The following is a 141,778-nucleotide window of genomic DNA, read 5'->3' as shown; positions in this document are numbered from 1 at the left end:
TAACGTGTAAAAGTGACTGAAGGTGTGAGCAAATATTTCTGAGCAAAATGTGTTTCCGAGTTGGATGCATGTGTTTGCTACTCTTAGCGGTATAAAGTGCTGCTGGTGTGGTAAGCAAATGAGATGTGTTATGACAGCTAACTCTTTCTTGGTTTTGTATAGGACGGAGAGACTGGCACGAGAAATTATGAAGGGCATGGGAGGACACCACATTGTAGCACTCTGTGTACTCAAGGGTGGCTATAAATTTTTTGCTGATTTATTAGACTACATCAAAGCACTGAACAGAAACAGTGACAAATCAATCCCCATGACTGTCGACTTCATTAGGTTGAAGAGTTATTGTGTAAGTATCTTTGCAGTACTGTGCAATTTTTATATAAATTTGACTAACTTCAAATTATTAACAGAGGTGGTTTAATATTGTTACTGCCTGAGTGTGCTAATATTAAACAAATAATTATGGGAATTAAGAGTCACAAGCTAATTTACTCTGTCTCTTCCTTACTATATAATTTGTTTTCTTTTAGACCTTGATATCTCCACAGCCCAGTAAAATGCTTATTGGAGAGCAGGGACACCCTTTCCGTGTCCTTTACTTGTTAAGTAGTTTCCCCTCTGCGCACCACCCTGTCTCTAAAGCTGTGGCTCTAGAATAATACAGAGGATTCTCCTCCAACTATGGTTACAAAAACTTAATTCTAGGAATTTTTATTTGGCTTAGACATCATTCATTGAACAGGAAGACTTGAAAGCTGCAAAAACGGTTATACCTGGGTTCTCTATCTCGTCTTTTGTTTGGCTCAACCAATGAATAAAATCAGTTGTATTTGGCCTTGAGGAAATACTAGATTCATAAACATAGACTTACGAATCGGGCACTACCTTTTCAAGACTAGGTGTAGGTTGCCTTGGGTTTACATTTGTGGAAAATAATTTACTTTCATTCTGAACACAAGGGCTTAACTTTATAGGGAAATTGAACATTCTGTAGCATGAGGTAACGTGTAAGTTTTATAGAAGGAAGCATGAGGTTATGTTGTGCAGGTCAAAGGAAGAAGCAGATGTATGTTAGTACCGTATGCTTCCTGAGTTACTGACAGCCTAGTCTCATGTTTTCAGGATGGTATTTATGATTTGTTTCATAAGACCATCTGTAGCATGGAAATAATTCCATTTTTTTGTTTTGGTTTAGAGTGTTTGAATAAATTGTTTGATAAGGCTGTGCTAATGTTCTCTCTCAGTAACTTTGCATTCAAGTCAGCACTATAGGCTCCTTGTCGCAGTTGTAGACGAGTGCCTATTCTAGAAGAAAAAAATAGAGATTACTAAATTGGAAACTCAACCTCATCCTTCATTTCATTAAACTGTGAAACCAGAGATGGAGTTATCTGCAGATGTAGTTTGGTCTGTCTGTTACCATTTCACGGCAAAGCCCAGAAGTGCGTGGGGCTTTGGTCGAGCCTGCAGGGTGAGCAGCCCTGGCTGCCAGAGGCGTATACGTGGCTGGCTGTCCAGGGGTTACCTGGAAACCCTGTTTATGTTTGCTGAACGCAAGGCAGTAATTTAGCTATGCTCTTTAATGAGAAGGCAAGGCTGGGCAGAAATGTTCGTGCCAGCCTTTCGTTGTATCTCACAAGGCACTCTGTGCTTGCACACCATATTTAAATCAGTGGGCGAGAGCTGCCTGACGCCCTTTCCTTCTGCTCCCCGCAAAAGATTCAGGCTCCTGCCACTGGTCTGCTTAACTACTAAGCCACCACATGCCAGTATATTTGGCCTGTAAAAGCCACAACAGAAAGCTGAATGTCTCTATTACAGGATAATATGGTAAAGAATAGGAAATTATGATTCCTGTTTTGTTTTGGTGAGGAAATAGTGTATCTTTGGGTTTCTTCAAGGAACACTTCCAATAACTTGGCTTGTTTAGAAAGCAATATAAAGACTATACCCTTTCACTCTCTCTGCTTTTTGACTAAGTTGGAAAAAACAATTGGAGAAGTGGTTTGAAACATGTGAAAAAAACCCCTCTGTTAAAAAGCAAGGCTGCCTTATTATAGGCATGTTTCCTTTGCTCATGCTGGTGTGCTAGGTGTGCTTTGGTTCATTTCTTTACTACAGCTGCTTTTGTTTATTACTCCCTAGAACTACAGTGCCTTGATGATAATAGGTGAGTGAGCAGCAAAATAAATTTTATGAAAACTAAAAGCCTGGTTTTGTAGTAAAAAAGAGTAGATGAAAAGTGGAGAAATTTAGGCAGAAAGCTGTCTACGCAGAATGTTTTCCTTGAGGTGTTGGCTTCAGGGTTTTTTGTTTTGTCAGCCAATTCTATAAAAGAATGTTTTCTTGTTCTAGATGAGCGAGGAGCTCCTGTTACCTGATGCCTCCACACAGTATTTACGAGCATTTAATTTCTGTGGACTCGCTTAGGTAGTTATTAATAACCAGACTTACGTCCTTTAGATTGCATAACGTGATAGACTGGGTGAGATTGTCCTAATGTGAACATGTATGTAACATTGGCTAGGTTTTCCATCATTAATAGTGTCAGAATGCTAAATCTGCTCTGTAGTTTTTATCTGTTCTTTACTAGATGGAGGGAGCTACGCTTGGTGATGTGAAAACCAAAACTGTAATGGACAGTTGAAAGTGGAGCTAGCTCTCTTGTTGCTGTCTTTGGATGTGATTACTAGATCATGCTGCCTGCCTTTACAGACTGGATAAGAGATGTTAAAAATACCCTGGTCACATAAACAAAGCAGCCGAACTTGTATAATGGTTCTGAAATTGATGTAATTGAGGTTCTATTCTTGTTTCAAACTGATCATTTAATATTTACAAGCATATGGGGCTTTTTGTGTTGCAATGCAAAGTTCATACTGTTCTGCACCCAAAAATAATCCTCTAAGAATACTGACATGATCAAGCTGTGATCAAAATGTGCTTGTAACTCCAGCTTTCCGAGTCCTTACAGATGAATTTTAATGATCTGGCAAGCTGTTAAGAAATGGAAAGATAGTGTTTGTGAACAGACCCAGATCTCTGTATTCTTGACAAACAGTTTATTTTGTTTGCGCTACAAGAAGAATGGCTTTTCACCAGTCTCCGGCGTTTAAACTTGGAAATGAGCAAACGTTGCTTATATAGTCATGAAGGGCAGCCAAAAGACAATGGATGCGTTGCACTGTCACTTGGGAAAATAGGGATTTTCCAGTGCAGTACATGGTAAACTCTGGTTAGGCTGGTCATGGCAGTATTCTGAAAGATCTCTGTTAACCAAGCCTTGTAGCAAATACTGTAAGGAACTTAAAATGCTGTTTTAAAAGGTGAACTTGGAGTCACTTGAGTCAGGAGTTACAATCTTGTAAAGCATTATTGTTTTCCAGCAGGGACAACGGGGGGGCAGTGAAACCAGATCTAAACAGTAAAACTCTTACGTGTTAAACCACAAAGCATTAAAGTCTTACCAGTCCTGAAATCAGAAATAATGCTCCTGAAGATAATTAAAACATTGCTTAATTATTAAACAAAGTTCTTTCCAATAGAAATCTGGTTATAACCAGTGTTGGAAATTCTTTAACTTTTTTATCCTTTTAATTGCTCAGGAACTCAGTACCTGCATAGGAACACAGGTTTATATGCCAGTGAAGGTTTATGTTTTGTGTTAAAAAGTGTAGCAATTTGTATGGTTTTTGGTGGAAAGGAGCAGGAAAGTTTCTGTAGGTTAGATTGGTTTTCCTCTGCTGATCATCATACTTGAATATGCATAATCCAAAGCTTTACAGTAACTTAGAGGTTTGTGGGGATCTTGTTTGAGTATAGTGTGTTGCTTTGTAGCCAAACAGATCATCAAGAACCTGATCTTATGCATGTATTGAGGAGTACGAGTCTGTCATCTAGGCATGTAATTTTAATGGAACAAATTACCCATAAGATCTTTCTCCATTATTGTTTTGTAAGGAGTGATGATTTTTTTACATCCTTCCACAGAAGGAGGTTGAAATCCCTTTTAGTGTAGGAATAGATAAGAGAGAATCCTGTAACATAAACAAGGAAAAGCATAAGGAAGCTGCCATTCGAGATAATTTTAAGATAGGGTGAACACAGGAAATGTCCTTTAGCCTTATGAATACAGCGCTTAACTGAATGACATTTTTGTGGTTGATCTAGCCAGCATCTCAGGCACTCAGTAGCAGTGTGTACATCTGCTGGGTCAAGCAGCAATCATTTTTGACACCTTTGTTTTTGGACTTCTTCAACACAGTGACATTGATGCTGTTCAGTTTAGTTGTTGTTTGCACTGTTACGGAAGCATGAAACAGTTGGCTATCAAAAATGAGTGTTCCTGTAATGCAACGTGGCACTTCCGTGTAATTTCAGAGTGGTGTAACTCAGACAAATGTTTTCTTTAAAACACATGGAGTAAAACTGAAAATACACTTTTTCTAATAATTTATTTGGGTTTTTTTATGTTGTATCATAGGAATCTTAAAAGGAAAGTATCTGTTAGTCTTATCTGCTTTTACATGCCTAGAGTTGTCAGTACTTCTTTATCCTAGACCATTGCCACCACTGAACGGATTTTAATACATTTGCTCTTTGCTATCATCCCAGCATTACTTATTGTGCACTTGGTGTGTGCCTCTCTAAATCATTTGTTTCCCTTTTTTTGTGATAACATTTCTTAGTTTTTGCCAACAATTCACATAGCACGAATATCCATCTGCACGTGGCGGATAGGAAGAAGCTGTACGTGGCTGTCTCTCTGTTCCCTTGTGGTCCCCTCTCTATTGTATCTGTAATTTCTGGGTTTGGGGAAGGAACTGCTGTTTCGCTGCGTGTCTGTGCAGTTATGCAGCACGCTTGGGCTTCAGGGTGCAGCAGCAAAATGGTAACTTTTTCTGAAAGGAAGATGTGTGGTAAGGGGCTATGAAAATGAACTTTGATAAGTGATACTATGAAATGGTTAAATTGTAGGATAATATAATAATCTGTAAGTAGTAGAGTAATAAGCATATCTCATCCAATATGAACTGTGAGACACTGTCAAGGTTTAAAGTCAGTTGAATGACTTTAAATAAACAGCAAAGATCTGTGAAGCACTCCTAGCAGCTGTTTTTAACTTTCTTACATAACGGATCATTTACATTTGAATCAAAGTTTAGTTTTACTGAAGAAAAATGCTGCGTTCTCGTGATGGTGCACCTATGTTGCTGTTCAATTACTATAAGAAGTAATTTGATTGTTACTAATATTTGTTGTAAACTAGGCAAATGTAAGCTGTTCTGGCTATTTTCGTAGTTTCTATTTCTAAATATTAATCTGTGCCTTGTTTGCTGGCTAGATCTTGTTATTGTTATGATTGCTTATTCTTATTCAAAGAGTAAGGCTTTCTAAAGCATTAAAGTTTAAAATGTAAATTACCGGGTATATAGCAGCATGCAGCTTGGAAACTGAAGTGCCTTTTGTCTTATTTCCATATCTGTAGGGAATGCATAGCACATCATATCTTTTTAGATACATATGTGTATATATAATGGTCACAGATGAGAGTTGGTGCCTGCGTTTATGCAGATCTCACGTCAAACAATCTTTATCTGAAATACCATCTTTGAATTTGATCGCTTTTAATTTCTTATTTAATAGAGAGACACTGTTGGTGCTGTGTTTCTGAAAGCATTAACATTCACTGGTTATGTAATTTGCAGCTTTGGTATTTACTGGAAGAAAAATTACTTTAATTGTGGTAATGCTAATGCTCACCCTCCTCTTCCTTATTAGAATGATCAGTCAACTGGAGATATAAAAGTCATTGGTGGGGATGACCTCTCAACCTTGACCGGAAAGGTATGGCTCTTTGTACATTTAAAAACAAATGAAGAAAACCACTAAAGAACCCACATACCTGCATGGTTGGAAGGCTGCTTTTTCAGAGTGTGAAGATTATAGAGTTTAAAAAAAAAAAGAAAACAGAAGAGTTTCATTTAAATATACGCCACTGTATACTAGGAGAGTGGGTAAGCCCCACCAAAGCCATCGGTTTAGTCTGAACTTGACAACAAAAAATTCACCATCTTCAGTATCAGCAAGTTTTAGATTTGTTTTTCTGCAGTGCCAGAGAAGGATCATCTTGTGGGGGTTGTTGTCTACAAACTACCTTGAAAAGAGAGCAGCATTATTTTGTTTGCTGTATTGGTGTTCCACTGAAGTAGGGATGGGAATTCATACTGTCAAGATGTATGATGTGCAGCCCCGGTTAGGAACTGAGGTTCCCGTTACAGGCGGTGAAGGGAGAAGGGAAAGGGAGAGGATAAATTGGGAATCTATTTTTCTCCAGTGACTCTATGGAGATCATTGAGGCAGATGTCTGGGGTGGTGCCTCCTGCTCTGTCAGAACACATTACTTTCCCCTTCTCCTTACACATACGTGGTCTTTAAGGCGTGTACGTCACGGTTCAATATGAAGGATGTAGGTGTGACAGAATTGTACATGCTTCTATATGACACGCTTTGCTTTAGAAGAATGCGAATTGTGTAGACTCTGTTGTGATCTCTTTTGCATATATCTAGAAATCTCAGTCTAAATAATTTAAAGACCACTTTGTACTCAGCATGAGACGTTGAGGAGAATCTCATTGCCACCTAATTGTTATTAGAGCATCAGAAATGTTAACTGCATAGAATTTGCCGTTACATGTGTAAACAAACATAAATGGTGGTACAAATACTTAACTGCAATGAAAAGTAATACATTATAGAGATTAATATATATAAGAAATGCATATTCTCTAGATATTAATGGATTTTTCTTTTTTTTTTTTTCTTTTTCTCCCCACCAGAATGTTTTGATTGTAGAAGTAAGTATTATGTTTCGCTTTGAAGTTCTAATGTGTGACTGGTAAAAGAGCTCTAACAGAAGTTGCTCTTAAGCCAGAAAACCTACAGTTTCTGGTTTCAGGGCTTCCAGCTTCTGATTCCAGGCCTGAATTCTGCAAGCGGGCTCTGAATTTGAAATGATCTGTGTTTTGAATTCTCAAATTGCATTCAACTGCCAAATTTAACAAGGAAAATATTAATGTAAAATTGTTCACATTTGCTTTCAGTTTTCTGGGGTTCTGTCAATTCTAAAATGTTTTGGGTTTTTTTTTTATATTTTGTTTTATTTTTAAATTTTAAAAGGTAGCCTGAACAAAGTGATATTAAGCATATTGTTGTTCTGACTTTGTAACAGCAAGTTAGGAAATCAAACTGCCGGGGTAGAAAGAGATTCCTAGTAGGAATATCCTAAAATATGTGGAAAAACAGATCTAAGCCCAGTGTCCTTGTGTATAATTTGTTTAGAGAGCAGTGACATTGAGAATGCTAATTCCTGATCAGCATTTTGCAGTTGCTAAATTCCCATTCCGCTGTCTTGTAATGGTTCTTTGGACAATACCAGGTCCAGTACACCTCAGCTTGATTTCCTATTAGGTACCATTCCTTCATTCTTGCTTTCATACCTCTTTCTTGATGGGCAGTGTCGCTTAATTTCAGTAAGTATCGCTTTGACAAAGGATGTTCTTGAGTAAGATTGCCAGTTTCAGGATAGGGAAGCAGCAGTGGTAAACAGGAAGAATGGGCATACAATTTAATAATGTCTTATGGCTCCAAATAATGGAAGTGGCTTGTTTGTAAGCAAAGAAACAGCTATGGCAACTGATTCAGCAGCCAAAGGGAAGGATGTTTCCTCTGTCATAAAATGTAGGGTTTGTTTTGTTGGGGGTTTTTGTTTGTTTTGGGGTTTTGTTGTTTTTTTTTTTAATTTGAGGTTATATTATTCCACAGGAAGCACATTCAGTTCCAAAACTCCTACCAAAATAGTATGTATACAGCAGTCATCTGTGTGACCAGTGGTGTCCTTTGAAGTATATTTTGCTTCAGATAGGCAGATGCATTTAATTATGTATCTGCTCCATTTCAGATGAATATACATCTTTAAAGTCCCAGACAGCTAGCTAGGCTAGTTTCTCATTTGTTCAGTGAATCATCTATCCAGTGACTTGTCTTACACGCTGTCAAACTGAACCTTTTTGCCAATCACCGTTCTTACTGTCAAACAATAAAAATGCACGTTTACTGTAGGTTTAATATCTTGTGCACCAGAGCGCTAGGCTTTTTCTATGCATCATCCCTTTAATGTGCAAAAAAAACCTGAACAAAATGGAGATTCATCTCCAATGAACAGATGATCACACAATACAAAATCAGTAATAGGCTCTATTTTTATTTTAGAGTATAGAAGTAGCTGCTTCTGTATATTTACCAGCTTTTATTTTTATCTGATGTGTATGTCTTTACCTTCTCTTGAGTTTAAAGCCATGATTAAAAGCATTAAGTGTTAAAGACGGTATATATAGCTGATGGGTTCTCTGTTGAGTTTTTCGTTTGATTTTTATTTTAATTGGGAGTCATGGGAAAATAAGCTGAAACCAGGACATTGCTGCTTCTGTGTTATCTACCTCCTTCTCTTCAAATAGACTTGATTTCAGGCCAGGGTAAGGGCTGTCCCTCTAAAGATCATGTGATTATTTTGGTCCAAATGAGGAGTCCATTTCTGATGCTTCAGCTGTAAGGCATATATTCCTTTTTTTTTTCTTATATGTGCAGTGGATGGGATTACAATGGTGTGTCAAAATTCATTTTAGTGTTTTTGAATATACACTTTAGAACTGCACCCAGGTATTCCCAGTGCAATTTCTTTGGCTGTTTCTTGGATCTGTGATGTAAATTACTCCTTTTTCTTTAATTGCAATAATGGGTTCTTCTGCCTATTTTCCTTTTCTTTCTGTTCTATACATCTGTCTCTGTAACGGAGCTCAGTGGCAAGACTAATGTTACTCTTACCATATTAAAATTAAACATCGTTTGTATATTAGATGCAAGGAGCACAAGCTCCAAAAGGAGCCAAGAAGGACATGGTTCAGTAACTGCTTTCAAAGTCATAGTTACCCACAAAAATTAAGAAATATTGTTAATGTCTGTGATCACTTCACTGAGCACAGTTGTGTAAGCACAGCATGTCACCTATATTTGACTGTGAACAGTATTTTGGCATATTTTCGTGCTCTTGTGGATGAGCAATTTCTGCGGTAGAAACTTGAAAATGCTACTCTGACATGTTTAATATTCTTTCTTAATTGAGATTTTTATTTTCAGGATATAATTGATACTGGTAAAACAATGAAAACGTTGCTGTCTCTACTTAAGCAGTACAATCCAAAGATGGTGAAAGTAGCCAGGTAAATTTTGAATTACGATTATTTGTGCTGTATTTCACCTTAAGAAGGACACACAGTGTTTTTTAAAAAAAGTACAGACCACATTTCCATGGAAGAGAAATGGAGGGGACATTTCTGCAGGAGTCGTAGGAGTCATATGTCATGCAATCTGTTGGAGTTCAGTATTTGTTTAAACTCCAGAAGCACTTTTTCTTGTTATGAGAACTTACGTTTGTTAAGGTGGGCAGAAACACTGTTCTTTCCAATCTTATTGCTGGAAGGCTTTCAGTGCTTTAGAAGGGGATGGCTTGTGCGTGCCTGGTACATGTCTTGCCATACTATATTATGGTAAGGGTTGTGGGGTTTTACCACTGAAGTCCAAGTTAGGTTAAGAAGTATATGGAAGAACTGAAATCTTTTGGGCTTCAAAAAATACCCTCTCAAGTTGATCGAGGTATTTTCAACAAAAACTTAGTTCATAAATACACACTTTTACTAGAGATGGTGATAAAAAAAAAAGTTAGTGGTTGTCACTTGTGTGTATGTAGTATCTACCCAAACATGCTTGTTTCTGCTTGCGCTGTCAGCAACTTCAGTAACGTACCTCCAGAGACCTTTTTTCAGTTTACCTTCTGAAAAGAAGAATTGTAGAATTAAATTAGTTTGCACGCTAACGTTATTGTTTGTGTAGTGTGCATAGTGCAGCTGAGCTTTAGAGGTCATTCTGTGAGAGTCACCAGCCATATGCTCTTCCAGGCTTTTCGACTTAGTTACATCTTTAATCAATTTGTTTCAAAACATTTTATCATTAAATAACTTAGAACTAACGAGAAATGTTGAGGATAATATTCTCTTATTAACCAATATCAACTTTCTTCCTACTTCTTTTGAAATTGCATCTTTTACGCTGCTATGCTGTGGTTGTGTATTTTACAATAAAGGCATAATGATTGCTGGGGATTAGAGATAAAGCAGAGCTGTGTGTAATATCTAATCAGTTGTGTTGCCATAACAATGTCAAAGCAGTTGTTAGATGTACGAGAACAGCTCTTCTTATTGATAATCTGGAGGTGACCTGCTGAAGGTGAGGTTTTTGAGGGTTTTTCCCTGGCCAGATCAACTCTGCCAAATTTTAAGTATTTGTCACTGAATAGTGCCCTAACACTGCAGTGTGCATCATGAATATAGCGTGAGCAAAGTCCAGTTTCCTGTTGTTTAAACCTGTTGAAGTAATTTGGGTCTGCCAAAGACCTGAGCAGGTAAACATGATCATTCTAGATAGGCTTAAGTGTCATGTTCTTCGTTATTTCGCTTGCTTATCTTTTTTTCTTTTTCTTTTTATTTGACAACTAAGCAGTTGTTGCAGGGAGGTTTGAATTAATGCTGGTATGATTTGGGGGCTTCTTTGATCAAATCCTACACCGGTTCTCAAAAATGAGGTCTCACAACAAGATGTTTCAGTAAATGTCTAAAATTGAAACCGTGACGAACGAAGCCCTGCCTTCAGGGGTGATCCAGGAGGGAAGGAGGTCTGTGCTTAATGCACAGCGTTATGCTGACCTCTGTCTTTTCATTCAGCCATCGACCGCCTTTTCTTTTCCTCCCAGAGTCTCAGTGTGGCACAGATAGACAAATGTCAGGTCTGTGGGGTTGTCTTCTAAGAGGTAGAAGTGCTCAACTGAATAATGAGTGAATCAAACTAGCAAGGCATTTCTCTCTACTACAATATGCCCAGCTCTGTATCTCCATGCTTTTACACCTCTGACTCAATTCTGGACAAGTGGAGCTGGTTTGTATCACCTGATCATCAGAACAGAATTACATTTTCTTTATGGGGGTAAGTAGTATTGCCAGTGAAAAACAGTTGAGGACATGTTGCGCAAACGCAACTGAGGTTGCATTTAAGCAGCTGAACTTTTGCTTCGTAATACTAATGCTTTTGAAAAGAGCTCAGCTGGTCTGGCCAGATCCGGAGTTGTCACCTCTTTACCTATCAGCTAAATTGCTCCTGAAGTTCCTAACACACATAAAACCCCATTAAATCACTTTTCACCATGGAAATCCATCCAGAAGAGTCTCTCCTAGCCTCTGGCTTGCAGACCTGTTAGTTATCCTTTAGGCTGTGAACTGTTCATAATTCTGGGAAGTTTTGATTTTGTCAAAAAATAAAAAATCAGCTGCACCTGCAAATAAGATAATAGTTTAAAAATGTGTAGTTATGCTTTCATTTAAGCAGATTTAGGCCAAATTCAGCTTGTCTGTCATCAAAACAGTCTCGTGTATTTGTACCCGGTGCTTTTCCATGTTTCAGTTTTACATTGTTTCTATTTGACAGTTTGTTGGTAAAAAGAACTCCTCGAAGTGTGGGATATCGGCCAGACTGTAAGTGACTTTTTGACAACCATTATTCATTTGTATAAGTATGTCAATGTATTGTGTGCCCTTTGGTCAAAGTCCAAGGATATTCCAGATAAGTTTTCACTAATGATTCTTCATAGCTTTTGCTCTTATTTAGGGAATTTAAATATTTTGAGTGTATTTTGACAATTAATCTGGATTTGGCCTGATCCTTTTTTTCTTAACTTTTTGTAACATTTTACCATCTGAAAAGCAAGCTTTGATATTTTAGTCTGGGTTACGCCCTTTTCATGTGCAAATTCTACCCGCTTGCGTGTAGTCAAATGCTTTGGTCAGCAGAATCTGCTGGATTCACCTTCTGCACTCTGGGAGTGATTCGGGGATCTAAACCCAGCCACCTCATGCCATTTGGATGTCCCCAGGAATGTAGGAGGACCATATGAGGTAGCAGGTCTGATAAAAGTTTACAGTGGTAAGATGCCTAAATTGGCACAAAACAGGTTATGTCTAGGCATCTGAATGACTCCCTTCTAGTCATCTTCTGCCTGTCCCAAGACGATAAAGAAAGGAATATCATCCAGAGCTGACAGTGGTACCAGAGTGGCGGCTCCTCCTGTCTTGGGAAGGACTATGTGTTAATCTGGACCATGTACTTTCACTAGGGAAATGGGGTGAATTTAGCAGCAGAATCACACCCTCTTACTCCTCCTTTCCAAAGTTGTACAATGTTCTGGAACTGAAAATTTTCAGTGTCTTAAAAGCTTCATTGAGGTGTTCCCCTCGGCCAAGGATGCCCCTCATTCCTGAGATCTTATTATAGGCTTAGCTGGGTTAACGGTCTGCCTTTTGAGCATCTTGCAGCAGATGACTTGTTTTGCCATCTGTCCACAGAGACAACCTGATCAGTGCAGGACACGTGAGCTCTGAAAGAAGATACAACAGGCAGTAATGGCTGGGCCCCTGTTTTATCCATGTATTATGAGGCCAAGTAGACACTAAACATCACCTTAATTTTTCAAAAAATGAACACAGCCTTTCCTTTGAATTATATGATTTATCTTCCTCTTTTCTTTACAGAGCCTCATTGTAGCCAGGGAGAGAAAAACCACACAGCTTTCCTGTGCTCAGGAGTCTTTAATTCTAGCACGAGGGGAGAAAGCCATTTGGAAATTTTATATTACTTTATATTTTATATAATTTTATATTTTTGGTCATTTTATAGTGTGTGGTCAAGTTGGACTGATGCTACTTGACCACCTGCAAACTGTCCTGCTAGAGCCGTTTAGACAATCTGGAGTAGTCGATGGGCTCTTTTTAGGCAGTTGCTCTGGGAGAAGAAAAAAACAATACAACTCAACAAAACCTCCCCAGCTGTTTCTGAAACCTGCAAGTGATTCCATAACGAACAGAGCGCCCTTTGCTCTTCACTGTTCTCTGTACTGAGGGATCAGGATGTAAGATGTGCTTTAGCAGAGCTGCCCTGCAGTCATAGCGTATTGCTACGTATCAGGTCACGGCCCGCGAGTCGCAGAGTGGAGTTCATCTGGGCACTTACCTGGAGGCGAAGGATTGGTTTCCCTGCAGTAACTGTGGTTCTGACAGTCACGTTATTCCGTGCTCACTCTCCCAGCCCTTCACAGAAAGTCTTACTGGACTTGCACACCCATAGTTTTGAAGGAGCTGGCGACTGAACCTGCCTCCTCGTTATGCCTTTGGGTAGCCCTCCTGCAGCCCTCCCCGAGGCACAGGTCCAGCTCGCAGCGGTGCTGCATTTTGAATGGTACTGTGAGGCTGACTTGTGCCGTGCTCACCAGTTCTGCTGCCTCTGCACTGGCACATCAAGCATGCAGGCAGTGCTGGGAAGTATCATCTCTCTTTCTATGTATTTACAAAGTTGCAGGAAATTTTCAAGGAATTTTACATTCTGATAATAATACCCTGTCTGTAGATTTAAGTGTGTCCATTTAAGTGCATGCTGGCACTGTGCTGCTGCATGGCAATAAAGACATCTATCTAATTTTGCTTTAGTTGATGAAATAAAGCAACAGAGTAAGTTAAAATTTTAAAATAGCTCAAATATTAATCCAAGGATACTTGAGTAGAAGAATAAAGTGAGTTAGGATGCATACATATCTATAAAATTCCAGGAACTCTGAAGTTCTCTTCTAACATAGTGGTGACTTACGATCTTTTTCAGTTGTTGGATTTGAAGTTCCAGACAAGTTTGTTGTGGGATACGCCCTAGATTACAATGAATACTTTAGAGATTTGAACGTAAGTAATTTTTCCCGTATGTTTTTGTCCATTTAAAATTAGGCAGGAGGAAGGAAGGGAAGTCTCCTCACATCACTCTCCCTCCTCTGTAAATCATGCCTTGTGTGCAAATACGTTCCGCTGGTGGTGCAACGATGAGAGCAAACCCTGGAGCAGCAGGACAGTGTTTTGGAGCTCTTAGAAAACTAAAACTTACTTTGCTACATGCAGAATGGAGGCTCCACATCTCCTGTCGACTTTGAAATAATGTGAAGTTTGTGTGAGGTTTCTTATCTTACCAGGTATCTACAACAAATAAATGCATTTGCTTAGTTACGTAAGAATTAGAGAAGAGAGACTTTGGAATTCAAGAGAGGTTCACTTTTTATTCTAAGTTGTTACTTCCTCACCAGCCTTATATCAGACACTGGTTGGGATAATTAGAGGGAGGAGAAAGAAGGCAATGTTGAGCTTTTTAGAAAAAAAAAAAAAAAGCAGGCTTATATTATCACGAGATTCTTGCGTACCGAAACGTGTATAGCGTGCTTGTATTTTTTTCAGAGGTGCATTACTGAACAGATATGTAAAACATTGGTCTCTTACATGACTTTTCTAACGAGAGCTTTTTATTTTATTTTGTTTCAGCATATCTGTGTAATCAGCGAGACGGGGAAGCAGAAGTACAAAGCATGAAAGCATAGTTCAAGTGCTTTGACAACAGAGCTTTGAAATGTTTTGTTTACTGAGTCCTATCTTTCACAGGCTTCAACTCTGATACACCAGCTAAAATTGTAGAATGCCCCAGCCCCATTGTCATATGCTTACTATAATTTATTGCATGTACAATATAAGATCTCGTCTTGTTCATTTATATTTTAGAAATGTAAACAACTACTGCAATTCTGCACTCCTTATTTTGATTTGCACTATGACTCTACCGACTCTTGCTGCCCCTGGTTGGGTTGTGCTGTTCGTGAGCTCCAGAGGCTAACGCTTGCAGTGGTAAATTGCTTAAACCTCATCAACCCAGAACTGAAATAGTTCAAGTACTGTAAATGTAAAGCATTTTATGATAGGGAAGTCTATTAGTAATATTTTTAAAATCCGTAATTTAAGTTTTATATTTTAATGCACAAATGTGTTTGTGATTTATGGATAGTTGCACCTTTGGGTGTTATAAAGTACGAGGAGCAGCCAGTTACAGTATCTGTAATCTCCAAGGAGCTCGTTCAGATCTCCTGGAGTTGCCTTATTGCTGTAAAAGAAGTCTGAGTGAAAAATGTCCTTTTTTCTTTTTTCTGTTTTTTGTTTGTTTGTTTTTTAAAGGATGTGGAATGACAAAACAGAATGTTTAAAATCTAGTTTAAGTTGAGCTGCCTGTTTCTGTTTGTTGTTTTTTTTTTTCTTTAAAAACATCCATCAGCCAGTGGAATTGCCTTTTAAATTTAAACAATTTTAATGTATTTCTGAAAAAGTATTGTAATGTTTACTTTATAAGATCTACAAAACAAAGTACTTTAAAATAAAGGCTGTCTCTTTAAAATAAGCCCCATAAATCTACGCCACTTGTTCTGTATATTAAAGTGCTCTTGACATCTTCTTCTCAGTAATATTTTTCAAAAGTGTCCCTGACAGTGAAGGCAGACTCTACATTTGCTGTCTTTGTCGAGCTTTTGGTTAACATTATCCTGTCTACGAGAGAGATGGTAAAGTGCTGAGGGAAAATATTGAAACACTTGCATATTCTATAACCGAACTAGATTTCAGAGAAAATGGCTTAAGCACTGTCCGTTGTTCTGTTTTGGCAAAAACGAAAAGTGGAGATTTTATTTTCATTAAACATATACACGTGGGGAAGAAAAAAAAACCACAACCGTTTTGTAAGAAATCATTTGGGTTTGTTCTTTAACACCTCTGTTCGTGTCGAGTTTAGTTCTAAACATGGCAGCCCATCTCCCACCTCGTCCTTGTGCCCTGATTTTCAGTCCCTCAGCTTACACGGTTCTTGTACCTCTGGTGTGGGTTCTTCCGCTGTACGCTCGGATTTAACGCTGCTCAGCGGTTAATACTTAATGAAGATTTTGCTGGCCTGTTCTGACAGATTTTTCTGAGGTTTTGAAGTTTGGGTCGTGTTTCTGTACTTTTCCAAGTACTGCGCATTGTTGTCCATCCATGTGTGCTCAGTTACAACTGTGGTAGTTAGTAGCAGACCTAAGATATGAATAATTTACACAGTGTAATTAGATCAAATGACCGCAACGTGTAGGAGATCTGTTTGTAAATCAAAATTCGCATTAACAAATATTAGAACGCTGATCATGATCGTATTATACTTTTGCAATGTTAATGTTCCAAAGAGCTTTTTGCCTAAATGCGCTACAAAGACCGGTTGTATTTCTCAATGTCCTAAATAACGTGTGTGTATATGCCTTTTTAAGAACCTGTACTGTCCCTGGGACGACTTGTTGCAAAATACATGATGCATCTCCAAGAAGAGGAAGCACAAAAGCAACATAGAAAATTATAGACCCAGTGAGAACTATTGCATCCATTCAAGTTTTCACAAGGTCTGGTTGGACTTAAGGCCTAATCTTAAAAAGCAGTGTTTTCTTCAACCTTCTTAAGAGTTCCTACTTCACAATGTGTTTTAAAATAAATGAACGGCAGCTGGAGATGACACAGGAGAGGTGGCCTGAAAGTACGTATTTACACCTGAAAACAATGAGAATCGATGATGTTCAATGTCTTTTAGGACTGAACCCTTAAATTAGTTTGTCCTGAAATGTTTTTCTGCCTTGGTGAAGAAGGTTATTCAAATGCTGTGATTTGGGAACGGGAGGAGACGCTGCGTTAGTCGTGACGAGGGATTTATCTTCCAAACGGAAGCTGGAGTGGGGCAGTTACCAGTCGGTTGGGGGTAGGAGTTGCAGCTTCCTGGAGCCGTGCACGTCGTGTGGTCACAGAAGAGGACTGGGAAGATACTCTTTGAGCCACACGGACCCCAGGAGCGGTGCTGCAGGATCCCAGCTCTGCCTTCTGGCGAACCTCGCCCGAGTCTGATGGAAAAGGCGGTATGTAAAAAAAGAAGAAAACTTACTGAATGTTCCCGCGTTCCAAATGCTGGGGAACAGGCACTGCTTTTTTTTTTGCACTTCCTTCACGTGGGCACTTGTCAGATGAAGTTTATTACCCCAGAGGGATTCCTCGTTCAAAAGCTTTTGTTGCTCTCTATGCAAATTGTTCAGAGAAAAAGGTACCCGCTCTCTCGCTGTTGCTAGAGCAGTTCTGAGGTACTGCAGCCTGTTCCAGCACCGGTGTGTGCACGGCAGGAGGATAAATTCTCACTTGAAAAAAGTTGAAAATGCAATCGTTAACTTTTTATTCAATAATTTTGGTTAAAAGACTGGGGTTTTAGTCACACCTTTGCAAGTTAAATGCAAATTTTATGCAACCCAGGTGTATATTGTTAAAACATTATGAAAGCACAGAGAAAATCTTGTATTTGAATGTTTATGTAGCATTTGAAATTGATTATAGTTCCACATTTTATGAATCACAAATGTATGGTGGAAAAATAATTCTGAATATTTACAGGCTTCGCTGTGCTGTCTCACCCTGCGACATCTGGCATTTCTGCACATTTCGATAACGCCCGCCTGCCGCAGGCCAGTGGCATTGCCTGGCTCGGAACCGCAAATGGGTAGCTCTGGTTTGGGGTGTTTATTCTTCTTGCTTTAAATTCACGCTGATCGGGATCTCAAGTGCTCGAGACAGAGCTGCGAGATGCGGTTGAACGTCTTTAGGTGAACTGAGCTGGCAGCTCACCTGGGCGGGGGTGAATCCTGGTTGTGAAAGTTGAGACAAATGAGGATCTTTACGTTTCCTTGTAATTGTGTATCCCGACCGATTAACTCTTGGTGGTGTTTCATTGTTTAGTATGCCTTGAAAACCCTGTCAAGCATGCACTAACCCCGGAGTGAGGGTCTGACACTACTTCAGGGAGCTGGTTACTCGCAATTCATTAAAGGACTGTTTTTGCCATGTCTGACTGCCTTTAATTCCCATGGAGGTTGCACCTTGCATGATCAGATCTTAACTGTATGCAAGGACCTTTATAAGCAAATGAGACATCACAATGGCGGGGGGGTTTTCTTCCGTTTGTCTCTTTTTTAGTTTAGAATGACTTAATTTATTTAATATCACAAGGAGGTGTAGTTTGATAAGTGTTTTGATGGAGAAATTGTTTCCTAGCTCTGTAAATGTGCTACTCAGCTGCAGACGCCAAGGTGGAGAGGGTGGGGTTAGAAGAGCACAAAGGTTCAGCACAATGCCCGTTCCTAGTGGTGGTGAGGATTTTTCGCGCCCAGGGAAGCTGCGAAAGGGACCGCACTAGCAAGTGCCGAGTGACAAAAAGGCTGGTGCATAGTGTGCGTTGGGGATACATTTGCATGGCTGCAAACATGCTGCTGTGAACAGGCTTTCTTGCTCTGGTGAAACACTGACTGGTGAATGGAAACCTCTCAGAAGGTGAAAATCCTTATGGAACCAGGTAGGGAGAGGCAGGCCTGTGACGGTGAGTAAATCAAGATGCAGGTATGTTAACCTGGTCCAGTAAGAGGCTGGTATTTAACAAATCATCAGTGGTGGCTGCTTCTGTAACCAGAAAGGGAACCAACCCTCTTGTGGCTTCTGCAATAGCTCCGGGGTGCCCATAGCAGGCGCTGCGTGTGCAAGCTACAGCTTTGGGCGATAGGTTGGGGGGCAGGGGGGCAGTTCCCAGGCGGTCTGTGTTCCCCCACCCCTGTCCTTCACAAATGTAGCCAGGAAAATACCCCAATAGCTCATGTCTGTGTGTATAAATAAGGAACCATCTATTAAATAAGGACCCATCTCTTTCCAACTGCAGTGCCAGCTCCGTTAGGTTTTTTGCAGCTGGGGAGCTCGTCCCTGCCCAATTTCCAATCCTGAAATCTCAGAAGCACTGGCGGGAACGCTTCAGGATTGCCTTTGGAAGAGACTTAGACAAAAATTAATCCTACAATATTTTGCTGCACATGGCAGTGAAGTAACCGTATGCAGTTCACCTATTCCAACCCTGCCACCGAAAGCCTTGCGCCTCCCTACTGCTTGTTCCCGTGGCTGCCGGTGCGGGGCCGGGTTTGCTCCTCGAGCTCCGGTGCCGGCCGGGCAGGCCGCCCTCTGCCGCGCTGCAGGGCTGCGTCCTTCAGCCGGGAGAGGGACGAAACCCTTGTCCCTGGGAACAGCCGCCCTGGGCAGTCACAACATGCGCTGCCGTTCCTGCGCTTTGCGCTGGGTAACTTGCCGGTTGCCCATCTGAGCCGGGCTGTGATAAAGCCCGCCCCAAGGCGGTGGGAGGGGAGAGGGGGGCGTGCGCGCTTTCAAACGTGCATTGCCGTGTGTTTGTCAGAGCTTTTTCTCCTCGAGGTCCTTTCTTGCCCATTTTCTCTCTTCCATTCACAAAACGAAGAGTACCCAACAGCAACCAGAGAATATAAAATATGAGCTAGACCTATCCTTTGTGGTGCAAAGCCCTTACGCTTGCAATTAGAAAACCAGCTTGTGCTTTCTAGTAAAGAATAACCACACAGCCTCACCTCGCCTAGCTGCATCCTCCACAACACCTCGTCCCCTCTCCGCCATCAGACCTTGCCTAGCAGTTGTGCACATTCAGCTAATTTCTTTTCAGTATGAGGTGGAAGCTATTTTCTCTCACAGAGCATATGGCATGAGAACTCACTCTGGACAATTTATAAATGAAAATACGCTCTACTTGAATCACATTTTGAGTAACCTTCAATATTCTGTTACTTGAACAGCACACAAGAATGGGTTTACATGAGAAATCACAGAATCCCAGACTGGCAGGGGTTGAAAGGGGCCTCTGGAGCTCACCCTGTCCCACCCCCTGCTTGAGCAGGCACCCCCAGAGCAGGGGCACAGGGCCGCGTCCAGGCGGGGTGTGAATGTCTCCAGGGAAGGGACCCCACAGCCTCCCTGGGCAGCCTGTGCCCCTGCTCTGGCACCCACACGGGGAAGGGGTTTTTCTTCATATTGAGGTGGAACTTCCTGTGTTCCAACTTCTGCCCGTTGCCCCTTGGCCTGTCGTTGGGCACCACTGGAAAGAGTCTGGTCCCATTGTTCTGACACCCACCCTTCAGATATTTATAAGCATTGATGAGATCCCCCCTCAGTCTTCTGCAGGCTGAACAGACCCAGGTCTCTCAGCCTTTCCTCATAAGGGAGATGCTCCAGTCCCCTGATCATCTTGGTAGCTCTGCGCTGGGCTTGCTCGAGCAGTTAATTGCTGAGAGCAACGTCTTATCCTTTGCTTCAGAAATGAAAAGATTTGAAATTACATTTTTCTTCCATTGGTGAGTTTGTTGCCAACAACCACTAAGTCATCAAGGCACCAGTGCCATTGTTTGCTCTGGTCACTGCACTCTCGCTTTAGCAAACTCTTACGGCTGGTGTCTGCTTTGCCATGTGGCTGCTACCTGCCACGTTTAATTTAACCCAGATTTTGTCCTTCGTGCAGCTCTGCACTGGGGATACTGGCTGCTTCCCACTGCAGCCAGCTACATAACCAGGTACACAGCTAAAGAGTCACCTTACTTAGCCAGAATTACCCTTGCTAAGAGAGAACGAGACACATAAAGTGTTTCTTCTCCTCTGTAGTGCGAAGAGCAAGACCTGAACTTGTTAACATCTAGCGCTGGGAGCTGCTCTTGTGCCAGGCACTGCACACAGACCTACAAAAGCCGGTCCTGGCTCAGAGCACACTAGATGTGAGCTGAGGAAAGGCAGATGAGGTGGGTGGGCAAGAAGTGCAAGGAAAGCAAGATAATGCTGGATAGCACAATGAGCTGCCAACCTTTAACAAAAATTCCTTTTGCATCAAAGGAGGCGAGCAGGAAAACACTGATGGTTGATAAGGTGGCTTTTTGGGTTGCATTTTTAGTGTTTACAGGAACCTGCAACACCTCATTTGGCTCCCACAGCGCTGCCTCTCTAATTGAGGTACCTGGTACTTTGAGCAGAGTAACATAACCTCAGTCTTAGTATGTGGGAGGGTTTCAGTCTGGGTGAAATGAAAAGATTGGTGTCGAAGCATGCAATTAATAGGCTTGTCTAGTGTCTACCTACTAACCCCCGCAGCCATGCAGCGGTGCAGTGCGCTGCACGTATTTGCCTACCGCAGGGAACTGCCACCTTCCAGCTTGTTTATAAAAAAAAAAATCACACAAAAAAACTATTGAGGAAGCTCAAAGGCTTTTCCTCCACGGTGGTCACGTACATTCCTGACGCAGCAGACTTCACATTTAAAAAAGCTATATATCTTGCTTTATCCTTCCTCTACACTGCTTTGCATGTGCTGCTGCCCCTTTGCGTGGCTGCCCGCCCCTTAACGGCGCTGCCCCAGTGGTGCCGTGCCTCCGGCAGCGCGGTGCGGTAAGGGTCTGCGGGTGACTGAGGTCAGAGCAGGGATGTGCCGCCACGGCTTCTCTTGCCCTGGTTTTTTTTGTCTGTTTTTCCCCAAGTGATTTGTGCTCAAATGCAGCCAACCTGCAACCACGTTGAAGGCAAACTTTTACATTTAAGGAAAAAGATGACAGGAGCTGTCCCAGCTGCTCAGACAGAAAAGCACAGCTGGATGGTTACCCCCTGGGCTTTCTGTATTAATAATTGGCAACACCGTGAAATACTTGGAGCCGAGCAGAGGTACGCTCACAGGTACTGAGAGGAGTTAACGCCGCCGGGCGGGCACCACCGTACTCTGCTGCGGCAGACGCAAAGCCCCGAGCTGCCACGCAGCCCTCACTCCCGCCACCGCTGCGCCCCAGCTACGGCACATCCATCACCCCGAGCCGGGGGGGGTCAGACAGGGACCGCGCCCGTGGCTCGCTGCTGCTGACCCACAGCACAGCCACCTCCACCGGCGCTTTTTGCTATCTGCCCTAGGATTGTCGGCTTGATTGAGCCTCTAAATTTTATTCTTGTCCCACTGCTCCAAAAACTCTGCGGTGCATTTACTCTCCTGTTACTGTCAAGTTGTTTTGATCCTGGCAGGAGACTGTAGCCTGAAAGCACAGTTTTAGCAGGAGTTTTCTGTTTGTGTGAATAAAGTGGAAATCTTTTTCTAGCTGAGTAAAATCAAACTGATTGTGACAGAAATTCCTTCGTCTAAAACGAAGGAATAAAGCTGATTTTTAACTCTTACACTCCACCTACAAATGCTAACAGAAAACTTATCTAAAAATATGTAAAATTAATAAAACTATAGAAGTACAAAATTAATCACTTTGCTGACCAATTTCCCTGTAAACCAAGTCATTCATTAAGTTGTTTTACTGAGGGAAAACAGTATTTTATATGGTGCTTAAGGGCTTGACTTGTAGAAAGCAGGAGTAAACCATTTCACAGACCCAAGTGAAAGAATACCGATGTCCGATTTGGAACGAGTCGGTTGTGCGCCCAAATATTGTGACTTCACCCTCTTTGTGGGTAGAGGCTTTTAAAAGCTGCCCCAACCCGCGCACACACCTTCTGCACCTCCCTGTGTGAGAACGACCTTTGTGTGCCGGGGGGCCCCCTGCGCCGATCTCCCGGTGGTACCTAGCGATGCTGACCGTGCGGACCAGCAGCCGTGATTAAGCTGTAAATCAGCAAGAGGATATTCTCCCGCTGTCCCCCTGCCCCGCAACTATTGGCAGTGATTTATTAATTCATAAACGTGGTTGAAAAAACAAACGTCCTGGGATTCACGGCCACCAGCGCTCAACAGGAGACTGTCAGATTGGGGCTGTTAATGATGCACCATAGGCAACCTCGCTTTCCGCCAGAGGATGGATGCTTGACCAGGAAGGCACCGTCCCAGCCCTTTCCAGGAGCATCCCTGACCCCACAGTGGTCCCTGCATCCATCCCTGGCTCCCATCAGTGTTGGGAAGCTGCGAGTTTTACGATGGTAAGGGTAGGGGAAGGAAAACCCTTTCACTGTGGGGCTGGGCTTGCCCTGGAGGAGCTTGATGCCGCAGCGACATGTCTGCAGGCAAACCCTCCGGTGCTCCAGGCCCTCTACACCCACCCAACCCTTCCCACCATGGCCCAAGTGCTGCCAGCTGCTGCCTGGGTGCTGGGCACTGGCAGCCCCCTGGCCATGCCCGACCTGGGCACCCCGATGGTGGCTGTGGGAAGATGAGCCATCCCATGGCAGGGCTTCCCCAGGAGCACCCCAAGCACAGCTATGCCTCCCCCCTCTTCTCACCCAGCTGAAGGTCCTGTCCCGGCCAGCTCTTGCACACCCCCAATGTCCCCCACAGGCCCACCCCAGCTGCTGGAGGCAGGGTGCGGCTAGGGGCCAGCACCCAGGGACCAGCATTAGCCCTTGTGCCCCACCACCACCGTGTACCTCCTGGCCCTCCCTCCCCCAGGAGATGCTGGAGAAGGGCTCAGCCCCACCTCCCAGCCCAGACCCCCATGCAGTGGCAGTGGCCCCTGCCCACTCCAGCCCTGGGCTGGGGCACTGGGTACCCACCAGCACCGGGGAGGGGGCAGGGTGCAGCCCCCCTCCCCTTGCCCCCTCCCCATTAACGACACCAAGCCCTCGTTCGTTGCTGCCTCCGCAGTGGTTTATTGGTGTGGGAGATGAGAACCCCCGAGCAGCAGTATGGAAGGCACTGTGGGGGTGCTGAGGTGGCACCCCAAGAGCCGGGGCCCCGGCTCCTGCGGCAGGGACCGATTTCCAGCCTCACTAAAGCAGCAATGCAATACTGGAGAGCAACAGGCAATCCCAAACTCCAGTATTTACGTGCTGCTAGAGCACTGCTGACAGCTCTCCATCCTAGCGCCTCTCGTGGCCTCCATACCCCCCCTTTCCCCCCAAACACAGGGCCAGGGATCCTTTGCTGAGGAAAGGACCAAGGAGCCATAGGTGACGGGTAAGGTGCCAGCTGAAGGCATGGTGCTCAGGCCATGGGCCATGCTCATGCCAGAGAACAAAAAGGAGCTGCAAGTCCTTCCCGCCTGCAGGGCCAGCCCCGCCGAGACACACACACACACACAAACTCATAGGGAATGTATTTGGAGCTGCAAAGGATGTGCATAGATACAAGCACCAAGAGAACTTATCTACACATACCTGTTCAACTGAACTAAAGAGATACATGGGAATGTGTTAGCTTCCACATCTATGATAACCAGAAGCTCACTTTCTTGTCTTATCCTTGAGGTAATGAGGCAGCCCAGAATGGTCTGTATCTCCTTGTCCCTACAAACCATGATGTGCTGCTACATCTCCTCAAAGCCCACTGAATGTTGACATTCCAAATGGTATTTTGAATATATATATTTTTTTTTTTTAAACCATGACATAAAGTACTGAAGAACACTCTACAATGAAGACATTTAACATGCATGCATTACCACCATGGGACACTTTTTTTCTTCACAGGTGCTATCAGACAGTCTGTAACTATAAGAGAACAAGCAGTTACACAGTGCAAACAAACCAGTTTCAGAAATAAAATCAGAAATTAACTGTTTCCCCCACCCCCAAAGCAGACTTAATATTTGGGTCCTGGCAAATCTACACTTTCAGGTCTACTGCTTTTGCTACTGTAAGAGCCTGCAGACCTCCCTGACCCTTCCAAACAGTCCATGGGGCAATATTACCTTGTACCTTCCTCTTAGGGACTGCTGAACGTCAAGGAATTTCCAGGAGTTGCAGTGTTAATATTTCAGGTAAATAAATCCAGACTCCAACAGTTCAAACCTGCTAAGTTTTCCTTAAAATATTTTTATTCAGCTCGGCTTTGGAGAAATCTAAAAGCACCCTTATTTTCTTAAGGACTAGATTACGCTCATTTACTATTTGAATGGACAAACTTTATGCCACCAGGAATTAAAGATACCCTGGAACTTCATCACCTCCCCTGCCTGTACCAGAGAAAAGACCAGCACGGGGCAGAAAGGAGGCTGCAGCTCTGAAGCACACGGCACTTTCAGGCCAGCCTGCGAGGGCTGTACAGGGGCTGTGCAGATAGCCTGACATTTTTTGTGTTTCCTTTGGATTTTTTTTTTTTTTCCTCCCCCAGTTATGTGACAACTTCCTTCAATTCATTTTCTTAAAAAGCAGCATCACAAAAAACCCTGAACAATGTCAGAAATGACGCCATTAGTTCAAATGCTTGTGCCGTCCCCTTGCGCTAAACACGCCGCTTAGCCGAGTTCCAGTTGCCCTCCCCCTAGTCACTGCCTGTTTAGCACACTTAAAAATAGGAATTTCAAAAGCTCTCATGACCCGTACCAAATTATTGCAAATTTTAAATCAAGTATTTGCCAACGAAAAAAGCAGTATTTTTTCACCACTTCAACACCCTCAACACCGGATAGCACCAGGTCCAACTCTCTAATGAGCAACTACTTACTGCAAAGCCAACAAGTACCCAGAGAAAGTTAAACCTGCACAAGCTAAAACAAAACAACCCCCCACGTAATTTTACCATTAATTATTTCTCTAACAATGTTTTACTTGACTGTACCTGTGTAGTCTTACTTCTTTCATCTCTTCAAGTAACTCAGAAAAAAAAAGACAACAGCAAACAAGCTCAGCTCTAGAATCCATTTTGATTGTGTTTGAGGTTCCCATTTTAATTAATATTTAAAAAACCAGTCTTTGGCCTAGGTCGACAAAGGGGGCAAGAGCTCCCTTCAGCAAGGAGGACTTTCCAAAGTGAGGGCTCAGTACACCTCCACCAGCCTATTCTCTAGCACAGAGAGAAAAATCAACATTCGCACCGAGCATTGGGCAAGCGGAAATTTGGGATAGGCAGTGAAATACGTATGTGAGAGAATATGCGTGTTTACGACATAACAGGGTGATTATTCGAAGCAATAGAAAGCTCTGCGTTTGAATCATCCCATCTCACACTTTATCTTCTCTCAAGCTTAGTCTGTGCTTTGGATCCTCAATGTTAAATCGGAAAGATGGCAGCTGAACGGGATGATTTGAGTTTATCTTGCCCTCTCCGAGGTGCTACCTGCCGCGCCCAAGGGACACGCGTTTCAGAGGAACCTGCATTTATCCGGAGGGATGCAGACGCTGCAGGCGTTTCGCAGCAGGTCGGACACACGAGCTTACCTTCCCACCTCACCTCTGAACGCAGGCGCATCGGCTCCTTCTGCGCTGACTCTCCCTGGACATGAGGCAATCACTGTTTCAATAGGAACTGGAAAGCAACACAGAGAAGGGTTTATGAGGCGCCCGCAGAGGCACCGCTGTGATTCAAGGGCGGGGCCCGGGGCTGTCGGGCAGCCTCAGAGCGCAGAGGCACGCGCAGACCAAAGGCTCAGATGGGTGCAAGTATTTTTAAAATTATTGGGGAAAAATAAAGGAAAATCAAGTTTTCACCTCCAGATAGGGCAGAGTATGAAGCAGCACCCGAAGAGCAATCGCATCCCTCCTCTCCCCATTCCTGCAGCCGGGGCTACCGGCACCGTTGCCGCCAGGAGCACGGCTCTGGCGCTGGTACCCAAGGCACACCGGTAGCCTCGAATCATAACCCAGGCGCCGTACAGCGAGGAGGGACGACACGGCTCCTGCCAGCCAACGCCAGCGGCAGCTCCGGGGGCAAGCAGGGAAGCCACCCCACACAGCCACGGCTGGCAGCAAGCCCACCTCCCTGCCCCAAAGGGGTTAAAGCAGCAGCAGCAAGAGCAGCCTGTTGGTCTTGGCAGACCAGAAGCAAAGGAAACATCTCCTTTATGCCGATTTAGGTGATAAACCACTCCCAGAACAAGCAGGTGAGATGCAAGCAGGCTATCTGGGGGTTGGGGTTTTTTGGTGGCACCATCAGGCGCTCAGCCCATCGCTGCCAGGGGAGGCAGCATCCCAGGAGCACCCCAGCCTTGCATCAGCACCCCACCAAAGCTGGGAAGTGGGGGCCCCCACTGTGCCGGTAGCCCCAAATATCAAGAGAACTGCCTCAAAAGCTCCAGCTCGATGCAAAAGCATCGCAACAGCTCTTCTGCTGCCACAAGCTCCACGCCCGTGGTGTGTACACCAGCTATTTCTAGAAATTGAGACTTCTACCTGTCATCTACGTAAGCCAGCCACCTACAGAGGTTTAATTAAATCCCCCAAATAACTGGGGAATTTGAACATGCAGAAATCCATTAATGTAGTTCACAAAACAATGCAACTTCTGCTTGCCAAAGTATATTGGGCAATTAAGTACAAACCACCCCCCCGTCCCAAGCCCAAATACACACACAAAACCAAAAGAAATTCATCCTGAAATACAGGGTTCCCTTAAAGCACAACCCAGTCCCTCCACACCGACACTGTAACTGGGGAAAGAAAGAGGAAAAAAAATAAAAGAAGTGAGAAAGAGCGCCATGGGAAGGGAAAGGAAATAAATATAGGAGCCCATGACAGGACAGATTTGCATACAGAGCCTTCACTGACTCGCACGCTTCAGGGCTAGGTAAGCTCGAAGACAAGTAAATATTAAGCATTTCCTTTATATATAAAGCACAGGAAAAAAAGAAAAAAACCAAACAACTCTGCTATCAAACAGTTTTTCAGGAGACACACACAAACAAATCCTGAAGTCATTGTTCTCATTTGAAAGATTAAAAAAAAAAAGGGGGGGGGGAAGGAAAAAAGGCATTTACTATTTTACAAAAAGACAAAAAAAATCATCTTGTTACAGCTGAAGGTCCCAGACATTAATTAACAAGACGCAATTACGGTAACAAAACGAAAATAAGGGGGCGAGTAGCACCACAGAAACACGTCATATCTGCCCAGGTCTGAAAAATCACCCCACGCTCATTCCTGCCTCCCTTTGAACAATGAAATTTAAACAGGAGTCACGTATTAATATTTACAGATGTGGCTAATAGCTGCGATCAGACCCGATGCTTGATCGACAACCACCAAATGGTTCCAGCTATTACATTTCCGATACAACTCGCCTCGCAAGGCTGCCGAAGTCGAGCAAGGGCTGCGAGAAGAGAAATGACTATTAGAGAGCACGAACAGCCAGACGTGGGAACTGCACGCAGCCGAGTTACTTTCATTTGCAGGGGCTTCTGCCGCGCATCCCCTCGGCGCGCGCATCCCCCCAAAACCGCTGTTACGCGCGTTGCAGCCAGCTAAGACCGCTTCCCGGGTGCCACAAAGCAAACGGATGAAATATATTTTCTCCCTGTTCACATGTCAGAGCTGTACGAGAGCGGGTAATTTCTCATATGCTTCATTAAAAACAATTTTTTTCTCACTAATTTACCCAGAAAAAGGTCAGAGAAGCAGCACGTTTTTCATATAAATAACAGCATATTAGAGTTACATTTTAGTTTTAGCACGGCGTACCTTTCGCGCGTTAGAGCGTGTGACATTATCGTGCTCTTAGGTGGGGCAGAACACCCGAAACCAAACCGCAGCTACAAAGGGCAAATTCAAATAATGCGAAAAATTAATTCGTTAACTTTACTGGATTTGAAACTCGACCCCGAGCCTGTTACTAGCGGATCGACTGTGTTTATCAAGATAGGGCTCTTACACGAGGGAGAGCTACCGGTGCTCGCAAAGGCCTGCGGGATAAGACTTAACTTACAGTGCTCCAGAAAACCAGTAAAATCCACTGTAAAATTCCAGGATCCAGAGTTTTTTCTCAACACTGCTGAGGAGAAGAAAAGTATGATGCTTCTTGTTACTTCCATTTTTTTTGCATTGTCATCTCATCCAGTTTTAAACAACAAGGGACAGATCTGGAAGCCCGACTCCTATAAAGTTTATTTGTTAAGAAGAGAGAGGAATAAAAAAAAAAAAAAAACCCTTCTTTTTTTGTCAGATGAGCATTAATTCAAAACATAACAAGCGCACAGCAATTTTTTTTTTTTTTTTTTTAAATATTCGGGTCAGTTTGCCTGAAGCATTACTTAAAGCTTCCCTCTTATATTTCATAAATGTTTATTGCATTAGCAGTTCAGTTTTACTGTATTTCCCACCGAAGTGGATTAACTAAATACAGACTTTTGCAGCTGATGGTGAGCAATGGAGTTCTTTGGGTTTCTTCAGAGCAGAAGATGATGAAACCTGGCAGATGGTCCCTCACCTACACACGTACACAACACACAGGCACCGTTTTTGTTTTTGGTTTTTTTTTTTTTTTGGGGGGGGGAGCAATTAACGTTGTAACCTTGGAAAACTCCCTCTCTCAACGCACAATAATTGTCTTTATGTACCTGATGCACATGTGGGTGGGAAAAACGCTGCGCTGAGGATAAATTAAAAAAGGGAAACCCCCGCCTGCGCGGCGCACGTTGCTCCATCACCGGGGCTCACCCAGCCCAGCAAAGCGGCGCTTGGAAGTCGCCCTTTGCCAGGATATTCAAATTTCCTGTACAAAGCAAGGAACCAGCAAGGGAAAGGGGAAAAACAAAAAGGCAAAAGCTGGGTGCCAATTTTTAAAAATATTTTAAATTATTCCGCCGACTTTTTTTTAGACTAGCAATTTAAAAAAAAAAAAAATGCATAAAACTATTTTCTCACGTGCGCCCCTTTGGCAGCGGGAGCTGGGGGCGAGCGCGGGTGGCCGCGGGGGCGCGCAGGCCAGACCGAAGTGGGGGCCCAGCCCGCGGGCAGCCCCGGTTTTCTTTAAAAAAAAAGAGGGAAATGGGGAAAAAAAAACCCAAAAACAAAAAAAGAGAAAACCACCCCCCCGCCACACCTGCGGGGGGCGGGCGCGGCGCCCCGCAACGCAACAAAAAAAAAAACCCACAAAAATTATTAATAATAAAAAAACGCACGAGGGAAAGAGGCATCCCGGGGGTGGGGTCGGTGGGCGCCCCGCACCCACGTGGGAACCGTCCCCCCGCGCGGGACGCGCGGTGCTGGGGGGAGGGGGGGGGAAGGCGCCGCGCGCCGCTCCCGCCCTAACGGTCTGACGGGGGGGGATGGGGGTGGGGAGGGGGGGGCACCGCCCCGTCCCGGTCCCGGTCCCGTCCCCGTCCCGGCCGCTCCCGCTGTCACTGCCCGCTGCGTCACCGGCCGCCGCCCCCCGGGGCCGCCGCCCCCCCCGGGGCCGCCTTTGTGCGGCGCGGGGCGGCGCCGCGCGCTGCTCGGTGCCGCCGCTCTCCCCACCCCCCCGCCACGAAAAGTTCTTCACAGCTTTTTTTTCCCCCTTCCCCCCCCCCCTCCAAGTTTCTCCCGGGTCCGTGCGCTCCGTCGTGTGCCCCCCCCCCCGCCCCGGGAAACGGCGCGACCCCGCCCACGGCGGCGCGGGGGGGGGGGGGGGAGGCGGGAGGGGCCCCGCCGTACCCCCTCACCCCCCCCCCCCCCGGCAGCAGCGCGCCCTGTCCCGCCGCCCCCTCCCCCCCCGTGCCACCCCCCCCCCCCGCCGTGCCGAGCCGTGCCGAGCCGTCCCGCCCGCGGGGGGCGGGAGGGAGGGAGGAGGGGGGGGGCGGCGGTCGGTCCCCCCGCGGCGCCCCGGCCCCGCCGCCCTGCCCGCCCTCCCTCCTCACCTCCGAGTCCACTCGAAAATGGCGCCGAAACCTAAAAAACTTCGCAAATTTCATTGTAGGCGGTTGCAAGGGCTGCTGGGAGCGGGGGCGGCGGCAGCACCGCCCGCCGGGGCGGGCCGGGGGCGGCGCGGGGCGGTGCGGGGGGCGGCCGCCGGGCTCCACGCGGGGCGGGACGGGGCGGGACGGGGCGGGACGGGGCGATGCTCCCGCCGGGAGCCGGGCGGGCCCCTCCCGGGACCGGCCGCGGTGGGGCGGGTCGGAGAGGAGCATCCCCGTGGGCACGTTCCCGCGTGGGTGTGGAGGCTGGCGGAGGGCAGCCTGGCCGCTCGCTCCGAGGCCGGGGAGCGGAGGCTGGAGGTCGTGGGGAGCCCCGCGGGCTGGGTTCACCTGCCCCTGTGCCGTGGCGGTGCCGTCTCTCTGTGGCGGTGTGGGGAGCCTGCACCCCCACAGCACCCAAAAGCTGCCGGTAGGGAAAAACCCTCCGTGGGGGGAAAAAATATGAACTACATGGCAAGAGCTGCAGGGCTTGATGGGGAACCTCAGCTTTGCCCTCCGTGCAGATGGACCCGTTCCGCCGCCTCGTCCTTCCGTGGTTTATGGCCTCGAGTGAGCCGTTCAGAGGAGGGATGGTGCTCTTTCAGCCGTAGCTGGATAAAAGTTGATTTTTTGTTATGTAGCACGTGCTTCTGTCCACACACTGTACACGATATCGGGCGGGTTTATAATTCCCCCCCCCCCCAGTTACACGCGAGTTCTCCACAAGCACCAATTTGCAGCTCTCCTTTCCCCGGCCCGCAGGCTCTGCCGACGTTTCCGCCGTGCTCCGGTGTGGGGCTGGCGCGGCTCTGCAACCTGCCCAAAGTCACACGGGAGCAGGATTTTGGGGCCCACGTCACACCTCCCGGGTGCGGGACGGCACCACAACACGCTTGCAGGTGGTTGGAGACCCAATTTTCTGAAGATTTTTGAACCTAAAGAATCGGAGCTTGGGAGGAGGGTAACTCATGCCGGTAGGAAGCCTGGCAAGCTGAGGCCCGGGGAAAAGCGATGCTGGGGCGAAGCGGTGCCTTCCGAAGGGAGAACTCGGCTCTGGAAGTCAGACGCTTCCAGATTTGTCACGTCTATCGTTGGGAATGGGAATCGTGAAGTCTCTTGTTGACTTGGTGGGTTTGTGATCTTCCTGTTGCAGTGTTTACATCTACCCCCACCCCAAACAGCCAAAAAAAACCCAGCCCCAAACCCTGTTGCTAAATAATTGCTCTGTTCTCACAGGTGAGCAGTGAAGCTCAATTAATTATGCTTTGTGAAGCGCTTCTGATCCTCTGATGGAAACATGTAAGGGCAAAACACTATTATTTTGCAACTTGCAAAGGCTGATAAGAGCCGTGAAAACGGAAGAAGCCTTACCACTGAAGGGTACTACAGCCCTCTGCTTTTTTCCACTCGAGATCTTAGAAACGAGCTGATGGCTGCTGCTTTTCACTTAGAAGGGTTTTTCCCCCCTTTTGAAAGAAACACAATCACTACCAAGTATTCTGGAGGGACTTCATCTTTAAACAAATAATGTTTTTCTTGTTGGGTGTGCACTATTATTTTCTTAATTATTCCTGGATTTCTGCCTGTTCCAGCAAGAGTTTTCTCAGATGGCAAAAACAATTGGTCCTTTTTTATTATGCTAATAGCAAAAAGTATCCCTAATAAAAAGAGACTGAACATCCCATAAACTCAAACAGGACACATTTTGCCAACAATCACACCTCTTCACTGAGGCATCATATAGGCTGCTTTTTTTTTCCCCCTCTTATTTTTTTTTTTCACATTACTACTATTGTTTACTACTTGGCCTCGCTGGCTGACTGCGTTTTGGTGTCAAAACAAAAGGAATCGAGTCATTTATTTAGCACCAAAACCCTCCCACTCACCCTTAGCGTGTACGTTTTGATCTCAGCAGATGAGGGGGGGAATGAATGGGCGAGGAGATTCACCTACGCCTCTCACATCTACTTGTGGGTGGCCTCTAATTAATTTGGCTTCGAGGCTCTGCCGCAAGGTAGATGGGTTAGGAAGTCTGGCCGGGAGTCATCTGTTTGAATCATACCTATTTTATAGAGAACTCCATTGTGTAGCTGTGTCTGACCCGCACCCTTGCAAGAACTAATTAAAAAAAAAAAAAAGAAAAAAGGAAAAAAAAGCCCCACACTTATTGGAATGTCAAATATAAATGTCAGCGTTTCAAATGAAATGGTATCTTGGGAGGCTCCTGCACATTTAATCAGCCAGTTGCGCCATCTATATCGTGGACTCAAAAGCAGCAGTGAGAACCACGAAAGGCACTGGCTTAACATCAGCAAAAGTGTTTGCCAAGCTTGGATTATGTCACTGCTTTATGATCTTGCTTTGTAAAGGGAGAATACTCTTGGGGAGAAAGGACTCGGCATGCCGGATCTACAGCGAGAGCAAGGAATGAATGCTGCTTGCAGAAACCGGGGGGGAGGGCGAGGGATTGTGTTTGCTGGGGCATTTTTGCAGATGGATGCTTTAAGGCCGCCTCCTTGAAGCAGAGATGCGCCCTGCAGATCACTCGGGCTGAAAGCAGAAAGCCCAAAATACCCCAGCAAAGCTGTTTGCTGCTTTCCCCCGCGCTGCCCTCCCACGGGCACACCTGCCGGGGCCCCTGCCTGGGCGCTGCCTCCCCGGCAGCCCGCCGGCTCTCGCCGCATCGCCGTTTCGCTCCAGAGAAAGCGGCAAGCAGCGCCAAGGCCCGCTGGCTTTCCCTCGCCCGCAGGATACAGCACCTGGCCGGGTTGGGGCTTGTCAAGTAGTCAAAATGTGATGCTTTTGTAGAGGTGGCAGCTACGGAACCGGTTAAAAAAATAAACACCCCTGCACTGAATGTGTTAAACATGGCCCACTGCAATGCTTCTGCTCCTCGCAGCGGGGATGAGCCGTGGCCACCCCTTCTGTGCTGCACGTTCGCGGCAAAGGTGAGAAACTTTCTTTGAAGAGACTCTGTTCTGTTTGTCCAGTGCCAGCCCAAATGCCAGGCTCGCCTTCGCTGTCCGCGAGTGGAAGGAGAGAAAAGGAAAAAGCTTGGAGGTTACGTGTCCTTTGAGGGGCGCTGTGGGCGGGACAGGGGACACTGGAGGGGACAAATGGCTGAAGAGAGCCATCTCTTCCAAAGTAGCCCCTGGGGTTTGAGAGCTGTGCTGCCCTTGCTTTCCTGTTGTAGCGAGAGCCTTGCGTGGACCCCAGTCCCCCCGGCTCGCTGCCGGAGCATCCTGCCCAGCCTGGAAGCTTTCCACAGCTACTGGGCTAATAAACTCCGTCTGCTTCTGGGAGAGCGTCTGGCCAGCCCCAAACCAGCTCCTGGCACTGGGGTTTGGCATGGAAAGGGGTGTTCCTGCGTCTGCAGGGGCTGCGGGGGGCACAGGGAGCCCGGGTGGGCAGCCCTGGGGTGCCCGGGGAAGTGGTGGGGAGCAAGCGTGGGTGTGCACGGCCACAGCACCTCGTGGTTCCGCATGTGCAGAATGGGGAGCCATGCCTTTTATTTTTTGCATTACCCCATGCAGTGCAGTAAAGTGCCCATCTCGAGCCCTGGCTTCTGCGCTAACCCTTCCTGCAGCATTTCTGTCCCTTGCAAGCAGACCAAAGGGTTGGGTTTGTGCTTGATTTCTTTGTGCGTTTCCTTCATCTGACCTTGTGCACCAGCCAGCCCTAGCGTTTTGCAATTCCCCCCAGCTTTGTGCACGGTGTGGCAGTCCCAGCCTCAGCTTTCTGGGCACTGTCAGTGTTTGTGGCCGCCTCAGCCACTCACTGCAGTGTGGAAAATGGGTGTGGTGGTCGCGCCGATGGGTTTTTGGCAGCATCTCTTGCCTTCTCTTGGCTCAAAGAGAGCGTAGCACTGTCTGGACAGGGATTTCATTACCTACCATCCAGCCTGCCAGTGCAGCCTTGTCATTGCGATTTGTCACACATATTTGGTATGTGTTTAGTATCTCGCTGAGGGCTTGTTTGCCAGGCGATTCATCTAATCACTGCTTGTCTGCTGCAAAGAGCAGCTTGGCCTTTGCGGGGCCAACACGTGGTTGTGCCGTGGGGCGGTGCCGTGCTCTTGGAGGGAGCGCTGGTCCTCCAAAGTGGAGAGGTGTGAACCAGCAGTGTGAGATTCCCTACCATCAGCCTCCTTTTTCTACTAGAGGGGGGTTATTTTTGAAGAAAATGACTGTTTTTGTCAAAACAGTAATTTTAAGGAGCTTTATTGTTGTTCAGGGATAGAAACCTTCTGCAGAGGCACCAGCTCCCCACTCCTCCCCTCCTTTCTTTGCATTTATTTGTTCTACTTATTTACTGCAAAATGTGCTGTATTGCCTGACATTTTTCAGTTATCAAAATATTTTGATTATGTGCAGGGGAGGGGGTGGGTTGACAGTGTGGTCGACACCTCGATAGAAAATTGCCTGTAAAAGCTTATAATTAAATTCAGGGCAGGGAAGAGTGAGATACTCCAGCCTGCCCTAGGCAAACCCTTAGCAAGGCTGCTGCAACCTGGGCCTGTGCAGAGCCCCGGGTCAGCTCAGACCCATTTCCCCAGATATTTCCAGCCCTTTTGGATTCGAGAGCTTGGCTGGAGTGTGAGCTCTCCCCATGGATGCATCAAATACAGCAACTATGGGAAGGAGGGCAGAGCAGAGGAGGAGATGCTGCTGCACGAGACACAACCTGAAACTGCTGCAGAGGTTTTGATGCAGTGTGAGAAGGGACGGAGGCAGGACACAAAAAGCAGAGCTCAGAGGGGCAGGAGGGGAGTTGCACGTCAAGGTAACTCCAAAAAGGGCTTTTTTTCTCCACTTTGTTTTCTCTCGCCGTGAGAAGCAGAAGCATGGCTCTCTGTAGGGTAACCTCCAGCGTGTTGGCTGTGGAGATCTCTTCTGACTTTGTCCTTAAGCAAGCACCATTGGCAGAAGACAGGCTCATCTGTGAGCAGAGAGCTGCTCGCATCTTGAAAGCAAAGCTGCTCTCACACATTTGAAATAGCATTGAGAAATTATCTATTATAGCAGCTCTCCAGCTCCTGAGTGCAAAGCTGTTAGCACTTTTAGAAGATCAATATTTATTCAAACTGCATGCAATGACTTTGTCTGCTGTTGTGATTTTTCTATGTCTAAACAAGTTCATCTTACTTCCCCAAAACCAGCAGGTTTAAAACTTTTTCTGACTTGTGTTACCAAACTTGCAATTTTTCATCAATAAGGTATTCTGTCAGAAATGCAGCACTGCGAGCACGCACATGTAAATACCGTGCTCTCCTGGCGAAGCAAAATATCATGATAGGATAATGTGTTATTTAATACAAAGCTGTAGATTAGACAGGGACATCTGCAATACAAACCAGTTCCGACATCAGACATATGCAAAAGTCCTTGCTATACTGATGTGGTAGGAAAACTGATATTTCCAGCTGAGTATTTTTTGTATCATGGTCTTTGACCATCCCATGGACCTCTGCCATGTGACATGTAGTATTAAATCATACCATCCAAGAGTTATTTTGTACAATTCAAGGTGATAGCCCCAGAGGCATCCCTTAGACGTGTGAGGAGTCTGTGAAATGGTAGGTTAGAGGTAGTCTTTAGATGCCTTGCCCCTCCTCCTAGAAGCGACAGTCTGGCTCCTGGCGTTTTACCTGAAAGATGTATTAATTCCTAAAGCCCAGCTCCTGGGACTGGTGAAAAGAAAACCCAAGCAGTAAAGGTGTGCATGTCTGAGAGCTGACATCCAACAAGGTACCAGAAAAACAGGTTTCCCTGAGCTGCCAGTCACCCCATGGACCACTCCTGGCCAGGAGATCCAGCTCCATTTCCACAGCAAGCAGGTCCATGGTCAGCCCAGGAGCACCAGGAAGGAGCCAGGGAGGGTCCCAAGCAGTCCCTGCCGGTATGCTGGCACCATGCTCTCACGGCTGAGTTTTAAGCCTCTTGCTGTGGTTTTCCTTGGGAGCATCTTGCCCTTTGCTGTCTGTAGGCAGCTCATTCCTGTGCTGGGTGTTACACTGCGTTTGCTGCCCTTCCAGCAGGTCTGGAGGTCACTGGCAGAGGCTTGCTTTCAAAATTAAAGCTGGGCTTGCTGAGGACAGGAGTGAGGGCCCAAATACTAGAGATGGCGGGTCAGTCCCGAGCACTCTAGCTGCTGACGTGTCCCTGGTTTCCCACCCTGGGAAGGAGTGGAAAGGCTTTGGGAAAGGTCAGCAGCAGTTCTGTGGCCCTCCAGCCCATGGCCACATGCTTTGGTGGCTTTTGGTCCCTCACCTGGGGGAAATTTAACTCATGGGGCATTTGGGGTCCCAGCTCCCATAGCAGTCTTCACTGCTTTTGAAAATCCCCATCCTTGCTTTTGTTTGTGACACTCATTTTGCTGAAGAGCAGTGTTGCTTTGTAATAAGGCCACTTTGAGTGGGGATAGCTGCTCCCTGCAGAGGCACCCGAGCCCAGCTGCTTGTGCTTCATTCCAGGGGGGAGCAGAAATGCCAGCACTGAGTGCGCAGGTTGACTGTGCATCAGTTGTCCTACTTACAGAGCTTTCATACAATCATAGAATGGTTTGTGTTGGAAGGGACCTTTAAAGGTCATCTAGTCCAACCCCCCTGCAATGAGCAGGGACATCTTTGACTAGATCAAGTTGCTCAGGGCCCCATGCAACATGACCTTGAGTGTTTCCAGGGATGGGGCATCCACTACCTCTCTGGGCAACCAATTCCAGTGCTTCACCACCCTCATAATAAAAAATTCTTCCTTATATCTAGTCTGAATCTACCCTCTTTCAGTTTAAAACCATTACCCCAAGTCCTATTGCAACAGGCCCTACTAAAAACTCTGTGTCCATCTTTCTTATAAGTCCCCTTTAAGTACTGAAAAGCTGCAATCAGGTCTCCCCGCAGCCTTCCCTTCTCCAGGCTGAACAACCCCAACTCTCTCAGCCTGTCCTCGCAGCAGAGCTGCTTCAGCCCTCGGGTCATTTTTGTGGCCTCCTCTGGACCCGCTCCAACAGGTCCATGTCCCTCCTGTGCTGAGGGCTCCAGAGCTGGACGCAGCACCCCAGGTGGGGCCTCACCAGAGCAGAGCAGAGGGGCAGAATCACCTCCCCTGACCTGCTGGCTGTGATGCAGCCTGGGATAGGGTTGGCTTTCTGGGCTGCAAGTGCACATTGCTGGGTTATGTCCAGCTTTTCATCCACTGATACCCCCAAGTCCTTCTCCGCAGGGCTGCTCTCGATCCCTTCATCCCCCAGCCTGTATTGATGCCAGGGGTTGCCCCAACCCAGGTGCAGGACCTTGCACTTGGCCTTGTTGAACCCCACGAGGTTCTCACAGGCCCACCTCTCCAGCTTGTCCAGGTCTCTTTGGGTAACATCCTGTCCCTCAGGCATGTCAACCACACCACACAGCTCGGTGTCATCTGCAAACTTGCTGAGGGTGCACTCGATCCCACTGTCTGTGTCATTGATGAAGATATTAAACAGCACTGGTCCCAGTACAGACCCCTGAGGGACACCACTTGTCACTGATCTCCATCTGGACATCGAGCCATTGACCACTACCCTCTGGATGCAACCATTCAACCAATTCCTCATCCACTGAACAGTCCACCCATCAAATCCATACCTCTCCAATTTAGGGAGAAGGATGTTGTGGGGGACTGTGTCAAAAGCCTTGCGGAAGCCCGGATAGATGACATCCACAGCTCTTCCCTTGTCCACCGACGTAGTCACTCCATCATAGAAGGCCACTAGGTTGGTCAGGCAGGACCTGCCCTTGGTGAAGCCATGCTGGCTGTCTTGAATCACCTCCCTGTCCTCCATGTGCCTTAGCACAGCTTTTAGGAGGATCTGTTCCATGATCTTCCCAGGCTCGGAGATGAGGCTGCCAGGTCTGTAGTTCCCAGGATCCTCCTTTCTACCCTTTTTAAAAATGGGTGCAATGTTTCCCTTTTTCCAGTCCCCAAGGACTTCACCTGACTGCCAGACTTTTGCAATATCACAGAGACTAGCTTGGCAACTACATCAGCCAGTTCCCTCAGGACTCTGGGATGCATCTTGTCAGGTCCCATAGACTTCTGTATGTTTTAACAGGAAGATGAACATTGCTCCTGGGGATAAACAGTAATTAAGCTTCTAGATGGCCAGGGCACAATATACCTTTAAACATGCTTTTTACCCTGAATTACTCAGTACACTGTGTTGCACCTTCTGTACAACAAAGTGTTTTCCACTCTGAGGAGGATGATGAAAAAGCATTGCTCATGCTGTAATGCCAATGCTGGCAGAGCTCATGGGGAGGCACTTTGTGTACATCTTCCATTCTTCCAGAGCTTTCTGTCTTATGGTGCCTCCAACTTGCAGGGAGGCTTCAGGGGTGAATCTGGAATTTAAAGCCACACAGGATCTGACTGACTGTGCAAAACTGCAAGCTTGCACCAGAAATTAATACAGCAATGCACAGTCCAGATGCAATGGCAAAACAGGCATCGAACTGTATTTCTCATGTTGTCCTAGGTGCAAAGCTATGTTGCATGTGCAGGAGGCCAAAACTTGCTTTCAGCTTGGAGAGTGATTGCACTACCCACCGCTTTGCAAATGCATTTAAAATAGTGCCATTTGGGACAGAAGACTAGATACTTACCTGCCACGTCTGACCCAACGCCAGTGAAATCTAATAATAACTTTATGCTTTCCACTGAAACTGCAAACTGTAGCATTATTCATAGAGAAAGAAGTAGTATAAGGAAATAGTTGTTTACCATCATCACTGGACATCTGTCTCTTGAAAGCTGCAGTCATTCCTGGGGCTTGCAATGCCTCCGTGTCTCTGTACCTGTGACCTGCCTTGGCTTGTGCTGCAAGGTGGCCGGAGCTCCACGTGCAAGGGAAGGATGCAACGCAGCCCACAGAAATGAAGGTAAGCTTTTGCTCTGTGACAAAGCAGGGTGCAGCCAGCGAAGCTTTGTCACCCCCAGGCACCAGGGCCAGCCACTGTGGAAATTCCTTGCGGGGACAGCTGTAGGTGCAACTGCACTGGGAAAGGCGAGAAATGAGGAAACGTGGGAGTGAGGGAAGCAGCAGCAAAACCAGTCTAAGCCAAAAGGCAAAACGCCAGAATGAGACCACCCAGAATATGTTTAATTAGTACTTTTCCTAAATTAGTGCTTCTCTCTGCTCTCAGTGCTCATCTGTGCCTTCACGAAATGTCAAGTCAAATGGGTGCAATAACATGTTGCTCTCGTGGGGACTGGGGAAGGGAGTGCAGGCAGTGAGGAGAGGGTGCGGGCAGTAACTCCGGGCTGCCCTCAGGATGGGGCGCAGGATCGGGCCCCACGCCAACCCCAAAGCCGGTCCTTCTGGGAATGGGTGCCGGTGGGGTAGGCACAGCCAGGCGTGGCGGGATGCAGCAGATCTGCCTGCAGAAATGCACACATACACCTAAGCTGTTGCATACTGCAGAGTCCTCATCCACCGTGTGAGCTGCACGACGTAAAAAGCACATATGGTGTCTGAGTTTGCCCAACATCATTTATTTCAGTGGATGCTGAAAAGTATGAGAAATAAATAGTGTCTCTTAATGGGGCAGGCAGGGAGATTTCTGCTTGGAGAAGGAAAATCAAGCTCTTCAAAAATGAGGCTGTGCTCCCATCGGCTATGGAATTGCTGCCACGATGGTTTGCAGAAGGACGATCTCTGTGCTTAGAGGCTGATTTGTTGGCCAGGTGGGTGGTGGGCAAGGAGCGAAAGTGGGAGTCCCAAGGGTCGGCTACCACCACTGCGCTCCAGTTGCAGCCCTGGAGGGAGGTGGGAGAGCCATGGCTGCATGGCAGGCATCGGCTTCCACGGCTGGGAGCAGTGCAGCTTGGTTCTCTGCCCTGGCTGGACCCTTGCTCTGGGGGATGCACAGAGCAGCCTACAATGTGCCTCTTCGCCGCTCCTCACCCTCTCCTGCAGCGCAAGCACCTGGCCCTGGGCAGAGCAAACACCCTGGAGCTGCTCCTCCTGCAAGCGTGGCTCCCTCTTGCCCACACTGAATTTCACCTGCCATCATGTCACCTGACCTGTGACCACCTCGCATGGCCAGCTTGGCTCTTTGCTGTCCTGGATAGCTTCATACCCTCTGCAAATCATGCATCCCCAGGGCAGCTGGCTCCTCAACCAGCATTAGCTCAGCCCGGCTCAGCCCTTCCCCAAAAGCCCATCACCTGGGCAGGCACGTGCATCCCACAGTCCTGAGCATCCCAGCTTCACGGGACTGCGCTGAGGAGGCGGGAGACATGGAAACCCGCAGAGAAGCAGGGCTGTGTAACCCACCGGGCAAAGCCGAGGAGGGAAGCAATGTGACCTCCTTTTTGTTTTCCAGTCTCATATGAGGTTTGGGAGAACTAGTGATGAGATGGTCTGTTGGAGCTGCCGCCTTAGTTTAGTCTTTTGCACTGACTACATCTAATAAAATATTTTATTTAAAAAAATAATGATTTCTGAATCTTGCTTCTGGGAACAGAATCTACATTTCTGTACTCCTTACAGGAAAGAAATCCAATTTTGTTTGAAAGAAAGAGAAATTCCAGCCTCTCGGGGAAAATACCTAACTGTAAAGAGACAGAACAAAAAGCCCAAATTAGTTTCATGATGTCAGTAAATGATACCATGAATTGGGAAATCCATGAGTTTCGCTGAAACCAGTCACGGTTTCCACCTCCCCCTGCCTCTCATCTGCTTTGAAACACTTTGTTCAGGCTCAGGGCTGGAGGAGTGCAGAGGTAGCTAAATATTTCCACATCTGCTCTGGGGAAGATTTGGAAAAATAATTTTGCTGCAGAATTAACAACAGTAATGGAGTTTATTTGTGTCTCTCAGTATATGGCAACGTATTGCAGCATTTCTCCTTGAGCGCATGCGTTTCATTTTGTCATCCTCTGGCTGAGAAGGTTTCACCATCTGAGCCCTGGTTCTTCTACACTTTCACTTACTTCAATTTTGCGGTTTCATGCACTAAAAGGATATCAGCCGTTGATGATACCAAGGCAAGTGAACAGGGGAGACAACTACATATGTTTAACCATTTATCTGCATCCACAAAAATGCTCCCAGAAAGCAGAGGGATCAGTTTTGGAAGTTGAGGGATTTCTCTCCGGAAAACATTTTGCCTGATGAGTTGTGCAGAGCAAAAGGTTTGATGATGAGGCTTCACCCAGAGAATGCCCTGTGGTGTGGGTCACTAGCTGTGCCCGCCCAGCCTGCTGCGGCTCTGCAGCGGTTGCTTGGATGCGGAGTTTTACCTCCTCACAGGCAAGGATCAATCTGCAAAATGCAGAAGCAGCTGGTTCCTTTTAGCGGCACTGCTGGGGGATCACAGGTGGCTGCCCCCACTGAGGGGTGGGCTGTCCCCTGCCAGTGCTGCCAAGGCAGAGCAGGGCACCTAAGAGGGACTTAGGGTGTGGGGTGGTGGTTAGATGGGGAGACCCCCGTGATGTGCAGAAACAAACTGTGAGCTCCGCATGCGAAGCACTATCTGTGGGGCATCACCCAGCACTTGCAGCTGGTGTTGGCAGAAGTGCCAGCAGCTCCCCCCGAGGAGGCTTCAACAGGGTGCCCCGTAGCGAGGCGGGTGCCTTGGAGCTGGGGAAAGCAACAGCTTACGGTGCCGGTCACCTCTGGGGACCAGCTACATCAGTGGGAGGCATCGGCGTCTACCAAAACTTCTGGACAGGTTTTGTTTTCTCCAGCAGTTGCAGTTTACAAACTTAAGCCAGAGCTCACCTCCTCTCTGCTGCCTCTGCCGTCCCCCCGGGGAGGGCAGTGGGCAGGGAGCCACTGCGCTCAGGAAGAGGCTTTGTTGCAGGGCTCAGCCATTGAATTCAGCAACTTTCAGAGAACCCCACACTTGTTTTAAAGATTTATTGTTCATTCTGGAAAGTAGCTCTGCCATGCCGAGTCTGCAGAGCCCGAACACCAGCTTGCACTGCCGAGAGCTGCCGGGCTGCCTGTTGCCCCCAGTGAAGGCTGGACTTGGACCTTGCATGGAGCCGCCCAGGTTTTGGGGTAGTGGTGGCAGAGGCTGGGGTCCAGCGTGTGCCCAGCACAGCCTCCATGGTCAGCAATGCACAGCAGGTCACTGTGGCTTCCCAGGGTGCAGTGGCAGTGTTGGGGGAGGAGGAGGAGGCTGTGTGGAAAGGATAGCAGCATTTTTTGTTGTTGTTCAATTTATATCCTCTTCCTTCTCCCCTGCCTTGAAGCTCCCCATTGTGCTGAGCTGCTCCTGGGGAACAGCGAGTGTTTCAGCTCACTTGGAGCAGGTATTTCAGCCCCTTTGCTAAGCACCGGCTCCTCTCCAAGTCGCAGGCACATCAGGAGTGCGACTGAACCACAGCAGTGAGTGGGGCAGCTGGACATCTCTGCATGGACAGGGATGGGGATAGGGACACAGGGCTTTGAGCCAAGAGGACTGGCTGCGCAGCAGCCTCCTGCGCCGGGTCACCCTCTGAGATGTCTGGCTGAGACGAGGCAGCCTGAGCCATAACCAGGCTTTTATAGGGCCTTGGAGAAGGTGTCTTGGCAGCTGTCATTTATGCCGTGCAGAATGCAGCTCCCCCACCTCCGTCCCTAGCTGGCAATAACCACTAGAAAGCAGCCTTGAAACAACAACCAGCTTTCTAATAAACCTGGCAAGTATTGCCAAGACAGAAAACGCAGGAGAACCACATGCAGTCATGGAGCACAGCCTGCAAACCAGACCTTGCACTGCAATGTCCTATCCTGGTTTGTTCCTCCCCTGTCCCTTTTGGCAGGATGGTGGCTGGCTGGTGGCCACTGAACTGAGCTGCAGCCTTTGCTCCATGCTGGTGTCCTTCTTCTCCGCAGGTAGCATGTTGGTGGCCAGCTGTACCTGTGTAATGTAAGAACGAGGCAGGCCACCTCTGATGGAGTTGGTGTGTTGCACAGGTTACACAAACAGTGCAAGCTGTGGAGGCGTTGGCACAAAAAGCTGCACAATGTATTTGTAAAAAATGGGTTGACAAATCCATAGTGTCCTGTCCGTGCCTGTGTGTGACTTAATTTAATACAGTGATACCTGTCATCACAGCCATGTGTTGTAGTATCACTCCTAGTAGTGATTTTTAAAGCTTTTATGTTGGGGGAGGTTTTTGTGCTGTTTCTGAGGATGTGTGGATCCTGTTCTGGATCCTGCGATGCCCTGCTTTGTGCAATCCCAGCAGCACTCCTCTGCCCGGCTGGCACCGGGGACCGCTCCTTCTCTGCAGGCTGGCTCAGAGACATGCTTTGGGGTGTTGCTGGCCCTGGAGAGCACGGGTGGCCCAAGGGCTTGGCGGTGCTGGAGCAGTGCCAGAGCGGTGCTGGAGGGGTGCGGGAGCGGTGCTGGAGCGGTGCTGGTGCGGTGCCGGGCTGAGGACCAGCAGAGGGAGCACAAGAGTGCAAAAAGCCCACCTGGGAGCTGGGGGACGAGGGCTCTGGCTGCACTGGTGTGCACTGGTGTGCGCTGGTCCAGTGTGGCCCCACCCCAGAGCCGCGGGGCTCCCCAGGGTCATCAAGCACCAGCGGGACCGACTGGGAAAGCACCGAGCAGCACAGGCAGCCTCCCTCACTTGGGTTCTCCATCTGCAGCCTCCCCGAGCCACCTTATCCGGTGGGAGACAGCGGAGATAACAGGCTCTATGCTCAGGACGCAGCTTGGGCGGGCACTTCACAACTCCCTGTAAGGTACGGCACAGCCAGAGCTCTGCAGCCAAGTTGCAGGCTCATAAGGTTGTGTTTCGGTTCGGATTGTCTGTCCGTCAAAATCGAGTCATCCTCCTCCAAATGAGTGAGCAAACCCCTCCTGCTGCAACCCATGCGTGCTGCTGGGGCTGGGGGGCAAGGCACTGGCTACGTGCTGCACCCCAAAGTGCCAGGCTGCCCTCCAGGCCGTGCAAAGAAGCTTTCAGCACATCTGAGCCCACTGTGAAAAAGACACTGTGGCAAAGTCCGGGGGGTTTTTGATGGAAAACTATATTGGAATGAAAACAGAGCAGCCATCCAATTGTAGCCAAAGGACCCAGCGATATCCCCGCTGTGGCTTGGCACTGCCTTTCCTGCTGCAGCGCTTTCTCCCAGAGCCGAAGATACCACAAAGCTCCGGTTTACACCAGGTTATTCACATGGCGGGTATCCGCTCTCGCGTTTAGTGTCCGCAGCCTGCCTGCCTTCATCGAATAAGTTTCCAGCTGCATTTGCAATGCCATGCCCATGCTGGGATCTCCTTCAGCACCCTGTGCCCAGCAGTGGCACCAGGGCAGGGCCCTGCACTGAACAGGCTCTGCGTGGGCCAGGCGATCAAAATAGGCTATCACAGGGACTTACAAAGTAAAAAGAAATAATTCCCAGCACGTCACTGCTGGTGGTACGGTACAGAGGGCTGGGTTTGCTTGCTTGCTCAGGAAGAGGTGAATTCCACCCGGGAGGAATTCACTCCTCATCTATGCTAATATTAAAAACGTGCTGGATGGTTTAATTTTAGGTTCAGTTATCTTTCTCACCGCAGAGTTTAACACAATTGCGTGGCAGGATGTCTGCAGAGGTCAGATGGGAATAATAGAGGTGTTAGTCACTCCAGAAAAGGAATTAAATCGCGCCAGGGAGTTTGCACAGTTACTTCTGGTGCCACCATGGGGAGAACTGCTAGGTCTTGTCTAACAAAGCTTCAGCATTTACTTAGGAAAGCATAGCCAGCATATTTTGCATTTTCGTCTGCCTTTCGTTGTGGGGCAGTGGGTCTGTGTCACAGCTGCCATGGGGGACTGTCCCACCGGCAGCTGGGCACCGAGGGAGGGTTATTGTCCCATTGTGCGGGTGGGAAATGTGAGCATGGAGACACAGAGCTCTGCTTGGAGGCTCGCAGCGGCTGAGCTCAAATCTCTGGGGGCCTCGGCCTGAGCCTTAACTACAAAACCATCCCTTGCAGTCCTCCATGTGCCAAGCAATGCGTTTCGGAGCATCCTCCACCCTGCTCGTGACCCTTTGCCGGCAGCTTTCCTGTGCTTGCTGCAGGGTGTCCCTCTGGAAGCCTTGCTGCTCTCTCCAGCTTAGGCAACTGCAAGGATAACCCTCCATTGCAAAAGCTTAAGCCCCAGACAAATTCTCCAGAGACCAGCCGAGCTCCAGCAGCACAAAGCCAGGCAGGGTACAGCTTGCCCCAGCACCAGTGCCTAGCACCAGACCCCTGGGGTGTGGGTGCAGGTGACACCATGCATGAGGTCCATGAAGCAAGAGTGACCTGAGGACCTTCTTGGTCCTGAGGACATCCTCGGCTTAAAACACAGGCTGCAGAGCAAAGCGCACATCCGCCCAAAGCTGCTACGGAGGAAAGACACTGAGCTACCGCCAGCGGGAGGGAATGGCAGTTTTGGAAATGTGTGAGTCATGCTTGGGTCTGCCATTCAAGATAAAAAGGCTGAGATGTGCAGGCTGTGCTGGTTTCCTCTGCCGCTCCTCGGCAGGCCAGAGGGCTCTGGTGGGTGCATCCTCGCGGGGCCCAGCCCCGCCACCCCGGAGTATCCAGACACACAAGAGCAATTGTGGCTTTGTCGCTGTTGGGCAATGAACGGGGCCTGAATATTGTTGTGGATTTCAATAGAAAATTCTTTCAGATTGAAATGACCTTGATTACAGCTGGTTGTATAATTTGTTGTGAATAAGGTTCTGTGCAAAGTTTGACATTTTCGTTTTCATTGCATAATAATTAGTGATTACATTTTTCCAGTATTTATCCTGTGCTAATCTTGATATGAGCCTGACATGACAGCAGTGCGATGACAAGAACCAGCATCCATGCCAACTGGGGCATTATTTGCTTTCTATAGACCAGGAACATCAAGCAACCCAAAATTGCTTCTCCCTCAGAAATATACAACTCACTGATGCCTGTTTGGCTATTTTTAATTTTATTAAGGGCTCTGCAAGTCCCCCTTGGGGGACAGATGCAAATGGGGAGATCTGTTTGTCAGGCCTCTCCACACTGTCAACAAAAACTTTCTGCAAACTTGCATTCCCATGTAAACCAATTTATTCCCACAGTGTTCCTTTCCATAGTTATGGGATTATGGTTTTAGTAATGAAAATGAGGATGAATAGTCCTTGGTATTTACACTGACCATTTACAGAATGAGAACTTCTTGCCTTCTATGCAATTTCTGGCAAAAATGTGTCAACAGAATTATTTAACAAAATAATAAAAATCAGCACCTATTCATAGAAATGTGGTTTAGATTCAATGCATCTTTTTGAGTGAGATATGGATCTAAGGACACACATGGACTCGCACTGATTAAACTACAGATGCAACACTGAAGGTGAGGAAAAAACCTACATAAGCACCAGTATGAGTTACTCTAAGCTAGAATATATATAATTTAAATAGTTTGGGAGTGGGCTTTAAGTAAGCCACAGAAATAGTCTGCTTTAAACCACCATGATCGTGACTGTACAGGAAATTGCATCAGTGTCTTTAAGCCGATGCAAATTTGCGTGCAGACAAACCCTGCATGGCATGTCCTTGCAGAGGGTCACATTTCAAACTTGCAGCATGCTGTACCTTTTGTGCTGACTGCAAACTGGGTCAGAACCAAGAGCTAGAGCAGAAGCTTGAAAAAATGGGAGATCATTAAGATTTCTCTGTGGTGATCAATGAATCCAGGACAAAAAACTTGCACTAAGTCGTCAGCTGCAGTGAATGAATCACCCGGTACTTGTTTGCTGTTCTGCTTCCTCTGGTGGGTCTCACTGAACAGTAGCATCCACAGGAGCTTGATAGTGTTTATAGGAACTTTATACATGTATATGGCATTTATAGGAACTTCAATCTAAATTATCTAATAATAACAATATTTATTTTAATTATAAATTATAAACATTTATAATTATTAAAATTATAAATATTTAACAATACTCTAATAAAACTGTTTTAGGTGAAATATGATTTTTTTGACTGATAACTATGAACTGTAGTCAATAACCCCAGTGACTTCAAAACTTGCTCTAACTGTCATTGTGGTAGGTTGGCTGACAGGGAGATGAGACTCTTGTTTGTGCTCTGTGTGTGCTTAGGCTGTTGTAAAGCACCAACAGGGCTCTGGGACCTGCTGCTGCTCCGAACCCAGCAATGCAAAGGGACGGCTCCGAGTATCCGCATGAATCGCGTGGGAAAGGCATTGCCAGACCATCTCCAGTAGGGCATCTCCAGTGGGCCACGTCCAAGGGCTGCACTGGAAGATGGGCTTGTGCCTTCCCAGCACAGACAAATATAACTGCAGAGCTGGAAGGTGGATTTGCAGCAGCAGAGCCCTAGAAGAAGGGCTTGTCCCACGCAGGGGTGGGAGACGAGACCCGACTGGCTTCTCTAGCCTGGAGCCAGGGGAGTCCAGCCGGCTCAGCTGAAAATGTTATTGTATATTTATAAACAAGAGCAGGCTGGAGGGATGACATGGCTCTATTTACCCCAGTGGCATGTAAAAGTAAACACCCCGGATGAGTTGATCATTAACTCGCCTCCCCTGCTTTGCTTTCGTGCCTTCTTATATGAATAGAAACATTCCCCCTTGACTCTTTTGCTCTGTCTGTTTTTGTTTGTTCTATCTCCACAGGGCTGATTTAATAGCCCTCCTTGAACTCAGAGAAGGCTATCATTTGCTTGCAGATCAACACAATTCTGGCTGCCTTATATCCGCAAAACCCCCAAGTTCTGCTTTATGATTGAGATAAAAATCCTCCCCTCAGTTTCAGAAAACAAGCAGCAAAACTTTGCATGGTTCAGGACAGTCCCATGAAAACCAAGACGTTACTGAGAGCTTGGGAGCAAGCCAATTTGATGCATTAATTGCAAGAAAAAAACCCACATACATAAGAGATAAACACGTTCCCCCCAAGCAAATAGAGGCCACTTGGCTGTGAAAGCCATGTCCTTCTCAAATAATGAGTGGGAGACTCAAATTTCATGCTCGCAGTACTGACTTCAGGGCTGACATTAGTTTCTTTAGGAGCTTGCAGGCTGTGAGTAGAGGAGTAGCTGAGTGTTATCAGCCATCTATTGAAAGGCTGTACATCTCACAGAGCTTACATAGCTAGCAGAAAAGCCAGCGTAGACTATTTACCCACCCACATGCTTTCACAAGGAGTCAATGGCGCCACTACTGCACAGGTCTTGTAAAGGGTCAAGGATTTATTTTTCTTGAGCGAGCAACAAACTTCTTTTTCCACCAGCAATAATATTTTGTGACAGCAAGGCACCATCCCTAGGAAACAGTAGCCTCGATCCAACGGATGCTAAAACTGCAGGCGCACCACTGGACGAGTGCCCGACCTTCAGCGGTGCACAGAAACCCCTCCATTGCACTGGGCAGTATTTCAAAGACAGGTGCCGGAAAGGTAGGAAACACCTGAATTGCTGCTTGTGAAATTGTAGTCCACCTCTTTCGTGTTTCATTGAATGAGCCTCGGTAACGAGAGCTTTGCAGGCAGCTGCAGGGATGCTGCTTGGGGTGTTAGGAGAGACAGACCGATGGGCCTGGTCTGACACCAGGCACCGGTAGGGCAGGAGGGGTCCCAGGTGCAGGCAGGGACCAAGACTATCCAGATGGGAAAACAGGCAAACAGTCTATGTTACTTTGCATCCACCTTGACCTTTATTTTCCCTTTGGACAGTGAAAAGTCAGGTATTTCTGTACAGAGAAGCCACATGGGTGAGGTCTGGTGCAGACTTCAGCCATAAGCTCAAGTGCAACTGCAGCAGCAAAGTCTGGTTAATCTGGAGTTCAGCTTCTGCAGCTCAGGAAGGAGTTTCATGAAAACCCAAACCACCCAAATCAAATCAGGGCTAGTTATAGATGCTCCTGAAGAGGCACCCGGGAATTCAGTAGCCTGACTCTTTGCTAAAATTAAGTGCCCTGAGATGAGCTGCTCTTCTCGTTGCGCTTTCCTAAGCATGTCTTTTCTTGATTCTCCTCCCTCTGAGCTTCCTCAGAGCTGAGCAACGCTGCAGCTCCCCAGGGCTGCCCGTCCCTGGCTCCCATCTGGCAGCCCCGTTTCTGCGGTGCCCCCAAGGCGGCTGGGGCTGTGCTCCTTGGCCCCAGCATTTCGCCTCTCCATGCCCATAGCCCAGTTGCAGCCTCTCACTTATTCTGGGCCATATTGGCAGCTGGCTTGATTCTTGCAGAGCTACCAAACCACATTTCGTGAAGATTGATCACAGAAGCCATTGTTGTCCCGTGTTAAGCCATTTATTTGCTGGTTAATCCCCAGGGTCCCTCTGCAGGGAGAGGGGGAAAGTTGACAATAACAGGAGCGAAGGGACCCTGCTCAGCACAGGCTTTCTCAGGGATGCAAAACCCCCCGCTAACCACAGCATGCTTCCACCCAGACGCTGGGCTATTTTTAGTGTAACATTTCAGCTGGGCTACTGTTCCCTCCACTTTGAGCCCAAATGTGCTCTCAGGAACTGGCTGAGCGTTGCCGACATGAGCGGCCTGATGCAGGCGGGTGGCAGAGCTCTTTCCCACACACTGGGCATCCATAAGGATGCAAAATCAGGGCAGGCAGCAGATCTGACAGACTTACCTACAAAGGGCTCTTCAGGGCATCCTCTGGTGGGGTCTGGGCTGATAATTATAGCACCAGGATGGGCATCTGCTGCCCTTCTCTCTCTGTTCAGGTTCCGTCAAGCTACCAGTGCTGTGTGCAGCTCCCCAGGTGCAAGTCCCTTGTACTGGACCTGCAGGGATGGACAGGCGTGGGGAGCGGCTCCTGTGGCTTTGTGCCATGTGTGCATGGATGCTGGAGGCCCAGGAGGGACACAGAGCTGAGCTGCGGTTGCTCTCGGATGCATCTCCTGCTGCCAGCTCATGTCACACCTGCGTTGTGGTGGCTCTGCCATTGCAAAGGGCTCATAGGAAAAAAACTGGGATCTAAAAAGCGACACGCCATCGCTCTGCATCAACTCTTTTCATGCTCTTCCCCCATGTGCCCGCAGGGAAGTACAGGAAAACACTTTGACCTCCTGCTCGACAGAGCAGCCCCGAACTGCAGAAGAGCTCCACCTTTGCCTCCCAGCCAGGCCGATCTCCCTTGCCCGAGCTGCAGGAGCCAGCCCCTCCTCAGGGGCTCTCCCCATCAGCTGGAGCCATCTTCCTGGGACAACAGCACCCCTGCTCGTGGGGTCCCAGTGTGCAGGGACGGGAGTTATTGGACTGCTGACCCTGGGACACAATCACGTCCTCCAAGGTAAACTGAAGATAGAGAATAAATACTCTATTATAATGATTGTCAGTAGAGGCAGAGGAAATAACCATAGCAAATGGAGTCTCCTCTTGGGAAAAGAAGGGCTTTTGAGCAGAGCTGGGCTGCCTTCATGTGCCGGATACTCACTGGAGGTCTAGACAGTGCTTTCTGCCAGGGCACTGCCGGTGAGCCGTCACGGGTGTTTGTGTGCCTGACTGTCTGGGCACAGGGCGGTTGTTCCTGCACCTGGACTGGGAACATTTTAAGCAGGAGACTGAAGAGTAGCAAATAATGAATACCACACTCCGGTCTGAGTTTCCTGGATGAATAACCATTGGTGTTGAAAAGTATGAGACTCCGTGAGTCTGAGCTCCTAGTGTTTTCACCAGTACCCAGCGGCTGTCCAAATACAAACAATGGATAACAGGAACCACAGCAAATGCAACATGGGGAAGGGGAGTGACAGCTTTGCTCTGTCTCCTCTTTCTGTTACCAAGCGAGGGGACAGGGACTCGTCAGGTCTCTTGGGGATGCCACAGCCACGGCATGTTTGAACAACGCAAGGGACGTTTTGTGCCCAGACCCGTCCCCAGTTCCCAGTCCCCTCTCCCTGTGCCTGTCCCTTCTGCTGCTGGCGGGCTGCAAACCCGGGTGTGCTGGCTCTGGGGGGTGGCCGGCCACACACAACCTCCCTGTCCATGTCCAAGCACCATGTCTAGGAATCAACCAGAGCTTTTTCCATTAAGAAATACCATTGGGAGCCCCTGGCTGTGGCAAGATGGCTCATGCTGCCTTCAACAATCTTCAGAAAGAGTCCGTAGCCAGCCAAGTCCTGAGCTGCCAGCTCCAACCAGAGAAGTGGGTTAGCAAAACAAAGACAGATGGCAGGGGTTTAACTCGAGCACTTTTTCATTACAGCTATCACGACGCAGCCACCAGGAGTGTCTCCGCCACCTTTGCTGTGACCCCTGGCTTGGTGGCATGCAGTGCCCTGGCTGGGGACTGTGGGCAGCCCCCGTCCCTTCCCTGCTGGGACTGGGACAAATCTCTGTACGCGCATCTGTACTGGGAGTTGTGGTGTGGGGGCTGGTGGGTTCAGAGAGGAAGGGAGGGCAGGTGGTCCGATCTGCAGGGTAAGAGCCCTGTCTGAGTCCCACAAGTAGGGGGAAGGAGATGGGGCAGGCAGGAGGGACGCAGGGAGGTGATGGAGCTGGTGGGGATGGGAAAGCATCAAGCCAGGGCCCAGCACCCATGAACCAATCACGGCAGCAAACCTACCATTCCTCAGACCCCCAGCACCAGCCCCGACTGTGCAGGTCTGTTGAAAGACTTCGTGTGCAGGGCCAACCCCACTCCTCAGGGCACACGGGTGTCCAGTCTGTAGTCTGGGTTTAGGGTGCACAGCTAAGTTTTCCCTTGGCAACTTAAATGGCTCTCTGGACATGAGATGAATGTGTCCCCTTACCTGGGAGCACAGCACTGCAGTTGCAGGGCTTCTCCCTCTCCCAAGCTCGGCTGCTGCAGAAATGCAGGCAGGCAAAAATGGCTGGGGTCAGGAGTCACCAGCACTTGGTTTTTAAATAGCTTGGCTATTTTAAATGCTGACAGTGTTTGTTTGTTAGGCCACAAGCTTTGCACAGCTTCCCCCTCCCAATCCACCTGAAGCAGAGCAGCTGGCTGCTGGCACAGGCGCTGCTGTGGTGGCACCGCAGCATGGCTTGTCTGCCAAGGGACATGGGAGCCATCCCCAGCTGCCACCATGAGCAGCATTGTGGCAAAACCTTGGCCAGAGCCTCAAGTGCTGGCTGCCAGGTAGGAGCCTTGCATCGCTGTTTTACATGGCCCTGAGCGACACTTGGCTGCAGGTTTTTCTTGCCTGTGTTTGAGTTGCTGGTTCGCGCCAGTCGCTGTTTCTCTAGGCTGTGCTGAGTGATTTCAGCTTAGCCAGCAAACTTTTTGTTGAAACATCAGCTGTACTAAATTTGTACAAAGCAATTCTCATGCTGTCCAGATGCCACTGCTTCTAAAAATAGTCTGGTCTAGTCCATTTTCCCAGCTTCTTGCCTTTTATCAGTAATACTTTTAATAGTCTTTGCCATACTTTAAGGAGTCATTTGTCCATGTCAGGCCAGCAATTTCTGGGAACAAGAGTCCTTCCTAGTTCCCCCATATTCTCATTCATGCCCTACAAAAAGAAAAAATGACCATGAAAAAGCTCGTTTTTGCACCAGAAAACAGAAGTTTTGGGTGCACACTCAACAGAAGCTCTGCTGTGGTGGACTGAGTCCAGGCTTTCCCTGCAAAACTTCCCAGCACACAAATGCTGCTGTGGGTCCTTCCCTTGGTGCTGGTGCAGCATCTGGAGTGGGAGCAGGATGCCCCTGACAGTCTTCAGCATAATGGTTTGTTGTCCAATGTGGCTGGGAGATGGAGAGCCATAGGACGGGTTGGGGTGAGATGGGATGGTGTGAGATGAGATGAGATGGAATTGAGTGGGATGGTGTGGGATGTGATGGGACGGGTTGAGTTGGGATGGGGATGGGGTAAGAGGGGGAAGGATGGGGTGCCAGGCCAGCAGCCAGGGGCAGTTTCCTCCTGCTGCTGCCTTGGTGGGAAAAGCTGTGTCACATGCTCATGCCTCAGTTTCCCCATCTCTCAGTGCATATGACTGTGCGGTTTGAGAACCTGGTAGCTTTGTGGTTGGAGGTCACTGCATCATTTCTGAAGCATTTCTGCAAACACAAGCAGCTTTTAAGGACATTGGCATCATTTAAGTATCCAGCAACGTTCTTGAACGTTGTGGCTTTTCCTGTGTTTATTTTTCCTCCTCCTGGACCTTTTGCTCAGCAGACAGGCTGCGTTTTTTTCTTTTGGCTCTGCCTGCCTGAAGCAAGCATCCCAGGAGAGGCAGTGCCTGTGTGGGGCTGTGTTAAAACCTCGGGGGTGGTTGTGGGGATGCCCCACGGACTGGGAGGAGATGTGTGTGCTGAGGGCAGCCAGCGGCCATGTTCACACTGGTGGCAGAAACAGAAGCTTGAATTTCCTTGGTGGCTGGTCAGTGGGACCCACGGCATCGCCTCTGCCCACTGGGCAAGCGAGCAAGCAGGGAGACCCCTCCAGGCCACCCTTTCCCAGAGCTGCTTTGTGCTTTGGGGTTTTGGTGTGCCTGGCAACCGGGGTGAAATGACCCCAAGAAATCCCAGGCAGTTGGGTAGGAAAATCCCAGGGAGTTTGATTTACTCACAGAATATGTTTGCCTAACAATACAATGGGGGAGCCCTATTTTTGGTACAATGCGTCGCTCCACATGCCAAGATGTGCTGATACTCCCTGGCTCGGGCAGGCACCAGCACAGCCATGCTGGGGTCATGCCCTGGCTGCTCACCCTCTCCCTGCAGGCCCCAGGCAAAGAGGGATGCCTGGAGGGCTGGGGGACACAGAGGGGTGCCTGACCCTGGCAGGGACCAGTGCTGCTGCTTGCAGGGCTCCTTGCTGGGCTGCAAAACCTTGTGAGCAAAAGTAATTGGTATTCAAGTTACGGGGTATGTTACTGAGACAGCTTTTGAGGGGATGGCTGAAGAGATCATTGGAAAAGGCCAAATGGTTCTTCAATAGCAAACATGGGGAAATGGAGGGAAATACTGCCCAGTGGGGGGAGGGGAGTCTGCTGAGCTCTGCCTTGTAGGAATCCCCACTGCATCCACCTGACTGCAGTGTCCACACCTGGTTTAGTTGTTTGCCTGAGTCAGGTTCAGAGATTTTGGTGTGGAAAAGAGCTCTGCAGCACCCCAGCGTCAGCCGTGGCAGGCAGTGTCCTGTGGCAGCTGGTGGGGACCTCCGCTGCAGCCATCCCGGGGCAAGGCTTGTTCCCAGAGATGCTGATGGGAACCGGAGAGCTAATTGCAAAGACAGTCGCTAACGAGCATGTCCAGCTGCAGCTGCCACCTCAGGGCTGACCCCCACTGACACTGCTTCTCTGAGGGCGGGCAGCTCCTCCTGGCCAGGGGATGGTCCTGCTGCCCATGGGCTGGAGCGTGGCCGGGTGACCCGGGGCTCCCCAGAGCAGGCGGCTCGGGCCCTGGCAAAGGCTGCACAAGTTATTTCTAGCCATTCCCAAAGCAGGGTAGGGGAGCTGGGAGACACCCCTTTGCCTCTGGCTCAGCAGTCCTGCTTCTGATTATTGCTGGCCTGAAATAGCTGCTCCCTGCGGGGCGGCTGCGAGGGCTCGCTCTGCTCCAGGCGAACGGGGGGCGGCCGCCCCCGCAGCCCCCAGGCATGGGCCAAATACGCAGCTGCTGGGAGCCTCCTCCGCAATGTCCCAGGAGGGCTCTGGGCGCCTCGAAGAATTAGTGCAAGGGGAGAGCAGGGGCAAAGGCTTTCCTGCACCACAACTGGCGCCAGCCCGGCTGGCCCTGAGGTTGCATTCGTGTTTCAAAGAATGATGGACAAAACAAGGCACACCTGCAGAGGCAATTTGAGAAAGAAATGTCAGTGCTCCTCCAAATGCATCAGCATTGCTTTGGCTTTGCAGCTGCCCTGGGTTCATACTGAGACCCTCTGGCAGCAAAGCTCTGCCTGTCCTCCTTATGGGCGAGCCTTTGGGGCCGATGGGCATTGCCACGCACCCATGAATCTGCTCCTCTGGGCTGTTGGCCACCACTTGACTGGCTGATAACTGAAACCCTCGTTGTGCCCTTCCCCGGCAAAGGCACCGAGCAGGGATGTGTCCTGCCCACCCTCCTGGCAGCCACGGTGCTGCTTGCTGCAAGCATCCAGAGCAGCCCTGGCACTGATGTCACCAACCCTGTGCCATGGCAATGGTTTGGACCATTTCAGGGACTGGGGTGGACCTCTCCAGTGGGCAGTTTGGCCTGCTGGATCGGCTTGTTTGTGGACCAGCATTAAGATGGGCCAGCTCTGCTGTTTGGGCACAGGTGCTCATGTGGGCTGTACCCAGGAGGGTTTGCAGGGGCTCAGTCACTGTGTGCAGTCCTGTCTGCCCACCCAGGTCTCCTCCACAGGAGCTGGCTCCTGTATGCTGCCCTTTATTCTGCTTCTTCTCAGCGGCTGCTGGGAGGACGCGGAACAAACAAACGTGGGAACAATGCTTTCCAGGAACCGCGCGCTTCCTCCGAGAGCCCCAAGGTCGGGGTTACAAGTGCCACAGAAACACCCCACGCTCGACGTAGCCGGCGAGATGGAGCAGTGAGCGTCCCGCCAAGCTGTCCTGCAGGCATCGTCATTAAAAAGACCAAACAAACAACAAACCAGAAAAAAGATTTGTGATTTATCCCCCATCTCCCCTAAAGAGCGTTTTAATTTCCAGCAGCCTGTGGGGGTGCTGGTGCAGGGACCACAGCACTTGTGCTTTTGTGCATTGGTGTTTCAAGGGAGGCTCAGGAAGTGCTGATGAAGCATTCGGACTTTGAGTCTTACAAACTGGAGGGGAAAATGTGTGGTGAGAGGCTTGTTCCCATAGCTCCTCCAAAAACAATCCTTGCCAGGGTGCATTTGCGGAGTGGGCTGCATATAAATTTATCCATAAATAAGCTTAACATTAGTGAGCAGGTGGAACAGGGCAGGGTTCAGGAAATTATGCAAAGAGAGTAGACAAAGAGCTAGGCTGCAATTGCTCTTTGTCTAGAGGAGCCGGGCTCACTTTCTGCAGTCACAACGAGTTAGTGCAGGGCACAAAGGCAGGCAATTTCAGATTTGATGAAACTGTTTGACAGCATTCATATGTTAAATGATTATATGCTACTATCTGCTGCTACAGTATGCATATCTCAGGAGATCCCAGATGAATCCATTGAGGCCAGAGTGTAGTGTAACAGGAGATGTAATTAATAAGCTAAACAAGGCGGGGGGGGGAAGCTAATTTGTTGTGGTTTTTTTTTTACCCAGTGACCAGGCATATCAAGTCAAGAAAAGATGAGTAACATGGACAAACACAGATGCATGTTCTGTTATTTGGGGGTCTAATCCGGATGCATATATTTCAGGGGCAGGATCCTGTCTCCCATCTTCAAAACTTTAGATGCACATGAGCTGCGTGGCATCCCCCGCGCTGGCAGATGCCTGTGGAGCCAGGTCAGGGCTGTTCAAAGGCATTCCCAGCGTAAGGATTATTTTGCCTTTATGCTTGATGCCCATTCAGGCTTTTGTGAGGTGCCACGAGGAATCGAATGACATTCGAAAGAGGAGTGAGGATTAGAAACCCCCCCGGGTCAGCTGCACAATGTCCGGGCAGAGAAGCTGCAGAGGATGCTGCGAGGCAGAGGTGACACACACCCCAGCATCATCTTCTCTGTGAGGGGGGGAGCGCAGGGGATGTTGCACCCCAGGTGTGCTGCCTTCAGCCCCTACCTTCCCACACACGTGAAAATATGTCTCTGAAACATAAGGCTTCTTGGCAAAACTGCACAGATTTGCTTGGTTGGCAGCCCCAGCCATGGGAGAGCCCCTTTTGCCATGTGAGAGGATGTCCAGGGATGGCTCCTGGCTGCGTGTCTGCTCCATGCAGGGCTGCGGGGCTGTGGACACATGTCCTGGGTCATACCAAGACCATGCAAATACCTTGGCCCACAGAAGGGTAACGCCAGAGATACCATGGAGATGCCAAAAATGCCGGTGCAGCTGCTGGTGAAGTATCTGCAACTACTCCTTATGTCTCCCTGCCCTCCAGGGGGAAATGTGGCCAGCCCCTGCCCAGGGCTACGGTGTCACCCCAGATTGCCTTACAGATGGCGATGGTGAGAGGCAGGGTGGTGTGCTTCTCTGCCGTGGGCCCGTCCAGGTGCAGACAGACCCCTTCCTTGTCTGCACAGTCATCAAGCAGAGCAGCTTACCTTGGCTCCAGATCAAAATCACCATAGGAAATGCAGAATAAAAGTAGTTAGACAGAGAACGGGTTGCAAAAGCTGCCTTTATGCAAGTAGTTTAACAAGAAAAAAAAACAGCAGCAAGAGGGAAGGAAGGAGGTATTGGTCCTTGGTGGTCTTGCTGGGCAACCAGGCTGGCTCTTTCCCCAAAGGCCATCAGCAATAGCTGTGTCTCCTCCTCTGAGTCAGTGTGATGGGTGAGTGAAGCTGTCCGTTGCAGGCATTTCTGCTGGTAACTGTGAGCCCCAGGACAGTGGAGCAGGTTGCTTGCTCTGTTTTCTTACGGCCACCAGCAAGCCCAGCCAGCCCCAGTGCTGCCAAAACAGTCCTGGTGTTACCCATGATGAGCCCATCCTCGCTCCCCGCCTGCCGCAGCCAGACACAGGGTATGGAAACAGCCAAAAATGGCTTTTTTTCAAAAAGCACCTGCTGGGAAACAGCTCCTGGACTTGCACACAGGCTCCAACCCTGGGTCGTCACCCTGCATCACCCTGTGCCCTTTCCACGCTGGCATCTCCGGCTCTGTTGCCTCAGCCTCACTTGGCTCCTGCACATGGCAGCTCGGTGTCGGGAACAGGATAAAACATGGCACAGAGAAACCCAGCCAGCCAGAACAGGAAATCATGCCTGCCATGGTAAGGAATTAATCAAAATCTGTGCTGATGAAGCAACTGGCAGCACGACTGGGGAGGGGGTGAGCTTCTGTTTGGGGAGGTGATGACTGGCAGCAGGAGGTGAGCGAGGGGGCAGTGGGCTGCCGGGTCCTCTGCCTGCAGAGCCGGCCTTGGGCGTCCTCCTCTCCACCACAGCCCTTCCTGACCGACACTGGCATGGAGATGGGAGCTGCCTCCCTTATGTTCCTATAGCCGTAGCCATGCATTCACAAAGCACCCTCCAGCTACACTGTAGGTATAAGATTATGTGAAACAGCTGTCTCTGCAGGTCTGGGATGCCTGAATGCCTGGTGTGCAGGTAAAATGTGGGTTATGGGGGGCTGCGGAGGAGTTACCCCAGCTCCTAGGGCCCCGGAGCAAAGCCGGGTGGCTGCCTCAGGAGCTACAACCCTACAGACACTGGAAATTAATTCACCAGTCTCGTTACACTGATTGCCAGCTGTCAGGTTTAAGCTGCTTGCAGAGGGATTCACCCAGGGCTGGCTTAGAAACGTGTCTGTGGCCAGATCCAAGGCAAGGTGCACAGCAAGGGGTCCTGCAATGTCACCCTGTCTCCAGCCCTGCCCAGCTCCCGGCAGCACTTTGCAGCATGTTCAGGACAATATCCCCCCCAAACCTTTTAATTCCCGTTCCACTATTGCTAACTGTCTTCTCCCAAGGCATTTCCCCCTCCCTCCAAAAGAACAAAAAAGAAATCAAAAAGTGCATAAAGATTTTTATCTGGAGACAGAGGGCCCTTGGAGAGTGGCCGCCCGCCTCGTGGTGGGGAGGGTCGGCTATGCGGGGAGCCACGGCCGGGCTGCCTGGCTCGGCACGGGGCTCGCCAGCACTCCCGATGCACCAGATTGCAATGAAAGGTTTTATTGCCCAGTCATCTAGCCCATATCAGTCAACTATTTGGCTGAAGGAGAGGCGTCCATTCAAAGCCAGTTTACAGCAGAATTTTTATTTTTATTTTAAAAGCATCTGGAAATTAAAAATCCCCTTTGGCGCTCGTCCACTTTGGAGAGAGAGCCAAGCCTGTCGTCTGGCCAAGGAGCCCTGCTCTAGCTGAGTTGCGTGGATCCAGCGCAGCACTGGGACGTTTTTCTAGCTTGAGCAGACATGGGCTGCTGGCTTCCTTCCAGCAGCTCCACAAACTTCCCACGCCAAGTGTTGGTCTGGTCCTTGCACCGTACGTGTGACACCATAAACAGGTCACTCAGAGCCGTTCGGGGTGTGCCATGCCCGGCCCCGTGCTCTTCCCCAAGCTAGGGATGTTTGTCAGACAGTGCTTTGGCCAGGGAAAAGAGCAACAGGCTGGTTGGTGCACGTAGGGTTCGCCCCAGGTGAACAGCACCAATGCAAAACATGGCTTATTTATTTCCATTTTGGTGTAGCTGCAGGTCTGAGAGATGTTGGTCACCCCAACAACCTGTCCCCATGGGGAGGGCACATTGCTGCTGCCTCCTCAGCAGCATGGCAGGAGGTGACACTATGCAGGGCTCACTGAACCTGGCTGTACAGGCATGCTGGGTTTATAGCAAAGCCCTGGAAAGCTCTCTATGAGCAATTGTTTATCCCCAAATCCAGAACATTTCATTTAACTCCTCCCTCAGCAGGTTGGTAAACCCCAGCTGGGTCATCCCTTGGGTCAAGGTGTGCTTTGGAAAAATAAAAAAAGACCCAAAGACGTAAATACACGGCTGTGTGCAGTTACAGTTGTGTAAACCTGTTTTTCATCCTGCAGGAAAAGTGCAGGCACTGGAAATCTCCAGCCCACTCTGGCAGCTGGCACCTCTGGCTGCCCGGCCCCATGTGCCCCTTCACCACATCTCTGCAGTGGGAAGGTAGGTTGCTCTGGAACAAAGCGGAGGACAGAGCAATAACAATGATTTATCTTCTCTGTGCTAAGAAGGAAAATTGAGAAGCCCCTGCCCAACAACAGTGAGAGAATTAAAGAGAATTCTCTTCAAGTCTTGAAGAATCTTCAATTCTCAGTGGAGAATTAAACCTGCTGAGTGTATCAGCTGCAACCCGGTGCCTTTTATCCAAAAAAGTGGGTGAGATGAACACATGTATGTTCAGCTGGAGGAAGAGTTGAGGAGCCTTTGCCTGTGTCCCGCTGAGTGCCTGGGGCTGCCCTCCTCCCCCTTGGGGTGGGTACTCGTGGCTGCAGCAGTGGTCCGTTACCCTCTGCCTGCATCCGCGCCTGGAGGAAATGAGGGTTATTGCTTGTGAGTGTCACCGATGTTTCCTGGCAGGAGAGGAAGGCAATACCCTGTCAGGCTGGGGAGAGGGGATCGAACGGACACAGAACCATCACCCCTCAGCCTACCCTTCCCAACCTGCCCCATCCCACCACCTCCTGCTTCCAGACACAGTCCCCATCTCTGATCCAGCACGCTAGGAGCTGCAGCGGATGGGCTTTCTCTTCTCCCTCCCAAAGTCCTGCTCCTAGCGAGAGCTAGTCCTTACCAGGAAAGACCAATTTCACCACTCGCGCAGGCCAGAGAGGGCCAGGCACCAGGAGACACGAGCAGAGACTCTTCCCTAATCTTAGCTAAGCTCTTGCAAAGCCCTACTGCACATACACAAACTGGACTTTTTCAGAGGCTCATAAAAGTGAAACAACCGTGGTCAGATCCTTATGGCAATGGCAACGTGCCCGTCTTTAGCACAAAGCCTATCTTCCCCCATTGGATTTCAAGTCCCTATTTCAAAGTATGGAAGCATTAGATCTTTCCAAAGAAAGGATTTCCTGAATTATTCTAACACTGAAAAAACAATGTATTTTCTGTCCTGGCTCTCGCAGGCAATTGAAGTACTTGGCTGAAATTTTCTCAAAAAAACAGAAAAAAAGCCAGAGTCATGACATAAGAACAGGATCTTGCACTTAGAAGGGACAAGCAACCTCCAGAGCAGGCTGCGCTACCAACTCTGCCTCTAATAATATCTGCCAACTTTGTGAGCATTGTACATTGTTTAAAGAACCTAATCAAGTTATATACCCCTTTTGAAGTCAGACAACTTTGATTTAACAATGGCTTAGAGCTTTGAAACCCCCAATCTTTTCTAGTTTGTCTTCCATGATGGTTCCTTACCTGTCTCCCATCATTGAATAAATCATGCTAAACATAAACCAGATGCCTGATGCTAACAATAACTTTAGAGAGCTCTGCTTCCCCTAAGATGTATGGGCAATGACTAGCACACTTTTAGCCTCCAGACTTAATTTAAAGCATTCTGAAATTGTGCGCTGGTGAGATGAAGATTGCCCGAGACAATAACTTCTACATTAAAAATAATCTCTGTATTTAGCATCAACAAAGTCAAGATTGTCCTCCTCCATCCCTGGTGTTTCAGCCTGCCAACGGTGCTCTGCAAGTCCTGGGTTGCACTTACATGAATTCATGCCTGAAGACATTGGAAGAGGAAGACCTTGCGCCACCTTAAAGAAAATGAGGTGCTGTGTTTAAATGCATGGGAGCAGTGCCTTACGCAACTTGCAATGAGCATGCAGCAGCTAAGCATAGCTCCTTGCAGCAAAGTCAGCATTATTTTCAGCTGAGATGCAACAAGGGACAGTGCTGAGTCTCAAGATGTGATGGAGCTCTCTGGCAGGAGCAGCAAGTGGTTGAGTTGAACTCGGCCTCTGCATCACAAACTGAGCTAAAGAACTTTGAAACCTGGAAGTCACTTTGCCTGAAGGCAGATCACCAGCGTGTGGAGCAGAGCAGGGAGATGTGCTGGTGGAAGATAGTGTTCCTGACCCAGAGACCTCAGCCTGTGGAAAGCCTGTAGCTAACAGCTGCTCCAGAGTTGCTCTTCAGGGAATATATCGCTTAACAGAGGAACACACTTAAATGCATTACTAGTACAGCTAAATTAGTGTCTGGAGATTGAGCTCTGGCAAAGAAACAAAGTTTTGAAAGCTTAATTCAAGATTCTTCTGCCTTCCTATGCCTGCACACACTGAGCCCACAGTCGGGTTCATCTTGCCATTTTATTTGCGTGTTTTTGTCATCCCTTATATACAAGGCTTGCTGTCTTATTCATTTGAAGCAATAACTGAAAAGTGGAGAGAAGGAATGAAGGATGGGAGGAAATTTTCTGATCTGCCAAAGTTAGGGAAATTCATATTAGGTAAACTCTTCCATGCAGATGTGCTTTGCCCGGGTGACGTACCGGCACAGCACGGCACAGCGGGAAGCTCAGTGCAGAATTTCCTGAGGCAGAATGAACTAAGAAGAGTCACCGCGAAAATATACCAACAGGGGGGCTCACGGGGAGCTCAGGGGGGCTTATTTCTCCTCCCTGAACTTTATGCTTTGTTAAAAGACCTACATGTGACAGCCTCCCAAGCAACCTGGTCACACTTAAGCCCAATGCTGTGTTTGAAGCCATGGCAAAGATACTATGTGAAAAATAAAAGCACATCAAGACAACCAGGGTGAGATTTTCCAGGACCTCACCCTTCGTGTGAAGCTTGTGTTACCTTGGCATCACAGCTTGGCTTTTCCTAATTTCCAGCTGCTACGTGAAGCTTCAGCCCCAGACTTTTTTTTTAAATTCTGATTTTCAAATGAAAACTCACCAAATTTTTTGATATGGGGAACGAGGCCAAAACACAGAGGGAAGTAAAGAAAGACTCTGGACCCAACCTCTCCCAGGAAACTTTTGCCACCTGCAGCACCTTCATGCTCTTGTGCGACAACAGGAGAGCTCCTTGCCAGAATAGACCCCGCCAGCTATCCAGCCACGCTTGCAGCAGCGCCAAGTCCATCTCCAGAGGAAGTTACTAGAGCACTAGAATATGAAAGACTGTGATTTATGCATTTTAAGCAGTGTTTTTTATTATGTTGTGTAGTGAGCAAAACCTGAAAAATACCTTTTATAGAAACCGTTAATTCTGTATGATGTTTTTTCCTTATAAAGCATGCTTTACCTGCCTCTGGGGTTATGATCTTTGAACAACAGAGCACATATCTCTTCTGGTTCCTTACATCTGAGATACAGATCCCAGGCAAACAGCTGTCCCATGATATTGTGGGGTTTTCATGACAAATGGGAATCCTTTACAGGCAGCTTTCATTTTTCATCTGAAAGTCTCAATACATTAGTAGTTGCCAGAGTCCTGTGAACTTTCATATCTATTATGCCATCACCACTACAAATGCCTTCAAATTAACAACCAGACAGATTTCCTTTCTATGACCAAGCAGGAAAATAAAGAGTAAAGACAGAAATTATTACATTACAGAGCACCTTCTCCCCCATCCCAGTTAGCAATCACTTTGTAAAGCAATATGAAAGGTTACTTACATTGGGATACATCTAAGGGGATGAATAGGAGCAAGTGCTCCAAAAAGGGATTGCAGCTGTTTCCTTTCTCACCCTTGCCTGTCTCTGCTGCGGAGCAATTGCCCCCATGCCCGTGAGCGAGTCGGGGCTGCTGCGGTCCTGGCCATGCTCAGACGGGATCTTGACAAACTGCAATAAAAATTGGTGAGAAATAAGCATTTAAGTAATCTCATAAATTCATTAGCAACTTCATTTCCTTTTTAGCTTATTACTTTTTCTGATTCCTGTTTGGTTTTGGAAAAGGGTATCTTCAGTCTCTCTACATGGATGAGGGCAGACACGCAGAGAGCAGCCCTTTCTGTAGAGGCAGACCTGCTGTTGCATGGGCAAGAAGAGTTTCCAGAAGAACAGAACAAAGAGCAAGACAACGCTGCAAGAGGAAGGTTTTATAGCAGTATACTGCACAGCTGTCCCACCATTACCAACACAGACCTCCAGCCACGCAGCCATGGTGGGTGCACAGCAAAAGCCTGGAGTCACAGCCCGACACCTCTTCAGAGTAAGACATCAGGATCCCAGGCATCCATTCGGTACATCTGGCAAAAAGTTCATGTATCTAAAAATAATGAGCGGTATACAAAAATCAAGGAAATTCTCTCTATATCTCCTCTCATGACTCTGAATTCTTCTTAATTGCTCCATCTTTTTGCTGTGCCTTTTCAAACCCTTATCAATGGTTCCATCTGCTTGGCAATGAGAAGTGGAAGCACAGTCTTTGATGAGGTCTTGCAGGGCTCCGAGACCTTAGATGGTCACTGATGGGAGATAACACTCAGGCAACCCCAGGGACACCCCTGGTCTGGCTGCCTACGAGTAAAATTTGGATGAGTGACTTAATATCTTGCTATGGTGAGTAATCCTCCGAGTTTTGATGTTCCTCTCATAAACACAGGCTTGACAAATACTGTATATTTTTTAAAAACATCAAAGGATCACATTTGCTTTTCAAGTGATTTTCAGTCATAATATTCTGTTCCTACAGGTCAGTTGCATTGTGGGGAGGACACAGTCATTTCAAAATAAATGATGCAGGATTGTTCTGCTGATATGCTTGAAAAACTTTGCATACAACAGATGTCAATGTACAGTTCATTTATACTAGACAAGTGATGGTAGATATGTTCTATCCTAGAAACGTGCATGCACATTTTATTTCTACCTTCACTGAGAAGAGGACAGAATTTTGCTTTCCTGTACTTTTTATAAGTCTTCCCTCACCCTGCTGTAGACAGTGGCAAAACTTTAGCATTGAAGAACTTGGGGGTGGGGGAGCTTTTATCAAGGGGACTCCAGGGGCTGTTTCTGTCTCCTTCACACCATAGGTTCAACCAAAAGGGACCGCCAGAGAGTAGGTTCAGCCTCAATTTATACAGATAAATGGTGGTGCAACAATCAGAAAAGTAGCAAATTTTATTATCCCTGTGCTTCTGGGGAGACTGAGCGTCTTTGACCTCTTCTGATGCCTTGGGGACACGTCTGACAGGGCTGCTTCTTCTCATCCCTATTTCTTATGCAGGCTTTACTGTTGTATGTGAAGATATCACAGCAGAGAGAAAGAAAGATACAAACCCTCTTTTCTTAGCCTCTTGGCCAAAATCCAAATATTTTAAACATTTCTGCTAGGGGTTGATTCCCCCAGCAAGTCTCAGAGCTCTCATCTCTGACTGCTATAAACCAAAGACTGTTTACATGAGATCAGCACATGCTGATATTGCTTTATACTTTACAGCATGTGCACTTCATATATCGACAGCAATGGGCAACCCATCCCTGCAAGCCCTTTAGTGATCTTGTGATTGTTTTTTTATTTAGAAGACAGGGGAGAAAAGCATGATGGAAGTCATGCAAATGATGAAATGCAAAGATCTGCTGATCTTGTGACACCACCGATAATTTAACAATTTAAACAATAAATAATTTAACAAAGATCTTTAACAAGTCTCACTCTAAAGGGAAAAGTAGGTCCACTTTAAACACTGCTTTTCCAATTTGGATGTCTAAATCAGTACTGCAGTCCTTAAAAACAGCCAAACTCTGTAGGAATTGCCATAGAGAGTCAGACACAGAGTTCTGGCTGCCAAGTGTAAAAGAGAAAAATGTGAGAAACTCCATAACAGGCAAACATGGGGTAATCTCCCTTCCCCCAGAAGAGCTTATCCGAGCCCTGGAGACTAGCTAAAACCTTAAAGCAAGAGGTTTTGCCCTACCCAAACCACTATTCACATGAACTCTTCAGTGATGGCTCTTCTCCATAGGAAGATTCTGCAAAGCTTTTGATAATTTTATGGAAACACCTCATCGCATATTTTAAGTATTCCCTTTACCATCTCCCTCCCAGAAGCATTTTAACTTCTCCAATAAAATACTACTAGAGGCATAACATCTTGTTGTCTTTGGGCACCTGACTGTTTGGAGAGGCCTTCACCGGCATGGCTGTTTCAAAGCTGTGGGTGAGGCTTGTGTGAGGAGCGTGGGTTCCGCACCAGGAGACACCTGATTCTCAGGGAAGGGAGCACAGGGCAATTAGTCACTGTAAAACAGTCTAAAGAGGCTAAAGAATTAGGAATTGCCTAGGCCCCAATAAAATCCAGTGCTTTATACGACTTGAGATGCAGTTGGAGGAATCTGGCTAATCTTTTACTCTCCTAGTAAATCATTCATTGAGGCCATCTGTGAAATACGAGAAGAGCAGCTTCAACCCAAGATTCCCGCTTAGCAAAGTTCTTACTAGCTTGGCCGGAAAGAAGCTTTCCTGATAAAGTTGATAGCTAGTCCAAGCCCTCGTGATTTCCAGCAGCAGTAATCCTTCTTGGAAGATTAGAGAAGCAAACCTTGAAGGTCCTGGAGTATGGCTGTGCATTTCAGCAAAGTTCAAGGGGAAAAAAAACCCATCCACAGGACTTGCCGGGAGAGGGCCTGTCCCAGAGGCACATCTCTTGACACTTTCTTTTCCAGCAGCCTCCACAGATGGGTCTGACATACAGCCCTCAAATGGCTGGTCACAGCCCCTCAGGGACAGGGAGCATTCATGGCTCAAGGAAAGCATCAAGGAAGAAATCTGGTGCCTCGATGGCCAATACTGAACTGCGGTTTTGTTCAAGGAGGGGCACAAACACCCGTCTGGGAAGTGACATTCAGCTCTCACAGCTAAACCCAGAAACCAAACCTCCCTGTTCTGGGAAAGTTCATGTCTGAGTCTAATGAGTACAGTGTGGGTTGGTGTCACTTGAAGAGGAATAACTAATCCAAAACACCCCTAACCAACTCTCCACACCAGGCTGCTCATCTGTGTCCTCCACCCAGGTTTGATCTGTTTTCTAAGAAGCAGTTAGCCTTTCTCCACAGGTGCTACTACTAACCTGGGAATAGAAGAAAGTCCTTAGGCAAATACTTCATAGGGCAAAACAAATAAAAAATTTTAGTTTACAGGAGAAATGGGCTGAACACCTAACCACAGCATTCGCGAACTGAGTTACAATCTGCCTCCTCCAGGAGTTGAGACAATACAGGTTTTGATGGTGCTTTTTCTTTTTTTTTTTAAATCTTTGAGTTTCCAAACTCTTCGGATTTGTAATTCTCAGGTGGATCAATAGCTAGAAGAAACAGAGTGTTTCAAAGTGGAAGACAAGATGCCCCAAATCCTTGAGCCCAATGCTTGAAGGGAAGCAAAGCAAAAACCCCAATAGAAGACAAAATAAGAGCACAGCAGGGCTGGAGGCACAAACCTACAGTCCTAACTAGTGCTGGGCTCTCAGAAAAGGCAAGGCTTGTGGACCGGGAGGCTGAGCAGGTCCCACGTTTGAACTCTGTCAAACCCATGTTGTATAAATCCAGACTTTTATATCATTTTTTAGGCACCTTGCAGAAATACAGCCACAGAAGAGAAAATACAACCCCTTCCCCCCTGTGCTTAAGCTAGACAATAACATACTTCATTTAGTGTTGAAGTCTTCCAAAAGCCTTGTTCCAAATTACAGAGCTCTTGATGACCAAGTAAAGTTGGGAAGTGATTATGTCCTGGGCCAGCATGTCTGACAAACAGTAGGGGCTGCAGTTCCTAGAAAGACAGAGATCCTCTTTGCTATGTGAACTTTAACCAAAGTTTGGTGTGATAATCCCTCCACGCTGCAGTTTGTAGGATTTTAACTCTTCCTACTGTTTTCCTTAGCTATCTGGTGTTTGCTCCACTGAGCCTTGGGGTCAGTAACTGTATGGAATACATAAATTTTTCTCTCTTGTCCCTAAAACCTCCTCAGGTCTAAGCAAAGCAGCATCTCATTGACGATTATACTGACCAGCTTATTAGCGGTGCATTTTTTGTTGTGGAGAGAAATAAGTCAAGCAAGTAAGATTGGAAGTTGCTTTATTTTGGTTTTAAAAGTGAAGGGTTCTTCCTCCCTGCTTACTGAGTATATATAACTGTTGAAGAAAATATTTTACCCTGTGCATCAGTTAATGTGTTAGGTAAGAGTTTCTTCCATTTCCAGCTAGCTGTAAAAAACACTTCAGATGCCCCTTCCCGTAATCCTGTTTCTATTAGCGTGTTCTGTACCATCCTTGGCAGTCAGGACAGTTGTCTGCGGTGGTACTAACTGCAGCTTAGACCCTTCCAAACAGAGAGGGTCTAGAAGGAGAAGCAGTAGGGAGAGCAGCCAGCATCCACTCCCTGGGTCAGAAGTGAAGCAGAGGGGAAGGAGGAGGATGATATCCAAAGGGCAACAGAGAAGGGCTCGACCTCAGCAAGACCAAGGAATTACCATGGTTGTGGCACTGAAAACTGCCTGTGCAGAGCTGCCAAGGGGATACACTCCAACATGGCGGAGCTGATACAGGAAGGGAATCTCCTGACTCGGTGTCAGCTGGGCTCTGGGATAGAGAGATTTTCCATTAGCTGGACAGGACTCATGTTGTTCAGCACAAAGCTACTCTGGCCTCTCAAGCATGGCAAGCTTGGTGAATCCTCCACCCTCCAAATCACACACAGTGAAGACTGCAGGAGCATCTGTTATAAATCGTCTTCTCTAGGCAAGAGCAGGAAGCATAAATTTCACAAGACTCTCTTAAATGAAGAAAATAATCCAGGCCTTTTCTTTGCAAGATGCTGCACTCCTCCTGGAACCCTTTGTGATCTAAGTTGTTTAGAAAGCATATGAAATGGAGCGAGCCAGAGACAGTAATGGTTATTTCTCCAAGAAAGAAAAGCTAATTGTACCATGGAGATCTTGTGTCTGCCATGACCCCTCCAACAGCTCACAGGAACACAGGAGGAATTAACCAGCAGTAAGGACTCGTTCATTCTTGCAGATCTGTGAAGAGTTTCATCTTAGTTCTTAACAGAAATATCCTCCCTCCTGCAAAAAACCAAACCCAAACAAACACCACCTAGTCCTCAGTTGGTAACATGCAGCTCCTCCATAGCTTATAGCACTCCCCACTCTCCTTTTTCCAACAAATCAAAACAGACCTAGGGCTTGTAAGCTCTGTGGAGCCTTTTCTGGGCTGCAGCTGAGATGGTCAATGCATGAAGAGCAGGCAACATTTAATGAGTGGCAACCCTGAAGAGCTGGTTCCAGAAAAGGTGAGAAGAAAGGGAGGTGGGAGGAGGTTTACCAGGCTCAGACTATTTGCCATTTGCTCGTGGTTAGTATCTGTTTAGATAACTGGCAATTGAGATTAACAGCTAGGATTTTTCCATCCAATCTAAGTGAGCTAGCAGTTGGGTTTCATTCAAGTAATTGTTCTAATGGATAATAATGTATTATTATGACTAGAGGGCTTATTACTAGAATCATAGAATCATTTAGGTTGGAAAAGACTTTTAAGATCATAGAGTCCAACCATTAACCTAGCACTGACAAGTCCACCACTAAAGCATGTCCCTAAGCGTCACATCTACACGTCTTTTAAATACCCCCAGGGATGGTGACTCAACCACTTCCCTGGGCAGCCTGTTCCAGTGCTTGACAACCCTTTTGGCGAAGGAATTTTTCCTAATATCCAGTCTAAACCTCCCCTGATGCAGCTTGAGGCCGTTTTCTCTCATAGCTTGTTACTTGGGAGAAGACACCAGTGCCCACCTTGCCACAACATCCTTTCAGGTAGCTGCAGAGACCGATAAGGTCTCCCCTCAGCCTCCTCTTCCCCAGGCTAAACAACCCCAGCTCCCTCAGCCGCTCCTTGTAAGAGGACTAAATTTGTTGTACTAAATTCTATGACCCAAACTCACCATATATTGTCCCTCTTGTGGGAGCTTCAGTTGTTTGAGAAGGAGCCTCAGAGTTGCGTGATCATCCCTAAAAATCTTCTCCCCTAAGTTCCAACTTTGGAGAACAAGTTGTTCATCATATGCTGAATTCAGCCTTGGAGTAACTCCAGTGAAAACAAAAGGAGTAACAACAGGAATGGATTAGGCCCAATTGCTTTCACATTTCTCCAACTTGAATTTCCAATTCTAATACTAAGGGAGGAGTAAAAAAAAAAGAAACCCAGCATATGGCACAGTGACAAATACACTTCAAATCATAAGTCTGCCTATGCTGTGACCTTGTGCCCTTTGGAAAGCATACCAAGGTGAGCTTCCTCAGGCTTCTCCATAAACAAAACCCTGCTGTCATCTGGCAGGAGCAATATATATTCCTACTTCTGCCACTGTATTGTAACAATTTTTGCACAGAATGGTCAAACCCATCCTGCAGTTCTAGGCTGCTACACTTGTGACTACTGACCTTACACACATCTGAAAAAAACTAGTATCTGCCAAACTGAGATATAAAGTCACAAGGATTTAATTTCATAAAAACACACTGGGTAAGATTAAGTAGTGTGTGTTCTGTACTGGCCCCATTTTCCAGGGAGCACTGTGCACGGATCAGGAGAGGGCACGGCCTCACCTACAAATCCTCATCCGATAGACCACCACCTTGGCATCTCTCTGGTTAAATAGATGTGAACCAACAGAGAGCAAGTGGAATAAAGACCCAGATGGAGTACCCCAAGCCCCTCTGCTGGCTACTGAACCATGCTTTCTCTCAATGTTTGCTGCACCACTCGCTCATTAGCTTTTAAGTAAGTTCCTTCTAACTTTGACCTGCTGTTTCCTGCCGGGGCTGATGAGCCATGAGTGCAGAGTCGCTTCCTCTGGGCCAGTTCCTCAGTGCACGCTTTCAGAGGCTACCACTTGAAGTTAGCCTAAGAAAAAATGTTTATTTTGTTTTCACTGGAGTTATTCCCAGGCTATTTCAGTGTGTTATAAAGGGGGTAACAGAATTATCCAGCTATCAAAGAACTAAACTGCAAGTCAGGAGTCCTGGGTTCAATTCCTAGCTCATATTAAACCAACACTAACCATATGCCCTCTTCGTGCCTCCACACACTCATTGCAGAGTTTTAATAATAATGATAACACTCACTTAAAGTTATTCCTAAACAAATAAGAAATTTATGAAACATCACCGAAGTGTTAAGACCAGGTTTGACCCATGAGCTTTACAAAGTGAATGCACAGCTTCGTTCAACTGACAGGCTGGAAAGAGGAGTTCAGCTCAGCTGCTATCTAGCTCAGAAATCACTGCACATTGTTTGCAAACTTATCAGGAGTGACTTGAATTGTGAATTAGCTTCAGCAAGGCAGCTGGCAGGCTGCTGAAGCATACAATGCCTGCTGAATCTGCACTTCCTGTTGGAGACGTGCGAAGGAGAAGGCAAACTATGAAAGAGCAGAGAAACCGCTCCCAACTCAAGTCAAAACTACGTGCAGCACAGGCACAACAGGACCAGTCGCTGATCCGGGGGCCAAACCAGAATTCCCAGCACCAGCAGTGCTGATATTACTCAGCCCTTGCACAGCACTTGCCATGGAGAGATCTCAAAGCACTTTGTGAAGATCAGGCTGATCCGTCTTCCCCCATCTCCTTGGTAGGCTGGGTTAGATGGCAGAGCTGGAAGGGCAGCGGTGGGACCTTGCCAGATCCACGCTGTAACCCTGCAGGCAGCTCTCCAGCGCATAGCCTAAGGTTGGTGCTTGCTTATTTTTGCATCTTGGTTTGCAGAAAATAATCCTATCTATGTCAAAAGCAGCAGACGACACCAAGATGTGTTCTAGCCATCTTTACCAAACACTCACCTGGACACACCACCAGATCACAGCTATGCGGTCGGACGCTTACTCCGTGCAGGTAGATGTTCCCCTATGCTGCAGGTTACAAAGCTGAAGCCGCTCCAAATTCTCTCCAAGATCCAGGTCTGTGTGAGCCCACACAGAGAAATAACAGAAAGATGCTTCCTGCGTGCTGCCTGATGGGACACTGCAGCATCAGCGCTTCATGAAAAAAACCCAGCTTGTGCACTGCAATTCACTAAACCCAACTGAAAAATGCCACAGCATGTTTCTAAAAGACTTCATGGGGCTGGGAAAACAGCCAATATGCAATATACTCTTAGAAAAGCTCTCTTGCTGTGAGTAGGGCCTTCTCATTCATTTCAGGTTGTCAGTAAATTTCATCAAAGTCTCCTCTAGCATGGGATGGTGTTATTCTTACAACGAAAGAGCATCTGCCCTTTTTAAAATCAGTTTTAATGTTATTAATACAATGAAGTCCAAACCTCACTCTGGAAAGTTAGCATTTATTCTGAAAGGAAGAGGTTACATTGCAAGGGAAAAAGAAAGAAAACATTAGAAATTGCTAGCAGTAGAAGTTGCAGGATGAATGCAGTTTAGGCGCACTTCAGCCAGTACTACCACTGCTCATTAAATACCGTTCTGTGCTTTGCAAGCCGTGATACGCCATCCTGTGGTCATCCACATCACCATTAACTTCTCACATCTGGTCCAAAGCACCCTACGCAGTTAGACACGTGTTGGGCACCAGCACTTACGTTTATCGTAAGTATGCACACTATGCTCCTTCATAATGCGAAGCAAGGCTGAAAAACTTCAGATACTCTCCAAAAAACCTGATAAACCCCAATAAGTGCAAACTAAGGTGCATGCAACTGTCTGCATGCAGCTATACCACAGCCCATTCCTCAGCATAAGCCTTCTGTTGGCAACGAGGATAACCATAACACTTCACCGGAAAACCATGGCTTTCTCCATACCACGCTGGTGTAGCAGCCTCCCACCCTGCCGTGCCATCTCCTTCCTGCTGGGTGACATCCCTCCTCCCGCTGCGCTATGGTGCTCTCTCTGTAGTGCCTTGTCCCACCAGGTCCCCCATGCTCTCCCACTGGGCCCAGAGCTCTTTGGGCATCTCTGTCCCACTCGTACACCTTCAATCCCCCTCTCATTTCCCCTCTGCCCCCATGAAGAGTTTTGCCCACTAATGTCTAGGACATACCCTGATGTTTGGAGGAAGCTGGCAATCCCCTTCAGTAACTATGCTGCTAAAGACAGGAACCTGAGCATCCAGCCTTGCTTTGGTTGGCCAAATACAACTATAACCTTCAAGGCTAAAGCAAACGCAGCATAAAGGGCGCAGGAGGGAAGCTGTGAAAGCACACACAAATCCAACTAGCCCTTCCTTGTTGCCCATCTGGCCCACCCTACCCATGCTGCCTCCCATTACTCGTGCTGCTGGGTTTTAATACGGGGGGGAAACCAGTGAAAAAACTGACCAGCAGCAACAAGAGTCCTCAAAAGGCAAATGTTTCCTATTACAGTGCTAGTTCTCTCAGGCGCTTTGAAGTCACTTCTCCCACACAAAGCTGTTTCTTTCACAGCCTGTTCTTGCACATGAACAAGATGTTACACGCACTGTACGTAGCACATCCTTAACTCTTATTTAAAGCACATTTGTCCCAACTCACTGCACTCTGTTCTCTGTATCATTTTTCAAACCAATACTCATACATCATAGGCACAGATGCATTTTTATTCTAGCTCCCCCTTTCACATTTATTATTCTCCCAAATTCTTGGAGGTTCTGGTCATAAGTAGAGAAGCATTGACACTTAACTAGGGTTGAGACTCATCTGCTAAGGTCATGGCAGTAGCTGAATTTTTTCAAAACTTTAGGGGCATGTAGAGCAAAGGGTTTGCTTTGTCAGAGGCCAGATCCAACATTTAGATTTAGATTCTGGACTAGTTAACTTTAGTTACATTTGTTATTTTACTTTGGCCCATAGTTTTTGATACCATCTTTTTCCTACCTGCATATTACAGATCCTAACTTCACACTGAAAAAATTGTTGGCCATGCATTGCAATGATAAAACATTACACTTCTCATGACAAATTTAAATTGCAAATTATTTGGGGCACTGAAAATCTTTTTGTTCTAGCAAGATCAGGTTTTCATAATCAGCATTATAAACTACCCTGATACAAAAAATAGCCTGGTGCTTCTGCTAACTTAACTTTGGGGAAAGTTCAAAAGTGGTGGGGACTGCAGCAGAATACAGGAGGTTTCTTCAGGTGATGCAAGGGTTAAACCAGTCAACTTCTGCAAAAACAAACGCATGTTATTGTCTCCCAGATTCATTTGACTCATGTTGTTAAATAGGAGTTACTTCTGCATAAACTATACCAAATGCCTTGCAGAATTAAAACACAATGGATAATTCTTCCAGAAGACACACATCACATTATCTGAAAAATAATCAAAAATCCCAAACTCTGTTATACCCCAAAATGAGAGACATGCAAAAGTCCACCAGGAAGTTTACCACAGCTATTTAGTAAGACAGCCAACCTACAGTAATAAACAGTTAATAACAACTGTGTTTGTATAAAAGGTAAAAATCTCACAGCCCTCAGAAATAAGCTAGGGGAGACTAAAGGTGTTAGAATTATTATACAGTGTAAGATGACGCTTTCTGGACAAAAGGAACTGCAAGACAGCCTGTTATCACCAAGGGGCCTCTTGAATCACAGGGGATCATTACTGTAAACTGGTATTCGGAGACCAAGACAGGCCACGAGGTGAACAAAACTCATGGTCTTTCAGTAATAAACTCTTACTTTACAGTAAGGGGAAGTGTTTGGGGGTGAAAGCATATTGGATTGTGTTGCTGTGTTACTGATGATATGCTTAAAAGACTATTACCTGCATTTAAAAAAAAGAGCCTGGTATCAAACCAGCCTAACAGGTTCGCTAAAAATAGGTATTTATTTGTTCTGTATTTTCAGGTCTTATTTCTTTTAAAACCCCACAATCTTTTGTGATCACCAAAGGTAACACTCATTCTCTGTTAAAAGCAAGAACCTCCCTACTCTGCTTTTCCAAACTGAAAATGCAAGAACAAAACAAATTGCTCCAGGTTTAAAAAGAAGATGTTGGCCCTGGCATGCTAATCAGAGGCAAGACTCAAACCCAAGGCCCAATAGGCCCCATATCAAAAGGCTTTAAGATCTAAAAGCAAGTAATAAAAAGCAGCTTTAATGCAAAACTGTTTGGACTGAAACAAGAGACTTCCGTCAAATGCCCAGTACACTAATAAAAAGGATAGCCTTGAGGTACATGTACACGTTAATAGTGGAAGTTGTGCATATTTGTATTTATGGGAATGGCAGTGCCGAGCCAGCAGCCCCATCACTATAACCCGCTTACACGAAGACTTTTTATCTGCAGCAGGAAGCAAACCCAGGCTACCATGCTTAAGCCAGCTCTGTAGCCTGTTTACTCCCTCAGAAAACAGACCTGCCCTACAACAACATCTCCTTTTGATTTTAGCCTGATGACAGAGGTCCCAGCCCTGAATTAGATAACCAGACCTTAAAGAAACCCAACCACCAACTCCTTGCCCTCTCTGTAGATTGCTAAAACTGAGACCACCGGCAAGTGTAGCTCGCTCTTTTGGGGGTGGATTGAGTAGAACAGCCCTAGACTTGCCAACAAGGAGTCTTTTCCTCTAAGCTTGAGCAGTGCAGACCCTCATGAAAGTCTCAGCTGCTTGGAAAACGCATTTTTCATTTGAAAATTAGTTGGATAAGCTTGGTCTACATTCAGGTCTAAAACTAAGCTGTAGTCAAAGGAGCTAGTTACTATATCCTTCTCACTGGGTCATCTGGTGCCTTCAGTGACCCACCTTACATCAATCACCAAATTTGCTAAGGATTATTTAACAGATCTCAATAGAGACTGAAATACTGACTGGTAGGCAAAGTCCCTTTTCAGTTACTATGGACAGCTGCCATTTATATAATAGCCTTGGAATACAAGAGGCAGTTTGTATCGCTCCAAAAATATTTCTTGGCCTTTACTCCAAGAAAGCAAACGAAACAGTCCTATGACTTCATGAAATATTTGAACTCATATTAATGCAAAGCTTTTTTATTATGAAGTTACCGGGAAGATTATATGCAGATGAAATTCCTCCAGGAAAACAAGTTCTCATCTTTGTTGTCACACAATGTATTAGCAGGGTCTACAGATAAGAATGTGAATATTTGCAAAAAATAATTTCCCAAGACTAGTCTATTGTGTTTGTGCACCAGAATATGAGAGTTCCAAATCCGCCTAAGCCTGCTCAAGTTAACCTCTGCATCCAGCCCCCAACGTGGTTCTGTCGAGAGAAACGTGCCAAGTTAAAGCTTTACATTTAAAATGTTTTTAGCATTTTGAGTTGTTAAAATGAGTACTCTATTTTTATCATGACTTTAAAAAATAATCCCACTTTACTGTTTTTATACAATATAGCCTTCCTTGTGCATTTCAAGAATGAGTTTTCCAATAAAGTCTGCAGGACTCAGATTTACATCCTCACCCACTGACAGTTTAATTACTTCCATTGTAGGAGAAAGTATTTAATCACATACAGTCAGAAAAACAGCCCCTTAAATACAGGCTTTTGGGCCCATGATCCCCAATTTGAAATTCAATGAAGGAGAATGAAACATGCATACTGTGATCCATTTCCTGATTCAGAACACTTGATATTATCAAAACATACAGAGTTCCACAGCTGACACACACATTTTTCTAAACCATTGGTAAAATCCTTCCAGCATTTTAAGCCCACGAAATGAGGATTCAGGGTGCTTCGGACATGATCTGAAGGCAGCACTAGTGAATGAGCTGTACAAAGACCAACATCGTAATGCTGTGCTAATTAACGTATTAAAAACAGTCCGTCTAAACCGCTGCTTGAATTACACTGGTATTTGCTGGTATTTTAACTTTATTCTTAACAGTTACAACGTCAAAGGTAAATCACCACTGGTGATTCTCAGCAACAGATATGCAGTAATGGCTCCTTATTAAAAAAAAAAAAAACCAAAAAAGAGAGGGCGGAAAGACAGGAATTGTCAGACACTCCTCATGGCAATTCAGCACAAATAAGTCTGGTGAAGTCACAAAAACCAGTTGTTAAGCATGTCAATAGTTATATATTAAAGCTGACTACCAGCACCAGCTGGCCTTCTTCCTCAGACTGATATCTAAATCATTACAGACAAGGCAATAAATCCAGAAATGCAACTTTTAGTTTAGTCAAAGGATGCTGTAAATCCAGAAATGCAACTTTTAGTTTAGTCAGAGGATGCTGTACTAGCCTTTACACTGCAATAAAGATTGGTTCTGTAAGCAGCAGCAACTCACATGCAGTTAGGTGCAAGTATCAGCTATCAGAGTATTAGAAAACTTACTTTTAAAACAAACAAGTGGTCTTACAGCCACGTGCAAGAAACAGAGTATGGTCCTGGGTGGGACTTACTAGATTACACAATGACGCTCATTCTGAAACAACAGACACAGCCTCTGTGTGTGTCTGTATGACATATATGTTTTATGAAAGAGCCATGTCTTCTGGAGTGGAGAATAGCCAGAACACCAAAAAAAAAAAAAATGCTGTAACAAGAGTGAATATTTGTGCGTTTGCTTTATGAAGCTTACATTCTAATGTTTACAAAGGCCAGCACTTATATAAGACTCTCCACTAACAAACAAATCTGGAATACATCAATTGTACAGGTAAGTCAGCCAAATATAAGCAATAGTTATGCTCTTCTCAGTTTTAAGAAAGCATGCAATAGGTTTCCCCCTTCTGCCACCCCTTGTTCAGATTTCTAAATCACAGTTCCAGTAAAAGCACGGTATAAGGAAACTGGGGCACAGGTAACAGGTTGAATTTTAACACAGACTGTTTATCAATATTTTGCAAAAGTAGAAGCAGCCTTCTTTTGGCATCGAGAAGGCAGAGAAGATACAAGCATGAATAAAAAAATAATTAAGCGATTTAAGACATCAAAAATTCAAGAAATAGCACTGTGCATATACAAATAAAATTAACATTTGATACTGCAAAGCTCATTTAAAAATGGCACCAATGGACAATATTTTACAATATGCACATTTATTTGAGGTGGGGAACTAACGCTCCACAGGTGAAAATGATAACAGAAATAATAGTGCCACTGTTGGCCCATTATGGTACTTCTTACAATTTAATGGAAACACTTTTAAAAATAATCTGGTATGTACACGTCTTCCGGAAACTCAACGGCTTCTTCAGAACAGGAAAAACTATGGTTCTCCCCCTCCCCTTTTTAGCCAGACAGTATTGCCAGAGATTGTGCTCACTTCTAAAGCACATAATCTTACTTTAAATTCAGTGCTATTTTCTTTCAGAAAGATCAGAAGTTGTACTTTTAGATAAGAAAAGCATTTATGTTACAAACATTCAAAAGTGGAAGCTTATGATTCTGGCAGACAATGTTGCGTATTAAATACAAACCGGCCAGCAATTACTGAACATAAAAAACTTATTCAATCATAAAAAAATACTATAATTCATCACCACAGACTTTTTACATAGTTATAAATAATAAATAGCATAACACAGTAGATTACAAACGGATTTATTTTGCCCCGTTAAAGTCTTTAAAAAGTAAAATACCTACTGTCTTACCTCAGAGTGACCAAGGTACTATATGAAGACTACTCATAGCTCAAAGAGAACTCCTTAGCCAAACAATTTGCAGAGCTCGTATTCAATCCAATCATGTAAGTCTTCCCTTAGAAATTGGAAGCTCACGTAGCTGCTTGCCCTGCTCATGACCACAAAGGTATAAATGCTGCGCACAGCAGCTGCAAAGGGTGTTACTTTGGCTGCCGCCTCACAGCGGAGTTGGGACTACCCACAGCACCTGGCACTGGAGCACACACCTTGAGAAGGAACACTAAGGAAAGCAGCATCAACGACAGAATCTGGTAAGCACTCTATAAACAAGCTGTACACAAAGAACTTTTCCCACCCACCCCTCTGGTTTACATTCCGTAATTTTGTAACAATGTCCCCTAAGGCACAAAAATACCTATGACCTCGCTGCCACAGGAGACATCGACGGTGCCATACATGGTTCTCCTACACAGTAGTTTAAATAACTTAGTTATCTGCAGTGTATGTCTTAGATCGAGGCATGGATTAACCTTCCTTGGCCAAATCTTGCTGAATATTGACCTTATTTCATACAATCTGTAGGATAAAGGATCTGGGGAGAGAACTATGCAGCTGTTTTAATCATGTTTGTAGAGTATTGTCATTTCTTCGCCGATGGCAGAAGTGCCAGTCTATAGTTATATTGTTAGTTTTTTGTTTTGTTTTAATGTAATAGAGTCAGATTTCCAGACCCACTGTGGTCTTCTGTAATAAAGACAACTAGCAGCACTAAGAAAAGATTTTTTTTCTCCCTTCTGTTACGAGAATTTGAGGCTAGCGACTGAACAAAAAAAGCAAGGAGAATAGTTTTACTCAATGGTAGAAGTGCCAGAGAATAAATTAGTATTTTCAAATCCTTCCAAACCAAATTATTTCCCTAGACATAGTGACCACAATAACAATAGAAGTATTTTCCTAAAAATTGCAACACTAATAGGAAGATACCTATTCTTGGAATCAAAAAGTGTATGCAAGTTCCTGAAAGCAAAAAGTTAGTATAATCTCAGCAGATATCTTGTTTAAAAAATAAATTCACAAACCCAGACATTAATATGGTCTACAATGTCCATTAAATGGAAAAATCAAAATCACTGGAAAGTCGCCAAGGATTACAGTTACAATTATTTTTCCTTTTAATAATCCACGGTAATGGTTCAAGGATGAGAGTTCATTTCTCTGTACAAGTGTACAGTAAGGGAACAGCACAGCCAGACACTGACTCAGAACTTAAGTCACTTAGGTGAGAGATCATCCATCAAAATGAATGAAGAGCACGAGTTTGAGCATGTTACTGGAGACTCCGTGGTTATGCTGCCTTTAGTCAGTGAGTCAGAGGAAGAGCCAACACTGCTGCTGCTCCCATCAAGAATATCTGAAGACAGGCTGGGGAAAAAGGAGGAGGTTGTTTAGTACGCAGGCATGACGGCTTTGTGCATAAAGCTAACGAACTTCCGCCTTTGTAGTAAAGATGTAGGAGACATATACTACCACTCAGTCTCTACTGCAAGACTGGCAGCCCTGAAGACTCCTTGTTTTCTGTAGCATGTTATGTGTATATTCATGCTCCTTATGGGAATGAGGAGCAGAATTTTATTTTTTTTTAACATGCAGAACAAATTACTACTCTGATTTTCATCAGTTATAGAAAGGAGGTGACAACTAATGAGAATAAAGCCTTAAAAGGTTATAAGACAGGAATAATAAGAATCTAATCCACAACGCAGCAACAGTGTCATTAAATAGCTAGGTATGTTCTTTAACATTGCACTACTCAAAGCAAAATTTTGAAAGCTATTTTTCCCTTGTAAGTAAGGAATTCCTGTGTTTGGATTTTGAAGTCTTGATACAAGATTCCAGAGGACACATTAAATCAATGCTGTTACAATTTAGCTGGAAGCAACACGAAAAAACTATTTCTAGGGAGTTTCAAGTCTGTAGGTAAACTGGAATTCCAGTAATAGAGTTAACATTTCAGAATACTTAGTATCTGACCCTTGACACAAAAATAACTCAGCTTTTGAGACAGACTATAACACTAAAAATCATGAATGTATCAACATGAACCATGTAACTGCAGTAACTATTGACACACGCACAAGTTTTCTCAGTATTCTGATAAGTACCACAGATACTATATGACCACTGCCTACAACATACTGAAATGGTGACGCATCTTTGAAGTGAAGTAACTTCGCTTATGAACCAACAGGGGTTTGTAACAATTATATTCAGTATAAAAGTTTTGATACACAAAGTCTAGGCTAGAGTCTGCTCAGGAAGAGTGGATCAGAGGAGCAGGAACACTGTCACACTACGCTACCACAGGAGTAGTTCTCGGTAATATGCATACGCAAGCTACACACAAAGTATTTTTTTTCTGGAAAAAAACACAAAACAAGAAAGCTTGTGAGAAATGCATTCCCTGTTTTGGCATTTCAGGGCACATGAAATATTTTACCATGAACTGAGATCTGTCAGATGTGTAACATCTGGAGAAAGCATGTTGGTTGTTCCTTGAAAAAGTCTCTTTGGCTGACTTTCAGTTTCCATTTCACCTAAGGAAAATAGCGCAAATAATCAAACTCACTTGAGTCTCTGGAATGTCCATTTAATATTTGTCTACTGTAAAAGAGAGGTTTGTCCCACAATAGAGCAAGGTTGCATCTGTAATATGGCAAGTCCTCCAATTCAGCCAACCAAGCACTTGGGTAAGACATTTGTTGATGCTAGCTGTTGTTCAACCATCCAGTCCATCCTTAATTTAACTAAGGCTTCAGTGGTATCTGAGGGGCTACAACGATCTCAAAGACACAAAACCAGGCACTTGCTTCCTAGACTACAATCAGACAAAATGATCTAAAGCAAACTAATTACTGTGACTTAATTTTAAGTAAGCAGTTGAGATGAGTCAACTGACAAGCCAAAATATAGGCATTAAAATTCTTAGTGATTATGAAAATAGCAACGCCAGCTTGGTTCACAGTTTCACCCTCCTGTGTACAAGAAGTTCTGATGCATACGTACACTTTTACAGAAAAGCTGAATAGAATAAAGTTGGCATGTGTATGCATTTCCACTTACTCATCATGGATCAGACTATCTTTGTACCTGTAATCTCCTACTGACATTAAAAGATTAAACATGATGGGGAGAACTCATATAATCTGTTTAGTATAATCTGCCCCGAGAATGAGCTAGCTCATTAATAGCTTCTGTACAACAGACACACTGGAAATATCATGAACTTGCCAATAACAAGCTTAAAGAAAGAAAAGAAAACCCTCTCAGCTACAGTATATTTTCATTTTTAGCTTGGCAACAAAACCATATGAAATGGAAATATATTTATTGGCTTTTTACCTACACTTCACAGCAGTTGTGTCAGTTTGGAAAGCTGACAGAGGTTAAGCATTATAGCAAACCAGTATATATTAATGTGTTATGCAAGAGAATTATTCTACCACTCATTTTATAAAAGAGCCCCCCTATTTCCTTTAGCCCAGAGGGATACATTCCCTTCTTTGAAGGGAAGGAATAGCAACTTCTATCAAGCAGAATGGGCAAAACATGATTATAAAACACTTGGTCTTACACAAAAATTAAGAAAACCCAAACCACCAACTTAGGTAATTCTTCTGCCACTTGAAATTTCAGAGAGACAAATCTGCACTACTACAACACATTGCACAGTCTACCACTATCAATTCCCTACAGCAGTGAAGTGTTCCTCAATACATTGCTTTCTTCCCTCCATGTATCATCGTGTCAGTTTGTTACCGTGTCATGCCTGTAGAACACGAATGATAAAGCTACTGCTAAAAGTCAGAAAACAGGATTATGTATTTAGGAAAACAAATTAGGTTCATTTAAATAGACTAGATGTTTTAAAATTAAGCAACATTTTGAGAATTCCTTGATATTTTGAGTAAAAAAGGCAAACTCATATCTCTGCTTTGGGGAAGGTGCTCCACAAGAGCACATGGATCGGGTTAGGAAAGCTTGCCCCTTACCTGCACTGTTTTTAATACAATCTGTCTACAGTCTATTGTAAAGTGTTTGAAGTAAACCAACACAGGATTAATATCTCTTTCCTACTAAGGTTGATAAACTTTCGCTCCATTTTTAATGCCTCTAAGATTCATAGAAAATAACAGCCAAGATAGAATTGGCATCTATGAGAAAACTTCTCTTTCCCCGTCAATTCAATATAAATTAGATAACATTCTTTATCTGATAGCAAAAGCAGTCCTAATAAACAGCCATTTTTCTAGAAGGCTAGATATAATTCTTGTAAAATAGAAGTACATGTTTTTCGTGCAGTTAAGAATGCCCAAGTAAAAAAAAATGCCGCAAGGATAAGCATAGCTAGAGGCACACTTGTAAACATCTTAATCTTACAGTTCTGCTATGGAGACTAGTTCTGGGATGTAACGTGAATATTCTTAACACGGAATACTTCCAGGGAAGAATGCAGTTTTCCCCCTCCAGGAAAGGGCACTGATCTATTCCATTTCTCTAAACACTCACCTTCTGAACTTCCAGAGTAAAAACAAACATTCAGTACTAAGTTTAGAAGATACTGCATGATAAGCAACATTCCTAAGATGATCTGAAGGGTGTGCACCATACAGTGGTACTCTTTGGAATGTCAGGGCTTACGAATATTTGTAACATTTAATATGATGTGGAATAAAGTTTGCCTCTTTCAAGCAGCAGCTGCTTTTAATGCTTTTCCCCTCTCATGTTTTAGACTAGCTATGTTACCTTGTGTAAGTTATGACTGGCAAATTCCAGTTCACTGTAGATACAAGTGCATTATATTTACAGAACAACAAAAAAATATGGGAGAGAGAAATGTATCACCCGCAAAACTACATCCATATTAAAACATCTGATAATGTAAATACACATACCTTTTCTTTTAATAGGGCCAAGAACACTGGGCCTGATACAGTTGATTGGACTTTGACTCCTCCTGCTAGAGGGAGAATACTGATAGTCAGGTCTGTAAAGGTTCCAGGTTTGAACACCACCACAGCTACCATCAAATCCATACAACCACATCATATGAAATGTTCTTTAAATCTGTTCCTGCACAACTGGAACGTGCAGGGAGTCTAAATTACATAGACAACAAAGAAGTGCTGCCTATGAGAGCAGATTATCTACCACGTGAAGTTGCAGTAAATTTGAGGGTCGTCTTCCCTTAGTTCATCACATCCTCACTTCAATCCGTTTCTAAATTGTGTGTAATATTTATATAAAATTGATATGCTGACAAATAAAGTGCATTTGAAGTACCTAGGAATTTCCCCACAAGTTATCTAATTTAAAGTTGACACCGGCTCCTACAAGAGCACCCACATAAAGCTACCATTGGTGAAGGTTGAACTTTCAGAGCATTTTTATGTAGTAATACTTCAGCCAATGTAAACTTAAAGTCTTTTTTAATGTCTTAAAATCAGCTTTAGCTAATCATTGTGCTAGCCTTGGAATCTAAGCCCATGTATACCTGTTACTTGCAGATGTTACTTACTTGGAGAATCGCCGTGTTGGACTGGGAATAGGACTTGGAGGTAATCCATTACTGCTCACAAACATTTGCAATGATGGTGAAAAACATTGCTGCAGAAAAAAGTCACATTAAGATGCTTCAGAATTTCCATTTAAATACTCAGGTGTTTCCCTCCACCCTCCAAATAAAACATCACCAATTGAAGAAAATCTAGTAATAGAATAAGGCAGAGATGATCAAAGGCAATCTTAGAAGCATTAAAACTTAACTTGCAAAAATATACTGGCTAATGCAATACTACTTAGATTAACCTAAAATTCAAAACCAAAAGAAATCTGAAATTGAGACAGACCCTGTTTTCTAAATAAGACAGTTGTTTCTGTTATTCCCATAACATTTAGAAACAGTAGTACAACACTCAGGACTTACTTCTTTCAAGTGGCTTGTTAAACAAACAAGTTCAGTTTACTCAAAATACATCTGACCTGAAAATTTAACATAGTATTCCAGAGTAGAACAAAGTATTGAGCTCTGTGGTTCTGCAGTTAATTTGAGCTTAGCCCATGAATGCCCATAGCTAAGCACAAAAATGTTTCTGTCAAGTTATCTAATACTGCTTTACAGTCGTGATTCCAAAGGTACAGGACCAGCTGCCCCAGTGTTGCACTACGAACACATTGACCCAGCACTAGTACGTGCCTGCTCCATGCATCAGCACTGGTAGAGGCATGCAATAAAATAATAGCAATACAAAAGCAGAACCACAAAAGAGGGTGAAAACAAGGTCAAACAGCCCATCTTTAAACACAGTTGCCTATTTCTCTGTGCTACATTTCAGTTTTCCAGCCCCTGCTGGAAAAAGTAGTTTGTCTAAGATCCACCCTTTCTCCAGCACATGCCACCAGCCTTCAGTGAAAATTCAGCATGCCCGAGTCCTCCTTCACAGTGAGTTTATGCCTTCCTTTCCATATCTGATGGACATATTTTCATCCTCCTCACCACACAGATTTGCAGCTTCTGGTCTTTGCCTACACACTTACTCTACATATATGATGCATTCCAATTTTGGTGCTTATGCAGCATCCCCCCACTTAGGCAGCTGAAAATCATGTCCAAATCTGACTACTCTAATGACCTCTTCCAGCTTCCCCACAACCAGAAGCCTAACCCATCCAAACATTGCACAAATAGCAGCAACTGAAAACATTCAGTGGGACAGAACTGGCATGCCGCTTAAACCCTGCAGGCTCTAAGATGGTAAACATCTGATTCCCAGAAACCAATAAAATGTGGGTTTGGGTTGGGGGGGGTTGCTGTTGTTTGGGTGTGATTCTTTAAAAAAACTATCAATTTGTGAAGTTACACATCTTCACAGTTCACCTTGCTCTAAAATTCTAAAATGTTCTCCCACTTCGGTATTTTACTTGTCCTACCTTTCCTATTCCTCTTGTAGGTGAAGGTGCAGGCGAAACTGGAATGAAGTCTATTCTCTTTGGGGAGGAAGATTTCTCAGACTTGTCCAAGTCATTGTCACTCTGTAAAAAAAAGGTTTGAAAACTTAACACTGTCACAGGACATTACCTTATAATCCAAGGCACAGCCTTCTAGTGGAAAGTCACAGGGCCAAGCACAGAAAACATCTAAAGCAGATGAACTTAAGCTCTTCTTAAATAAATTTCACAGTTAATTCCTCTCTCTCCCTTAAATTCATCAGTTGAGTGTAAAAGTAGAATCAAATAGGAAACATCTATAAAGAGATTACCAGGCTCAAGCTTTCCTCCCATGACTGGCTTATCTGCATTGCTGTTTGCACTTCCCTAGAATACAAAAAATCCCATCAGTAGCTACAAAGAGGATAACACTGGCTATTTTATCATCTTGTTTTAATAACACTCACCTTTCATGTGCTGTTTCTCTGTTCATTAAATCCACTCCTTCCTCCTGCAGGAGATAAACATTGTAAGTTTTCCCATAACATGTGATTCACCCTAGGTCCTTGGAATAAACACTTGCACTTCAATAATCTGCTATTAGAACTGAAATACAAACAGCAGCAGCACTCCAGAGAGAAGATACTGCTACCGGCCCAGCTCACTGTTTCTCACCATGAGACAACACTTCAAAAGTACGAGGTAATTTAAACATGACAACAATAAGCCTTGCAAGGACGCTTCCTTGTTGAAATTAAGCCTTAAAAAAAAAAGACTCTGTTTCCTCTAGTACTTGAAAAATTCAACAGGAAAGAAACTCCCATTAGGTAAGTACTTCAATATTATATAATGCTTTTCATTCTGTTGCTAAATACACAGACTAAAAACTACACTTACCCTTCTGATCTGATGAAGTCGGCTGCTAGGAATACGAATAGGAGATGATGACAACAACTGAAAAAAAGCGACAGCCACAATGATTAAATCACACACCAACAGCTTGCATACATCCCATTTACCATCACCTACATTCTTGGTAAATTAAAAATGAGCTGCACAACTATGTGTGGATGACTCAATGCTGCAAAAAGACAACACTGACCTTCAAGAGAAAAGACTTGTTTCACCACTTACAAATTCATCCTACCACTCAGCAAGCGGCACAGGTCTCAGGCTTGCAAGCAGATACTGCTTAGCATCTCAAATATACAAATAGCTATATATGCCATTTGGAAAAGTGAGGTACTCTAAATGAAACTACGAACATCACACAATCCTCCACTGCCTAAAGATGACAAACTCTTGTACTAACTTACTCAGCCAGTTGGCTATTACAAAGGAGAAATTGCAATGTTTCAGCTCAGTCTTGAACAATACTCCCTAAAACTTTACTTTTGCCATTTTTTCAGTTGCATACAGTTTTACGCATCTAATTCCTCCGGAACATTGGCTACCATCACATACAAACGGTCCAACAGTTCCCACTCAGGATGCCTACGTGCCTGCTATAACACCTACTGACTGGAGCTCCAAAATTTTGGATTCTTAAGAAATCTCGTAACAGATGTAACAAAGTAAAATTTCACCCTGCTTTTTCTGAACAGAAGACATAAGAAAAACATATTTCAGGACTTTAAGTCCTATGGATTTTGAGAAAAGCAATACTTAATCTTCAGTACCCACAGATGAGCAAGAAAAATTTTAGTGGAAAAGAATATATAGATCCCTGAGTTGACAAGGCAAGGGTGAAAAAAAGAAATGTAACATCTTTGTAAAGTTAAATAACTGCAGTACTGTACGCTACTAGACGTAAAAGAGGCCAGACTATCGTTCAGCCAATAAATTACTCTTTACATGATTTTCTGATATCTAGTGTTCAGTCTTTGCAGAAAAAGAGCAGCACTGTCAAACAAACAGGTCAAAAAGGACTTGTGACTCTCTCTTCCGTTTTCAAAACAAATTAAACCATCCTTTCAAGACTGTTAATTGTGACAGCAGTTTCCTCTTCCAACACATGGTCAGGGTTAGGTCAGGGTTAACTTTAAGACCATACTTCGTACTGGGAATCACAGGCAGCTTCAGCTATGGTTTTCTTCTTAGGGACACACAGTTAATACACCAGTATAATTTCATTGTAGATTGCAGTTACTGGTGAAAAAAAAATAAAATGCATATTCTGCAGCCCGGAAGCCTCCAAGGATGCTTCATACAAACACAGATCAAGTTTAACTTCATTTCTCCAGACCAATTAGTTCTTGTTAGGTATAAACAAAACGTGCTTCAGATTCCTTACCATACTATGACGGCTCATAACTGTTGTGCTGTTCCTGCGAGTTCGCAACACGTAAGGCTGAAAAACCTGTGAGTTGTCACTGTAAGTAAAACAAAGTTTTGTGAACGAGTTTCTAAGCTGTGCCTCACTGAAGACCGCGGAGTGCTACAACACACTGTGCGGTGCTCTGAAAACATCCATTTTATTTCAAGAGAAGCACCACTTTCACCGCAGGAGCTCGGCAAGCGCTTTTGCCATGCCGAGAGCGCGGCTCCGCGGCTGCACGCAGCGGCTCGCCCCGACCGGAGCGTTCCGGGACTCGGCGGCCTCCAGGCGCGGCGCGGGCGGGGCCGGGGCCCAGCCGGGAGCGGCCGCCGGGTAGGGTCCCGAAGCGCGGAGCAACCCCGGGGCCGCGACCGGGGCGGGCGGTGCCAGCAGAGAGACCGAGCCCCCCGGGCCGGGCCCAGCCGCCGCCGCCGGGCCCCGCTCACCTGAGCCCGTGGATGAGGGGGGCGCTGTTCGATCTCCTCAGGCCGCCCCCGTCGCTCGGGGCCGCGGCGCTCCCCGGCGGCAGCTCCAGGTCCAGCTCCATTTTCTCCTGAGCCATCGCGGCAGCGGCGGCTCCGGCTCCTCCCGCTCCGCCGCGACGCCCATTCACTGCCGGCGGCCGCAGCGGCTCCTCATGCCGCCGCTCCCCCCGCCTCGGCACGGCACGGCCCGGCGCGGCCGCCCCTACAGGCCCCGCGGGCGGCGCCGCAGGCAGGGTCCGGGGGCGCGCCGGGCCCGGCGAGGGGGGCGGCCCCAGAAACGCCCCATGCCGGGGGCAGCCCGGGGAACGGCCCCTTCCCCACCCGCTGTCGCCGACGGACTCACTCCCCGCTCCCGGTGCCGCCGCCGGTGCCGGACGAGAGCGATCGCCTCAGGCCGGACACCCCCCACGCCCGCGACCGCACAGCCCGCATGCGCGGGAAACGGGGCGGAGGCAAAGCAACCCGCCTCCCACAGCGCATGCGTCCTGCCACCGCATCCACCACTGCGCGTGCGCGCGGGGCCGGTTTCGGGTCCCCCGCTCCCGGCTTCGTCTGCGTAGGGACTCCCGAGAGCCTCCGCGGCGGACTCGCGCGCTGACTGGCTGACGAGGCAGGGCGTGTGTTTGAAACGGTACAATGGGCGCTGAGAAAGAATGGCGCGTCAGGCGGGGGTGGGGCCCGGCGTCGGGGGTGGGGCCAGGCGGGGGGCGGTGCCTGTCCCGGGCCCCTCCCTCGCCGGGGGCAGCGGCGGCGTGGGTCCGCTTCAGGTTCCCTCTCACGAGCTGAAATCACGCAGTAACTGGGAACAGCTCCAGTTTCCTAGCTTTGTTTTGCTGCTGAAGAACGCCATGTGTCTTTAATGAGTTCCGAGAAGGCAAGCCGCCACGCTGTTCCAGAGATCTGTCCCCAAGTTGGTTCTTGGCTCGCTTTGCAGCAACTTTCACAGTTCCATTCTGGTGGCCAAAGTATTGAAGTTTGTGCTTACTGATTTTTAGTTTTCTAATCTTTCCCTATAACAATTACAGCATACACATTGTCTCTTACATGAGGGGGTCTTTACCAGCACCAAAATCACAAAGGTTTTAATTTTCTCCTGGGGATCAGCCATTCTTCCTCCAGAGCACTAGGCGAAGAAACAGCAAACACAGAAAAGTTAGGGTTTTTCACCATTTCAACTTTCTTAAGTGGGAACGTGGCTATATGAATTATTCTCGCATTTCAAAATGCCTGAAGGTAGGTGTTCTTGAGAACTACCACATGGATAGCGTGATGTTTATTACAGTCCCTCCTAACATTTTTTTGTCAGTCAAGGCTGACTTGGGTGTATCCCATTTTTTTCCCTACAGCGTATATGTCTCACCAACTGTTTTTGTCAATGCTCGCGTTTCTTGCATTATACTGACCCTATTAACGAAGAACTTTGTGCCTGTAGGTACCTGAAAGGAGTTAACAGCCCCACAAGATTATAGTTTAAATATTTTCAGGATTTTTCAGTATGTATTTATATTGAAAAACCCAGAGACAAGAATCCTTGTCTTGTATTACTGCAGAAGGAAAACCATTCACCGTCCCATGCCAGCACCCACGCTGCAATGTATCATGGCCAGTAATGACACCTGTTTGTGAGGTGACACAGAACTGCCATCTCCTCCAAAGATAAACAAGGTAAATAACCTAAAACTGCCTTTTGCTTGGTTTCCAATCATTACAATCAATTACTGGAAAACTCAGAGCTGTTGCTGTAAAAGGAAAGGGCTGTTAATCGCCTCTCGCTGCCACCGCTCACTAAAAGCAGCCCCACACTTTTGAGCTTCGATACAGAACCTGCGCCGCTCTCCTTGGCCAGCGCTTCAGTGCAAGCATTTCATACGGCAGTTGGAGAGTGCCCAAAAGGCAGTGCAGGTGATGCTATCTAGCAAAACCCCTAGCCCTGAACAGAAATCTACTCACACATATGTTGGCTCTGCACACACTAAAGCCATCTACAAAATTGGACTACATCACCAAGCTATGCAGATTTTACTATTTGTTTTAATTGTGGATTTACTATATTATGTCCTTGCCATGATGGACAGAAAAAGCTTCAAATGCTGTGTACCAGGCCACCATAAAGGAAAAAGTAATAGAGTTGTAGAATAGAGTCACAGAATCATTAATGTTGGAAAAGATCTCTAAGATCATCAAGTCCAACCACCTCCCATGAAGTGGGTGTTGGTCTCTTCTCCCAAGTCATGAGTGATAGGATGAGAGGAAATGGCCTCAAGTTGCCCCAGGGGAGGTTTAGGTTGGATATTAGGAAACATTTCTTCACTGAGAGAGTGGTCAGGCCCTGGCACAGGCTGCTCAGAGAGGTGGGGGAGTCACCATCCCTGGGGTGTTCAAAAAACTGCAGACGTGGCATTTCAGGGCATTGTTTAGGAGGCCTGGGGGTGTTGGGTTGGTGGTTGGACTTGATCTTAGAGGTATTTTCCAACCTTAATGATTCTATGAAACTGTTATGCACAGACGTCTCCTATAGCACGCAGCACCTGTGCCGCATGTGCCCTTAGCGGGGGGAGCGGAGGCCAAGCGGCCGGCCCGGGCTCTCCCACACGCAGCAGCCGGGCCCGGCATCCCCGGGGAGGAGCCAAAGGGCGATTTTAAGCTTTCTCACCGCTCGGAGCCGCGGCTGCACATCCGCTGGCAGGAGGGAGCCCCGTCCCGCACCGGTCCCCCACCACCTCAGCGCAGCAGCGGCAGCCGCGCCCCGCCCCACCCCCGCTGATTTTTTGTTGTCCTCCCCCGAGGGGCTCGGCGGGAGCAGCAGCATCAAGACATCGCTCCTCCCCGTACCCGGCCGGCCGCAAGCCTGGTGGCAAAGAGCCCCGATGAACCGGTCCATGTGGGATGGGGGCACTCTGCGCATGCGCCCTGCCGGGAGCGGGCCCACCGGCCCAAGCCCGCCGTGCGGGGCCTCCCTGCGGCGCATGCGCGCTGTGCGGCGGCGGGCGTGGGGGGGTGTCCGGCCCGAGGCGGTCGCTCTCGTCCGGCACCGGCGGCGGCACCGGGAGCGGGGAGTGAGTCCGTCGGCGACAGCGGGTGGGGAAGGGGCCGTTCCCCGGGCTGCCCCCGGCATGGGGCGTTTCTGGGGCCGCCCCCCTCGCCGGGCCCGGCGCGCCCCCGGACCCTGCCTGCGGCGCCGCCCGCGGGGCCTGTAGGGGCGGCCGCGCCGGGCCGTGCCGTGCCGAGGCGGGGGGAGCGGCGGCATGAGGAGCCGCTGCGGCCGCCGGCAGTGAATGGGCGTCGCGGCGGAGCGGGAGGAGCCGGAGCCGCCGCTGCCGCGATGGCTCAGGAGAAAATGGAGCTGGACCTGGAGCTGCCGCCGGGGAGCGCCGCGGCCCCGAGCGACGGGGGCGGCCTGAGGAGATCGAACAGCGCCCCCCTCATCCACGGGCTCAGGTGAGCGGGGCCCGGCGGCGGTGGCGGCTGGGCCCGGCCCGGGGGGCCAGCCTGCTGGGGTGCGGGCGGGGGTTTGGCCCTCCGGCTGTGCCCGGAGCGGGCTCCGTGGCCGCCCCGTCCGTAGCCCCGGGGTTGCTCCGCACCCGGGAGGTGCCGCCCCGGCGGTTGCTCCCCGCCGCCCCTCGCGCGGCGCAGGCCCGCCGTGGTGTTCTGGGGTGCAGCAGAGCCCAGGTAGGTGCGCTGTAGCTTTATTAAGCCGCTTTGTTTGTTTTCATCCAGGTCCGCTGTGCGTTGTGTAGCGGAGAAACGCACGGTGCGCGGCGTCCGGGTTGCGGCCGTTATTGTAGGGTAAAGTAGTGATTTCTGTGATTTCTGTTAATGGTTCAGGCTTGACCGAAACCAATCTCTGGACTGTGTACGATGGCAACAGTAAATGCTTCCAGAACGCTTGGACGAATTCGGTGAAAAGGATCGTTTCATGGGACCTTGGAAGACACATAAGTTTACACTTGCATAAAACAGTGTATCAGTTTTCCTGTAGTTTTGCAGAACGGTACTGATTTTGTAAGTACGGATATTGCCATCAGCCTGTGGCAGGTAGTACTTGCAAGGGGGGTTGGATGTTTGCCATGTGGTCAGGGTCTAGCTCTCTCCAGCTGACAGGGCAGAGACAGTGGCCGCCCTAGGCAAGGGCTAGGAGGAGAGCTCTCAGATAAGCACGGTCTTTTGTATGGTTTCGTGTTTGGGTAAGTTTATAACTCACAGTGCTATTTCTTGCTTCCTCTGGGCTTTCATGAGACTGGGAGATGCCCCCATCTGCTACATGGCATGGCTACCATCTAACTTCAGGGTGGTCCCTGTGCTGCTACTAGTAGTGTGCCTGCAATTTGGGAGACGATATCGACAATAAACTTTAGAAAAGATGGTATAATACATGATAACTACTTAATGTTCGGGGTTTTTTTTCCTTAAACTTCATGTTTCTGTAAGGAGCTAGATACTAGTGATGAACAAATCTCACAAATCTTTTGTACCGAGATGGTTAACTACTTTACAGTTGAGAGGAGGTACTAATTCTTGCCTATTTGGTCATGATTTAATGTTAAGTAAACATAATTGTGATTCTTTTACATAATTGTAATGGAACAACAATCGGTTTACATATCCATGCAGTATAGAAGTATTGCGAATGGCAGTTGTTCTTCAGTGAGATGTCTGAGCAGGGAAACTAATTCCATAATGGAGACGAGGTGTTTTTATAATCTCAGCCTTTTGTAAGTTGTTTCTTACAAACTCTTGAGACTCTTGGCTCTTTAAAAAAACCAAAAAGCATCCTACAGCCATGCTGTAAACAAATTATTTATTCCAGGGCCTGGGCAGGCAGAAGGGTAAGCCTGAGCTCTTGCCTTGAAACTCTGCTTATGCTATATCTTAGGTGTTTATACAAATTAAACTGAAATGCCATTTAACTAATTTGAGGTGGTTGCAGTGGTTTGCCTGTTAGTTAGGAATTTTCCAGCAGAAAACTGTTTTTGCAAGATTGCAGCTTTTGGCAAGGAACTTCAGTTTTTCCCAGAATGCCTTTATTGGGTAAACTGAAACAAAAGATCTTGCTCTCTAATAGCTTGATTTTTCTACTGTCTCCTGTTTTGACTTTGTGATTAACAGCATTAGTAAGGAGCTTGGAGAATGAGTTACCGTAGAGCCAGGGAACGTTTTGAAGTGGAATACTTTAGATCACAGAAGTTACCTTTCACATAGCTTTTGATTCTTGTTTTCATGCCAAATAAAATTGTTTTTTTAATGTAAGAATTTTTTGTGAAAGGTAAGTCTGAGATCTGACCAGATCTGGTGTTTTTGCCAGGGAGGTTAAAGATAAGGTTATTGTAGGGTTTTTTCCTCTCTTCTCTTCTAGTTAGCAATAAATATTGGACTCAGCCTATGGTAATATGTTACAGAATCATTCCAACCTGTTTCCTCTGTTCAAACCCTGGATTTCAGGATGCAGTGTTTGTGTTGTGTTTGCATACCAACCAGTACACTTACACTAAAAAAAGAGTCATAGCTGTTGGCCTCAGCCAGTAAATTCCATCTCTAAACATCATGACATGGATCCCTTATATTTCTCCTGTTCCACCACTGATCAAGTGGCAACTGTTTGATCTCTTGTGGGTGCAAACTGAGTGAAACTTCTCTGAAAATTGTGAATGATGTCTGGTCACTTGTACTTGATGTTTTAGAGAAAGAGAGGCAATGCATTCTTCTTGGTGAAAAGCACAGTGCTTGTGCCAGCTCCTCTTGGCTTCTATTTCATGGTATAAGCTTTCATTAATTTTTATTTACAGCTAGATAAAAGCTATCTAAAACTTGCGTGTCTGACTGGTGCATTTTAAACTGGAGGTTTCTGTTAGTGATGTGTCTTTAAAGTGCGTTATGAGTATCAGTCTTTAGAACAAAGTAATACTGTTGGTCAGATTAGTTTTAAGAAATGGTATTTGTGTAGTGCTGTTGTTCATCCCAGGTTCATAGCTGAGACAGAAATATACAACCCAGTGAATTCTTGCAGTTTGAATCTAAAATCTTACATTTGGGTCTCTTTGCCTGTGCAGTTCCTCAGTGATTCTTTAGGCATGGGGATTGTGGCTTAAAATTTTTATTCTAGTGACCATAAAACTTCGTTTCTGTAGTCTCATTCATGAAGTGTTGATCAGTGGCTGTTGATAACACTAGTGATAACCCATGAAACTTGCTTTAGGAATCAACAGAACTAAAGTTGCCTTGCGAAAGGAGCTCGTTTTATATCAAATAACTAAACCTGCATGGTTGAAATGAATGTGCTGCTTCCTGGTTAGAAATGTGACTGTGGTCAAAAGTGTTAGGGCTGTAAAAACTGGCTTTACTGTATGTTTAATTTAACCTCTCCTGGAAAAAAAGTTAAGAACTTAAGTGTTTGTAGTGATAAATCTTATCAAGATTATCTGTGGCATTGAAGCTTTTTTCTGTTACTGGTTATATGCCACTTATTTGTTCTTATTTGTTCTGTTGAATGACATTTGAAGCAAAATGCAAGCCGCAGCCATTCCAAACATAATAAATTCCCACAGAAATGATCAGTCTGAACAATTTTTTTCTGTTCTTCTGAAGACTCAATATGATTAAAGTCATTAATTGAAGTAGCAGGGACTTGGAGGAAGAGCAGTTTGGTTTCTGGTTCCACTCTCTGCCAACAAGCTAAAAGAGTTCTTACATACCTGTCTCTCGAGTGCTTTGTCTTGGAATGATATCTGTCATAGCATTTGAAACTGAGCTTGTAATAAGAGGTTCTTTCTGATAGGAAGGAAATGGCTTTTGCATTTGACAAGTGTTTCTTTTCACAGCGATAATTCGCAGGTGTTCCAGGCTAACGTTTTGCGAACCCGCAGGAACAGTACCACAGTTATGAATCGTCATAGTCTGGTAAGAAAACTATTAGACCAACTGCATTAGGCCCAAAGCAGAAGTGTGCAAACAGGATTAAAGAAGAAAATAAGAATGTAGTCTGTGAAACTAATACCATATGTTTTCAGAAACAAGGCTCTAGCCTTTGACATGAAATGACTGTGAAATGTTATTTATAGACCATTTGGCCATGGAGAATACTTATATTTCATTGTCATCATAACTTTGTTTATAAAATGCAAGCAGATGTTGTAAGAGAAAGTAAGAAAGGTAGTTCACCAGGAAAAGTAATTACCTAGATGTATTGTTCAGTAACCAGCATGCTAATAATTTCTGATATTTTTTAAAAAATCAAAGTGCAGTGATATTCTGATCTTAAACTGTCTTTTATATAGTAATGACAGAATAGACTGTTGTAAATAACAAGTGATATAATGAGCTATAACTTGCTGATAGAACATGAATCTTGAGACTTCCAGGATGAATGGTGCTGTGTCTCTTAGAGATGTTCGTTTGTGATTTCAACTTTTGTCAGACTTGTGTTATTGCAACTCCCCAAAACTGGATTTTTAAAATATTAATCTAAACCCAGAGAAAATATTGCATATCTTGTGTTTTAGTATTGTATAAATTGTGGTGGAAGGGTGTGATTTTGATTGATTTAGAACACCTGCACAGGATCACATAGATAGCATGATTTTCTAACCCTTAAAGGGTTAGGGTGTATGGGGTAGTTATTTCCTCTAAGTAAAAGGAATTTTTGATGGGACTTTCATGTATAACCAGAAATGTAACCTTTCCCCTAAGAAAGCCTTAAGAAACAGGTAGACACAGGATAGCATCCAGCTGCATTCAGTTGATTGTTAATGTTTTGGAAAAATTAAGCTATGTTGGGGTGGGAGGGGAATAGTAGCAATTTTCTTTTTAAGTGTGGGAAACAAAGTCCCTGTAATGCTAACAGCAGTTATCCTGTTTTTCTTAGTTACCTTTTGAAGATGCTTTAGAAAGACTTTGTTAGCCCTGTGTTGATGGTTGAAGACTACTCCTCTCCTGTTTTGTTGATTGATGCAGCTTTGCTATAATCCTGTTCTAAAATCAGGACAGACATCTTTGCTTCAGCAAGGGTTTGCATCTGTAACAGAACCAGCATGCTTACATAAAAGTCCACAGGGATTGGTGGAAAAACCTTTCCCCTGCTAGGATATAAAACTTGACAGAACATATTATGGCAAAGATTTCTTTAAACAACAGTCTGTTTTCTTCATACATGTTTTTAGGGTGGCAGTTTAGGGTAAATCCATTTATGTTTGTGGTCAGAGGAAAGGATAAACCAACAAAGGCAAAAGCTCGGTTTATTGTGTTTACTTCTTGAAGATCCTCAATTTTGGGGCAAAAAAAGATGCTAGTTTAGGGCTCATTGCTGGGAACTTGCTGGGAAGGAGGAGCTAGTTCACCGATGCACTAGCTCTTCCGGCTGCCCCTAATAGATGTTGCAGTCTTCTGGCTGAACCAGTGTTCCCATCTTCATGGGATGATGTTATTAACCCTTCACCTCACTTGGAGGTTATTGAAAAGCATCCTGGAACTTAATTTTCTTTTCCACCCCCAGCTGACCAGGTACTGACAAAATACAGTTGAAATTTTACTTATGCTAAAAATCAAGTGCTCAATTGACTGCTAGATCAGTGCCTTGTCCACTTTGAAATATTACTTTGAGTTATGTTCTGGTTTTTGGTTCTGTTGAAGATGGCAAGGAGGGTGGAATTGGAAAGGAACTTAGACATTGTGTCATCCTTCTGTGGTCTTAAACCAGGATCATCCATGGTAAACAATTTTGTGAAAATAATTACACTTTCAGCATTAAGGACCCTAAGTAACCTCACCCACTATTCTTGCTATAGTGAAGTAGTAAGTGTAGTTTTATCATGTTAGAGATAGTTTAACAAGCTAGATGACATCTACTTTGGCAAGTTAAACTTTACAATAAGTAGTTGTAAAGTGTACTTCAGAACCCACTTTTTTGTATTTATGAAAACTAATCCAAGTTTCATTGCAGTGTAGACTCTAATAGAGAGGGTGAAAATGTTCAGTAAGTGACTGAAACTTTGTTAATTTAATATTATAAGTACAGCTAAAATTTTATGTTTTGTTAAACTTTAGACAAATACCGACCAATTTGTTTCCACAATCTGTGTTGTGTTGACTGTCATGGGAACAATGGGAGTTCCTAAAATGCTCTGATAACTGGAGGTTTACTCTGTCTAGCTACATCTTCAGGGCTGTTGTGGTTGTCCCAGTTGTTCAGCAGAATTCTGAAATCTTTTCTTTTTTGGGTAGCTTCTCCAAGTCTCAGACTCCAGCCTGTTTATAGTGATGACTACAGGGGCAGCTATGCCATTTTGGCTGGGTTTTAATCTGCAGTTTTCTGACACGACATGTAATTGCCAAGGAAAGGTCAACTAGGCTCAGTATCCGCTGTTTATTTCCTTCCAGAAGATGTCAGTGGCACCTAGTGAGTGAATGTTTTGGGATGTTTTTTGTTTTGTTTCTGTGGTTGGGGTTTTGGTTTTGTTGTTTAAGCAAAGCATTTTAGTCCATGGTTAGATGTTTAGGTTCTATTTCAGTGAAAGTTGATTTTTTTACCTTTTTTTTTTTTTTTAAATTCTTATTTTTTAAAGGTAGTTATGGTTCACTGTGTGGCCCCACAAGTCTTGTGTTGGCAGAAGACAGGGGGCACTGCAGGGACGGCAAGGGAAGGGCAGAGGCACTAGGGGCAGGTGACTGCTTGCTTTGGCTGTGCTGCCTGCCAAACTGGCTCTGCTGAAATTTCACCTTCTGTGAAAAAGATGATCTGACATACTGGAGAAGGGAGGAAGGGGAAGGTGTTTCTCTTTTATGTGATCGTGTAGTAGTTTGTATTGTTTTTTATTAAGCGTGTGCTTTCTTAAAACGTTGGGGATTTGAGTAGCATAATTTTAACAAATGCGTTCAGTCTGCTTTAGCAAGTAACCTTTAAAAGTGACAGAGGCTTCTAATAGTTTCTTTTCACAAGAATTAAATCAAAGCACTACAAACAGGAAGAGTGAGTTTTAAGCATTGACGAAGCAAGGATCATGACTTGTTGGACATGGAACGGAGGATCCTCAGAGTTAGTGGATTTAGTTAGTTCAGTAGATCCTGCAGAGGAACACTTGACTGTCTTTCTATAATTTTTATTTTATACCATGAGCCACTGAGTTTTGTATATATTCTGTTAATGTCAAACCTTAAAGTATGTGGATCACAGTCATAAAATTAAAATATAATGAGTGGAACAAATGCATTTGTACTGTGGAGTGATGGGGTGAATAGCTGGGAATGTGCTATTGTCCAGATCCTTTTCTCTGCGTGAGAATCAAGGTCAACTCAAGGTCCACATTGGCTCGTACAGCTTGGAGGAATTTTTATTAGATGGGCAGGATTTTTGGAAGCCTGGTATAATAGTAAAGCTGACCTAAACTGGGCTTAAGAAGTAGCAAATCAAAACGTTATAGCTGTTAGACTTTAGTAATATATGTTATGATGACCGCATTCTGGCACAAATGTTAGAACCCTCTGTGTGAATTCTTTGTGAGAAAAAGAGCATGATGCCTTGATATTTGGTTTGGGGTGGGTTGGTTGGTTGGGGTTTTTTTTGTTTTAGAGGGAAGATTCTGGATATGTGAAACATTAATAGTCTATGATAACTTACCATAGCCTTTTATGTAAGACAGCAAAATCTTTGTATTCTCCACAGCACTGATTAGAAGGTGGTGCAGTAAATGTTAACTGAATATGTTAGATCTCCAACTTTAGTATAATGGAGCGTTCTATAATGTTTTGTGAAGTGGATGAAGCCTCATACAGCATAAAGTATATAAACACCTAGCAATAATATGAGCCATAATTGCTGAACACACACCCATTTTAAAAAGACACCTTGTGTTTGGAGGGGTTGTCAGTTTACAGAGAAGTTAATCCTCTGTTCAAAGCTTTAGCTTTGACTTTTTAATCCCTGAATGGGTTATGACAAAAGTCAACTGAGGGTCAAACATTTGAGGGATGGGAAATATATAGAAAGAAAATTACATTTTGATAAAATAACCACTTTTAATTGAATGGTTTTGAGTATGTAGTTTTAAGATCATGGGATTCCAGTTAGATCTTGATGCAAAACTAACAAAATGAACAGAAGACCATTTTTAGTTACATCCTCTCTGGTTTCACCTGAATTGGTGAAGCTCTTCATAAGGAAGGTATTCAGCTCTTTGTTAGCCTTCTAATAGCTGATTTTTTTTTCATCTGTCAAAGTACTTGTTTATAGGCAGACAACAATCCAGGAACCTTTTTGCACAGTGTGTGGTTTTGGCTTTGTATTTTTTAATGAACTGCTGGGGAGCCTTCTGGATCCCTTAAATGAAAACATTCTGGATGACTTAAATAAAAATTATTTATGCAACCGTAAATAAAGGTAGCAGTGTGCTAGTTAAAAGCAGCACCATTACGTAGAGGAGGCTGTGAATTCTAGTTGCGTGGAAATGAAATGAAAGGCAGGCTGATACCAATTAGCATCTGTGGGCATACAAAGCAGTATAATATGGAAATACATATTATCATATTCTTGCAAGTAATTAGTGTAGTTTGTTTATGCTGAGAATGTTATGAATGCTGGGTTTGATTTTAAAAAAGAAAAAAGCCAACCCAAACGAATTCTAATTTTTAGTTTGGGACACCACTGTAGAGTAGTTAATAACATTCCTGTACCTTTTTCTACCTTCTCCCGTAGTTTGTGTGTTTCAGCTGTATGTGGCTTTGTTTTGCAGTTTGTGCCATCATCTCCTATCCGTATTCCTAGCAGCCGTCTTCATCAAATCAAACAGGTAAGCACAGATTCTGATTTTTTTATTTTATTTTAAATTTTTTATAGGTGGCTGTTTGTTTTTTTTCAGTTAATATGTAATGGCCGTCAAATGGCTGTAGATTTTACTTTGAAACAATAGTACAGAGTCTGCAGCAGTCCAGCACTTCAAGATGTTTTCAAAAGTAAAATCTGTATCTTATTTCAAATTTCATGAAGTAGAATGCATCTTTTAGAGGGACGATGATTTGAGCAGAAAGAGAAGTCTTAAAATGGACACTTTGGAAAGCAAACCTTTAATGTAAACCCTTAGGGTAAAGTTTCACCAAGTTTTTGGCAGTAGTGCCAGCATAAATATTCAGGGCCAATAACAAAGTGTTCCTTAACTTGCGTTGGCACAAGGCTTTTGTGCAGCCAGAAACTGAACTGGATAAGGAAGCACTCTAGCTAGAAAATAGTTTGGACTCTTCTGGCTGGGCTATTTTTCATCTGTATAATTTTCTTACCCAGATCACTGTACTTGTGCTGTCACAGCGTAAGCAGAGGGGGAAGGGCACAAGAGCAAACACTGAGGAAGGGGGGGCTGTGTGGCAGATACCCGAGTAGGCTTAAATAGCACTGCTACCAGACAACAGACCGCGGTCTAAAGACTCGAATTTTAAAACAAACAGGCTCAAACTCTTGTGGTTCCTCCATTTTATATGTCAACGTTTTGACAGTAAAGTGTTTACAAAATTGACTTGAAGATGCTTGGGGTTTTTTTTCAATAATATTATTTTTTTTAGCTTGCTAGTTTGTAGTGGATAGGCTTGATTTTTACAGGGTGAAAAGTTAAGAAAACAATTTAATGCTTCAGATACCATTTTCAGGGTATGATATCTGAAGAGATGGAAGGTATTCCTGCTTCCCACCTCAGATATTTAAGGTTCATGAGTAGTAATCCTGAAGAAAAGAACTGCTTGTTTTCATTATATAAATAATTTACTGGCTTAGAGACTCTGAAGCACTGGGGTCTGTTGTAGAGCTGTTTTCATCAACATAAAAAAAGCTTAGGATTAATATGTAAATGTGATGAGAGCAAAGGAATGAACTACCATGACTCTGCTATGTTAACTGAAGTAAATATAATTTTTTTTTTGGAAAATTCTTCTGTACTCATACTTGTTCCATACATTTATTAAAGCAAACAATGACATTTCCTAATTTGTGTTTGATCATTAAATTCATAAGTTGAAACCCCTTGTCCTGTGTACTTAACCAGCACAGATGGAAACCTGAGTGATTTACTTCTGATCTCTTTCAAATATTAGCAAATTATCACACAGTTGAACTATGATGGTAAGACTCCTCCTACACATGGTAAAGATTGTGAAGATGTTTCGCTGAACTTTTATTCTTGAACTGGGCAGAATTAGGGGCTCATTTACTCCACAGACTAGACAGTATTCAGTTGGTTTTCAGGAATGGTGTCTACCTAATAGGAGACTGAGTCAAGTTTGTACTTGGTGTTAATGTTTAGTTTAATTTTACATCTTTAATCTATTTTAATAGTATTTTATGGATGGTTTAGAAAAAAACCACTAAATCCCAAATTCATTGTGTACAATGCACTGTATTGCAAATGAAATAATGACAAGTGTCTAGTTAGTTACTAATCCATAGAATAAGGTAAGAATCCAGCCATGCTTTTGGTGATTATCTGCACCAGTTTCCACTTTCTGAAATGATATTATGCAAGACTGCATTAAGATACTGTAGCATGCGCAGAATTTTTGGTTCATATTATCATTGTTCAGTTTTGTACATACCTCTTGGGTAGTAATGAAAATAAAAAAGCTGCTTGAGAAATAACCAACTCCCATAAGCGCTTCTTATGTGGTGGTCTCTCTTGCTACATCTATTTCTCGTCCTTTCCTGATCATTCCTTTTCATGTGGTGAGAGCTTAAGGTTATTGTTGCTTAACCAAGTTGAAATAAATTTTTGGCATATTGAAGTGAAATGATTTTTTTCTGATTTGCTGGAGCACAGCTTTTGTTCTTTTTGTCTTAATTTTTCATCTGCTAATCTTTCAGGAAGAAGGGATGAATTTGCTGAACAGAGAGACAGTACGTGAAAGGTAAGCAGGAAGACAAACTAGAATACTTAATGCAGTCTTCTACGGCCCAGGACAATACATTTCTTTTCTTCTTTATAGAGAAGTGCAAGTAGCAATGCAGATGAGCCACTCCTGGGAGGAGAGCTTGAGCCTGGTAACGCATTCATGGTTTAATTTGTGTTCCTATTATCAGTATCAGGACGCTAGAGACTCTCTCATGTCAACACTTCCTCTTATAGTTTGACCTACAGTTAAGGCGTTAGTATATCGCTGCTTTTGATCAGCAATTTTTCACACCAACAAGGCATATAATTATCAGTTGTTCAAGGGTACACGTGGGTTCCTTGGGCTGATATGTCAAAAGAAAATTGCATGGATGTCTGCCTGTTCAAATTTTCTTCCATGTTCTGATACTCACCATGTAATGTTAAAGGCTTTCTTTGTTTTGGTTTATTTGTTTTGTTAAGCTTAGATCATAAATGGCTACCTAAAAATTATAAATATGGTGGAGGATAACTGGAATCTTACTTGATTCCACACCAATCAGTCCTTTTCATGTTAAGGTACTTGCTCCTAAGATTAATTATATGTACTATTTACAGAGCGACAATGATTTTGAAAAATCATCATCACCAAAGCAAGTAGACTTTGTCCCAGTTTCTCCAGCTCCTTCACCTACCAGGGGAATAGGGAAGGTGAGCAAAATGTGGTAATAATGATTTTATCTTGAGTAGTGCTAAATAAATTCAACCAAATTAGTAGCAAAAGATTAAGCCACCTGCTCCTTTCTACCTCAGCTGCAAACAAGAAACTAGAGAGTAAACAAAAAAAACCCTGAAACTGTAAACCAGAAAATACCATCTAGCAGTTGCACATCTTGTGGATATGAATTTCTGTGGTTTGTTCGACTGTTAATCTGTGGTTAATAAACCTTACTCTTTATTTGCTTTCCTCTTGGAATAAGAGGAAGTGGCATATATTCTTATTTCATGAATTAAATCCTTGTCAGCTTGCATGTATTCTGCATGAAAATGCAATCTTTCCAACTTCTTAGGTTTTTTCCCTCAGTAACAAAAAGCGGTGTTTTGGTATACCCAGCCATATTGGCTGGTTGCTTGAACTGATTGTGGGTTGCTTATTTACCTGTGGTAAGGATCAGTTGTTACCGTATGAGTGTGATACAGTGTTTACTCACAAATAACAGAAACTGTTTTACTCACAGCAGTGTTTCTCACCGTCTTTGCAAAGTTTGGTGAGTAGCAGTGGATTACCTCCGAGTCCTAGTCCAAGTCCAACACGGCGATTTTCAAGGTAAGTACCAGATCATATCAATAGCAAAATTGGCATAGCTTGTTCGCAATAGGTTTTTGAGATGCCAGATATTATGTTATACACATAATTGTTTTTTTGATCCAAGTACAACTTTATATATTCACATAAACTTTGGATTTTACAATGCTCTGAACATTTGTTAAAATCCCATGTCATAACATCGGGAAAGTGGGCTGCATTTTGGCATCCACCTTCTCAGTGTAGTCCCTATATTGCTCTTAATCAGATCTTAAGTAATTGAGTTGCATTCTAAGGGAGAAAAAACCCCAAAACCAAACAGATTTGGGGTTTGTTACTGATTCTGATTTTAGTTGCATCGGACGTTGTTTTGAGTGATGTGGGCATACAGTTAACTTTTATTAGTACTTTGCTGAACTGTTAGGGCTTGCCTGTCAACTGAGATGTAGTTGGTGTGTAGATGTGAGCTTGTAGACTGCCTAGCTGTCAAATAATGTGATTAAACTTTTTCTGTTAAGGTCTATGCTTCCTGGTCTTTTTTCAGGGGAAAAAAGAAAAAAATAATAATTTTTTTAAAACCCAGAAAAACATAAATTAAAAAAACCCAAATTTATTTTGGATAAGCTGGTTTAGTGCCTATTTTTTAGTGTTTTCCACTTAGAAGTTTATCTGAATATCTTTTGATATTTTTTTTTTACATATTTTCAGGCTTCCTTTATTAATGGTGATGTCAGTATAGCATATGCCTTCTTTTAGCAGGAGAAGCCAGAGTCCAATTAACTGCATTCGACCAAGTGTTCTTGGGTCAATAAAAAGGAAAGGTACAGTATTTGGTTTTGGATAATACAAAAATCACCTTGTCAATTTTGTAGTAATCCATATAGCTTTCTTCATAACTCTGTTCAGTTGGCTGATATTTCAAACAGTGACTAGAAATACAGGATATTACAGATGACCAGATAAATGGAAATATTTGTAGGGAAAAAACAGACAAGAAAGTCCTGGCTAACTGAAGAGCACAGGAACTGTAAAACCATCCTTCTGATGATTTTAAATCTATGGTAAAAACCAAAAACTGATCCAGAGAGCTGGTAAACACCTTATTGCTATATTGGGAAATGTTTCTTTATCTTCCTAAAGTTTTCTTCTAGTTTAACTTCTGGTTATTTTATTGCATCTGTTTTTAAATATATCTTCATGCTTCCCCTTTTAACAGAACACTGCTGGCTCTGACAGCCGAGTTCTGTTGTAGCTTATTTGAGCATATACCTATCCTCCCTTCTTCTAGTGTATTGGGAAATCAAAGTCAATAGGTAAGTTTAGTGATAATCCTGAACCTTGGTTATATTGAGTGTGAGAGGAAAAGAAGCTTTCCTTACTCTCAGCTTCTCCACGCTGACAGAGCTAGGCTGAATAAACTGGAACAACAGAATTATTCTCCGCTACTGAAGAATAAATATCCGATACCTAAACCTCAGTTCGTAACTCACTAAACTTTCCTGAAGCTTGGACTAGAATGTTTCCAAGAAATAGTCTTTAAAATTTCAGCATTGAACTTCTATGTTTTACATATAAAATATCACTCAATAGATTGTAATAAGTTTGAACCTCTGTTCTTTGCTCTGTAGAAGTATATTGAAAGTAGATTTAATTTAAATTAGTAGTAATTTTGTATCACTCCTTATCTCTTACCAAAGGTGTAATGGAGATAGAAGATCATCCAAAAAGATTATTCCAAGGATCCACCAGCATACTTACCCGTGAAGTTTCACATCAGGTGGACCTGGGGGGATGGTAAATGCTGTGCTATTTGTGTTGATCTCATCAGAAGCACTACAAGTCTTTTCTCATCTAACAATGATCATGCTTGAACTTGGTTTTGTTTTTTTTATTAATACAGACATCCCATAATTTTGAAGCACTGAGATTATCACAGTAAGCAGGCAGTAACATTCACTACAATTTTACAATTTCTAGGGCTGACTGTTAATGTGCTGCATGTAGATGGGAGTTGAGCATGTTTAGGAAAAGCCACCTCACGGCTGGCAATTTTTGGAGTCTAGTTTCAAGTTGCAATCAAACGCACGCTAATGCTTGTGGGCAGATTGGGGTTTTTTCTTTTTTGTTTTTTTTCTCTTGCACATAGTCTGTCTTACCCTCCCTGCTGGGAGAAAACAAAAAGACTACGTAAAAGAATCATAATGACTTGAAAAAGCAAGGGAGTATTTTAGTCAAGAGGCTAATAATACACAGGGTGTGCCCGTACAACTATCAGGACAGGGTTATTCACAGTATGTTTCTCCTTTTTGCCTCTCAGCTAACGTATGTACCTGTACACGAGCTTTGAGCCCATTGTAGCGGCAGTAATAAAATAGATGTTTTAAAGGTACTTCAAGAACACACCTTTTTTGCACACCCTATTCATAGCAGGCATAGCAGTGCAAGTTTAACTGCTGCATCTCGGTTTAGGAGATGGTAATTTTTAAAAATACTTTGATGCTATCACTGATGATAGGTCACCTATAGCTATAGTTCTGTGTCCTGTGAAGTATGTAGTCAATGGTACAAATGAAGTATGTACTGTTTATCACTGTCTCTCCTGACAAAAGAGGCCCCTGTATACATGCTACCTCAGGACCTTGTAGGAGATGGGGTAAAGCTTGCACTGAATTGCTCAGCCAGATGGTTCTAATCTGTACACCATTTCTGGGTGAGCTGAAGGAGGGAATTGGCAGAATGTTGTCTGTCTGTCTGGAAGTGACTGCAAAGTGTGTGGTTGCAGATTTTTTCAAAGCATAGGGCTTACTATTCCTTCAAAGGTGTACATTTGTTCTTAAAATGGCGTTATAATGAACAGAAGCTAGTATTTGAAACTTCCCAGAACAAGTACCTGATTTCTCGTATCTTGATTTTACTGTTTTCAGTCTGTCGTCACATGCTCTTGATGACAACAGAAGCAGTGCAGGCTCTTCCTGTGACTCACCAGCTGCAGTTGGCACCAACACAGACTCTCCAGTCTCACTTTCTGACTCCAGATCTCCTTTTTTACCAGTAAATCTTACGGCTAAGTTACCTATTAATTGAGAAGCAGAAGTCTGGTAATGGACACCGAGAAACAGGCTGGATATCAATAAGACTTTCTGTTGTGTGTAACTGATCCTGTTCCTCATAGGAACTTCCAGAAATGTCATTATTTCTAGAAAACTTCCAGAATAGTTCATTGAGGAGGAATTCACGTTTCTAGTGATTTGTATGACATTTACTAAAATAGAGTAAGCATTTGAATTGCAAACGTATTTGACGCTAACATCTGTGAGCAAGCTGTTGATTTACAATGGGTATCGTCTTCTTGGTGTAAGTTACAAATACTGTATGTACGTTCTGCTTGTGGAAGACTTGGCTTGCCAACAGGCAATGCCCTCGCTAACAGAAAGTGGTGCTTATGTAGTAGCAGGTAACTTTCACATTTGCCCTCAGTCTGAAACCAATGAAGCAGTTTAGTAATTTGGTTTTATTCCCTGAGTGTTAGATATTTATATTTTTTGTTCTTCCTGTGAAAGGGGGAATATTAGGGGGGGAGTTGATTCTTGTGTTCTATTATGATTGGCTGTTAATCAATTCTGTGTTCCAATAGATGTCAAAAGAACAAGATGGTGAACTGTCAAATTTATATGTTGAATTTTATTCATGGTCATGACCGCTGTTGTGACTATATCCCAATGAGGTGTGGAACATTCTTCTGGGTTTTTGTGTTATTTTCTTTTTCTTTCCCATTTAGATGATGTATTAGAGCGGTAGATGCTCTGTTAAAGGTCTTTTAATAGGGAAAAGTAGCAATAATGTTTGGAACAAAACATTAAATCCTGAGGTTTTAGTATTTAGTACTTCAGAAGTGCATTATTTTAACAGACAGTATTCATCCTCTTACATGCTTTTGTTGGATAAATACAGCAAAGAATCTTGAATGCCTTTTTACAGATCAAACATGTTTAATCTCCTGCTGTCACTTCCTCGAACAATGGCATTAAGTTATTTCTCCTGTTGAAAACTTGGGATACTGCTTGGAAGCCTAGAACTTGGTAATCTGAGATGTTTCAGGATTCTTGTCCTACATTTGAAAAGTCAGTGGGTTGAAGCATCCTGATCTCAACTCTGAAATTCCCCAAACAGGAGGAAAAATCTGCAAACCCCAGCATAGACTGCTGTTTCAGATTTTCCAGTGGCAACCTCATCTGGGCTGTTGACTCCTGTTATGCAATTGAACTTCCCCAGCTGGGTCCCCATTTGTACACGTGTTTGCATCTGTACTATGTGGTTTCAAGCCTTCTCTCCAGAAAATGAAGCAAAGTGTTTTATTTTTAAGTACTAAATCTTTGTAATGTGTAATAGAGTGAGAAAGAGTATGGAAACTTCCTCAAGAAGGAGAAGAGCCCACTCTGAACTCTGCTGTGAAAGATTCGCATGGACGAAGCTTTGATTGACAGCAGCCATGAAAATCAGAAATGAACGACTTGGAGTGCAAAGGCCTGGTGACCTGAGGAGCAATGACCAGTTTCCATGTGTCCTTACTGTAGAAAGAAAATAGAATGTATTTAATATTTTTGCTCGGTTCAAGTAAGAAATGACATGGTTTACTTCTGATACCATTCCTCTTAGACTATTGTAATAGTCAACTTCCCGACTGCAGTTCCTTTTTGAACTCAGACTGCCCTTCGTCCCTGTGGCAGATGGACAAGCTTGTGTTTAATGTCTGTTTGCTCTCCGTCTAACACGGCGTAGTTTCATTTCACAATTTCAGGTATGTGCCAAAGAGTTGCTGTGCGTTCACTCTTTTGTGGTGAGGGCAAGGCTTTTTGTTTTATATCTTGCTTATTCCTTAAGAATGAACCTCCTGGTGTCTCTTGCAGTCTTTTTTTTTAAAAGCTGCAGCAGTAGAGGGGTTTAATAGTTGCGTGTGGGTCAGCTTGTCTCTTTTCTGTTGAATATTTATGCTCTTTGTCAAATACGTGCCAATAAATGGAAAAATAAATTGTTTTGCTGTTTCTGCACTTTTAGATAACGATATTCTTGTTTTCATATGTGGTTAAATGTTCTTAAATCAGAATAGCTGTTCCACCCAGTCTAGTTTACATTTAAGCTGGCCTTAAAATCTGCAGCAGGCTTTTCTGTTTTCCTAGGGCAATGCTACCTTAAAGTTTTGTGATAAGTCTAGGAAAACCGAAGAATAAAACCAGACATTTTCAAAAGACTTTGATAGCTAAATGTGTCCCTACTTCATACCTAGAGGAGTTCATGGTGAAACAGTTTGGAAGATAGACGCTACAGCTGGCTGGTGGACAGTACCGAGGCTCTTGCCTCTTGGGAAGAAGTGGGGAGCCTGTGTGGTTTGCCTTAATAGGGCAATGAGTGCTGTTGGAGGAGGGAGAAATAGCATCGGCAGTCCTTCCTGTCCCTGCCTTTGCAAAGCAGAGATTACTTTGAGTTTGTGGAAGACGGCATCTCAATTTCTTGTCCATCCATGTCATCAGGAAGCCGCAGTTTTGTGCCCTGGAGTCACGAGACACACGTAGGGTTTTTTTGTATGAAATGATTAAATTTTGGAACCTAATTATTCTGCAAAATATGTATCTGGATTCAGGGAATTGGGGTGTTATACAATGGCATAATCAACCCTGTACTTACATAGTAACTTGTGCTGCTGGTATTACCTCTGTTGTACTAATTCCCCACTTATTCATGAACAATGAACATTGAAGCTTTGCCTGATTAAGTGTCATGGTTACAGGATTATTGCATGTGATGTTCCTTAACTGATCTGAGTTGATATTACTCAGATACTTACGTGCCTTTGTCTTCCTCCAAGAAGTGGGCAGCTTGCTTGTCGCAGGCCATATTGGAAGTCTTATGCTAATATATATTTAAAAAGGTATAATATGTAATTATATATTATATATAAACTTTTTTATTCTGCAGCTCTTTTGGGGCATACAGCTGTTTCTCTCAGGGATTCTGCCACTCCTCTCGAATGGCACCCTTCCGAAGTCACGCTTGTGATCAGCACTTGATCGGTCTGGTTGAAAACTATCCTGTAGGACTCGCTGGCAGTTAAATCGGGTCCTGGGCCAGCGTGTCTTCCTTGACAACTGATAGGTGTTTTTCTTCCTCCCACCTTCTCCAGAATGACATAGTTGCTGAGGGAACATTGATAACCGTGCCAGCGCTCAGGGGGACTGTATTTTTGGAATGAACACTTCGGTGGTTACTGCATTTAGCAGAGGAATAGATCCTTCATGCTGGAAGAGGGGTACAAATGCCAGGAAAAATGAACCTGTGCATCAGCCAGATTAACTTGCTGGGGTCTTCTGTGTGTTGTCAGCAAGCCAGTTGATCTGAATACTCAACTGAACAGCTGCCCACAGTCCTCCCGAGATTAGTATAAGAACTTAATTCCAAATTAATTCTTTTCTGAAGAAAACTTGAGTGTAAACGATTGCCAGCCAGTACAAACAAAACAGGTCTCCAACGTCTTGTATTGGTGAGACACAGATATTTTGGTTTATAAATGTGTATTTTGGTTCTAATGTTGTGCTGTATCTGAGAATTAAGCCTTGCTATTGTGAGAGTATTTGCTAGTGAAGTGACTAAAGGCAGGGGTGACCTCTGGAGCTCCATCAGCAGCTTCCAGCTTGAGAACAGCTTGTGCATTTCTTAGCAGTACTTTTCTCAGAAATGTTCACTTTGTGCTGTTGTGTTCTTGCATATGTTGTTGTAACTCATTTCCTTAAAATAGAGAGCCTCAGGAGTCATAATTAAAACGTGTGAGCTCTTCCCATCCTGTTTTAAGCAACCTTTCTCATCACCAACTGGCAGATGGAGTTTAAGTTGATCCCTCTTCTCCTGGAAGCACCAAGTTAAAATATTTGTAAATGTAATTGAATGTTTACAGCTACAGTACAAGAACTAAGACCATACTGATCTGAAGGGGAGTGCTTGGCTTGCAAGAGCCCTTTTCAATGACTGGATGCAAAAATTGTCACCTCATGTTTTGTATTTGGTGCCTGTTTCCTAAGGGTGTGTCTTGGATGATTGTTGGCTTTACCTGTAACAGTAGAGTCTTCCCATTTCTGTATATATGGTATGAGCATCCTTGTCTGATAAACTTGAGATCAGTTGACAGCCAGCCTAGGTCCTGGTCAGGAGAGGCCTTTCCTCTGCCACAGCGGACTCCAAGCAGACAGCCACCCTATGTCCGAGAGACCCAGACCCTGTGTACACGCTGGAAGGGAGAGATTGCTTCCCCTGTTGGGGTTTTGTGGTAGAAGCATAAGAGAGGAGGAGGGAAAACAAAATAAACAACTGAAGGGGAATAACCTTGTTTGACTTTCAGTAGCTGGCTTGGGAACAGAAATTTCAGAGGGGGAGGAGTTGGGTGCGTTTAAACCAAAACGAAGCACAGCCTCTTCAGGCCTTCACGCTGGTTCTTTCTCAAGGATTCCTCAGACAAATCTGGCATTTATCAAATTTTAAATTCTTCTGATAGTTTAGTTTCTTCTTTTACTTGCCTCATAAGAGCCTTGGAAAATGCTTGTTATTTAAGACTTCCTTCCATGATTAATAATGGCATGTAAATATTTAGAATTTTGCTGGATGCCGGCTTAAGTAGGAAGAGCTGCTCAAGAGGGAGCAGTCTTTGCTGCAGGTACTAATCTTTGGAAATGTGGTTCTTGTGATTACTTCCTCCCCTTGTGCAGAGAAGTATCAAAACCATGATGTGTATATCACGTGTTGTTTTTTGTGGTGCAGAAATAGTGTACTGTGCTGTCTTTCAAGCCAGCTTACATCAGGCTGTGTGGCCCTGGAATAGCTGCAAGAAACTTCCTGCTAAAAATAAGTCAAGATCCTTTCATTTTAAGTGCGTTCACTTTGGCAGTTGGTTTTGGAGATTCCTGGCAGATTCCTGAGGGAAAGGCGCTGATGGGTTTGACGTTGGAACACCGGATTCCACAGTCCTACTGCACAGTGTGATTTGTCTCTTGAAGGTGGTTTCTTGTTTGTCAAAGTATATGTTCGTCTAATGCCTTGATGTTCGTACCCCAAGCCACCTAGAGTATCTGCAGTTTCCTAGACAAGAATGTTCTCATGTTGCTGTTGTAAATTGTATTTAATTATTGTAAATGTATTGTTAATTCCTCTTTTTTTTTTTTTTTAACTACAAACATGGACCATTACAGGCTCTTGGTTCTTTTATTCCCTATCTTTGATATGCATTTTATCAGTCACCTTTGTTCCTTCTTGCTATCTCTTGTTCTCCTGGGATTAGGATGGCTGCAGGTACGTGTGTCTGAATTTATATTCCCCCCCCACCCCAAGGTATTCCAAGGAGCCCGTTGCTCAGGTGGGCCTTCTTACACCGGCCTCTTCCTCATAGCAAGGAGCTCCATCCGCTGCCTTGATTGTGCTGCTGTAGCCATGGTTGTGCTCTTGCTTAAATTATTCCTTTGTAGAGTCTCTGCTGTTTCAAAGACCAGCGTGCATTATTACTTTGCCTGCAATTCCACATTATACTGTCAGCATGGTTATAGAGCTTTGCAAATTTTCAAGAGCTGATATGCATTGGCTACAGTTCATTATCTCAAGTAAACAGCTAGCTAGCTTGCAGCCGAGAGCTGCTGCAGGGTTGTGTTCTTTCGAATACAGAAATAGACTAAAAGGTGAGTGTATCCCCATGGTGTTTGTTGTTGCGCTGCGAGTGTCTCCTGCCTACGTTCATACCTCCAGTACTTACTTTTTGAGGGTACAGTTCTCTAGACTCCCTGCATTTATACATTTGTTATTTTTAAATGGCTCTTGCTAGACTGTGCAGCAGTGGTTTCCCAGTCTTCACTAGCTTATGTGGAGCAGTACCAAGCAAGTAATATGCTGCTGGCAACAGCATACTTCACTCTCCTTTGGTGGCTTCGGCCTAATTTAATTTCCTCAGGCAGCAAGCTGTGCATACAGGGAAAATGGACTCCATCGCCAGCACCATTAACTTCAGATGTCGCTCCTCGGGCTCTAAAGAGAGCCGATGCCTTCTCTTGCTCTACCGTGAGGAGGCAAATGCCCTGCTTCACCGAGACATAGGAGAGAACCTGTTTTCCTACAGCACCTTGGCCCCTATCCCTGCGCGCAGCCAGGCAGGAAGATCAAAACCCAGGATTACTCAGCCCTGCAGGCTTTGAATTGCAGTCTGTTTCCTTGCTACTTTTTTCAGCCAGGAGGGTCTTCTACAAGGTCAGATGGCAAAGTACCTGAGCTGCTCTGACCGAGAACTCGCGCTCCTCCTGACAGAGAGGAGGGTGGTTTTCTTTTCTTAAAGACCTGTAGTACAGCTTGGTCCCTGCATTTTGAGGTTACCCTGGATCACCACAGGCCCTATGAAACACAGATCACTCAGCACCGGAGAGTTTTCTTTCCCGTAAACAAAGTATTCCTGGATCTGGTTTACAGGCTCAGGCAAGTTCCCTTCTGTAGCCTTGCTCTACCAGTGGGATGGATTGCCTGTGCATGAGTCTTAAGTACGAGATGCCGACTCCCAACAAAGGAAAGGTGTGATGGAACTAGGCATTTAGAAGGAAAGCTGTTACAAGGAAAGCCAGGTATCTTAAATATACATTGACAAATGTGGACTAAAATAGGGTGATTTATTGCCAAATCTATTTCATAGCCTCTTTCCAGTTTAGGCTTGTTAGTTATCAGATACTTGCTACATGTGAACATAAAATGAAGTAACATAAGTTTGGCTTTGACAATTCCTAGCTAGTTGATTCCAGGAAGGATTTCTCTGCTTCACTGTTGAAGGCGCAGTTCTGTGCACAGGCTTCTCTTGGAGCTGCTGCAAATGCCACCATTAAGCTGCTTATTTAATAAGAGCAGTGACTGCTGCCATCTGACAGCACCCTTGGTTACCTTCCTGGGGCGTGTTTTGAGAAATGGAAGCAGTGGCTCAGCGTTTCCCTTTGCAGGGACCGGATCTGTTTCCAGGTGGTTTCTGTACAAGGCTCCTCGACGCACTCTCCAGTCTCGGGGGGCTCCATCAGCTGAAACGAATTGATTATCTGAAAGCGCCGTCTGTCCCTGGGGCTCTGAAAGGGTTATTTTGGGTCTACTGCAGTTCTAAGCATTCTGTGATTCACTCCTTTAGAGAAAATAGGGATGTCTAAGCATTTTCTGATGCAGACAAGTGCAAACAACTAGAGGAGATCATGTACCAAGCCTATAGCTACTAGGAGCAAGGCTAATGGACGTGACCTCAGCAGCGTCTCGCTTCCTGCCTGCCAGCATTGCTCATTCGCGATATCGGTGCCATAGCAAGTGCTGGGTAAACAAGATGATTGTTTCTGCTGGATGATCTTAAAGCCCTCCTAACTGTCTGCTCAAAATACTTCTCCATTTCAAGGAAATGACTGTTTTGTTTGTGTTAAGAGTCAGGAATGGGAAATGACGTGACCACCTGTTTTTCCTGGTGTTTTTGAGAGGAGGCATATTCACTGTCTCAGGTCTTATTTCCAAAGGCAAGCAGCATTTTCCATAACCCTACTAAGTAAGTACTAAAGGTGTGTGCGTGCATGTATGCATCAGAAAGTGTCTTATAAACCTTGTGTAGCCACCTGGTAGAATTTTACTCGTGTCTCCCTGTGACATGAGTTGATACTGTCCTCAGGTCTTGTTTTCCCAACACTGGCATGAATCTGTGATTACACAGCGTGCTGTAATCTGCCTGAAGTGGAAGTCAAAATTCACATTTGTCATCCGTATTTTGCCCAAGCACCAGTTTTATCTGCATCTGCTGAGTTACACTGCACATTTAATCTTTTTTATTTGTGTATTGCTCCTCGCTTGCCCTTGAAAATGAAATGGTCCAATGTTATAGTGTTTAGCTGCTGATAACTTTTTGTTACCGATTTCTTTGGTCAAGGTGTTTTTCTAAACCAATCGCCAATCTTTAAATTCCCTGAAAATGAATGCTGGCAATCTGAGTCGCTGTTGTCCTGTCACCTCGCTTCCCAAGGCTTGTGTGTGCCCTGCCCTGCCGGACTGAGAGGGGACGACTTGGTTACAGCGACGCTGCTCCTGGATGCAGGAGTCTCTCTCACATACTGCTGCAAGTGCCTGGCAAAACACGACCCTGCCCCATGACTGGAATTTGTGGGGGGGAAGAAAGTTTAGGTTTGGTTTGGTTTTTATTCAGCTCGGGCCTTTAAGACATTGTCTTTGCATTCAGTCCTGCTGCTCTTGCCCACATAAAACGTAGGCATCGTAATAGGTAACAGCCAGGCTAACGTAGCACAGCAGTTTTATCTCCCTAGCTTCCGTTCAGTTCCCTTGCCCTTCCTCAAGATGAGGCAGATTAAACCACCTCATGAAAGTCAGAATTAACAGCGTAGGTACAAAAGACTCACAGCAAAGGCACGAGGCTGCAGCTCTACAGTGACAGGAAAACAAGCTCTCTGTAACTGGAGGCAAGCACGGTGGCTGCAGCACGGGCTCTGGAACTCCCCGGTTCTCAAACCAGTTCATAACTTTTCTGTTTTTGACAAACGTTAATGTTTGACTGTTCCTTTATCATCTGACGCTGATAGATGACACAATCTCAGTCCTTCTGAGAATCAAACTAAAGTAACATTTTATTGCCCTATAGAGACTTACTTAGTTGTTCATCACTGTACAATTTTTCTTATAATACAACTTAAATTCAACCTTTCTTTTTCCCCCCTTTAAACAATGCTCATTTCTGCATGGTTTCTTTGTACTTCCATGCATAAACAGAAGTGACCCATAACATGCAGGGGGAAAGAAAGTTTAATTTCCAAAATCTTTTTTATTAAGATCAGAGCATATTATCTAGATTTCTTAAAGATTTGCGTGTGTGAATCAAATGCAGTAATAGCGGCCCTTCAGTAGCAAGATTTTTAAACTTAGCATCTCAACAATGACATGTCAAACGAGGGGAAATGGAATAGTTGTTATATGAAACAAGATAAATGTTCACCTAGAATATAAAACTGGAATTGGAGCAGGAGTTTCTGATACAAAAGAAATCCCCTCTCTTGGTTGTGGGGGGGGAAGGAAGGCGTAGAGGAACGCCTTTGCTGTTATACTTACTTTTGCCTCTAAAATAGGAAAAAACCAGCATTTTACATTAGTGTGTAGTGTGAGTTCAACTCCCGTTAACGCCACGTAGCTCACACAGACCTAGGGAATGAAAGGACCTGATCATCAAACTTGGTTTTATTTCTACAGTTGCGATACAAAATGTCCATCGCAGAAGTTATCTCCCCAGGTAAGAAAACGAGCACTCAATGATATATTTGTAATGAAGTAAGCAATATGAGAATTACTTCTTCGCCTAAAATTCATGGTTTATTTCATAGTTTCACTGATGGAATTTTTCATTTTGTGCTATGATTACTCATGACTCTCATCCTTCTGGTATGTATACAGAAGTGTTATGCACCAGCCTCAGCACGTACAACCACAAACCAAATGAATGTTTTACATAAGACAGTTTGCTTTTATAGTGATCACGCACTGATGTGAACATAGACTAAAAATAACAAATGTTGCTTTAATAAGGATTTTTTACAGTAGGCGTAAATATAAAAGTTTTTCAAATTATTTTCACAGGTAGCACTGAACATTTCATAGCTGTCTGTTACAGAAGCACCAAAAGGTGCTTTGAGTCTTTCATTTATTATACATAGTTAAAATATATTACACTTCTGAAGGTATCTTAAATCACTGAACAGTTTGCTAGCATCTGAATGAGCCAAATGGGAGTAAAAGGCAGTCCACATTCATGATGTGAATATACACAAGTAAGGTGTTTGACATCCTATTAACTCATTGCTCATGTTCGCAAAATAACCATGGTGATGAGACCTGCAAGACAAGAATTAAGAACTAAATCCTTTCATTTCACTGAATAAAACATTTCAAAGAAAGACAGTTTACCCTGTCATGGGCCAGAAAACAAGGTGAACGTGCATAAATACGTGCAGAATGGATTTATATATCTACTTCACTTAAACAGTGGAAGTATTGCTCCGAATTTTGAGGTAGTGAAAATCTGTTTAACAATGACACTGAAGTGCAGTATGTCTAGTAACTAAACGCCAACAAAGCTATAAATTCTCTAAACTATCAATCTCACTAATGGAACATCTTAACACTGACATTTTGACTTAGGCAAGCGTAACACTAGCACACAAGCCACCAGTTTTCAGGGGGGCTGGTTATGGGCAGCGCCATTCAGATGCTGAATCATCAGAAAGGCAGTTTAGCTGAAGGCTCCAAGGCATTTTTGCTTCTGCTCTGTGCAGAATAACTGATCTAAGACTAATTTTAGACAAAGATATTAAGCTTTCTTGTCAGTCTGCAGAAGGAGCTTTCTACAGACTTTGTTGTGTCCTTTAAAGAGGGAGGGGAAAAAAAAGCACTGCTCTGATAGAGGTTAAAAATAATTAAAACCAGGCAAAAGTAGGAAATGGGGGGCTAATAAACCCACTTGTGACACAGTGAAAAGTTCACTTTATGTGCAGGTACCAGAAGTACAAATCTGCAAGTTCTTAGCCATGAGTTATATTGCACAAGGCAGAGAGGCACATGGCAAAACATTAGGGCCCCTTGAACTCCAACCTTACATAACACCAAAACAGTGATTTATCAGTTCTTAGGCAACTGGACTTTCTCGCAGGCTCAGGTGATGTTAATATAATAGCCTGTCACTACAGGGAGCTTAGCTGAAGCCTACAGATCTCACCACAGATAAAGGAATTTCTGAGACTATTTTACTATCTTGCTGCTACACACTGACTTATTTACTTTATAAAGATTTTGAAGACAGAAGCATGACAGAACAGAGCTGTAATGCTGCCTTCCATTAAATAAGCAATATATCCATTAAAGAGGAATGACGCTTCAGCTCTTTCTTAAGGTCTGTATTAGCTTAGACAACCAGTACTACCAGAACTGCTGTAGGCCTTAGCTTGGATTACCTAAACCGTTGCAGAGTAATAACAGAGGGTTCTGGAAGGTGCTACAGGACAGTCTGTACGACTTACATAGGGACTTCCAGGCAATAAAGGTTTTAACTCATTTCTGTAAAGCAAATACTTCTCAAATGTCACACAGCCCAGCTGGTGTGGTATTAACCTCCCTTTTCAATCCAGCGCTACACAATCCAGTTGTACTTCCTTGGGGAAGAAAGTGGTTTTGTCTTCTTAAGGGCAATCAACTCTCTAGGTGAGCAAGAGTTGCATACAGAAGACTACTCTTCTCATGAACACTAAAAATGCTGCTACCAAAGGAATCAAAGCCTGTAAGAGCTTCAGAGTGGATCTAGAAACAGGTACGTCGTTGCAAACATCTGAAGTCCAATAGTTTAACACTACAGCTGGCACCAGCAGACGCTGGAGTAGTTTTCAGAACTGGAGATAAAAATAAAGCAAGGAATACTGCAAGGTCCTGATCTGAAAATACATCACCATCGGCTCAGGCAAAGACGTAGGCTTCTGGTTAGCAACAAGGGAGTTTTTTAGCCATTTCAGCAGACTGACTTGCATAAGTCAGTCAACTGAGTGTGCGCATTAACCATCAAGAACTTGCACCTTTTCCCATCACTACCTCACCTCTAGCTATCAGTTTGAAGCTGCCTAGCTCGTTTCCTTTAAATCCTCATTTCTGCCATGTAGTGGGACAGGAGAATTGGGTTTAGAGTGACTGTTCTTCAAATCTGAAATAGTTATAGAAAAATAGTCATAACAAATGAAATGTGCAACTTCTCTATGCTTGCTAATTCAGGAGCAAGGTAGAATTCAGGAAGAATTGTGGATAGTGGTCTCTTAGGAAGGGTTTACAACAAGTTATCTCAACACATTTCAACTGCTTATCAACAAGGTAGTGAACAGAGCCTTTCAGGCCAGCTCATCTGGGTTTGACAGAGAAATTAAACAACAAGAGATCTAGGTTCTGCAATAGAGTAGCTCTATTTCAATATAAGAATAAGAAACAGGACATTCCATTCAATTTTGTTGGCAGATGACTACAGTTAACTAGTCATCAAATGAAGGTGAAATTAATGTGTAGGGGCCTTTATATAATAAATATTGAGTAAAATCTGGTCTAAAATACTTAGAGTAACTAATTTACACTGATATCACTATAGATGCAAGTTAAAATCTAAGTGGAGGTGCAAAACAAACTGTAATATAGTGCTTTGTCTCCATCAAGTTTCCTGAAGCCACTGGCAAACACAGAAGTTTCCCAAACCACAGAAATTGCAAGAAAACATTTGCAAAATCCAAAATACTTACCTAAAACATAAGCAGCTACTAGCTTTTGATTCACGCTTAAGTGGAGGTAGAGAGGCACCAGGGATTCCATTTCCCCCAATGTAGGTAGCATTAGTGCTGCAATACACACTATTCCTAGGAAGACTGTTAGTAAACTAGGTCCCGACGAGGCAGTTCTGTTTTCTGAAAAACAAGATGGTACCAATTGTGAGGAATATCTACCCAATATCAATGTTAAATGTTCTGCAAAAATGTTTGCGGTACATTGGAGCTGCAGTATCCCACGATTTTCTTTTCCCTTTGGAGTTTGGAGGGGGTGGAAAACAACTCTTAAACCCACTCTCCTAAACATTATGCATTTTGCAGTGGAGAGGACTGCTCCCTGTTCTGATGCTGGAACTTGTTTCCACACCATTTTCCAAACCCCTCCCTTCGGGAGGAACAAAGCCTGCCAGGCCCAGTAGCTATATATACACACTCATGACAGCTGGATGTTTCAGCAACGCTTGGGGTTTCACCATGCATCCCAACTCCATTCCTTGACATGTTCCTTCAGTGATTAGTAATCAATTAGGCAAGAGCACCTAAAGGAGCTGCACAGGCAGATAACTCTGCTTACACCTCCAGAACAAAACTTGGCTACAGCAAGAGCGCAGGTTCCTGGGCCAGATGCATTCTCCTTCTTCCTTTAGGAGATTCGAGGGCTGCACCTCCCAGAACCAGTTTATGTGCCACAACCTAATAATATTTGAATCTTACTTTAAAACTGTGAGAGTGAACCATTCTGACGGTCCAACGCCACCAGAATACAGAAATGCAAACTACAGATGAAATGTCCTTCACACTCCTTATTGCACTGCAGTTTAACAGCTGGAACCTACTCAAAGGTACAGTGTAATATCTGAAAAGAGCTGTTAACACGTTAGTAGAATACCTCTAACCAAATTCTTAAGACCTGCTGGAAATAAGCCAATGTTTTTATCAAGTTTTTCTATCCTCAGTGACTATAGCAATGTGTCCTGTTTTAATTCCATAAATCTGTTACTTCTAGGTTGCAGGTTATATGCAAAGACTGTAGTTGCTTTGTTTACTGTTTTTCTGTGAGCAAGCAATATAATATAGTCAACAAGGTTTTTAAGCAGAGAAACAGCACCTAGATTAAGACCAGTATTGGATTGTTCAGGATGGCTCAAACCCTCTGTACTGGATAACATTTTGTTTTGTGAGCCCAGAGATCTTGTCAGTTTGTTTTAACTGTGTATCCTACTAATACCTATCTCGAGGGTTTGGTTTTTTTTAGTAAAAGATGTTTCACCAGCCAACAAGCTACGTATAAATAGTGAAACAGTTTGATTCTAACAAGAGGAACACTCTCTAGCAGGTTAATCTATTTTCTGGAATTGATTTTTGTTCTTGCCATAAAAATAAAACTGCGACAAAAATATTACAGTATAAATCAGTAAAACTAACAAGAAGGTAGGCTGTCAAGGATTAGTTTAGATTCAGTTCTGGTAAAACTTGATACTTTTTATATCTCCCCCCCTCGCTTCAATTTAACTGTTTGGTCCAGGTTTTGCCCAACACTGTTGATTCACTTCCTCATGTATGAAACGTGCAGAGTTTTCAGCTAGCAACTGGGCTTTTCTGTACCGGTGAGAAAGACAAATGAGATGGCGCAGAACAAGGAGCACTTTAGAAGATGTTCTGGCAATATTTCCTGCTCATCAGGAAATGGAGGATTAAGGGTTTGGAACAAACTCAGAAGGGGCATATGTTCTGAAGGAGCCCAAGGGAAAAATTAACTACCATTCTTTTGCAGATAAATACCCATTGGCCGTAAGAGAAGTTCTACACCAGAGGAACAGAGGATGTACCCTCCAAGGTATGACATGCAAAACCTGCGGCAGCAAGGGGTCCTGATTACTCAAGACAGCATAAGCAGAATTGCCATAGTTTGGGTTCTTGGGCGCTACCATTCCCCAGTGGTAAAGACAGCAGTCTTATAGGTAAGTAGAAAGAATTATTGTCAAATTTATTTTGGTCTAGGCTTTCTAGGGCCTCGAGCTATTCATAACTGATCTGGAAGACTGGAGGGGTAAAAGCTTTCAGCTACCTGGTTGACACAAAGTCTGCTCAAAAAAGACACTTTCCGTCAGGTGTTCTTTTATTCGTTTTTCCTCCTCTTCCTTTTGTTGTTGTTGTTCCTTTGCAGATGGAAGTAGAGTAGCAATAATCTCTTTTTTCCCTAATGCTTTCCTCTGGCTCTGCTCAGACACTTGTAGACGGAATTTATCTATCGCACCATAGTAAGAAGCCCGAACATCTCTGTGACGAATCACGCTGCAGAGGGAAACAACATTTTCAGAGAGGAACAAATACAAAGCATGTCTCCTGTGGAATTACACCCTATGTCATGATGTTTCCCCTCTTACCCCATACACAGATACACTGCAATAGTACAGATCCCCATTCCCTCCTCCATCACTCCATCTGTTAAAGATTTCATCTTGCCTTCTCTCTCCTCTCCCTGTGTTTGCTCTGGTTCTCAAATATATCTGCTCCAATTGGCTGGCCAAAAAGAGCAGTTAATTATTTATCTCAAGCACACTTTTGCCTCAATCTGAGGCCTAGCTGCCAATTTGCACGAAACATGAATTATCTGAAAGATGCCTCCTCCTTTATCAAAGTTGTTTGATGCTGGCCAATAATTTTAAAAGGTATGGGGGGACTGGAATGGACAAGAAAAGGAAAGAAGAAAAGTAAGACTACCAAACACTTGGACAGATGATGGCAAAAGTCTAGCTTTTTGAGGAAACCAGGCTCAGAGCTTTACAATTACACTTTCTCAGAAGCAAACTCATTCCCTCTATGTTCAAGAGGCAGTTAAACATAAACAAACTTTCAAAATCAGAAGCCCACCATTCAGGGCATGTAGCAGTGCAGTAAAAGTGACAAACCCGTATCTACATGAACATTTCCCACCTGTCTTCTAGTGACTAAATCTGGATATCGGTAGTAGAGCTCTGTGCTGTCAGACCTTTGCTCATCACTCTAGCTACCCTGAGCACGGTTCGCAGCCTGAACTGAAGGGCATGATGCTGCAGATACCCCACTGGCTACCAAGAGCTAGGCCGGGTGTGGCTACCCAAGCTGCAACCGCAACTCAGACTGCAGCGTAGACACACTCTCTGAATGATAGCTAAAGAGTCGGTTATTTTCTTGGTAAGCCTTCTCACTGTCCAACAACCGCTCTGCTGCTCTACTGTTTTGAATACATTGACCAAGATGGCTTCAACAGTGAGACAGGGTGAGAGTTGTTGCATTCCTTCTAGTTTTATGGCATTTCATGGGAAAAATTTATGTGGGAACTACAAAAGGCACAATTTTAAAATAACACTGTTCAAAGGCAACACAGGCCTCTGAGCGCTGCTCTCTGCATTTATGATTCAACACGAAAATACATATCTAGCATTAAAAAGCTATAACATTTAGGTTTTGAAGTCATATCATCTCTTAGGGTTAATATGGATTTTAGTTATTTTTCCGAAGTGGAGTTTTTTTGGTGAAGGACTGTTCCAAATTTCTACGGTAACAGCAGCTAATCTGAAAAAATACCTACACGTAAGTGATTTGGCTTCAAGAAGGATGCTATCTCCTGAGAGGAAAAAATTATTCTACCCTTAGCAATACAGGATAGTAGTCTTAAAATTGCTTCAAGTGACCTATCTTTGTGATAATATATGCATTGAACTGCTGCGAGAAACAGCAGCTCTCTGTTTCAGTCTTCATTTACAGAAACTAAATCACATCAAGGTATCTACAATCATTAATACATAGCGAGGTCTTGTAACTGGTATCTAGTTTGAACAGACTATTCAACAAGGAAACAGAGACTAAGTCATCCCCCAAGCGAGAAGGCTGCAGGAATGTAGGTAGTTTTACATCACTTTAGAGGCAAAAGAGTGTGCTTATGACAGGCTTTCAGCAAGCCCAGTGTTGGCTGGGCAACTGCCTTCCTTAAAACAAAAGGCTTTTCCCCCCGACAATCCTAATTCATACAACTCTCAGCATATCAAAACAGCAGATTCAACTCTTATTTCTTCCTTTAACAGTTCCTTTGAAATTGTTGTTTCTACTTTTAGTACCACGGTACTAACGACCAACCTAAACAGAATCTTTACATAACACTGTGCTATGAGGAGATGCATCCGCTGCCAAGCAGAGAGATGTTTTCTGCAGACCCTTATAAACAGATACATTCTCCTGTTTCTTTTTAGAGACCATTGCATAATTGGAAGCTCTGTAGAATATCTGTTTATCTGGCAAATGGCCATACTTGCATAGTACTGCTCATATCCTAGCTGTAAACACTGCCCTTAGACAGCAATCATTGGAATGGGATGGGGGTTTTGCTGCACAAAAAATTCCCTTGGAAACAGGCATATGGTATTATTTTCCTTTATTTAATAAAATACATTTGTTTAAGATGAACCACATGTAATCAAGCTTGTGTAAATGTCTGTTAAAGACTAGAATAGCTCACTGATACACTGGTATATTCTGACCCGTTTTGTTCCATTTGTAGGACTGTCGCCCTTGCCCACTGAAAATTTTAGTTCCATGTTTTAAACTTCCTTTCTATTTGGTGAGTCCTTGGAATTTTCCAAATTACACCTAAGGAAAACAGTCTACAGGGAAGAGCCGTTCCCCAAGCATGGTATTATTTGTCTAACAAAAGATAATAAATTCAATAGCAGGGTTTTTTGCATACAGCCATTTGTTATCCAGAGATTTCAGAAGGTGCTTTACAGTTTGCAGATTTCTAGTCAGAAAGCTCAGTCTGCTCTTTTAGATCCTTCATACTTCCTTTAGCTGTATCTGCGCATCAGCACAGGAACAATGTGGCAAGCAGAAGATGAAAAAAATCGGGCTATTTTAGCTTATACCACCTACTCTACTTTGAATTATATGCATTATTGTGGTCACTTAACTGGCCTTCCTCTTTTCGCTGTTATTGGGCTGGGACCTGATAAGAGAAACAGGTAAAGGGGAGACAGAGAGGTCTGAGGTGAGAGTGGTCGGGGTGAAAGGTAGGCAAAAGTACCTTTATTAAACATGGCCCAGGAAAGTGTGCCCCATAGAACTGCATACATTTTCATTTTGCTCATCTGCAAACATTTCTCTCTCACAGAGATCCCAGCCCTGGTGGTCTTGCTTTTCTTGTTAGAAATAACAAAAAAAGTACTCAGAGGAGGCTTATGCTACTCTCGCTGCTGCTTTACAAAGTATACTACAGGATGCATTTACTAGCATTTCATGTATGCCTAAAGACAAAATTAAAGAAGGAAATATCTCCACTATTGTAATATCTCTGCCCTAGAGTGAAAGAACAGCAAAGAGCAGATGGTACAAGAATATAACAGATTAGGAAAATATTACATCTTTATCCAACTTAGTTTGCACTATGCATGATATTATTTACTACATCTTAAATAATAAAACAAATTAAAGTAATCAAGTGTCATACATTAGGAGAAAAAAGACAAAACCAAACCAACTTTTACTTACATATCAACACAGCACTGAGGCTTCACTGCACCAGTAGCATCAACCACCGCATATTTATTTGGAGTTGTACAAAGAACTGCAATGAAAAGGACAGCAGCGGTAACAAATCATGAATTCATACCTCACCAACTTCATCAACAGGCACACGTAAAGACATGAGTTTGGTTTTGTCACAAATATGATTTGTTACATGAATTATAACTGGACTGGTCAAGATCACAGGCTAACCCTTAAATAAAACTTAACCTAAGAAACCCACCTTTGAATTTTAAGGCAAACTCATAGGGGTTATATAGAGTCAACACCTGCTTGTGTGTTGACTGGTCATCTGCATAAAATATAAGTTCTGTAGGAAAAACAAAAACAGGAAGACTTCCTTCCACTAACTCTGGCTGTCTTTTTTGTTGCTGCATTGGCACTGAATCCTCCTTGCTGCTTCTTGTGTTCTTATGACTTTGTATCCTCAGAGACTTCAGTTTTTGAATCGTTTAAGAATTCCAAAGCATTTTGGCAATTCTAAAGGAAAAAAGGGGAAGAAAAAAACAAAAGGCAAGAAGATTATTTCCATAAGTCTATACTAAACTGAGGCAGTCAACAAAGGTGTAGAAACATAGAACCTGATGCTTGGTTATAAATCTACCTTTACTTAAGTTCCTTCAAAAATACGGAAATAGAAAATGTTTACATCTGATTTCCACCTATTTAACAAATTATTATAAAATAAATGGATAAGCACTAACTCAGTGTATCATGGCAGCATTTTGGGGTCCCAGCCCATGACAAGGGCTGCTTATCCCAGGTCTTTGTAACACCAACCAACCAACAAAAAGATATCCCATCCTTGCCACAGAAACACTAACACTTGAGAAAAACAGAGCAGAAATGAGGAAACATGAAGACATAAGGCAGCAGTAATCACCATTTAGTCAGGAATCTCTCTGCAGTGGTGACCTTCCCGGATGAGGTATTACTTAGGTATCTGCTCACATGGGCACTGTGGTATGCCAAAGCCCAGAGATTCAGAACAAAAGAATGGGGAACACAACACCTTCATGCCTTGTTTAACCTAAACTCTTGTTACAACTGCATGGTAGTTACAGGCAATGAATTGAAAAATAACTGAGATGAATAATACCAAACAGATTTGGGATTTACTATTTGACTGAAAAATAAGAGAGGTTTTCTACCACCACCGTCTCTAACTAAAGTACAACCATCATAATTCTCCCTCTGCCACCCCCACAGTTTTGTTTTATTTTGAGTGACATTCCAGAACTAAAACCAGAACCCATGACCCAATCAAGCAACAATCCCAAATGTATTTCGTAAAATAAAATTAAGGCCAGACTCCTCAGCACACATACCATTGACTTTACACACTACCAAGTGAAACAGCTACATATATTTTTCCCCCAAGAATATAATATTTTACTGTAGCTCCTATAGGTTAATTATCAAACCGAAGGTGTCCTTTGAGGCTTAATTTCATTCTATAGTAGGAAATATTAAAAGAACAAAAAGTTCCTACTGACTCATTAGCTGTAACTTCCACCTCCAATGAAGCTTTATAAAACAATGCCTGTTTCAGCTGTTCTTCAGTCCAATAAACTGATTTGGTCACACCTTAAGAAATTTAGTTTCTGAACTTTCTAGCAGTGAATAGCCCTAGCATTATGAACAATTAAAAAAACCAAATGCTTATTCTTGTGCTCTAAACATCATGACGTTCACATTTCCAAGCACCAGATACATGTTTCATACTTGAAACATGACACAAGTTTAGGTGTTTACTAGGGTACATCTGTCATACCTTCAGATTTACAGGTTCTGATTCTTATTCAGAAACTAAGCTTTTAAATTTATCTTGTAAAATAGCAAATCATCCCTATAAAATTTAAATTCATGGCTCTTACTGGAAAATTTTTATCCAAGATCCAGTTTCTCTTCAGAGCACAGGTTTGTTTCCACTTCACTGAAATGCTACTAATAATATGCTGAAAACAAATCCCCAATGATAGTGTTCCAAGTTGATGTTCTGCTACCTTATTAAGAAGGGTCTAGGAAAAGAAATAGTTCTGTAAGTGGCAATTTGGGTTCCAAGTGCTTCTTAGAATTTTGGTGAATCCCTTTTGCTTCAGAAGAATTAAGCTCTGAAATCACTTTGTGCAGCAAGTGTAAGCATTCTGTCTTGAACAACTTTACGCACTATTGCAAAGCGAGATTCATCGTTCCGTACGTTAAGACTACATGAAGAGCTAATGTGGGAAAACTGCCAGCTCACAGGAATACAAAATAACTTCTTCTGAAACTTCTCATAGGCAGAAGATTAAGAATTTTTTTTTGTTGTTACAGAAGTTAGCTCCACGCAGCAGCGAGAATCTTTGGTTGTCATACATATCTATACTGCATATGTTATGCACAATAGAAATACAGGCAACGTTTGAAATTAACAAAAGGGTTTTTTTTCCCTAATAGGCGTTTTAAACTACTGTACAACCAATAGCAAACTACCACTAGATATTTTAAAGTAACTATCCTTAATAATTTTAAAAAATATTATTTATAATAAATATTTTGATGCTTTTGGTTTTTTATTTAAACACTGCACAAGCTTCATTCTGACTCCTGGCATCATACTGCAACTCCAGTTTCTTCAGCCCAGCCAGTGGCAAGTGTTTAGGTATCCAAAAAACCCACAAATCACAACATCAGGTGAGGTATGGATCACCAATACTATTAACAGGCTCATTTTTCTTATGCATCTGTTGAAAAGACAGTGTGCAAACCTCCCAGGATTCCACAACTTGCAGGTGGAAAGCCACCAGTCTGAAAAAAGCATACCCTGTTATTGCTTCCTTTTCTTATTTAATTTGGCTGGATAAGAAGTTAAGGCTCAAACTGGCAAAAGTAAATCTGGCAAACCCAGGCCTAGATTAGACACATTTGCTGGCACAGCAGCGTCACTCAGGGTACAAATTTCTGGGTTTCTAAGCAAACAACCTGCACCCTTTTTGAGACAATCACTTTGGCTTAGAAGTCACCTTACTGGGACATCTCACCAAGTAATATCAGTAAAAGTACTTTTCCCAAAGACTGCATTATACACACACTGGGGAGATTTGATGGGGTAGCATTAATAACAGCACAGCTTTCACACAGCACTCATCAACAAGAAACCGTGAAGACTTACAGAGAAAGTCTGTATCGTCAGAACTTCTCTGCACAGATTCACCTGCCTTCGGCACCCCAGCCAGCTCACTGAAAAGAAAGCTGGCTGCCGCTCCTCACCCTGCGCACAGCAGCGCAGCAGGTCCTCACCACGATCGCTAAACGGTCAATAGTCACCATCGTTACTTGTAGAACATAAGGGTAAGCACACACAAATCTGTACAAAACCAAGATCTGTGGTCTCAATCTGTGACCTGCACGGCGCAGATGGGCTTCTATGAAACCGCCAACGAAACTCCCCGCAGGTGCAGAAATCTGTCAAATGTAATGCTTGTTACAGGACACGGGCCAGAAGGTAACACCTGAACAATGCCAGCTTGCTTTCCAACACTCTTTGAAGTCCAGACAAACAATTGTCACTGATGCTTTTTTTTCCTAGCACAATAAGGATCTTTCCCCCCTTAAGCTACTAAATATATACTGCTGGTGTCACAATAGCACAGATCTGCCAGCGTTTCCTTTGAAATCCCTTTCTTCATAAATTTAGCTCGACAGAGAAAAACATGAAGCAAAACACGACTTCTCTCTAGGGTCAGAAATAACACCGATTGTGATTTGTTTTCACTTAACAAGTATCTGCTGAAAAAAATAAACCAAGCAAGGAAGTTTTTTGTTCCCATTTTAACTTCCAACAGCCTCATCACCATGGCTTTGGAGTGCATTTGTTGGTTGGGTTTTCTTCCTAACAACTGCAAATAAGTCTACAGAATGTCATCTGGTAAACACTTTATTCAGACAATAACCTCTTTATAGTCATAGTCTCCACATTCTCCTTTTAAAAATTGTCTAATTACAGTGCAATCTATTTTTGTTTTGTCTTGTGACCTACCCTCCAAGTCTACACAGTCTTTCTACACTATATACTCAATAAAATTGATGCCTTTTGAGCGCATATTTACAAAACAAGCAACAAAGTCGTCTTCAAAGCTCCCTCCTATGTCGAGCAGTGCAATTACTTTAAACTACATGCCAATACAGTGCAAGATCTGACTGAAGCAGATCTAGTAACATTTATTTTCTCCAAAAGTTTCTGAAGGCTTTAACGTGTGCTTACGCAAACCAATGTTTAAACTACCCGCAATTATCTGGAAGAGTCATCCAATGATTAGAGCACAGACCCAGCAGCCAGGATGGCTGGATTCCATTATTGCTAACTCTGTCACTGACACTTCGTGACCTTGAGCAAGTTGGTTAACCTCACCTCAATTTGCTAATCTATGAAGGCACATATTCTGCAGAGTATTTAAGTAGGCGGATAGTCACATTTAAACTGGCGGAACTACTCCGATACTTTGCAAAGCCTGGGCTGAAACATGTTACTGTTTACCTCTTTACAGAGCGATGAGAAATATAATTAGTAACTGTCTCCAGGATGCTGTAAAATGAAACAGTCTCAGAGAATTACCTACTAGCATGGATGACTACAACATGCATAAATCATGCTGATACTTACAGCAAAATTTATTAGGACTACATTATTTTCCTCCCTTTATTTTTTCAAATGCTGAAAAGGTGACAGTAACAAAAAAAAAAAAATTATTCAAATGCAATCAAGAGACCTGAAAAAGCAGGGCAAAATGAAATAGCAGCTGTGCACGGCTGCTGATCCATTCCACCAAACGGTTCAGAAGAATCCTACAGAAGACTTTCAAGGGCACATCTTGCTTTAGTCTCTATTTTTTTACTTTCAGGTTGTTTTTAAACGTGTATTGTGCTCATTAGTGCTACGTGCCTCCTTGCCTCAGACCAGGTTCAAAAACTCGGCTCAAACGCCAAGGTGCCACAGATTAACTGAGGAAAACACTCCTTCCTCAGAGAGCTGCGGGAATACAGGCGTTCGCTTCGACTCTCCGAGCACACCCACTGAAGGCAGAGAAACAGCAGTAACTGCAGACGCTTAATTGATCCTCTTTGTCCTCCAGCTCCGAGCAGCAGAGATAAAGGCTGAGGCACCTGCGCCCTAACGGCCTCCCTCCGCAGCCCAGCCCTGCCCCGCCCGTGGGGACCCCGCACCCCGCTCCCTCCCGCGCCCCGTCCCAGCGACGGCCCGCGGCGAGACCCGCACACACCGACGGCAGGGCCGGGCCGCCCTGCCCTCGGCCCCCGGCCCCGGCGGGACGGGACAGCCCGGCCGCGGCCGCCCCGCTCCCCGCCCTGCAGCCCCGCGGGCGAGAGGGGCCGGGCCGGGCCGCCGCGCTCCTCCTCACGGCCCCACCGAGGGAAGGGGCGGCGGGGCGAGGGCTGCCGGCGTCGAGGCAGAGCCCCGCGCTCCCCGCCGCGGGGGTCGGAGGGGGAGCCTGGCCCACCGGAGCCGCTCGCTGCCCGGCCCGGTAACCGGGTCGGTGTTTCGGTCTCTCATCCCCCCCTCCCCCCCTCCTCCACGGCCCGCCCCGGTGCCGTCGCGCGGCGCCCCCCGCCCCACACTCACCTCTCCGGGGCCGCTGGGTGCGGGCTCGCGCGGCGCCCCCTTTGTCCGCCCCCCCCCCCCGCCTGCGCCCGTCACTGCAGGCAGCGCCGTCGCTATGGCCGCCGGGAGCGCGGCGGGATCGCGCCGCCCGCCCGCCCGCCATCGCGAGACGTCACGGGGCCCCGCCCCCTCCCCTGCCTTCTTCCCTCCCTGCCTCCTTGCCGCCATGTTGGCGCGGTGGGCGGCAGGCGGAGGGGTGAGGGGGCTGCTCGGCCTTGGGGTCCGGGCCCCGCTCTCCGCGGGAAGGTGGTGGGGGACCCTCCCTCGCTGGCATCGCTCCCCTTCGGGGAACCCCAGCGCTTGGGGAGGGGGCGAGGATGGCGGTCGGCCGGCGAGGGGTCCCCGATGGTGGGAAGCGGGTGGTTTGCAACCGGCCCGGCTCCCCTCTCCTACGGGGAGTCGCTTGTTGAAAAATAATTTACCTCGCGGCTTCGGAGAGCTGCCCGCTTCCCGAAGGGGCTCCAGGCCCCGCACGGCTCTGGCTGGCGCTGACCTTGGGGCCGCTGCCTTTCCCGGCAGGCGGGTTCCCGCACCCCGGTTCGCCTTCACGGCGGATGGGGTCCCGCAGCTCCGGCTCGGGGCTTGCCGAGCGCTGGCAGACCCTCCGGCAGGGAGGATCGGCGAGTCTCGGTCCAAATGCGGTGGTTCGTGAACCTCTGATCGTGCAGTAGCACAGCTCGAAGGGGCATGTCGTCTCTGTAAAGCGTTTCTCTTGCTCTTACCTTCCTTCTAGGTTCCCCGTTCTTTACTTAATGTGGTTTTATTAAGTTAAACCGTTTGTGGACTCATGCAGTATCCACTATTGTCTTTCTTTGGGTTTTTTTCTGACTTGGGCTTTTAAGCCCTGTTTAATAAAAAAACCATGCAGCAGCATAGTTACCTCATACGCTCATTCACAACTTCAAGATTATTAATGCAGCAAAATATTTTGTTGCAAGTCAGGTGAATAATCAAGATTTATGTGAAGCCGCCCAGTCAGCAGGGTTGCAGAATCTTCTTCCCATCACCAGACTTCACCCACCGTGAAATGAACACACTCCTGTGGTGAAGTAAACACAGCAGCCATTAGCATTTCATAATAACACCGTGAAACAGTCCAGGACAGGAAGGAACATATTTTGTCTATTTAAAATCATGGAAGACACTAGATAAATAAATAAATCTTCAATTTGTAACTTAGCCAAGATGCTCATCTTTTTCCAAATATTTCCTTTTGCAGGTCTCATAGTTGCTAGAAGTTCATTAGCAGTTTCAGTCTTACAGCCACAAATTACATAATATTACAGCTAAGTTATATATAGAATTTATAATCTTGTCAGAATTTCTGAAAATGTACGCAGTGAAAACTAGTAAAATATTTTAGTTGTTTCTTGACAAGTGTCAATCAGCTCATGGAGTTCAACATTTATGTTTAAAAATAAACTGGAATTCTTGTTTTTGAACAGACTATCAGACTTCAGCCTCCAGGATACGTTCAGAGTATCCTGAAGAGTGTGTTTACTGAGTATTAATGAAATGTAGGGTGTTTCTGGTTTTGGAAATCTGTCTCAGGAGGAGCAGCAGACATAAACATGCTTCAGAGATATTAAAATTAATGATAAACAATTATCAAATTAGAAAAAACATAATTTAAAATGGCTAGATTAGAAGCACATTAATTAGCCAAGTTGATGTTTTCCAATTCATCCAGCTCATTTACAAAGAAAGTTCAGAATCTCTGAAAGCAGGTTTTAGGTCTCCCTTTATAAGTTTTCCAGGACTCAGTTTTGGTTTTTCTATCACACACTTAGCAATGTTTGCATCCGCTGGCCACCTGTTGAAAACCAGAAATCGTGCTGCTCTCCTTCCTCTTCCACCCGTCTTATCACTGCAGCTTGTTTCTAGGTTATTTTGTTATTTTAAAAGCCCTGCGTTAACTCCAATTAAATGTGAAAACTGTTGTATGCGTACGAGTAGGGGTCAGTGTTCTTCAGTCCTTGTTGCCTGTGCGTGATGCTTCGGAGAGCAGAAACCCCACATCACTTGACAATCGTGCAATAATGTGCCCTTGAGAGAGATTATGCCCCATCCCAGACGTTATTAAAGGTGCATATGTGCCATCGCTATTTAACCAGCACTGATATATGCAAAAATGTTACAGAGCTGCTTGATGAGCTCACTGGTGCCGAGCTTTTTGGTTTGGGGCATTCACAGAGCCTGGCTCTTCTCACAGCCCTGCTGGCAAGGCTCAGTGCTTTTGGTGGGTGAAAAAATTATGGAGAGGATGTATACGAGTGTGCCCACATGCCATGTGCTGTGAGTAGACTGCTCATCTGTGATGTGGGAGATGGAGACTACTGCCATGGGTGGCAGTGACTAGAATTATCTCAGATCTGTGGGAAGTTCTCTCCTTTATCATTAGGTGATTTGTTTCTTTGGCTTTTTCCTTATCAGGGTGCTTTATTTTGCCCAAATAATTAATTACTTCTGGGATCAGAGGCAGACTGAGGTTGCAGTCCTTGTTACGATGCTGGTAGAGTAGGGAAAAGATGAGAGGAAAAAAGCGTGGATGAAGAAGTAGCCAGAAATACAGATGCGAAGGAGTCAGTGACATAAGATGCAGTAGAGAATCTGCGACGAGTTTATCAGGTTGCTTTAAGTCTGATCTGAGGTATAAAAAAATTATGTTCTTGTAGCTAATGTTTGGCCCTCTGATTTTTCACCTACCTTGGAAACCAGTGGGAGTTACCTAAAAGTATTGGCCAGTCTTCTCCTGCATAAAACACTGCCTCCTTGCAGCATGAAACCTGAGACTGGAGTCTGCAGATACGGAATGCTCCTCAATGACTTTGTCGTGGTTTTGGTTGCTGTGGTGATTATCCATCTGTTTAAATACTTTATATGGGAGATTCTCAACTCATTTATCATGGAGAAGATTTTCTTAAGTTGTGGGAAACACAGCATTATGTCTGATTCCTGAGATTTTCACGCTTGCTTAGCAAAGAATTCCTCTTTATCTGCCATGGCCTATGGACATTGTGTAGTATTTAGGTAGAGAGGGCATGGCTCTGGGGTTGTGTGTGCTCACCGCTAGCCCAGTGTGCCTGTAACATTGGCACGCAGGTTATAGTGGTGCAGTTGGAGAGGCTGACTGCAGCCACCTTATGAGTGGCCTCCTTTTGTGAATTGTCAAACTGAAGCAGTTACTCAAAATAAATTGTATTTTTACACAGTCTGAGAGGAAAAGAATGAGCGTGCAGACAGGAGAGGGCTAAATATTTTATATATCTGAGTCTTACCTATATCTCTTAATGCATTTAATTCCTAACAGTGAATATCCTTGATGTGATATTTTGTCTTTCTTCACAGTTGCCTGCTCCATGGCAAAACATGGCAGATCCTCTTTTGACTTTGAAGTAACTCAAGAAATGGAGTGACGTAGCTGCATTTCCATTCACGCCCACGTTGTGTTGCTTTTGTCTTGTTTCGTTGTAAAAGATTATTTGAGTTTTCTTATTAATACCAATTTATAAAGAAGCTTTCATAAAAGATCTTTTTGTCATTTTAAAAAACTATCAAAAGAAACAAAATACTGCATTCAAGCTAGCACCTTAAAGCAGCATACATGTTCTGACTTATAATAGAAGCAAGAATTGCTCAACCTAAACTGTACAAGCTGTTCTTGTAACTTTAATTCACCAGTAAAAGGTTTTGTGTTGTTTTTTTTTTTTTTTACTTGCTTATGTGGCAGCTTTTCAAATTTCCTCCCCCCAGTGGAAGCATGCTGTATTCCCATTTCGTGTCACTAGGGACTTCAACGTACTAGCATGTACTTTTTTGTGTCAGAGGTTAGACTGTTTGTTTTTATGACTAATAATGTGGACCTTGGGAGCCACATATCTAAGCACCGTTGAGGAAATATCTAGACCTCTGTTAAAGTGTAATCCCTTTCAGGGCATGCCTATACAGGAGAGTAAAGACAGCTGGAAGCTCTCTCTGCCCATGCTCCACAGTGCCTGGAGGCAAGCCAGCTCCACCTTCGAAGTCCTTTAGCTCAGCTCTCTCCCTGTGCTAATGGGTCCCTGAGATGTGCCGGTGGACACGGTGAGCACAGCATGCCGGAGAGCCCTATTTGCTGCAGAACAGCAGAATGCTTTTGGTAAAATGTAGCCTAAAGTGTAACCGTCTTTAAAATACTAAATGTAAACAATGGCAGGTTTCATGCATGCTCTTTCCTGAGAGGGTGGCCAGCGGAAGATCTAAGTGATCATTGAAGTCCCTCTCCAGCCTTGTACTGAATGAATTTTGCCCAAAGTATGCTTGTATTACGCTTCAGACAGGTGCTGGGGTTCTCTTCCTTGTTTTCGGTGTCTTATGGGTCTTCATGTGGGAACTCCTGACATCTGCTTTGCTCCATGAAGCCGTCTGAAAGAAGCCATAATTGAGTCGTATACACCATGGTATTTATAATCGTTTAGAAACCTCAGAAAGGGCAAACATTTAGAGTTTTATAGACAGTCATCATCTTTATGAAGTGTAGGATCTATTTCTGCATTGTCTGTAGGACCCTGCTGAGAATCTCCATTGTCCTCGTCAGAAAGCTGCAAACCCAGCATGGGCTCTGCTTCTTCCAGGGGTGTGCGCATACATCTCTTATAAATAAGCAGTTATGGTTGTTTCATTAGACCTCTAATAAAATCTCTATTTCATTTTCCTTCCAAAGACGTTTACTTCAGTGTTGATGCATATTTATAATGTCATCTCAAAAGTAAGAGGCAATCCTGTCAGATTTACAGCTATTATAAAATATTATGCTATCTGCATATGGATGGACAGTAGGAGCCTTGCAGACATTCCCCCTATTGTGGCTGCCTAAGGAAGCAATAAAAATTTAACATTTACCATTGGGAAACACCTGCAGAGATTAAATTAAAACTAGATTATATGCTTATCAGTTAAATGTTACAACAACAAACTCTTTAGAGATTAACATAAAAATCATTGTTATCAAAATCTTATTAAAAGCTTCACTTAATACAATCCATTTTGCACCTCGGCTGCTCAAGCGTTCTACCTGTGTGACTTACTAAGTCTTTGTGCAGCTGCACAAAGGAGAGGCAGGGCAGCCCCACGGATGGTTCTGCTGTCGCGTTAGCAAATGCCTACCCTGATATTTAGATTTGTCTTTAAAAGCTGACCACAAGTACCGTTTGTCCTTCTTTTTCTGATCCTGGCCCCTCTGAAGGGCTCTCCACATGGCACGCTCTGTTTCTGGAGCATGGCGCCAAGCTCCAGGCTCCCTCATGGAGTTCTGCTGGGAATTACTCTGGAAACCACTCGCCCTTCCTGCTGAACTCGTTCCTTAATATGGGCAGCAGGACAAAGACAAGGGATTTAAATAAGGCTAGAAGTGGAGAACAAGATACTGTTGTTGTGCTAAAAGCAGATGGTCTTGTGCTTAGTTCATGCAGCCTTTGGTACGTTGCAAACACGCTGCAGAAAAGAGAGATCTGTGAGGCGCACCGGCTGGAGTTGGTCTCTGACCTGGAAATTCAAAAAGCTTCTGGATTTGGGCTTTGCTGCCACCACCAACTGAGAAGTTTCCAGCATGGATAATCTACGTGCATTGACTTGGAGAGGACACCATCAGCATAGATCCTACCTGCACTCGATTTGCACCCAGTGGTGAGAGTGTGTTTCTCTGTCTGGTATTACGGTGACCCCTTTGACTCAAGGCATTGGAAACAACCTGCCTTGGGCATATTCTGAGCTGTGCACGGAAGGGTACAACTTGGCAACAGCCATGTCCTGAATTACTCACAGGAAGGCCCAGGCCAGAAAAAACTTTTGTTGTGGAGATCCTACTGAGCTTGGTGGGTCTGGAGAGCTGGAGCACTGCGAGATCATTGGTGACTGCGAAATAACTTGAGCCATGTAGTTTACCAAAGGCCAGATCCAGAGGGGGATTAGGGAGTATCAAGCCACGTTTCACAAACATTTATCCTGAAGACAAATTTGATGCAGTGGCCTCGTGGCCATTTTTCCAACCTCCTGTCATCTACTGTGTTGTGTTGGCACAGACTGTAACATTTAGTTAAGTGAATCAGGGGCGTGGGGGGAATCTGACTTAAAAAAACCCGACAGCTTAGGTTTATAAAAATAGACAAAATAGCTCATGGACCAATGGGGTGGGGGGTGCAGAGCCAAAGCGTAGCTGAAGATTAGGGGTGTAGAAATAGCTGGAGCTCGCCTTGCAGGGAAATAAAAGTGTCTCTGCAACCATGGCCCAACATTTTAAGTAATAAGGGTTTGCTGGCCCAGCTGATTTTCACTGAAATAGGTTAGGGAGTGTTCAAACAAGTATATCCAGATCAGAGGAGTGGTAACCTATTGCAGGGCAATGCTCACCAGCCTCTGGGCAGACTGGGGGAGGACTCTGCTGTCAACACAGCTGGATTTGGGAGGAGACGTGTGTCCACAGACAGACTCCCGGCACTGTCGCAGCCTAAACCAGTCTTGCCGTATGCCTCCCCTTCCAGAGCAGCGTGTCTCCTTGCGCAGCTGCAGCATGCAGTTTGCCATCCCAGGTGCTTGCAGGGACAAGTTGTACATCGGCATTTTTATAACGAGCTTTCCTTTGAGGGGAGGTAGTGGACCTATCTGGTAACTTCAGCAGAAGCCATGGGTGCATCCAAATACTGGGTGTGAGCCTGCGTGCTGTCATTTTATTTGGACAAATTACAGTCTTCAACTTGGAAAGACCTGGTCACGTCTCTTGCTCAACTTTCAGGCTCTGAGCAGTGTGAATTACTGACATGGGGGTGTAAGATTTCAATTTTCAAAAATGATACGCATTTTTATATGTACATACCTATATCTAAGATGTAGAAACTACTACTGGATTTTCCAGTCATTATGCTAAGTAATTCACTTCTACTGCCACTAGAGGTATAACATTCACTTGAGCAAATACCAAAGGAAACATTTAGTTGGAAGCCTTGCCCAGATTAATATTTCATTTTTCAAATAATGTTTTTGATCTGGGTTTTTTTGGAGGCCTTAGCCTATTTCTTTGCCTATTCCTGTTGGGCAGTCTTTCTTTTATTGAACTACAGCTGGCTACTCATGAGATGAAATGCCACTTTGTGATTAAAGGGTAAAGAATTGAGCGCTCATTTAAGCTGCATAAAAAGCTAAATTATAGTGTCAGTCATTGTATCAGTCATCTGTGACTGCCTTGTGCAATCTTGGACTATCACATTTGTAAGTCTCATTTCACATCGCTTGGTGTTCTGGTGCAAATTTACGTTTATTCTGAAATGCAAACATAATATTTATTTTAAATTCATCTCCTTTTTTTTGGTGTATGTCCAACTCTCACTGAGATATAACTTCCCTTTTGAAACTCATGAAAACATCAGTGGGGATGAGGACAGCGATGAAGCTCCCATGTGTCTGCTGGGACTGGCAGAATCGCTGCGTAACCTGGGCTTTGGTTGCAGACCTCCACAGCCTGAGCGCAGCAGAAGGGATGGCTCAGCTCAGTGGTAGTGGGTTTTATTGGGATGGGAAGTGGAGGTTGGCTAAATTACACCTAGGTGCAACCCAGCCGGAGCATAATCTCTGTCTGCTTGAAGTTTGTAACCTTTCTTTCAAAATTTTCTGACATGCTCAGAGCAAGGCTCTGCCAGCTAAGTGCTGCCTGTGCAGAGGAGCGGGGAGCGGCGGGTTGCTGTGGGAACTGCCCGCTGTGCCACTGCAACGCTGCAGCCGTCACAAGCTCTCCCGCTGCATGGCCCGCTTCGGCTTCCCGCTGCATTTCCACACGCTGCTTTTCACCCCCGCTCAGCTCTGCCTGATGAACGCAGCCTGGCCAGACACCAGCCTGCCAGCTCAGGAGCGAGTGTTGGGAAAGCGAGGTGATGCGGGCTCTAGCCCGAGCTGCAAATCTCTTCATGGAGAGCGAGTCCCAAAGCAGCCCTCCTGCCACGTCCTCCCTGCAGGACTGCACCCACCTCGCTGCAAAGGGAAATGGAAGAACCCAGGAAATTCCATGATGAACGCTGGAGGAGAGATCTCTTTCACTGGTGTCGTGAAGTTTAGTTTGTTATTTGGAGTGAAATTGCAGCGTTCAGAAAATAAATGTATTATGGATAGATTGAAATGTCTGCTTTAGTTTAGAATTGACTGCACTACGGTATGGTATACACCATATTTATAGGCACTATGCGACATGTCACAGCGAAATTATTTTGAAGGGAAAATACTGAAACAAGACACCAGATGTTCTCAGAATTTTTGCTTTTCCCTTAAAAGGAAATTTTGACAAAATTATCGATTTCTTGGAGCATTTAGTTACAGTAAAAGTGGGCTTTTGATGGGAAAGGTGTTCCCAGCACAAGTGAAGCACAGATCCTCGTGAGATTTCTGGCCTAGTGCAGCCTTTGTGTTGCTCCCTTCCCCAGTACAATGCTACCAGCACAGTTCGGTACAGACAACAGAGATATTGCACTTGCTGCGCTCTCAGTGGGTCTCATATTTTGTTTTTGTGCTTTTTGTAGTAATGCTGATAAATTCACTGGAGTCTTATTACATTCAAGAAATTTTTGATTAGGAGAAACAGTGTACAATTGGGATACTTTGCATTATATTAGGATAAAAGTGGATAAAGTAATATCACTGCAGTTATAGCAACGTGAGATAAAAATCAGATCCACTCACTGAATTTATGGAAAACAACAGCACCGCTATCTGACCTTACTTCTGTCCTATATGCAGCTGTTAGTGAGACTGTGCCATTTATTTACAGCTTCCCCCCTATTGCACCCAGAATCTTAGAGAGCAAATTCAATTGCAGAAGTATTTTGAGAGTAGTTCACTGGAGCAGTTGTGTTTAGGATAGTGTTACCAACATTCTGTTTCCCAAAAATCAAGAAAATGGGTGGCAAGCTCCTATGCTTTGTCAGCCATTCCGACGACTCTTCCCAATGATACACTTTAGTGTCAGGTTGACCTTTATGGTTTTCACAGCTAAGGCAACAGTTACATAAAAAGGATGAATGAGTAACAACAAAAGAGGAAGGCTGGGATCATATAATCTGAAAACTGGAACTGCCTGCATTTATACTTTACTATTTCAGTAAGGCAGGCAGCACTGAGGAGCGGTTAAAGCTCATGACTGTAAGTAAGGAAATAGAGGTTCTGCTCTCATTTCGGCCTTATATTCCCTGTATTGCCCTGTGTATTAAGACCAGGCTACAAATGCCATCTAATTTAAATTAAAAAGGCAGAAAGGGTAAATTCAAAAACAAAATTGAACTCGTAACCAATAGCCAAAATTATGGCTACTGGTGAAGAAAAGGACGCACACAACAGTCAGGGTGATTTTCAGTGACAAAAGTACCTTTGGCTCCTACTGATCAGGCTTTGATTTCTCCTGCAGTGGATGAGAATAAAACACTTACACCATGCGAAGCATGTTGGGTGTGAGTTAGTTTATATGACTATTAACAGTTGGGATTAATATTTGTCACTAAACCAAAATATTGGCAAGTACACAAGCAATAGAAAAGCATCACTGTTTCTCACTCTTGCTGGTTATGTTTATGCTCCCCTCTTTAGTTTTTGCTGAGGTACAAAAGCCTTGACTTTCACACAAAGTGATAGTTTAATTACTATTAGAGCTGCATGACATGCACATAGCTATGGCTGGGCAGAAGTGTTTCCCTTTGTTATGATCCCAAACCAGATCTGGGCTCTACCAGGGAGCTTCTTCCAACCTGGCAATGCTTGGATTTAACCAGACCCCGAGAAACCCAGGACAGATGTTGGACTCCTTTCCTTGCTCTGAAGGATTTTGGGGTAGACAACTGGGATGGCTTAAGACTCTGGATAAACTTCTGGTCCCCTTGAGGGAGCAGCATTTAGTCCCTAGACTTTGAAGTCAGAAATTCATACTTTCTTCACTATGTTCTCTGAAAATTGTCATGTTTGTCCCTCCCTCCATCAATTCAAAAGGAAAGGGAATCTGTTGGAAAAGCAGCAGGTTGGCTTTGACGCCATTTAAGCCCACTGAGTTTTTGTTCAGCTGCTGGATTTGAGGCCTGCCTACTTCTGATTTATCCATTCTTCAACTATATTCAGAACTCCGAATGCAGAGTAGTGGCATTTGTAGATTTGTGGGGCTTGCTAAAGCAGTTTGCTTATAGTTTCATTGACCTTAGCAGCAATAAACAATAGCATTTTCAAAGGGAAGACTGAGTTTCTCCGTATGTTTGTTGTGCTAGTTCTTGGTTCAGGATTCTTTCCACTATTGTCTGTTAAAATTTGTTTCATGGCCTGTGTGACACAGTGACTGATGCCGAAATCCTCCACTGTCTTTTGGAAATGCAACAGAAGCAATTTCCAGCCTATGTCACAGGAAATTTGCATGTTCCTATGAATAAAAATTAAGATGAAAGCAGGGTGTGTGGGAAGACCTGGTTGTGACAGAATCATTCCTGGCTGCTTTCTTGGTTGGAGAGCAATCACAGAATGAGGATTTTTACCAGGGTTGTTTAGATCCTCATAAGTGGATTTTGGCAGGAGGCAGGATGTGGCCACTGCCAGCTGTCTTGCTGAGTTATGTATATGTTCTGTACCTCTGTAAAACCAACGATTAGGCTATGATGAGAAAATAAATCTCAATAGGAAAGAGCAGTTAGCAAAACCCTGAAGTCCATCGTCCACAAAGGGTCCCATTTCATAGATGGGCTTGCTTTATTTTAATGACATTAGGGAAAAGCTCCATTCTGAGACAGAAGGCTAGTGTAGGCCTGGTCTATGAAATCAGCACTCTTTTGCCTATCTACTAGGAAAAGGAGCAGCTGAGTATAATGCTTGCACATAGGCAGTTCTGTATAGCGTTTCAAGAAAAGCCTTGAAAAAGGTAAGATTCTCATTTTGTACTTTGACAAAGACTTGCACTGACTGCAAGAGTTTCCATGTTATACTTGCAGCAAGTACAGCAATTTTCCGTGGCATTGCTGCAGCACTGCCCTACCTTATTTTATTACCCTCCCTCCCTGTTTGCCACATCACTGGCTCCTGGTAGCCAGGGGCGCTGCGCGTGTGCTAGCCCTGGATCCTGGAGGCAAAGGGACGGCTTTCTCAGTCTCTGCAAGCGAGCTGCAGCTCCACAAGACAGGAAGTAGGAGTCCAGCTTGATAACAGATATCCTTTGCAGCTTTTGTTTTGAAAATAGTAAACGAGTAAGAAAAATATTGTGGTTGCATCTGGTATGCAGTGAGGCTTTAAATTTGAGTTAACTTACCTTCTAAGCTCTCCACATATCCCTTGTTTGACCAGAGGTTTGCAAACGTGGCCATGGGAGGGTTGCAGGGGTAATTGGCTGGCAGCCTGGGGACTGTATTTAATTAGCAAGGAATGCACCGGCTGTAGCTGCATTCCCTGTAGGAGCTGCAACCCACATAGCTACAGGTGCTGTCCTGCTCTCTCTCCAGGGCCAGGGACTGCCCTTCGTCATGCAGGAGCATGTACATCGCAGCTTGTGCTGCATATGGAAATGAATATGTTTTCATATCACTATCGGAAGAAAAGTCTTTCTATTTTCTGTTTATTGCTCTGCCAGTGATGCAGGCAGTATCCTTGGATTTAGGGTCCTGCCTGCCCTCTCAGTCTCCTTACTGATAAATCCCTGTTTGTCAAAACCTTGGTGGATTTCACATTTTTTTTATGCCTCTGTTCATTTAACCATTTCAGGGCAGCTGGGCCTGAGTCAGACCAGCATCAGCTGCTGATCTTACTGAGTTTATTTGGAGTTCCAAGTGATTG

General features: G+C 44.7%; 4 protein-coding genes, 1 long non-coding RNA gene and 1 other non-coding gene across 18 annotated transcripts in view; 2 read left to right on the top strand and 4 right to left on the bottom strand.

Annotated features, from left to right (window-relative positions):
• Positions 1 to 15,467, top strand: part of HPRT1 (hypoxanthine phosphoribosyltransferase 1) — a 19,170-nt gene extending 3,703 nt beyond the window's left edge. For both annotated transcript variants that reach the window (XM_075106804.1, XM_075106803.1), the window contains 7 exons: positions 163 to 346; positions 5,782 to 5,847; positions 6,840 to 6,857; positions 9,196 to 9,278; positions 11,593 to 11,639; positions 13,813 to 13,889; positions 14,514 to 15,467. In XM_075106804.1, coding sequence (XP_074962905.1) covers positions 163 to 346; positions 5,782 to 5,847; positions 6,840 to 6,857; positions 9,196 to 9,278; positions 11,593 to 11,639; positions 13,813 to 13,889; positions 14,514 to 14,561 — 523 coding nt within the window. In that variant the 3' untranslated portion in view covers positions 14,562 to 15,467. The remainder of the gene's footprint in view (positions 1 to 162; positions 347 to 5,781; positions 5,848 to 6,839; positions 6,858 to 9,195; positions 9,279 to 11,592; positions 11,640 to 13,812; positions 13,890 to 14,513) is intronic.
• Positions 15,468 to 23,499: 8,032 nt separating this feature from the next.
• LOC142063266 (uncharacterized) lies at positions 23,500 to 30,522 on the bottom strand. 3 transcript variants are annotated; one of them, XR_012662709.1, is made up of 3 exons: positions 30,416 to 30,518; positions 28,507 to 28,675; positions 23,500 to 26,115 (listed from the first exon to the last, which is right to left on the bottom strand). It is a non-coding gene; the product is annotated as an uncharacterized LOC142063266 (long non-coding RNA). The 3 variants fall into 3 exon arrangements; XR_012662708.1 differs by having other exon boundaries at positions 23,500 to 28,675; positions 30,416 to 30,522; XR_012662710.1 differs by lacking the exon at positions 30,416 to 30,518 and having other exon boundaries at positions 23,500 to 27,894; positions 28,507 to 30,080.
• Positions 30,523 to 77,672: 47,150 nt separating this feature from the next.
• On the bottom strand, positions 77,673 to 88,682 carry PABIR2 (PABIR family member 2). 2 transcript variants are annotated; one of them, XM_075106792.1, is made up of 10 exons: positions 88,196 to 88,682; positions 87,726 to 87,804; positions 86,330 to 86,386; positions 85,900 to 85,943; positions 85,765 to 85,819; positions 85,436 to 85,537; positions 84,024 to 84,112; positions 83,401 to 83,465; positions 80,946 to 81,042; positions 77,673 to 79,870 (listed from the first exon to the last, which is right to left on the bottom strand). In XM_075106792.1, exons 1-10 carry the CDS (start codon positions 88,309 to 88,311, stop codon positions 79,720 to 79,722), a joined length of 855 nt encoding a protein of 284 aa, XP_074962893.1. In that variant the 5' UTR covers positions 88,312 to 88,682; the 3' UTR covers positions 77,673 to 79,719. The 2 variants fall into 2 exon arrangements, with proteins under 2 accessions (XP_074962893.1, XP_074962894.1); XM_075106793.1 differs by having other exon boundaries at positions 83,401 to 83,462; positions 88,196 to 88,462.
• Positions 79,954 to 80,098, bottom strand: LOC142063459 (small nucleolar RNA U109). Its single transcript, XR_012662772.1, has one exon. It is a non-coding gene; the product is annotated as a small nucleolar RNA U109 (small nucleolar RNA).
• Positions 88,683 to 91,199: 2,517 nt separating the features above from the next.
• On the top strand, positions 91,200 to 108,420 carry LOC142063263 (P2R1A-PPP2R2A-interacting phosphatase regulator 1). 8 transcript variants are annotated; one of them, XM_075106797.1, is made up of 10 exons: positions 91,200 to 91,672; positions 95,050 to 95,128; positions 99,952 to 100,008; positions 102,060 to 102,103; positions 102,182 to 102,236; positions 102,685 to 102,777; positions 103,305 to 103,393; positions 104,129 to 104,193; positions 105,070 to 105,166; positions 106,297 to 108,420. In XM_075106797.1, the coding sequence occupies exons 1-10, from the start codon at positions 91,557 to 91,559 to the stop codon at positions 106,454 to 106,456; spliced, it is 855 nt and encodes a 284-aa protein (XP_074962898.1). In that variant the 5' UTR covers positions 91,200 to 91,556; the 3' UTR covers positions 106,457 to 108,420. The 8 variants fall into 8 exon arrangements, 6 of the variants coding, with proteins under 6 accessions (XP_074962898.1, XP_074962897.1, XP_074962900.1 ...); XM_075106796.1 differs by having other exon boundaries at positions 91,415 to 91,672; positions 103,308 to 103,393; positions 104,132 to 104,193; XR_012662707.1 differs by having other exon boundaries at positions 91,416 to 91,672; positions 104,081 to 104,193; positions 105,070 to 105,149.
• A 7,534-nt stretch (positions 108,421 to 115,954) lies between these two features.
• On the bottom strand, positions 115,955 to 130,067 carry MOSPD1 (motile sperm domain containing 1). Of its 2 annotated transcripts, XM_075106800.1 has the most exons (7): positions 129,929 to 130,067; positions 124,532 to 124,788; positions 124,273 to 124,348; positions 120,818 to 121,044; positions 118,726 to 118,887; positions 118,042 to 118,145; positions 115,955 to 116,293 (listed from the first exon to the last, which is right to left on the bottom strand). In XM_075106800.1, the coding sequence occupies exons 2-6, from the start codon at positions 124,683 to 124,685 to the stop codon at positions 118,066 to 118,068; spliced, it is 699 nt and encodes a 232-aa protein (XP_074962901.1). In that variant the 5' UTR covers positions 124,686 to 124,788; positions 129,929 to 130,067; the 3' UTR covers positions 115,955 to 116,293; positions 118,042 to 118,065. The 2 variants fall into 2 exon arrangements, with proteins under 2 accessions (XP_074962901.1, XP_074962902.1); XM_075106801.1 differs by lacking the exon at positions 118,042 to 118,145.
• Positions 130,068 to 141,778: the final 11,711 nt, after the last annotated feature.

The sequence above is a fragment of the Phalacrocorax aristotelis genome, chromosome 11 (genome assembly GCF_949628215.1).
Source record: "Phalacrocorax aristotelis chromosome 11, bGulAri2.1, whole genome shotgun sequence".
Classification (NCBI taxonomy): Eukaryota; Metazoa; Chordata; class Aves; order Suliformes; family Phalacrocoracidae; genus Phalacrocorax; species Phalacrocorax aristotelis.
The sequence above is the reverse complement of the archived record's forward strand: the minus strand, read 5'-3'. Positions and strand labels throughout refer to the sequence as shown.

Bases quoted from the DNA above. Each gene is read 5' to 3' on its own strand.
- LOC142063263 (XM_075106797.1), top strand. From the start codon at position 91,557: ATGGCTCAGGAGAAAATGGAGCTGGACCTGGAGCTGCCGCCGGGGAGC. The intron at 91,673-95,049 runs GTGAGCGGGGCC...TTCTTTTCACAG, and splicing joins CCCCTCATCCACGGGCTCAG to CGATAATTCGCAGGTGTTCC. The intron at 102,237-102,684 runs GTAACGCATTCA...TACTATTTACAG, and splicing joins GGGAGGAGAGCTTGAGCCTG to AGCGACAATGATTTTGAAAA.
- MOSPD1 (XM_075106800.1), bottom strand. From the start codon at position 124,685: ATGCAGCAACAAAAAAGACAGCCAGAGTTAGTGGAAGGAAGTCTTCCT. The intron at 121,045-124,272 runs GTAAGTAAAAGT...TTCCCTCTGCAG, and splicing joins CCTCAGTGCTGTGTTGATAT to CGTGATTCGTCACAGAGATG. The intron at 118,888-120,817 runs GTAGCTGAAAGC...CTTGTTTTTCAG, and splicing joins GCAGACTTTGTGTCAACCAG to AAAACAGAACTGCCTCGTCG.
- PABIR2 (XM_075106792.1), bottom strand. From the start codon at position 88,311: ATGGCTCAGGAGAAAATGGAGCTGGACCTGGAGCTGCCGCCGGGGAGC. The intron at 87,805-88,195 runs GTGAGCGGGGCC...TTTTACTTACAG, and splicing joins CCCCTCATCCACGGGCTCAG to TGACAACTCACAGGTTTTTC. The intron at 85,944-86,329 runs GTAAGTGTAGTT...TATCTCCTGCAG, and splicing joins GACTTCATCAGATCAGAAGG to GAGGAAGGAGTGGATTTAAT.